The sequence below is a fragment of the Lutjanus erythropterus genome, chromosome 19 (genome assembly GCF_056507025.1).
Source record: "Lutjanus erythropterus isolate fLutEry1 chromosome 19, fLutEry1.hap2, whole genome shotgun sequence".
Classification (NCBI taxonomy): Eukaryota; Metazoa; Chordata; class Actinopteri; order Lutjaniformes; family Lutjanidae; genus Lutjanus; species Lutjanus erythropterus.
In genome coordinates, this window is record NC_139335.1 from 13,487,324 (window position 1) to 13,592,526 (window position 105,203).

The 105,203-nt window shown below is 40.1% G+C and overlaps 7 protein-coding genes across 11 annotated transcripts; 3 read left to right on the top strand and 4 right to left on the bottom strand.

Moving 5' to 3' along the window:
• Positions 1-18,510: 18,510 nt before the first annotated feature.
• tbcd (tubulin folding cofactor D) lies at positions 18,511-56,548 on the bottom strand. The gene is made up of 39 exons (XM_084744959.1): positions 56,088-56,548; positions 55,943-55,993; positions 55,737-55,834; positions 55,452-55,553; positions 54,754-54,900; positions 54,401-54,456; positions 51,722-51,854; positions 49,424-49,469; positions 48,728-48,860; positions 47,258-47,394; positions 47,111-47,171; positions 46,903-46,977; positions 46,308-46,402; positions 38,682-38,838; positions 33,294-33,351; positions 33,170-33,199; positions 32,743-32,828; positions 30,601-30,681; positions 30,411-30,484; positions 30,151-30,268; positions 29,443-29,503; positions 29,314-29,336; positions 29,175-29,206; positions 28,984-29,046; positions 28,820-28,881; positions 28,617-28,698; positions 28,396-28,514; positions 28,216-28,307; positions 26,930-27,070; positions 25,589-25,672; positions 24,026-24,184; positions 23,748-23,886; positions 20,679-20,800; positions 19,587-19,664; positions 19,423-19,509; positions 19,238-19,325; positions 19,025-19,134; positions 18,841-18,925; positions 18,511-18,726 (listed from the first exon to the last, which is right to left on the bottom strand). The coding sequence occupies exons 1-39, from the start codon at positions 56,251-56,253 to the stop codon at positions 18,706-18,708; spliced, it is 3,552 nt and encodes a 1,183-aa protein (XP_084601085.1). The 5' UTR covers positions 56,254-56,548; the 3' UTR covers positions 18,511-18,705.
• On the top strand, positions 40,802-46,259 carry znf750 (zinc finger protein 750). The gene is made up of 3 exons (XM_084744957.1): positions 40,802-40,981; positions 43,205-44,502; positions 45,173-46,259. The coding sequence occupies exons 2-3, from the start codon at positions 43,226-43,228 to the stop codon at positions 45,738-45,740; spliced, it is 1,845 nt and encodes a 614-aa protein (XP_084601083.1). The 5' UTR covers positions 40,802-40,981; positions 43,205-43,225; the 3' UTR covers positions 45,741-46,259.
• Positions 56,549-58,386: 1,838 nt separating the features above from the next.
• On the bottom strand, positions 58,387-61,721 carry fn3krp (fructosamine 3 kinase related protein). Of its 2 annotated transcripts, XM_084744055.1 has the most exons (6): positions 61,425-61,720; positions 60,385-60,536; positions 60,169-60,260; positions 59,920-60,002; positions 59,651-59,773; positions 58,387-59,041 (listed from the first exon to the last, which is right to left on the bottom strand). In XM_084744055.1, the coding sequence occupies exons 1-6, from the start codon at positions 61,563-61,565 to the stop codon at positions 58,703-58,705; spliced, it is 930 nt and encodes a 309-aa protein (XP_084600181.1). In that variant the 5' UTR covers positions 61,566-61,720; the 3' UTR covers positions 58,387-58,702. The 2 variants fall into 2 exon arrangements, with proteins under 2 accessions (XP_084600181.1, XP_084600182.1); XM_084744056.1 differs by lacking the exon at positions 59,920-60,002 and having other exon boundaries at positions 60,173-60,260; positions 61,425-61,721.
• Positions 61,722-62,112: 391 nt separating this feature from the next.
• Positions 62,113-64,320, top strand: arl16 (ADP-ribosylation factor-like 16). The gene is made up of 5 exons (XM_084744958.1): positions 62,113-62,242; positions 62,801-62,856; positions 62,970-63,086; positions 63,183-63,298; positions 63,911-64,320. Exons 1-5 carry the CDS (start codon positions 62,167-62,169, stop codon positions 64,074-64,076), a joined length of 531 nt encoding a protein of 176 aa, XP_084601084.1. The 5' UTR covers positions 62,113-62,166; the 3' UTR covers positions 64,077-64,320.
• A 1,639-nt stretch (positions 64,321-65,959) lies between these two features.
• On the bottom strand, positions 65,960-80,372 carry epn3a (epsin 3a). 4 transcript variants are annotated; one of them, XM_084744961.1, is made up of 11 exons: positions 80,073-80,372; positions 76,465-77,222; positions 72,765-72,883; positions 71,351-71,428; positions 70,869-70,958; positions 69,141-69,224; positions 68,437-68,566; positions 68,025-68,192; positions 67,743-67,826; positions 67,416-67,652; positions 65,960-67,015 (listed from the first exon to the last, which is right to left on the bottom strand). In XM_084744961.1, exons 2-11 carry the CDS (start codon positions 77,054-77,056, stop codon positions 66,732-66,734), a joined length of 1,866 nt encoding a protein of 621 aa, XP_084601087.1. In that variant the 5' UTR covers positions 77,057-77,222; positions 80,073-80,372; the 3' UTR covers positions 65,960-66,731. The 4 variants fall into 4 exon arrangements, with proteins under 4 accessions (XP_084601087.1, XP_084601089.1, XP_084601086.1 ...); XM_084744963.1 differs by having other exon boundaries at positions 68,025-68,189; positions 76,465-77,225; XM_084744960.1 differs by having other exon boundaries at positions 76,465-77,225.
• Positions 80,373-90,220: 9,848 nt separating this feature from the next.
• rasd2a (RASD family member 2a) lies at positions 90,221-92,136 on the top strand. Its single transcript, XM_084744282.1, has 2 exons — positions 90,221-90,954; positions 91,533-92,136. Exons 1-2 carry the CDS (start codon positions 90,423-90,425, stop codon positions 92,048-92,050), a joined length of 1,050 nt encoding a protein of 349 aa, XP_084600408.1. The 5' UTR covers positions 90,221-90,422; the 3' UTR covers positions 92,051-92,136.
• Positions 92,137-96,144: 4,008 nt separating this feature from the next.
• Positions 96,145-102,669, bottom strand: rsad1 (radical S-adenosyl methionine domain containing 1). Its single transcript, XM_084745048.1, has 9 exons — positions 102,283-102,669; positions 101,970-102,103; positions 100,619-100,823; positions 100,161-100,526; positions 98,830-98,893; positions 98,595-98,742; positions 98,229-98,283; positions 97,976-98,079; positions 96,145-96,748 (listed from the first exon to the last, which is right to left on the bottom strand). Exons 1-9 carry the CDS (start codon positions 102,436-102,438, stop codon positions 96,601-96,603), a joined length of 1,380 nt encoding a protein of 459 aa, XP_084601174.1. The 5' UTR covers positions 102,439-102,669; the 3' UTR covers positions 96,145-96,600.
• Positions 102,670-105,203: the final 2,534 nt, after the last annotated feature.

The following is a 105,203-nucleotide window of genomic DNA, read 5'->3' on the forward strand; positions in this document are numbered from 1 at the left end:
GGACAGGCTGGTGGCCGTGTGTGTCAGCAGGCCGCCACATCACAGCCACCCGCCCGCCATAGTCTTTGTGATCTTCCCAACAGCGTGCGAGCTTGCCTGTGCCCCTGCACACGCTTTTTCCTTCCTCTGCTCTCCCCCAGCTTAACCACATAGATGAGAGAAGAAGGATGATTATTTCATCGGGGGAATCCCACATCCTGCAATTTTACCTTCTTGTTTGTCAGAGGAACCTCAGGATAGTATGATAACATTACTGGAGTACAGAGCCACCAGTGACCAGAAGTGGACAGTAATAAATACTTTGTTTCTGTACTGTGAGTTTTCAGATATCTGTACTTTTCTGACAGTTTTTTACTTTTACTCCCTCAAAGTTTAGTTTACTTTACTTTAGTTTTAATGTATTTAAATTATTGATTATTTTTATTTTACATTATTGTGCGCTGCCTTCCCAACATCCAGACTGATTTCAACCTAAATCGCTGAGCCAATGACTCACAGAAAAGATGATTCCTTCCATCCGTCAGTGCATATCATGCAAGACAGATGCTACAAGACAGAAATGATGTTAAAGGCGTAACAAGACAAAAACAATGTAACAAACGTAGGAATGTGAAGACAACGTAACAAGATATTACAAAATGTTGACGTAAAAAACACAAGACAAAAACAACATAAAACGATGTAACAACAAAAATGACACAAGACATAAGACGAAAACAAAGTAACAAGATGAAAACAGTGTACCAAGACATAATAAAACACAAATGACATAAAAAAAACATAAAACAAAAAATATGTAAAAGACATAAACAGATGAAAACAACGTAACAGGATGAAAACAATGTAACAAGACGTTACAAGACAAATGTAACAACAAAGAAACGCTAAAATGACAGAAAATGTAACAAGACAAAAACAATGTAACGATTCAACAAGACCAAATAACATGAAAGACTTAACAAGATGACTTTTACTTGAGTAACAAAGTTGAATCAGTTCTTCTACTTTTACTTTTTTTTTTTTTTTACACAAGTATCTGTACTTCTACTCAAGTAAAAAATGCGTGTACTTTTACCTCCTCTGCAGGTGACAATACTGTTACTTTGGCACCATCATTACCCCGTGGAGAAATAATGAGCTGATAAACAGTTCAGTCTGCAGAGCACGCTTCCTTCACTCTAAACTTTATGTCAAAAGCCACTTCCTAGAGTTGAGTCACTCATTTAGGATGACAGCTGCTGGTAGACCGCCGCAACCGCATCCAATGTCCTTTCTTCCTCTGTCTACTCATCCCAGATCTCCTCTCCCTCTCTCTTTCCTCAGCTCTAGAATTAGCCTGCACACGCTGCACCCTACTCCTGCTGGGTCAAAGCATGAGTGACGCAAATCATTGACAGTTTCAAAGGCCTTTTCTTCAAATGATAGTTGTGTGGTGATCTCTGCTAAACCGGCCGAGGCCATTAATGTGTACAGTGAATGTGCCTCATGGAAACAGCCCTGGAGCTGCAGAGGAGTTCAGTCCCTGCTCCGTATCCCACATCACTGATGGAAATGATTAAGCATATTGGAGTGTAATTCCACCCCCCTCGGTCTGGCTCTTAAAATACAGAAATAGAGAGGAGGGCGGCTGGCCTGGGCGGATGTCTGAATTCCTCTGATTGGAGCAGAGCAGCAATTTGTTATTAGGCTGATGTCGACCCGTGACCGCAGCAGCAGGCCTGCCATGTGGCAAACAGAGGCATGGCATCACTCACTCGCACTGTAAAAAAAAAAATCATACAGGAATTTAGCGTAATCAACTTTTTTCATCAGCTTAAAGGGACAGTTCACCCGGAAATCGAAAATACATATTTTTCCTCCGGCCTGTGCTCTTTATCCATTTCTGAACATAAAGATGTCTGCCTTTCCTCCAATATAATGGAACTAAATGGGACTTGGCTTGTAGTGCTCAAAGCACCAATAAAATACATTTTGAAAAATTCAACACCGGTGTCTCTTCCCAAAAATCATCACCCAGTTACTCAAGATAATTCACACACTGTTGTGATAGTTTCACGTTGGAACTACTTTCTTCTGCAGGAAAAAAGGCCTTTTCCCCTCCACTGTTTGGACCCAAAGTTTAATTGCTTCCTCTTTTGCCCCATGGATGCATGCTGTGGACAGTTCAAGATAAACAACATCTATAAAAGCGACCAATTGACCCTGAGACACTAAATCTTTTTAAGAATTTGATGAAAAAATGTGATGAAAACTTGGTGTGTATCTGTAATACACTTTAAGATAAGAAATGCAGTTATTTTGTGCAATATACTGTATATTTAAATTAACACATTTATATTTACATTTACCCACTGAAATCGTCCCGTGCCATAAAATTGATTCATGCTGTAAAGCCATCCTGTGAATTATTCTGTTATTTTTTATATTTTAATCTATTTCTATTCTTGATTATTTGTATTTCTGTTTATTAATTGCTATTTTTCCAATGAAGAACTGACTTTTAAAACTGTGAAAGGAAATCAAATTTATTTGTAATATTTGCAGCTGCTGGTCAACTTACAGCTGGATAATATCAAGTTTATTTGACTAGACAAGTTTGTTTTGAATCATTAAAAAAAATTGTCTGTTCAAATTCAGTCAACTTAAAATTTTAAGGCAGCTGGATCGCTAACTGTTTTAAGTTGAATCAATTTATTTTTACAGTGCTGAGGCCCCTCTCTCTAGCTTTGCTTCTTGCATTGACAGCTTTTCTTTGTGTATCATTGATTTCAAAGACATTCCTTAGATTTCAATGTAAACACAAACATGCTCACTCATAACAATGTACCCAGATCATGAGCCGACCTCAACATCAGAGGAGGTATTGGCTTGGAGTCATGTTTTGGTTGGTTCAGTATCGCTAAACATCTATTTCGTAGTGCTGCTTTATATGAAACATGTGTCTGAGTGTTGTGAGCGAATGGCAGTGCTGTAACTAGTGCGATATTTATCATGTTAATAACCCACACACGTCTGGCACAGTGTAACTGCTCTGGTCATTGTACTCACTGGAGGCTGGTAGGAAATGAGGCATGAAGAGCTGAAAGATTTCAAAGGAAGCAGAGGTTATGAAGCTCAGTATGTACACAACCACCTGAAAGTCACAGCTTCCAGCCCTGTAATTTGGACCACTGCTAAAAGACGAGGCGCTTGCTACAATAACAGAAGAAACGGTCACAAAAAACGAGTAAAGAGGCGGTGCTTTTTTTGACAGTGAAGGCTGTCTGAGCAAACAAAGACACAAGCACCTTTTGAAAGCAAGTCACCGATTTGTCTCGCTGAAGTGAACCAGACAAGACTAAACAGCGGCCACGACCACATTTCAGAGTCTTGTTACACGAACAAAACAAATCTGATTATTGAACAGAGAGATGGTGTTGAAAACAAAAATCTCATCAGACCAGCAGATGTAGAAATCTTCAAAGCTCAGATGTTGGGTCAAGTTTTAGTTTTGATGCTACCCTAAATGGCATGGTACAGCAGATGCACTTAACCGCAAAAGCAGTTTGTTTTTGAAGTGGCTTGGATCTGTCCTCGAGCCCCATGAAGATGAGTAATATCAATCCATGCAACCCTGGCCTTTCCAAAAATATTTCGCTAATGCTGCATTTACATGCCCAATGAGCACCAAATGGGATTTCTACATTGATTTCTAATTGAAAACTGGGTGATATTTGGTCAGAAGACTCCTTTTCACCCTCTTATCAACTGGCAGTTACATCAAAATGTCACTTAACTCAAAGTCATTTAAGCAATTTGATAATTTGTTCAGTTCTATGTCTAAAGAGAGTCAATATTTATTAGCGGGAAGGCATTTCTCCAAAGTAAACAATTAATGCAAACTTTATTAATCCCTGTGAATTCTGCACAACCTTGCAATTTCGTCCAATCACTGCAACTTTTCTACAAATCTGACAAATCATTGTAGCTTCCCGCACGTTCCACCAATCTTAGCAGACTCCCATGTAAACATCATACATGTAGGTCTCAATGAACCAACTCAGTGTTTTATTATTTACTTTTTTTGTATTTTTATTTTTTTTAGTTTAGTCACAGGTACTGAAAAGAACACAATGTTTGTCATTGTTATTGATATTTATCAGTGCCCTATGCACTTTTGAATTTTATACTACCCCTAGGTGCACTTATTCATATACAGCATGTTTTGTTAGATTGTTTTGTAATCCTGAGGCTTTTTGGTAAACACTTAGAACAGAGTAGGGTTTTATTCTCCCAGAAACAAGTGGCCTTTGCTTTTTAATGAATTGGAGGCCGCAACATTCCCAAAAAAGACCGTAAACTCCTGGAGGGCTAGCCTAACCTAAAGTGCACGCGCAAGTAATTAGCAAGGAAATTTAATTAAGCAAGAAGACATGGTACAGTAGAGGAGCTGGCTGAACACAGGACTTTCATTCAGGAAACTGGGGTTTGAGTTCTGTGTGCAGCAAAGGCTTTCAACTTACAAGGATGTAGTTTCTTAGTGATACTCCTAATTGGCGATAGGCTACTATTTGCACAACGCAGGGGATGAAAAACGTGACTGTGAAATATGGTCCGAATGTGAACGTACAATCAACGTCTTCAAATCGTCGATGACTTTACTCCTGAACTAGCCTTTACTCTCCCCCTTTTTTCAATCCTCGAATAAATAATAATTCATAAAAATAAACTCTGCACTCCACAAAGAAGTGCTAAGGATGAATTAAGTAGTTTCACTGCTTCAGGAAAAAAGCTGTTCTCTAGTGTGGTGGTGCAGCAGATACTTCTGTATCTCTTGCCAGACGATGGGTATTGTCTTTAAATATCCTCCTGGGGCAACTTTGCTTCATTTTCCCCACACCGAGCCATTTGTTTACATGAGTGGGCTACTGTCTTCCTGAGTAATTTCTGCAGATGTGCAGTAAGATCACTGAATAGTCCGAGTTAGTGAGGAGACACTTCTCACCTTAGACACTCATGAATTGAGCATTCTGTTACCATTTTAGTGTATGGATTTTTAGAAAGACATAATCAGCCAAAATTAAACAAAACTTTATTAACCACATTATGAGTTGTTTTATGGAGCGCTTAGTAGCTTTGGGGCTGCAGTAGCTCAGTCTGTAAGGACTTGGTTTGGGAACTGGAGGGTAGTTCAAGTCCAGCACAGACCAGTCAGAGTGGACTGGCAGCTAGAGGGGTGCAAGTTCACCTCCTGGACACTGTTAAGGTGTCCTTTAGCAAGGCACCAAACTCCTAACTGCCTGGTGTGTCTGACCACTTGGCAGTTCCCTTGTTTTGACAACTCTGCAATGCATGTTTATAGGTCCTGTGAGTGAGTTTTTCATGTGTCAGGCATGTGTGTAAACAAGAACAGAGTGAAAACCTAATTTTCCCAAGAGGAATTAATAAAGTACTGCTACTTCTTATTATTGGGACTAAGGCAATTGCCAACCCTTGCGTAAGTCCCTCCTGCAGAGGACAATAAAAAGTTAAAATATTTTAACTTTGGACAGCAATACTGTCTACCGTTACCTTTATTTTATTCTGCACCAGCTTCATTTAATTTTGCTGTGCTCACTAAAGTGATATCCGGTTTGTCATCTACCATCCATGTGAATACAGTATAATCATAAAAGACTCCTTGAATTGACCTCTGCAGAATGCAACAAGAAGCCAAGAAAACAAAGACACCATAAGAATGTACAAAGATCACAGGATGCAGCTGTGTGTGAAATAAAGCACATATTGAAAAATTACAGCCCCACAGAAATATGGCAGCCCCTTGCAGCACATGACAGGAGAATATGGAAGCTGTCAACACGAGACAAAAGGACTTTAACAGCCACCATATCATCTGATTTGAGAGTCCTGTGATGATCTTTGGGCCCTGCAGGTCTGAAGTGTCCGTCTGTTTGCACGTCACAAGTTCAAGACCAGCCACGGTTAATAAACCGCCCTGGAGAGAGCAACTCTGGCTGCACTGTCATCAGATACACTTGGTGCTGCAGCCGAATCACATGCTCCGACCACAAACTAGTGACTGTCCATGACCCACTTCAAACTTCTGATTGATAACACTGAAATTTGCCAGGAAAAATTAGTGCAAACTCTGTGTTGCTCCATTGAAAACAGTCATCTGAGTCCACACAGCTGAGTGCAGCAGATATGATACAATTCCAATGAACTGATGTTATCTGATGTGACTCATCTGTTTTTAACCATCAGTGTTTTAGTACTGCATGGATGTACACTCTTAGAGGTTACAGAGGGGTTCTTCCTGAAGGACTGAGGTTCTACCCAGAACCAGGTGCTTCTGAAGAACCCTTGTTTTGAAGAAAGGGTTTGTCAAGGGTTCTTAAAGAACCTTATTTGGAAGAAAGAGTTCTTCAAGGATTGTTGAAATCCTAAAAAGATTCTCTGTAGAGCCCCTGGTTGGATTCTAGATGAAACCCTTGAAAAAAAAAAAGGTTCTCGGCAGAACCCTCTCGGTAGGTCCTAAATAAAACCCTTGGAATATACAACTGTCAGAGTTCTAGATAAAACCCTTGGAAAATAAAAAGGTTCTAAGCAGAACCCACTGGGTTGGTCCAAGGTAAAACCCTTGGAATATGAAAAGGCTCTTGGTAGAAGGCCCTGGATGTGTCCTCGTCAGCACCCTTAGAAGGTGGAATGGTTCTGAATAGAACCACTAGAGAGTCTTGGTGGAACCATTACACCATAGAAAGGTTCTCTTTAGAACCTCACATTAGGAGTTTTGGGTGGAACCTTGGTTCTAGAAAGCACCTTTATTTCTAAGAGTGCACATATATCTTGTGTTTTGTCAGACCAGTTCCTCTCCAGCACAGCTTGTCCACTTAGACTTCATTTGACATTATTTACGAATCCACTGATCTGAATAAATGTATTTGGACAGAAGTTTCATGTTAATTCAGGCTGTTGATTTTTATTCTCATTTAACGTGGACGCTGGGATACCGGCTAACATTTCCATCATCTGGGAAAAGAGAAATGCAACGCAAATACCAGTTTAAGCCAAGACTAGAGAATTTTTAAAAAAGTCAACACTGTCAAACACAATTTCAGAGACGTGGGATGAACTCAATCTGACTAAGTGCACTTCTGGTGGGACGGTTTGATGATATTGTGGCAATGAGCTGCAATCACAGCGTTTCTGACTTCTGTGTCAAGCAGCCAAGTCCCCGGTCAAACGCTGCAAGCAGATCCAACTGGGTCCAGAGTTGACCCACAGGCCCAGAATAGGATATACAATATGAGACAGATGTGACAGATGTTTCTGATAGCTTTTTTTTGCTGCCCACTACAGGTTGCACCCCAAAAGAACCTCTCTCCTTCAGTCTCCCACAAAATCCCCTCAAAGATCCATCCTGAATCCTGAACCCCAGCTCCAAACAGCTAACTTAAAGGGTTAGTTCACATTTTTTGAAGTGAGGTTATATGAGGTACTTATCCATGGCTGGCATATTACCTACAGTAGGTGTCAGTTGACACACCTCCCAGTTTGGAGAAGCAGCAGGAGTACAGGTGTAGGAAGCTAAGCAATGTGCTGTTGTGGACGAGGTCATCAGCAAAAAATAGTTTAGCCACCTGAAGAAATCAATATCAGTTTAAGTGTACACTACACTTAAGACTTTGAATATTTTCACTGCTTTTCTGCCAGGAAACTCTACTTTATAAGTTGAGTATTGCTTTCCCAAACCAACCAAACCATTGGTAAACCAGAAGTCTGGTTGGTTTAGAGAGAGCAATATTTGGCTGATATAACCATGGTTTCCCATCAGAAAATGTTGTCTGCCGGTGGTGAAAATATTCTAAATATAGCACATACTTACAGTGATACAGATTTTTTAAAGTTTTTTTTAGGAGGCCAAAATACATCTTGCTACTGACCATGTCCACGGCAGCACATTACTTAGTTTCTTACACCACTCTTACTGCGTCTCCAAACTTAACATAAAAGCCCAGTTCAAAAAACCCAAACTATTCCTTTAAGACAACTTGTCCAACACATGGACTTGGCTCACCGCTATATACCTATCCCCATCTTCCAGCTCGAGAGCCTCCAGAGCACCCACCTCCCTGCTGTGTTTGCCCTCCCACTGGCTGATCCCAAAGAACAGCCGTTAATCTGAGGGAGAACGTTGGAAAACGTCTCCTTTTAATTATCAGAAAACTCCAAGCTGGCTTGGATAATGGATTCCAAATGGTGAGCTCGGGTAAGGAGCGGGTGCAGAGCTGGAGGAGGAGGTGGCCACATAGAGAGGAGGAGGAGGAGGAGGAGGAGGAGAAAAGAGATATGACTCCTCAGGTTCTGACCTTTGGCTGCCCTCACACTTGTGTGCTTTGCCACAGATTGAGAGCAGATTGATTGTGTTAGCTCAGGAGATGACTGAGTGACAGAATAATCTCACTAACCGAATACACACAGCCCAGAGGAGCTATCTTTCTGGGCTGGTGAGACCTTGTATGCTCAAGAGATCTTTAACTCACGCTGATATTACTGATAGAGCGGCACCACTCCACTCAGTATGGTCATGTAGCTCGGAGCCGGAGCTAGGAACCCTCAGTGGTCCCTCAGGACCAGAACCCCATCAGCATTCATCTTCTGAGAAAAGTTGAATGAGTTAGAACCATAATCTTTTATGTGCTGTCCTCCTCTCCATTCCCAGGACACACTGCACTCTCAGAAACAAGGGTTGCAAAAGAATTCTTCTTGAACGGCTGATGTTCTACACTGAAAAAAGGTTCTCAGTAGAACCCCCCCTAGGTGGGTTTTAGGTAAAACACTTGAAATTTAAAAGGATTCTCCATAGAACCCCCTTGGTGGGTTATAGACAAAACCCATAGAAAAGGTTCTAAGCACAACTTCTCACATGAGTTCTGAATAAAATCCCTAGAAAGAGAAGCTTCTCAGAAGAATCCTTCTGGTCGCTTTTAAATAAAACTCTTTGAATATAAAATGGTTTTAGGTAGAACTCCAATGGTGGAATCTTGGTGGAACCCCCTGGATGAGTTCTTGTTAGTCTTGTTAGCCCATCTGAAAGGGTTCCAAGTGGAACCTTCATAAAAGGTTCAGCCAGGAACCCGAAAGGATTCTCCTATGGTAACAAGACAAAGATCGCTTCATGGTCCTTGTTAGCACCTTTACTTTTAAGAGTGTGGGAGCTCGACAAAGACGGAGAGATCTTACAGCCCGCAGGCTTAACACTAAAGCAAAAATAATAGAATCACATAAAAACAAAACACAAGCTAATCATCATGGCTCCAAACACATCACACACACACACGGGCTACAGGACCACCCCTGAGAGCTGACCTGGCCATGCCCCCCACCGCTCAGTGCTGGCGTGTGTCCAGAACAAACTGGGCCTCTCTCCATAGGGAACAGCGGAGGCCTGAGGCCGTGCTGCTTAGCAGGCGCCGAGGGGGCGGCAGGCTGCCAGTGGTCAGTCCCTGCCGGAGCTTCTGGGAAGGGTGTCACACTCGCTCTCACCCCCAGTCCTCACACCAGCCGGCTCCCGGGTTCAGGGCCCGGGGTGCAGAGGTCGAGAAGAGAACGGCACTCCTATGGCGGAGCAGCTGGACTCGCTTTCGAGGATGAGCTCATTCTGGCTGCCGTCCAAGCAAGAGGCGAGCCAGGCCCCCTGACGTCTGAGCTGTCTCCATGAAGTCACTCTGAGCACCGAGCAGCAGCGGCAGCACACAGTCTCTGCACAAACAGAGGGACATACTGAGGTTCAACCAAGGCCAGAGTGATGACAGGAAGAGGAGGCACATCTTAACTGACTGCTCGCTCCAAGTCCAAGGAAGTCCAGCAGGGTGAGCAGCGGTGTGAAGGATTGGCAACGGAAAAAAGGACCGTTTGATTAAAAGAAACTGCGAGGAGGTCAACAAGGCAAGAAAGAAAAAGTCAGCGTGTCTGTCTACAAGACTAAATTTGGTCTTATCAAACCCATAACCGCTACTGTGAAAAGACAACAAATCTGATCTGACAGAGAGACCTTTACAGCTCAGAGTGATGTTAAGTAAGCAGCCCTCAGCTTGTTTCATCAAACAGACACAGTTCAGAGGAAGACTTTTCCCAGAAGGCCACGAGCAACTCCCAGCAGGCTTCTTGATATCATTTTAACCCCAACAGACCAGCTGGCTGACAACCTCCTCTGCTGCTCCCTGACGCAGCAATGACACTCACTCTTCACCCTCAGACATCTGAGTATCTGTATCTGTTCAACAAACAAAATCATTTATCTCTGTATCTGTATTTGGATAGAAGACCTAATATTCATTGACAATGCAATTATTGTGCCTACAAAGCATCAAAATGATATAATGTTGGCATATAATTAATTATGAAATATATTTCCACATCCTCCTACTGCACTTACGACTTCCCAGATGGTTGTGTAACAAAACATCTGGCATGTCAGGTTAGCACGTTTCAGCAATTAAGCTGAATAAATAATAGATTAAAGGAGGAAAGTAGCAAAGTTTGAAGGAGCTATCGGCCGCTGCATCTACATGTTTAGCCGTTCCCTTCGCGACAATACACCGATCAGGCATAACATTATGACCACTCACAGGTGAAGTGAATAACACTGATTATCTCTTTATCGTGGCACCTGCTAGTGGGTGGGATATATTAGGCAGCAAGTGAACATTTTGTCCTCAAAGTTGATGTGTTAATAGCAGGAAAAAAGGGCAAGCGTAAAGATTTAAGCGAGTTTGACAAGGGCCATGATGTTCTCTGCAATTGGGTAAAAAAAAAAAAATGAGCATATTGTAATGGCAATCTGCCAAATGTGAGTTGGAAATTTTGTGCTTATATAATAAACATACTGTACAGAGTGAGAACATGTTGGTCAGTGCAGGTGAATGTGGACTCTGGAGGAGCTGGAGCTGATAATGGGCTGTCAGACTGCTGTTCAGGACAACAGCAATAAGGAAGGAAGGCTAATTGGAGACTGCCTGCTCTCTAACAAAACCAGCCAGTCCTCAGAAAACACAAACCAAGGAAACTGTTCGGTAGCTCTAAATCACATTTTCTACATGACTGCTGAGATAAGGCGGTCAGAGCATGTACAAAGTGCCCATTGTTAAAAGAAAATAAACAAAATGGAAGAAAATGCTGAGACTGTGACACATTGTCAGGCAGTCTGGCACACAGCGGCCCTCTATCAAAGTAACAGGGGTCAGCAGCACAGTATAACCTCTCCATTCAATTAGCCAAATTATCTGTATGCATCTGTGTGTGCTGTTGATATAAAAACACACTGCCCATTAACCTGCGGTCTGTAAAAGGACACAGGCTTAGCAATTAGCCCACATTCCCAAACCTATCCAGCTGCCCCCATTTCCAAATGACTATAATTCCAAACAACGTGGTAATTTCCTCGGCAGAGAGCGCATGCCTGGTGTGCTGCTGATTATGGCTTTTTGGAAACTTATAAAGACTGTGGTTTCCTGGAGGGAGACCGCATCAGCTGTCATATTCATAATTATAGCATTTCTGCTATTTCTATCAATCATATAATTATCGTATCTCTGCTATTTCTATCAGTCATATAATTATCATATTCAGTCATTTCTGTCTCAAATTTGTTTCTACAATTTTCTTTACAGTTAAAGATCCATGACGTCCTGCTTTTCTATTCCGTCCTCGTTTTCAGCGCGTAGCTTTGCCTTGATGTTTGCATGGCTAAGTCGCGACAGACTTACGATCCTTTGATTGAGGGAGAAGATGTGTCAGAGCACATGAACTGCTGCTGTCCCTACATAAACATGACATAAAGGGCAGCCTCAACTGAACACACACATCTCCGCTTTCAAATCACCAGAACTGAAAAGGTTATACCACATTTAGGTTAACAGCAGTTATTGTACACATTTTAAAGTAAACTTTAAGTAGATTTCTGTGTAGCTGATGTTAGTGGTTGGTCTTACCTGTAAATGTTTTCTAAATTAATGTTCTTGAATATTTTCACAGCTGGAGGCAGAACTGTAACTGAAATGTGAAGTTGTGCCTCTTTTATGATTTAAAGACAAAATAATATAGAAATTTCCACCCGATGAAGCGTTTTTCTCACTAGAGGACATGATAAAGAATTGAGTGTTAGATTACCTGGTTTAACTGAGAACAGAGGGAAAATCACATACTTGATATGAGAAAATAAAAACCACCAGCCAGTCAACCTTCATATAAGGTTTATAATAATAATAACAAACCTTATTTTTAGGGCTGAAAGGAGTCCTCAACTAAAAGCGGGTTGTAACAGCTGCTCCGCAGTACCTCCACTCCATAAATTTGGGGCAATTAAGGCCTGAGCTCCGCTAATGAACCTGACTAACAAGCTGGAGGAGGGCTGCTGCCCCTAGACCAGGTGCTGAGACCATAAACAGGACGTCCCAGCAGGAGCAACACCTGGAAATAATAAAGTCTCTTATAGCAGACAACAGCTCCATCTCAGGGCTGGGACACATTGATAACAATCTTGACTAATTTAGTTTAAATACGCAACATTCAGCCACAGCATTCAGAGTAATAGTCTTGAGTAGAGAATGAAGTCACACTCCCTGTGTGTGTGTGTGTGTGTGTGTGTGTGTGTGCTGTAATCCAAGCTATTTTGTTTATCCAGGACGACTGTGCATACATGTTTGTGCATGTGAGTCTCCCTCTGTCTTCCCTGTGTCCATTTTCAACATGGCGGTAAGCAATTTAACATATTACAGTTAAACAGAAATAGGTTTCTGGAAACATTTTAGCTGAGAAAGAGGCAAATTAGTTTGTCAGTTTTCTAATTCGCAATGGAAATAAATAAATTGACATGTCAGCCTATAATGACACTTGATGTCTGTGTACAGCTGACCTCTGCAGGGCTGCTGCGGTCAGAATTACAGTTTAGCAAAGATGACAGAACAAATGTGGACAAGTCAGCAATGATGAAACCAGGCAAGTCACTGAAAAATGGAAAGATTATTTTGCCATCTTATACCAATCCTAAACCATTGCGTTTAACTTGCAAAATGTAAATGACTGTATGCAATGTTGCTATTATCAGGCACCTTCACAAGTCAGAACATCCCAGCTTCGGTGTATTCCTGCCTGGTACCATGAGAAGAAACTGGCTAATGCTTTAGATTACATATATCTAATAAATCTGATTCTTATTAATGTTGTCTTATTAACAGGTCCCTGGCCTTCTGTCATTTTTTGCAAAAGTGGCAAAGCAGGTTGAGCATCTGTGGAGTAAACAAAGCATGAATTTGTTTTGTCTGAGATGCTGGTGCTCTGTTGTGACCTCTCAAGGAAGTAAATAATACATTCAGCACCTTTAACCATAATTAGTTGCATTTCAGAAACACCCTGCAACTGTTACTGAGAACAACAGGCTTATCAGTACCAGATACTGATGTCATTCACTAATCAGATATCAGATTGGCGACACTCAACAATCAACACTCAGATAGAGAGAGGAGGGGATAAGAGGGGCAGGGAGTGTAGAGGGATGGGGCACATGGCACACAGCACACACGGACAGCAGCACAGGTGCTGAGGAGACTTTTTCTTCCTCCCTTCTTTTTTCCCCTCCCCATGCACGCTGTTACCTCCATGCTCCAGCCCCTTTTTTTAATTTCTCTTTAGTTATGTTTGTGTTTTTGTTCAATACTTTGGGTTTACATAATAAAGCTTGTGGGTAAACTGTTATTTTTTGTATGGAGGCCGTGACAATGAATTATAAGCATGTAATAATGAAGATATACCAAGATATCCAGTATATTATTTTTCTGAGTTCTGTAATATTAGACGTACAGTTGGAGCCTCTGCTGGACCATAAACCCTCTCTAACGTAACACAAGTCTGCAACTGAGTGAGCTAGTAACATGAGGCTAACTCTACAGGTCCTTAGTTTGGAGATATTCAAGTCTCGAAACAGAAAGTCAATACAGAAACTTTTAATGTGTGTAACACCGACATTCTGAGGAGTAGAATTAAATTTGACATTTGCATTCATGTGAGGAACAACAGGAATTCATGCTAGCTATAGACAGAAATTGGACTGGGGCTTTAAAAAGTGTATTAGTGGGTCTCTTCTTCCAACTGCATAAATCCAAAATTTCTGCCAGCAGTTCACAGATTAATCAGCACCAGCTACACCAGTGTTTGTGCAGGGAAGGAAGGCAATAAACAGAAGTGCTCTATCACATTGATTTGGACTCAAAATGATGAATTACTGTGCTTGTTAGATTCCATCCATATCATCCAAATATTGCAGTGCAGCCTCTCAGAAGTGCATCTGTTTTAAAAGCTGTTAATATATCAGATTGTCCTCCTGTCCTTTGCCCTGTGTGCTCTCTGATGGGCTCCATCGTCCTTTAATCCAGAAAAGTACTCGACAGACAAAACGACTGCGTAAACAGAAGGTTATCCTGAGGGCAACTAGTGTAACATTTGCCTCTGTGTCCACCACAGTTGAGTCATTGATTGTGAAAGGGGAGGTGATTGTGATTATACATGCTCCTGTGATGTTGATACCAATCAGTGGATCATGAGGAAAATTAGAAACACACAGTTTTCTCTATGAAATAACAGTAAAAAGTCTTCCAACAGAGGCTGACTTCATTTTTGGGAAAAAACTGCACAAATGCTCACATTGTCCTCAGCGACATGTTTAACAAAACAAGGATGAACCGTAATCAAAATCATGAGGTCTCAAACTTTTATACTCTGCTGTGCGTGAGGGACTTGCTGCAAAGATCTCAGAGAGCTGCACACAGTTTACAATATGAGTAACAACGCTATCAATATGTGCATTATTTACATCACTTTAATTTCAGAAGGAGGATCTCATATATAAACAAAAAACTATTAAAGGGATAGTTATTTTATTATCTAGAGTAAAGCAGCAGGAACAGTAGGAGTCAGTGTAGGAAGCTAAGCTATGCACTGTTGTCAACAGGGTCAGCAAAAAAAATCAAATCCTCGATTGAAAATTTAATAATAACTGACAAGTGGCAGCTCACCCAAAAATGAATGAATTTAGTCATTATCTACTCACCCTCATGCCGACTGACAGGTTATGTTTTTACATCCACAAAACACTGCTGAAGTTTCACAAGTCCAACTTTCAGTCGGCATGAGCATGAGTAGATAATGACTGAATTTTCATTTCTGGGTGAACTACCCTTTTAAAAGTGATATCGACGTCTTTGCTTCACCTCAGGAAACGTCCAACTTGTCAGGATGGTTCAGAACACACAACCACAAAATGAATATAACATGACCACAAATCTGTACCCACAGATAGATGAGTGCGATTTGCCATCAGGTAATAACGATCAAAATAAAAAAGAAAGAAATGGATTTGGTAATGATCACATCAGGCTCATATTTTGAAACCTAAATGTTGGCAGGTACTTCTGCTGCGTCTCCAAACTGGGTCCAAGCTGACCATCATCTACTGCAACTAATACACTGACTGACTAAGAAGTACCTCACAGAACTTCACTTTCAAAAGTCTTAACTATCTTCTAATGCAGAATAATAATTACCAGTGCTCTAGACAACCTGGCCGTTTTCCATACAGTATGAAAACTCTGCTGATCAAAAACACTGCTGCCCTTTCTACTCCACAATCGTTAACTTGGGCAAACTGCTGTGGGTACCACTTAATCTCATAATAAGCAGAACAGTGGAAAGTGCAAAGAGGTCTTTCCTAATATCACACCAAAGTGAGTCAATGAGGGAGCAGCCCCATCCCCTCTCCACTCCTCTAAAAGGCCACCATTGTATGTGAAGAATTGCCATGGCTACTGCCGACGAACTGTAAGCCTTTTAGAATTATTAGCATTCCTCTCTACCCCGAGCACTGTAGCAAAGCTGCTCACTTTACCATCAATCCGCCTTGAGAGAAACACACCATTTCTTTCATTAGAAACTACAGGAATTTCCATCTGGCTGGGAATTAATTAAAGTCGAATTATGGGCTGCGGCAATATTGGACAACCCAGACAAATTCAACAGCACCCATGGAGGAGGGTAAGAGTGAATGTGGCCTTGTTAATGAGCATGGTAAGAGGCTAGCAAAGCCACTTGTCAGAGACACTAACACAGCAGCTCTGAGGCCAGAGAGCGACAAGACAAATAACAATGTGATCATTGATGGATCCATTTTTCTTGGCCACAATTGAACCTCTTAGTGGCTGAAGTTATTTGGTAACGTCTGCACACTATCCTCTATGTACCAAATTTATGTCTCACTGGATCAGGGCAGTGTTCATTAATATATATAATATATTTGTTTAGAGGCTTGGGGAGCAATGAATTACATGTGACAGGATTATGTACTAAGGATACAAAAAATATGACTGTATTTCATAACAGTAACAGAAAAAAAACATTTAGTTAGAAAAATAAGGATTATTTATCAGGATTATAATTTTAAAAACGTTTTAAAATAAAGAACGACATACACAAGACCCAGACTGGAATAAGCTCTTGTCAGTTTACTTAAAGTTTGAGTGTGAATAGCATATCTAAAGTACATAATTGTCGTTATTAATCTAGATGTGCAATTGCTCTTAACAAATGAAGGAATATGAGGATTAACAAAATCTTACAACAAACATAGAACTAGGGGTGTAAAAAAACACTGATACAAAACTCGCAAAAAATAGGCAACTGACCCTTTTACCTTTTCCAGTAGACAACTCATGCATGTGCATGAAAGCAGAAAGATGTGTGTCTGTGTGGTCAGCTCTCAGTACTTTTGTAGCTTCTAACTGAATCTCTGTGGTTTTAAGGTTAATTTCTCTCCTGAGTCACTGTTTGTACTTTCAGGGTATCTGCTTTATTTGACTCTTTGATGTTTGCTTTCAGCTAATAGGAGCACATGTGTATGAAAAAGGAGCAAAAGAGTTGCAGAAGTTACCAATGGAGGCAAGAAGGCTTTATTTCCTCCATCCATGTCTCATCTTAACATCACTGCCGTTCAGAACAGAGCAAATACCCATGACTACTGCAGGGTCATTTGACCTGCGAATGAATGCTGCGTGTACCTTTTCCCATTGGAGACAACAGCCAGATGTTTGAAAGCGTTAATGAGTGTTTTGTCCAGTGTAAAAGGGGCCTTTGTGATCCACTTTAAAACAGGTGATTGGAAAGTTGAAAACTGGAGTAAAACCACAAATTAGTGAAGATCCATTTTGTTTGGAATAACAGTCAATGGCTTCATGATTGTTGACTGTAAAAGATTAACCAGGCAATAATGACCAGATGTTACTAATGATTTGGCAGCACACACACACAATTAAAAGAGCTGCTGAAATACAGAAAGCCAAACAGTTGGGATAAAAATAACAAGCATTTTCTTTCCAGTTTTATGAGGGTCCAAATACCCTCCAGTTTCCATGGGAAAGGATATACTTAGTTCAATTAATCATATTACAGAAAAATGTAATGCAATATACTGTGATGCATGATAAACACTCAGAAACCACCTCATTCTACAGTAATGCAGCAGTTGTATCTTTGTCACTGTGAGACGGGAAGCTGGCTGAGACAATGCCGCCACTATCAGACTCTAATGAGAAAGTCTGGACCAACGGTGACACAACAGGCTCTGTTCCACAGGCAACCAGGAAGGCTCCGCTATCAGGCCTGGGACGCCTCCAGTCCCTGGCACCTCCACTGATGCAGAAAAAGTAGGTCTGCATGGGACCCAAGGGGAAGCAGGCCCCCAGTGACATTCCACAGTTTGTGCCAAAACAGCTAAATGGCAACCATTTCCCTGGAGTGTACGCACACTATAGTTTCAGTTTCACCCATGTATGTTGTTCCAGGTACAGATTACAAGTAAACAGCTCTACTGAACCGTGACCTGAAGGGGAGATGTAAGAAAGGCGTTATACACAGGAAACTACAATGAAAGCTTTATACACACGTCAGGGCGCACAAACACATCAAAAAGTATCTTGTTACAAATACTTGCTCATGAATGTATTTAAGTAAAAATACAGAATACTGGTATGTGAAATGTGTTTAATTAAAATACCAGTAATATGAAAATACAAAAATACATTCCATGTAAACTGATATTATCACATTTAAAGTAGTCTGACCCTAACCAAATTGTTTTGGTGCCCAAAGCAAACCAACTGTGATTATTTCACAATGTTAACCACACGTTTACTGAGATATGACTTCTGTGACAGTATGTAACAGTCTGATATGCCTCTATGTCTCTGCCAGGACTCTCCACTGGTCGTTCTGGGAGTAACTGGCAGTAAACCATATTAATATTTGTCAATTCTAGAACATGTCTGCTATTTGCGCTTTTCTTCTGTTTTACTGTTGTTCAGTAAGCTTGCCTTAGCAGAAAATATCTTATCAGATATTGACTGATAAATTAAACTGCCCATCTCTGACATATGAGTTTTGAGTTGATCTTTGTGGTAATAATAACAAAACAGAGGGAATAACTGATGGTTTCATCCATTTATTGTCATGTAAAAATGTCAGACTGTAATTAATTTCTTGTGTTTGTTTTTTTATCAGGTGGACGGACCAACAGGTACCGGGCAGCTTCAGAGGAGCAGCAGTCATGGTCCAGTCTCAAGTCTTACAGCACGACATCCAAGTGCATCATGTGCAGCTGTTCCTCGCAGCCTCGGGTGATCAGGACGCCTGGACAGTGTTCTGAAGATGAAAGAAAGTGGTCAGCAATGCAACAGGGTCATAAAACATACAATGACTGCTGTTTGTATCTGCCTACATAAATTCTATCAAGTCTCACTCATATCAGTTTGTTACCTTGGCAACCACCTGCGGCCTGGGGACTCCCAGCCAATCACAAAGCTGATTCCTGTGGGTCCGTACTGTGGCAAGGTCACTCTCCCTGGAAGGAAAATCCAGCAAAAGAGACAGCGTGTCACACACATACCAAAATTTAACAATAAGAGACGATTTAACAACTGCATCCAATGTGACCACTGACCAGTTAGTATCACTGAGCAGGGTCATGGCATCATCCAACACCTCTGGCTCTATGACATCATCATAGGTCAGCAGCATCTCGTACATCTGGCTGGCCGTGGTCTTTCTGATCTACAGTTGCGAGAGAGGCACAGTATTTTTTTCTATTGCAGCTGTTGTTAACCAAAGAAATGTAAGAAGACAAACAAGACTGATTCGTGCCTTGTGAACTCACCACAGGGAAGGGATGGCAGAGTAGCATCAACAGCTGGGACAAGACCTTCTTCCTCACATCGCCCTGGAACTGGATCAGCCCACAGAAGCTGGGAAACACCGAGCATCACAGTCAGCATGAATGTTGTTTTCTGCCTTAGTCCCGTATACATAATGTGTGTATTTGTCAATGAGATGAAGACTTACACAGCTATACAGGCGCGCAGCTTGGAAATATCTTTGGTCTTCTTGAACTCTTTGCAAAGAGTCAAAAGCTCCACACAGAACTGATGACTTAGCAAACAAAGAGAGAAAAACTTTAGCACCCTCAGATATCCACAGTGTTTTAACAAAACTGTCACAACACTCACTTCTCTTGTGTGGTGAAGATTTCAAAGCAGCTGTTAGCAAACATCTGATTGAGCATCTTGAGAAAAGGAATAGACACCCTAGGAAAAAGAAAACACTTAGTCACTTAGAGGATAAATCATGCTATGAATGTTAAAACTATTCTGACAAAATGAATACATAAAAAGAATCATGATACTTATTACTGAATCAATCTGAGTTGCTGAATTGATGTTTTATATATATACAAATAACTAGCACTTAGTCTGTTAGCTTGATGCTAACATATAATGGGAATTGTCATTGACGCCCTGACAGAAATCAACATCTTTTCCAAGTTGTCTTGGGTTTTGAAAGGACATTTTTCAAGTTCAATTTCATATGTGAAATATATTTTCAGGGGCTCTGTTGATGAGCAGGCACAGCTAAAGTTTATTCAAAAACTTTCATAGGCAGTATAGCAGTAATGTTAATGAAATAAAACTCAGGAAGAACTCAGACTGACTGACATGTTGTGTGCATTGCTTTTGGAAACACAAATTATGTTACAGTCTCTAGAAGTGAGTGATTCAGTTTTTGTCATGGTGTACTGTTAAAAAAGCAAATAAAAAAACTTATGAACTGAATGAAACTGGCAACTACAATGTTGTTGCAGCATGTTTCACAACACAAATACTACATACAGTAAAAATTAGAGTGGCAAGGATTAACTGGTTACTAAATTAATTGCCAACAATTTTGATAATCAATTAATCGGGTTCAGTCATTAAGAAATGTCCAAGTTCTCTCATTTCGGCTTTTTAAATGTGAATATTTTCTGGTGTCTTTACTCCTCTCAGACTGTAAACTGAATATCTTTGGGTTGCGGACAAAACAAGACTTTTTTCTGACATTTTATAAACCAAACAACTAATTAGTTAATGCAGAAAGTGATCAAAAGATTAATGAATAATGAAAATGATCATTACGACTGTGATATCAGGTGTATTTATGCTGGCAAACTCCAGTTAGATGAGTTTCTCATTTGAATGACTTTTCTGTGTCAAAGGGATGGACTACAGCTTTAAACATCTAGCGAGGTCAAGGGGGGAACAAAAGGGTATTTGTGTGTGTACCTGTCATTTCGGAGATTGTCTCTGAAGATGATCAGCAACGTGTCTCCAAACTGTGTCAGAGCTGCATCATCATCCTGGATGCCTCTCAGATAGTCAAACAATGACCGTGAGGAAAAATGTGCCTGAATGTAAGCAGCAGAGAGAAGCCTGAAGGTTAGGACTTAAACACACACACACACACACACTCAAACTCAGTGAGGTAACGTTTCCAAATGAAGCTTTGAATATCTCTTGTCATAATTCATGATGGGATCACCAGGCTCGAAAAGAATCTGCAGATTCAGAACAAAAATCTGTGGAATGTTTTGCTTATAATGTCATAAGACAATATTCATTATAGCAAAAACAATACATCGAACAAACCTTAAAATTTATTTTTTTTCATAATTAATGTGTAAAAACAAAGTGTTAAAATTCGTAGTGGAAAAAATGTTGTGTTATTAGTTGCAAAGTGAGGTAAGGAGATCTGTTTACGTTATATGACTAATAAAAGAAAGAAAACTTGATTGTGTGAACCTGGGGGCCCGTGGAAAGAAAAACAGTGAAATTGATGATATCATCAGACTACAGGAAAGAAAGTGTCAACCGTTGACATTTTCAACATAGCAACACAACATAGCAACACGCTGAAATAGAGATAAACAAAGTTACATGGAAACCTGGTGTCTGATTTCCTTATCTCAACTTTAAAAACAGATTAACTTGTGTTTATATTTTTCGTGCTTCACTGGTTAAAGGTTATTTTAAGCATTTAATACTCAAATTACCGAATAAATACTGCGTGAAATGTAAAAACACTTGCTGGTACAGAGTTATTTTTCTCAGTCTGGTCTCTGTGCATTGAGGCTGGCCTTCACAGCAGTTCCTGGAAAGTTAGTGGATGCTCCGTCCCCCTCTGGCCTGTGTGAATATGTGCCTGTAGTGTGAGAATGGCAATCTTGGCCCATGCATCGATGTAGTATTGGCTCACTTTCCTGCATGCAACCCTGTATAAACATATCAGTCCCTCCTGTTTTTTGAGGATGTATCTGGAGGTAAAAGCAAGACGAGAGCCAGATCGTCTCTGAGGGAATACATTTACAGGCCCCACTGGCAGATGAGCTCAACTTTACTGACCTCGCTGATGCTATTACAGGCTTTAAACTTATTTTTCTTTTATTATATCAACATACATTAAAAGTTAAAAATAACCATCGCAAATTTTTGTGGGCCGGACCTTTTGAATGATTGGTTTGAACAGGTTGGATCATACTGGAGGAGGAGGAGGGGGGAGAACTAGATCAACCCCAGTTCGGGGCCCCAGCCGAGCCTCCAGTGTGATGTGTGCCAGGGGTCAGGAGTGGAAAGTAGCAGACAAGGTTCAGCTGAAGGGAAATTCTCGCTTGTCAGTACCACGAGGGAGCGGTCAGATCAATTCGTTCTGGAGGACTCTGGATCAATGCTTCGACCTCAGGTGGAGGTCACGGTGTTGCAACAGGGGACAAGGGTGGAGATGAGTCGAAGTAACACAACCTGATATTTGTGATTTTAAGAAATCATTCAAAGTCAGGCGATCTGGAGAGAGCAGGGTTTCTGCAGGGTTCAACAAGTTAAGACCGCTGTAATTTGTGATCTAACATCTATTTCATGTCAAAAAGGTACATGTGCAGTTTGTATTAGTGTTTACTGGTGCAGTGCTGGTTTCGTTTTGCAGTTGTTACAGTGTGACTGATGCATTTTTTTCCCCCAAAGCACATCTAAAAGCAAGACTTAATTAAGTTCAGTGTTAAAATAACGTCAAAATTAAAATTTTAAGACCAGTAAAAATCACATTCAAGACATTTTAAGGTCTAAAAAAAGATGATTAAATTTTAGACTTTTAAGAACCTGCAGAAACCTTGAGAGAGGGAGGAGATACAGTGCAGATGACTGAGTGGACTATTTAAGACACACGGCTCCCCCTGTTGGCCTAAACTCCTCCAACTAAGAGCTGACTTTGCCAACTCATGACTGGCAGCATAATTTACCACCATCCCAAAAAAAACAAACAAAAAAACACCCCGAAAGAACAGAAAAAAGAAGCAGCAGATGGGCCCCCAATGGTTAATCGGGCCTTATTCTTATTTTCTCATGGTAATATCTGGATGAGCAGTAACAGCTAAATATAGCAGCTCACTTTACTTTTAATTGACATTTTTAAAACCAGTATAGCGCTGATGAAATCAGGTCAGCAGAATCAGTGACTTCTATTTAATTTCTTCTTAAAACCTACTTTTAATTTGAGAGCCTTTCTTGATTTTACTTGACTTTTATTAACTGCCTTTCACTGGTTTTATACATTTTATTTGCTTTGATTTTACTGGCTGTCGTTTGCTCGTTGTATTTGTTGTAGTTGCTTTGAGTTTTACTGAGTCCCTGTTTGCAAATTTTATTCATTTGCTTGGAAACTTAAAAAAACTGACTAACTGGCATGTGATGTGCTTTGCTCTTGGAAATATGACTCTTGATCTCATGATGTGCCGTCTCTACAAGTGTATGATTCAACTTTTTTCCATGGTCTGGTGTTAACAACAATAAATCATAACATCTAATCACAATACTTGTAGAATTGCAACATAGATCAAATCCTGAGAGTATCCTGATAATATTGAATGGGAAGATAAGAATATAATCTGTCCTATTCATCATTATTTTTTGTCTTGTTTATGGCCTTGAAATGTAAAACAACGAAGGTGAGAGTGACATTTTACAACATACAAGTGGGTGACAAATGAAAGGAAAAACAGTAGGTGTCTTAATAAAGTGTGAGTTCACCATGAGATGCCAGGATGCTATGAAGAGAGCGACTGGAAGGATGGAAAATTGTTCTCTCAAAACACATTTCATCATTTGGTCTAAAAATCAGGCCCAAAAAGATCTTTTGACTGTATAATCTATAGCATGAAATTAATACTCAAAATATTTAATAACCCCTGTGTCCTGTATTAAGTGCCTGTATTTATTTTTCTTTAAATTTGTTGCCCGTCTGTACGTCAGTTTGCTCTGATCTGATCTGACGACGTTCTCTTCCTCCCATCACGTTTGACCTACCGTGGACTCTGTGATCCCTCCCACAGACACGGTGAGGCCCAGCAGGGTGTGGCACTGATACTGGGATAGTCTCAGCAGCTGGGTGATATACTGGAAAGCCTGGGATGGGGCATTCCAGTTCAGACTGGTTGTGGTCTCACTGAAAGACACAACAAGCTGAGTCACAGATCATCAAAAAAATCACAAAACTTCCATATTTTATGTTTATTTGCCAAAACTGTCAGATGAATATCACTGCGGCTGTAAGAGCTTTTAAGTTGAGGGCAAGAGTGACTCACACAGGGAAAATGTTCAACAGCTCCTCTCTGTGGGGGATGTGAGGCACTGCAGGCTCTGTGCTGTGGAGGAGGTGCAGGAAGATGTTGCCAGCGTGAGCTCTGTAGCGGTCGATCTTCTCTGCAGCCTGCTGGGCCAGACAGCACATCACACATTTCACCCTGCACACAGAATAAAGAGAATACAGATAAGGGCTGTCATTTTATTACACATAGTACAAAAAGTTGCAAGTAAACTCCTGCACACTGCCTGATGACAGTCTAGTATCTGAATGTTGCAAATAAATATAATACTGCAAGTTAGACTAACTGTCTGTGACAAAGAGAGGTTGTCTTAAATAGAGAGTAGTTTTCAGTCTGCAACTAATCCCCCTAATAGAGAAACATAAATAACAATTAACTATGTGACAGGCTACATTATCCTACACAGTGCAAGAAAAGTAAAACATTCACTCCTAAATAGTACAGGTTACATTTGTCAATGAACCTGTAGGTTTAGGGTTATTTATTTCTTTAATCTAAAAGGGATCATGTATGGTTTAAAGACAGAAATGTAAGTTCCTGAGACCTGACCTTTTGTTCGATATGCATTTTAAAATTCTCCTAGCTATTTGGGATTAGCAGAACTTGGTAAGCATAAAAACTAAGCATTGTATTTGAACAGGAAGTAGTTTTTGAAAACAAAAATGACATCCTCATGTGGGGACAATTGGTTTATTTTGCTGTACAACTCAATAAGGTCACCAGTGTGCAAGTATAAAACAGGTGTTTTTTTAATGACTTAACATGGATTTTGCAAAAACAAAACTGCAAACAATTCTAAAACTCTAAATGTTAACAAGCATAATAACCAAGTTTCAACCATCAAATTAGATGCAATTTAATGAATTGTTAATTGTTAATAGTTTTTGTATGTTTATCACCCTGCGCGGTGTGAATGGTTAACCACACCTGCTGTCGCTCAGCCTGTCAGCCTCATATGGGTGGGGTTTCCAACTGTTTCTGATAGCCTTGCACCTACATGATGGGTGTATAATTACTCTCCCTCTACCATGTCCAGTTAAAAACATAACTTGAGCACTGAGTCAGATTGTAACTTTAAACTAATTTGCATTTGTAGTCCCTTGGCAGGTCAAAACAAAAAACTCAATAATCCAATACAAAATTATCTATGCAGGGTGTAACTTCACAGAATTATCCAAAAAGCGAACGTTCTGGTGATGACTAACAGTTAATAGGAATTAATCAATGTTATAAATCAATCATTAGAATATAAATAAGCCCAAAGGCAACACTGGGTGTGGATTCCACTGTGATGTGACTCTTTTTCAACAGTAAATGTTGCATCATTTTTTTGATCCTGTTCCTCTATTATAATTACAAAGCCAACATGATCCAAGTTGGATTGACTTAGTGGCCACACCTTGCGACATCGAAGTGACACCAAAGATTACTCAAACCAATGAATAAACGCCAACTGACATTACAACACTTAGAGTCACCTGCTGGTGACGATACACGCAATGTTAAGTCTCTGTCGCTGTCTAGAAACGATTACTAACTCACAGGTCTGGCGAAAGGATCTCCGGAGCGCCGCTGGCCACCAGCGTCGTCACCTCCATCAGACTGCTCATCGCTGCCTCTCTCACCCTGAACACAAGATACAAAGCATCAAGACTTTAAGTTTGAGTGACATGAGCTAAAACCTACCTTATATCAGGGTTCTCCAAATAAAATTTGAGACTTTTTATTGGGATAGTTCAAATTATTTCAACCAGGTTTGAATGAAGTACTTGAGGTACTGATAGTCCGTGTATTACCTACAGTAGACAGTGCTCGGCATGCCACTTCCTGTAATTAATATGTATTCCCAGCCATGTATATATGTATACTGGTGCAAGAATATGTACAGCATCCAACCTGTTTGTTTTATCTCCTACTTTGTTTTTGTTTTTTTTTTGGTTTCTTTTTTGTATTCTTCTTCTTTTTTCCACTTAAGTTGTTGTAGTTGTTGAAGTTTACATTTACTTGTTTAAAGTTTTGATCAAAAAAATGTATTCTTATGAACTGTAAATGTGGAAGCAGATAAGCTGCATGTATGAATAAGTATATATATTTTGAGAATATTCAGTACTTTTTAAATACATTTAAGACGCCGTGAGTAACCTGCATTACACTCACAATCTCACCTTACAACTTCAATACACAAATGACAAATGATACACACATGTAAACACAAACATAAGCTGGCAGAAAGACACAAGCCGCAACTTGAAAATTGTATTTCGGCTTCATTGGATTTGGCAGTTTTATAATCAAATTAGCTCCATGGCTGCAGGGCGCGATTTGTTTATGTGACATGTTCCACATGATTCAAAAGTCACACCCTCAAACAGGTGCACAGGCCAGGTGAGCGGTGAAACTCTTGTTATTGGCAAACATTTTAGGCAAAGACAAATTAAAGAACATTTATGTGGTTACAGATGAAAAAGAAGAAAGGGAGATCTGTTACTGTGTGGGTGTGAGCTTAAAAAAAAGGGGAAAAGTGTGGAGCAAAAAAAAAAAATGAGAACAGGAGTGATAAGCGGGTATAAACAAGGAGGAAAACACATTCAAGAGGAAGAATGAAGGAAAGAGAAAAGATTGCTAGCCAGCTTGAAGGAAGCAGCCCATCCCATGTTGCGTGGACAAGTGACAAGCCTGGTGACATTCTTCATGGTAAGCATGGCCCGGGGCTACTAATGAGACAGGCATGTGTGACACGTCTGCATGTCCTTAGGTGGAGGGTTAGAGAAACACCAGAGGCCTCAGGCGGTGAAGCATTCCTACTCCCCGAGGCAAATTAAAACAGCATGTGAGTGTTTGTGCGTGCGTTTACTGATGTAAATGACGAGGAAGTTAACTCACCAGGCCCCGGCGTCTCCTCTGCTGTCCGTCGTGTAGTCGTTCATGCCGTCGAGCAGAGCGCCGTACACCTCTGCCACGTTCTCCGAGCACAGAGCGGAGTCCGAGGAGCCTTGGGCACGAACACCTGCCTTCACACACACTCTGATGGAGGATGGAGGAGAAATGCATATCAAAAAAAAAGGGCCAAAAGAGGAGACACAGTATTTAATTTGCAGTTCACAGGCTAAATCCTGTCCTTTAACAACATCAATCTGGCCCCTTGATCATTTAAAAATATGAAAAAAGTATATAATTTTATCTAAATAACCTGCTAACATCCCCAGATTTATGGGTGTTTACATTTTTTATTTGAAGATCATCATTTTACTAATAGGCTAACTGGCCCATTCGTTGGTTAGGTCTTATTATTTTAAGTTTTAACTAAGGCTATTTAGGCAGAAAGAATTTAGGAAGGTCAACCTGAAAGAAAAAGGTGTTAAATGAAACATTGTGTATATTAAAACAGGCCACTTCTTATTACAATGGTGCTTTGTTTTTCCTGTACATGTATACATAATCTGTCTTCCCATCACTTTTTCAAATCTGGTCCTTTTTTAAAAAAATAAAAAAAAGCAATTGAACAGGCCTGCAGTATGTGATGTACTCAAAAAATTTTTTAAAAAAGAAGAATTTTGTAGTTGTACAGAAGCAAATGTAAGGACATGTCATTCAGGTCCAGCAGGTAGAGTCAGTCAACTGTTTATTTTAGCATTACTGCCTATACAAGCATGTTGTTTAGCTAGCAGACAGGCGAGACAAAGAACAGACGAGAGACAGATTGGGCTTCATGACACAGGCTGGACTCACACGCTGCTTGGATGCTCCCATGGATGAGAGCAGTCCATCGGGACAATTTGCTCCTGCCTCATGCTCCTGCCCCGTCTTTCGGTAAAAACCAACCACTCTAATTGACTGGTGGTGGCCAGTTTCAATGAATGAAATATGAAAATGCTATCATTTTTTTTAGACGCCCAAATCTTCTGAGCAGTCAGGTGAATGACTGGCTCTTCCTAAGCCCCCCTGACTCCAGTGAATCTGAACTGATCCTTTAAAACACAGAAGTGAAACAATCACGCAAACAATTCAACCAACTGGGACAGCGGCAGACCAGCAGCTTCCATATTCTGCACGGTAAAATTTCTGATTTTGCCTGTGGAGTTTGGTTGGTTTTGGTGTATCAAAATTTTCTCCAACTTTCAGAGTTGAACCTTAAGTTCAATAAAATAGGAATACAAATGGATACTCACTGAGCAATAGCTCTGATTGCATCTCTCCTCGCCTCCGTAAAACTGCCATCCTTCTGGCTGACGCTGCACATCTGCTGGAGGCCTTCCAGGATCTAACACAAACACACAGCACCTTACACTTAAATACTGAGGCAATGAGATGTAAAATGGCTTCGAAATGTACACATCCTCCACACACACCTGCTTCAGTTTGCCATGGATCATAAATGTTGGCAGACAGCCGAGGGCAAGGGCAGATCCACAACGAGTGAGCGCCTGTTCGCTCTTCAGCCCTTCGACGTACTGAGACACCAGGTAATCTGCACGTGTGAACAAAACACACAATTAGACCAGGCAGAGGATACTTTCAAATTCAGACACAGAGTGTAACTAGCAGAACAAGAAAATAATATTCAACTCACCCTGTATTTTTGAGTCGGCCTGGCCTGGCTCAGCCTGGTAGTACTCCTCACACAAGGCCGACAAGGCTGTTACCGCGGCAACCTGCAGACGGAGGCGGAGGAAGATTGCGTATGAGATTGCGTGTGTATGAAACGATAATGAAAAACCCTGAATAAAACAACTTTATTTTTGTACTTTTGAACTGATGGAACACAAAGTTTACCATAATGCCCTCCTTAACGCCAAGAGTCTTTATGGTGTCGTCAATAAGCCACTGCCAGTCAGCTGAAACAAAGTGTCACAACATAGGAGACATTCAAATATGATGTTGCGTGAAATGGAAACATTTAAAAGTGTGATAACAACCGTTTAAAAAAATTAACTTACTGATTATAGGGTCATTCTTAAAAGGCATTTTGGACAAGGCCAACATTTCTATAAGACCGCACACTGCGGAAAAAAAGGAAAAGATTGTGAGAAAAGAGCATTGGCTGTACATCATGCAGCAAATCATTAAAACCAATAAACTGCTTTGTGAAAGCCATGTTTTGTTTTGTTTTTGATTATTTTATACTTACTTGCTGGCCTCATTAACTCTCCAACAAAACCCCTACAAAAAAAGCACAATTCTGATATGAAGCAACAACACATTATTTAGTTAATTTTGTTTTTTACCATACTGTTCATGAGAAATATAAACAGGCTCTTTCTGCCTACCTGTACTGTTTTCTGTCACGTAGCTGAAAGTAAGTCATCAAATGAACACATCAGCAACAGAAGACATTTTGAACAGTTTATTCAGTCGAAAACATTTTTTTTTGGATTGGCTCCATGAGGTACACCTACCATCTGGTGAATGTTTTTTAATGCGTCCACGCATTCTGGGGAAATTATGTCCACCACAGTCCTGTAGGACAAATATAGACAGACAACACATGAGACTAAAGAGAAAAAAGAGAGATAAAGGAACCTTCCCGCTGTGTATGCAAATAAATACTCGGGATATTTTATTAGTTGAATGTCCATTCCTGCCTGCTTCCCAACTTAAATATGATCAGGATCACAGATCACAAAGAAATGCATAATTGACAGAGAGCCACAGAGCGTCTCCCATGTCTGCTCTTCTAAGCAACACAATGTGTTTTAACAAGGAAAGAAACAACCTAATTTTTTGCATTTATTTAACTTCATGTATAACGTGTGCCGAATTTATAAGAAGAAAAACTTGTCATAGACAGTGTGCAACAAAGTCTGTAACATCTCTCCTGATTCAATAACTCAAAATTTAGTGCGATTTTTCAATGGAGTCTGGGGCTCAATAAACGGTGCTCTTTTAGTATATTCATGCACAACACTGCTGAACTGACATACTTAAAAGCTGTCTAATTTGTGATCTGATCCCCTAAGACACGTTAGTACAACAGGCTCTGAGACTGAGAAGAACAGAATTAATAACTGCTCAAGGGTTGACCTGTTACCACTGAAACTGGATTCGTTATTAGAAATTTCTTTCTTTTTGTCAATGATCAGACTGATTGAGTACTGAAAGACTACCTGTTGGTCTGGAGGCCCAGTTTGTACAGAGCATGCGTGATCTCTCCACATGCCAGGATGGCTCCATGGCGACCGTGGAGGTCAATACCCACTGCCATGGACAACAGCTGTGGCAAAACTGAAACCCACAAGGAAGAAAGAGCATGTTATGTCTACTCATGACCGATAATTAAGGGTTTCAGTCGGCTTCCAAAAGCCACCTCTTATGAGCAATTTACTTTCTCCATTGCTTGGCTAACAGGTAAGGTTACATTGTTTACCTGTTGTTGCCATATAATCAGGTGCTTGAGGCGTCAGGTTGTGGAGCGCTTTAGTGGCGAGCTCTCGGATCACACTGCAAAACACATGTAAGCAATATATTATTGTGTTTAAGAGCTGAATTCAGAACTACTACACATACAGTCTCATATTTAATGGCATTTGCGAGGACTGAGCAATACAAGAACTCACCCATCCCAGTGATTGATCTTCAACTCAACCAAATGATCTATCATGGCTTTGGTGTACTCTGGGACACTAGCTATGTAGACACTTTGAGAACAAAAAAAGGAAGCTTTAGTTTAGAATCTAAACAGAAAATGAACACTATAACCATTCAAAAGTGGAGAAAAATCTATTTTCCTTGTTATGTGCAGTTCTGCTGTCAGTCATACCCTGAGGCTAGCATCTTTCTTTTTCACTGCTTGAATGTTTGCTCAGCTGGCGGTGACATATTTCTGCCATAGGGGGGACAATTCTTGAAAGGGTTGGAGTTCTTCTTTTTGTCGGTTTTGATGCATTTAATTCCTCCTTACACGCAAGATGTGCATGAACAAAGGTGTTTTTCCTGCAAATATTTTCCACTGAGGAACATGCTGTAGGGACTATATTTTACAGAGAAATACAGAGGACTGAAAGAGAGCTGAACATTACGATTTTGAAGTGAAGCTGACCTTTGAATATAAAATATCATCACCTCATTCTATTATCCTGTCAGGTGTAATTTTGTCATAGTTAGCATATGAGTTCTTGAGTTAAGTGAGGTCACCATGACCTTGACCTCTGATAACCAAAATCTGACCAGTTCATCCTTGAGTCCAAGTGGTCATTTGTGCCAGTCTGAGATATAGCAAGTCATATAAATGGGATGACCTGAAAACATAAAGCCTCCAGACACACCTGTGGTCCACAGCAATCATTTAGTATACAGTTATAAATGTGTACAAAAAAAATTAGGCTGACCATTCCAGTAGGATTTAAGATTAGCTGTGGACAAACGCGCGCACACACTCACACACATCCCCTTGAGTCTCACGCCTGGCAGGGGATAACTGTTGAGTTCAGGTGTTTCCACCACACCCACTGCGAACAGGTACATAAAGCCCAGCACATATCCATATTTAAATCTACATAGACAAACATTCAGAAATTAGAATAGGCCATAAAACACGGTGCTTGTTAGGATTTTAGAGAAGGCCCTTACTTACTTAAAGCAATGATCATAAAAAGTTGGTTAGACCAGTTTGGTGTGGAGGAAGTGCACAGAGCCTTCACCTCAACCCCACTGAAAACCTCTGGGAGGAATTACAACACTGACTGTGAGCAAGACCAACATCAGCGCCTGGCCTCACAAACGGCCTTAAGGGAAGTCCAGCGAGCTCATACAGGTGTGATGGCCAGGTGTCCACTGACATTTGGCCATGTAGTGTAGCTGAAACCAATCTGCAGCCCCCGTCACTGATTAAGCTTTAAATTCAGGTTATAACAGCTAGGAATAACAAATGGATAAAACCGACTGCACATTTATAGCAACATAAGAAACTGACATACAGTAGCAGTCAAAAGTTTGGACACATCTTCTCATTCAATGTTTTTTCTTCATTTTTTTTTTAGATTCTTAATAAGCAAAAAGATTGTCACAACCTGTCTTCTGCACTTGGAATCAAAGACTTAATGACATTGGTGTTATTAAATCTTTGCTTCCAAGTACAGATGACAGCGTGCAAGAGTCATTTTCCTTTTAACTGATTCATGATCTTCTCCTATACACCTGTCAACAAGACAAGACTCTACAAGTGTGCAAACATTTTTTGCTCTTTGATGTCGAGATTATTCAAAGTAGCCACTTTTTGCTTTGCACAATGTTGTTATAATCTGAATAATTTCTTATAAAAATGAAGAAAAAACACTGAATGAGTAGTGAGTCCAAACTTTTGACTGGTACTGTATATAGCTGCATGTTATGGGGTGTAGGATAAACACCAGATTTAGAGAATTAACTAATTAATTTACCTGTATTTGTTTGTACTTGTTATGTAACCACATCATGATGTCTGCACTCTACACTCTTTTGACCAGCATATATTTTCATTTACCAGGTGGCCAGGAGTTTCCTACCTCATGACTACAAGTGACATGAAAATGTAACTAAAATCTGTGCTGTGTCCATGTGGAGGTCGATACCTGATTTTGTTTAGGCCGCTGTAACAAGTCTACAGTGCTAAGTGCAGCTTTACAGGATGATTTCGTGACTAAGACAATTTAGTTGTCATGTAATGCTAATAAGAGCATGTTCTTAAGAACAACCAATTTGTTTAATACACTGTTTCTTACCTAATGTTCAGGTAGCAGTTGTTGAGATTCCCAACAGCATGGTAGTCTGCTGCAGTTAAGATGTCGATGCCATGAGGAAATGTCCCCTATTGAGACACCAACAAGCAACAAAGAGCTGAGACATTTTCAGTTCATTGTGTAAACATGTTATTCGACACTGAGAAGATGAATCTGAGATGGGAAATAAGTCATGTGTTTCCAAATTCAACTTATGCACTAAGATTTTAAGAGCGATTTATTGCTCCACTGGCAAATCAAATGCTTGCTGATGCCCTGTGGCTGTACTGGAAGGCTATTCTTTGCTTCAAAAGCGTTCACTAACAAGGCAAGTTTGAGCAAGAGCTGGATATTTGGCAGCAAATAAGCTTCAAATCACAGTAATTCTGTTAGTCATCATACACATGTAGTCAAATCTGAGGTCACAAACCTGTCTGCCGACATTCTCCTGGAAGGCAGCCTGGGACAAAATGAGACAGAAAAATGAACTTCTGTCATGTAACTGTATATCTCTTAGTTAAGCAATTGTAGGTTGTTGACCAAAAAAAACTTACTGAGGCGGCTCTGCGGCAGTTGACATTTCTGTCAAACACAGTTGTGATCAGCAAAGCACTGCAGAGACAAAGACAAAGTACTGATTGGAGAGTATAAGTGATTTGATAAAAGACTGGTACGTAGAAATACATTAAAGTGTCGTCACTGTGACAGGATGCTTAAAAAATTAAGTTTAATGACTAGACAATTCTTCCATCACTGCTTTGTAAGTGTACATGTACAATTTGCTTCTTTGAGCTTGTGACAGTTAACTGTTTTACTGTTTATTTGCTATTCTGTAATCAACACTTAAGTGAGTTTTTCTTGCTTGGGTATTATCCCCTTTTTACAAATAACTGTGCATCTTGGAAAAACTGAGAACTCCAGGCAACAGATGGTGAACAGATTTGCACAGTTGTGGACAAAACAAGATATTTGAGGACATCATCTTGGATTTTGGGAAACAGTGATTAATATTTTTCACCATTTTACCACTAACTGATTAACGGAAAAAATGATCAACAGACTGACTGATGATCAAAAAAGTTTCAAACGTGGAGAACGTGTGTATTTTTCAACTGACAACGCTGTGACAGGATTAATTAACTGATTAAACGAGAAAATGATCGACAGATTAATTGACAAGTGAACAAAACAGAGATTTATTCATCTCCAATCGTGCCTAAGTTTAGTAGATAATAACATATTTGGTATGGAATCATTCTGCAGATGCTCCAGTTTAATATCAGACTAAATTCTTGTATGGATGTGAGTTTTTGAGCCAAAACGTGGCCTGCAACAGATAAGTAGGTAAACCTTGTTATTTGGTTAAGAGGAGTGAGGAGTCAGCTGTTGGTATTAAAGAGAGCAGTCAATTGCAAGATTCAAGATTTTTCAAATTTGTGAATCACTGCAACCGTGAGATGTCCTTGAGCATGTAGCCATAAATATGTGCAAAAAATATTAGGTTGATGGGTCAATGTAGTATGTGAGATTAGCTGCAGACAGAGGCTCCAGACCTGTTTGTCACACACATACAGACGTCTGCTGAAGCCCACTGATGTACTTTTTGACAGGTCCGGGTGTGCCTTAGGACTTTGTAACAGCCATGCATTATTACTTTAATATGCAACTATAAACTATACAAAAGGTTTTGAAAAAAATTGAATTCACTGTACTTAGTGCTTTGTGTGCGCTCCTTTTCCAATGCAGCAGCAAACTCTACACCCTAAAAAAAGATCCTTTAAAAAACAGATGCAAACTTTAGCTTTGTGGTTCGCACAGTTGCAGGCACCAGCGGTATGAACATCTTAATAATTTGTTAAGAATCGATGACTCAGATTGATGTGATGTCTGCGTGCAGATTGCATCATCACCATCAAACAGATTTTGGTTGCTGTGCACAGATTCCCGGCACGGAGCGTTAACGCAGCAACAACATGATTAACCATGACTCCTCTGCAATACTGGAAGCTGTGTCTGATTCTGCGCTCATCCCTCCACTCTACACCTTCTCCCCTCTCCAGAGGGGTGGGTGTGTGATTGTCAGTTGTTGAAGGGGGCCCAGTATACTTATACATCACAGTGACAGCCTGAGACCAACTGCTGTTGGTCTTGTTTGCTCTCCTCCCACGTTCCCTGCCTCCAAACTGCAAGATCCAGGTCTGGAGCTTTAATAACTGTCCCAGTTTGGCTTCAGTAACTGCCCTTGCCCTGAGGCTTTGGAAACAAAAGCAGTCCTGATTGCACCCTGGATAATGCCTTAAAGAATATTCTGAATTATGACTGCGGCTGCTGTAGTTAATAAGAACACAGTGTAACTGTCACTTCAGAGATATAACTGTGTGTGTATGTGTGTGCCCCCAAGTCACTTAGTCCTTCATTTAGAAAAGTGAGTTTTCTGTAAATGTCATCAGGCTGTGATGAATAGAGCAGGAACCAGCTTGTCTGAGCTCTGCTGCCAAAAAGCGACCGAAACCTACAGCAACAGGCGAAACCTGGCAATCCTGTAGGCTAGGGAAAGAGAGGGTGTTGTCGCGACTGCTGATGATAATGGTAGTCGCAGGGGTTCAAACTGACACTGCAGATCTGGTCTGCACAGTCAGAGGCCACAGGTCTGTACTTGCACACCGAGAGAAAAGAGATCAAGGAGGAGGCAAACCGTTACTATTGCCAAAGACTAAACGAACGTCACTGGATGGTATTGCAACCTTGTTTCTCTACAAAGGCTGCAGATTAGATGTCTAAGTTTTAAAATGTAAGCCAAAAGTTTTAAGGCTGCTTCTGATCCTGGAACAAGACGTATTTTTAGACCATTTTACATTGTGGCCTATGGATATTTCGCACTTTCATAATGTTAAGAAATTAAACTGATGCAAAACTTCCTCTCTGCCTTTTCCTCTTTTCAATTCTCCAAGGAATTGAAAGAGGAAGGAAAAAAGGAAAAAATGTTGGAAACCACTGCTCTAAGGCATACTGAGAATCCTTTCTTCTTCGTTACTTGAATCTTCAAAGAAATTGGATGACATGCTTTAAAATTTAAAGCTCCATCTGATTTGAAAAACCAGTCCACTTCACTTCGATCCATCACCTCTCTTTATGCTTATCTTCAAACAACCTGCTCTTGCTTCTACTTATCCTGAAGTTATGGAAATAATTGATCACTACTGTGTAGGTGCACGTAAACTCATGAATATAGTGTTTCATGGATATGTAGAGGGAGTGGCCAGGCCTAGGAAAGTTTTTGTTTGTTTATGTGTGTCTGTGATGTTTTGATTTATCCTGTACTCTAATTTCTGTATATTTGAGTCAAGGACCCTCTTGAAAACAAGATGGTTCATCTCAAGGGGGTTATACTTTTAATAAAGACCATGTGTTTTACATACGGTATTTTATTTCTTATTACAGCATCTATTTTATGTACCTGTTATTTAATTTATTTGTTAGAATTGAAAAGGTTGTGTGGTCCTCTCTGTCTCAGAGGTGGAATAAGCATATGTACTTATGTACTTGTTTATGGCTAGCTTTGTGAAACTGTCACTGTATATGTCATCTTTACCAATTTGGTCTTCTGGACCCTATTAAACTCAACCAAATAACTGACTTTCCTTTATGTCCTGAGCTTTTACTGGACTGGGTAGATGTGCTTTAAGGTTCTATGCCCTGACCATCAGACTGTTAAAAAACAAACAAACTAAAAATCTATTTTCTAGTATCCCCAGGTGAATTCAAATTCATGATCTGCCTCTTTTTGAACCTGTTTTACTTGAATTGTTTTAGTATTTTGTATTTTTATGCACACTATTCGAGTTTGCTTTAACTTTTACCTTCTATCTTTTTTAAAAATCTTTATTTTTACGTCATATCTTTTAAATCATTGTTTAGTCTACAACATTGTAAAGGTTATAATAACAATAATAATTTCCTTGCCTGTGAAGCACACAGTGGTTTCAAAACCATTAATAATCCTTAAAACACAGATTTTAATTCTAACTACTCTGAAACTACTGCTACAGTTATAAAATTAGGGACTTTTCAGGCGCAAAAGTATAAGAAATAGCTAAGTTTCACAATTAGGTCTTTTTATTTGGCAGAGAAAAAAAGGCACTCACTATTCCTCCTGACTCACTGCCCCTATGCATGCAACACATGGACCATAGAGACACTTCCTGGTGGTTATAATGCCAATAATTCACTAATTCACTCTCAGAGCAAGAGTGTGCATGGCTGTATGAAATCATGAATCATACTGTTACGGTGTCAGACAGGGCATAAACGAAGAAGTATTATTTTATACAAAAGAAAAGTCAGCTGTCTCTGGACCACAGAAACATCAACAACATGTTAATATAATAAAACTAGATAGAAAGAGAAAAAATTGAGCTACAGGCAAACTGAAGTTTACCTCAATGTAACCTATGTAGGAATAAAAGCAGCACACAAGCGTATCTGCTGGTTATGTGGGGACATGCAGGATTGATGTTACACAGAAAAACTGGTTTGAGGCAGTGAATAACTGCTCTGAGGCAAACCATCCATCTTATATGCAAATCAAGATGAGGACATTCACATTCACAATGAGCTGCAACCTGAAGAAATCCCACTGACTTTTATAAAAACAGTCTACTCTGCTTTCATCTCTTCATTAGGTTTTTAGTTGAGGGATAAATTTAGAGTATGTACATACTGATGGGATGATATTATCTCATCACGGATATATCAGATGTTTATGGGATGCAGCTCGATTTCCGTCTTTGTCAGGAAAGAGAAGGGATTATGCTGCTGAAGGTGGCAATTATGGCAAACTGATGATGTTATCCTTTTGTTATGTTGAGTTTACATTAACAACAGTCAGCAGCAGGAGCAAATTAAACTGGGAGCACATCAAAAAACTGGTACAGCTCTCTTTGTAGCCAAGACTGGCTTTTGAATTTCTCAGTGAAGAGTAGAGTTTTATTATACAGGCACATTATTTATTAAATTAATCATTTAGGACACTTATCAATCGCTCATTCTTGAGAAGTGGAGCAAAAACGTATTTTAAGGGGGTTTTGAATTTTACTCTTCAATTATGGTGGGAACATATTTTAAAAAGACCTGTAAACCTTATAGCAAGCCAACCTCGTGATTTTTTTTTTTTAACAAATAGCAATATTTACAGTCAAGACTTGAATTTCGTCAACTCCATTAGACATACAAAAAGTCATAGTATCATAATATAAAGCATGCAGGAAATGTTCAATATTTTTTGTTGCATTAAAAACAAGACTATTAAATTAGCTGTATGATCAAAAATGTTTGACATAATTTTACTCAAGAAATTAATACCATTATAACGTTGCTCACCTACAGTTTCTATTGATAATGTAACATTGTGATAAAGAACAAATAATATCATCTATAACACAAGTTTTTCCATTTCAAGGCTTAATGATAGTTAGCAGCATTTATTTTTTTAAAGTTGTCCTCTAAGTCCTCTTAATGCTAATTAAAATACACATTTTTAAACCATAATTCTGATTGGTTTACAAGGGCTACGGAGTTGACATGTTATGATTGAGACACATCTGACAGCAATATTATTTAATGAGTTTGTCTAAAAATAAAAAAACTTACCAGTGCTTCTGCAGTTTTCCAACATTTTTAAACCAGGAAGTGAGACAGGGGAGCTTAGGGTATAGCTAAACTATTCCTGATCAAGTCATGTTGACAGAAATTTGGGACACAACTTAATATAACAGAACTGAAATTAGAGTGTTATTAGTAATAATTTTAAAAGTTTTTAGGTAGAACATGATTTGTCCCAACTCGCAGAATGGGTGCAACACAAGATGTGTCCTTGGTGCTGTTTTGCCGTTATTTTTACATGCGAAGGTTTTTAAAGCAAAGGAGGGAAGAGGAAAGGTTACCTGGCAATCTGATTGACATAAGGCTTGAGCTCTGTGGGTTCGTAAGCCCTGGCGAAGGACCAGCACACGTAGCAGGCAGCGTCACGCACATTGGAACCAACGCTGCAGGCTCCTCTCTTCTCCTCGTAGATCAGGGATTTGATGATGAGCGGCACAACTGCAAGCAGACGACAGAGGCGGATGAGTGGTTTAATCTCATGGAGAACAAAATAAAAACATACGCAATCTTTGTTGTGAAGAGGTGTCAAAAATCACTAAGTCAGCTTCACACAGGGACCAAAACTAGCACCAGCCATCATCAAGTCCTGGTAAAACATGAAAGTGGCTAGATTTACTTTTCTCACCTACCAAAAAAAAAATCACTGTTTATCTATTAAATGACTTGTAAAATTTTCTGAAGGTTTCAACAAGTTAATTTAAAGCATTTTAATACCTTTTAAGGACTGTGTTGTCTTTGCCTGGTTTAAAAGGCTCCATTACAGTAAAGTGATGTAATTGCCAGACTGTTCTGTGATTTGCCTTTACCCACTTAGTCATTATATTCACATTACTGATGATTATTGACAAAAATCTGTGTCAATATTTTGTAAAAGCACCCATATTCATTCCTTCAATATTGTGCCAGTATCAATAAATATTGATACAGTGGTATTATATTTGATTTTCTCTCTCTCACCCAGCTCTTAGCTGAATGTACGGTTTATTTTGAAATACCAAACAGTTCATCATTTATTTTTCATGAACGAATGTTTTCCACCCACTGAGCCACCAAACTGTGGTAAGCATTTCAGATTTTATTAATGATATGGTTTACCACTGGCATTGTTACAGGTTTCAGTTATCATCCACTAAAAAAAAAAAACGTTCCCTCTAGTGTGTGCAACACAATGACAAGGGTGTTTATCAATTTTCCAGAGTAAGATGATTTGAATCTGGCCTGAATGCAAGCTAGTGCGTGCCCACCTGCTCCCTCTGCACTGTGAGAACATGAGTGATATCAGTGTTCTCACAGACAGTCATTCAGTAAGTGGTAACATCACGGAAAGAAAGAACAACATGATTGGAATAGTTGCAATTTGGATTTTAATTGATTCACCATATCTTTCTATTTTGAGTTTTTGCTGTTTCCTCAGTTTCCATTTTTAATCAGTGCTGTTCTGACACTGTAAAAACAAAAAGCTGAGAAAATGAAAGAGAAATTTTCAGGGCAACTTACTGCAATAGATTTTTACACCCAATGCAAACTCTTAAGTTACATATATGTATGTATATGATCCGTGATCTCCCATTCAAAAAAAAAAGGACAAAATTATACAAAAATACAGAAGGACAACATTCTCCAAACAAAATATATGCATAAAGAAATCACTTCAGATTCAAGTAGGACTTCCATTGTTCCTTGTATTTTTTCTTTATTTTTTTTCCCATCTTTTGGAAATACAGGTAATAACAGTCAATTGCTCCATTGTACAAATTTCCCAGACTATTTCTGTCCACTCAGGGACTGCAGGAGACTTTAGATTACTTATATTATCTGTCCTGTTTTTCAGCCCAGTTGGCATATTTGGCATATTGGCATATTTACACAGTTGTCTCATCTTTTTTTACAGTGTATTTTATTCTTTATTTAATTAAAAAGTCATTGTTTTGAGTGTGAGTGCATGGGTGGAGTGAAAGGAGCTATACAAATAAAGTATGATTTGATTTGTTTTCTATCTGTAAAAGTTGTAAATCTGTAACACTGTTTCCTTGAACGCTGCCGACATAAAAAGTGATCTAACATCAAACAAGATCAGCACCACTTTTACTTGCGAGTATGCAAATGACATGTCAATCACTCCAGTTTGCCACTGAACTTCACTTGAAACTTGATGCTTTGATGTAAATCAACGTGTTATTTACAGTAACTGCAGAACGACACCTGTGTGGTCACTCTCACAAAGTAGAAGAGAAACGGAGCAGGAGGAGGGAGTTAGAGCCCCCACCCCTCCCCATCATGTAAATCATCGCTTGAGGCCTGACTAATATCAGCTACATCGATGTTGCCTGAGGGCCCTGCTGTTTGGGACTGAGGCCCCGCCCACTGGTGAGACAACACCTGAGAGACAGGAGCTCACCACACAACTAGCATCACATACTCATGCACCATCACACATACTCACAAACACACACCGAACTTTAAGCACATACTGGAGCGGACGTCCTGACCAGAGACTGACGCTGGCTGTGGACTGTGGAGCAGCTCACTGTGGCTGAACACTGAAGAAGAAGAGACGACTCTGTGGCTACAACCAGAACAGGTGATTTTTTTTTTCCTTTTCCTTTATTGACAAAGAAGCTTCACTAAACAACATTTTATTATTTAAAGAACCCCGTCACGGCCATTTTGTGTTATGGGAAAAGAGTGTTTTGTATACTGTTGGAACTAGTTTGTAGTGTTTATTTAGGGTTGGTATATGCTATGATTGCACCTGTTGCCTCAGGATTTTCAGTAACTCCTGCTTGCGCTGCCATACGGACACAAAGGTAATGCTGAAAGTCTCTGCAGAAGATCTTCTACAAATGTTCAAGATAGTATTATTTGTTATTAATAATTTAATTTAACTTATCATTGATTTCCTTTTTCTGCATCACACTTCTACATTTATTTATTAAGGGACGGGGATGGGGACATGGTTTAGGAATTATAAAAGACACAATTGATTATAATGTCCATGTTTTTGGTACTGGCATTGTATACTGCTTAAAATAATAAAATTATTATTACAATAAGATACTTAGTTAGGTAACAAATGCTTTTAAAAACAATTTTATATAATTATGCAGACTGGCCTGTAAATTAAAAAAAAAGTATTCACCTGAGCTTATAGGGGGAAAAAATGCCTTTTCTTATGAAGGAAAAAATGAAAAATGACTGAATTATTCAAAGTGAAGCGAATGTTCAGAAGGGATTTTCAAATGAATTTCAGTTCTTAAGAAGGGAGTGGCTTTGCGTGCTACCACAGTTGGACAGAAACTTGAGTGACAACTTCTTGCGACAGCGCACGACAAGCAGGTTCCTCCATGCAGCGCCCTGCAACACTTAACTCACCGCTTTAGGTGATGTTTCATTTCAAAGGCGAACCCGGTGTGTTTCAGGTGCCACACACTTCACAGTTTCACTTGAATGGCGAGTTTCAGCTATTATTACTCATTCTAGCATGGAAAGGGATTAAATAATTATTTCTCATGCATCTCCAGAGCTGATGAACTCATCAAATGATCAAATGATGATGTTAGGGAGCTGAGTGCATCCCGCAGGTGTAGTCATGGGAAGCAGGTGGCTGGTAGTTCCCACGCCGACAGCGCAGAGTTTAGTAAGGTTGAGAGAGAGAGCAAGTCTCTGCATGCCCTCCAGGTCTGTGTTAGTAAGTGCCTAGTGTACCCGACACCTGCCTACCGAGCGCCTTAGCGGCTTTCTAGCTTTATAACAGAGATGATATCAGAGCGGACAGACAGGTGAGGAGGCAGGTCGAGTCGAGGCGTTTGTAGGCAGCTGCCAGTCAACCTAAACCACACTGAGACTCGAGTGCACCTATGCAAACATGTGGGGATGTTTTGCATACAGTCGACCGGTTTTCATACTTAACCATTTCTCTGTTTGGTGCCCAACCTAGTGTGAAGAAACAGTTGCAGAAATACATTAGCCTGAGGGTGCGGTGTTTTGTGCAGCTAGAGATTTTTCTGCCCGAGCAGTTAAGAGAAAAACCTTCCAATGAGAGCCACTTTCCACCTGAACCAGTCAGACGACTCTGTTAACCTCATTACTTACATGACAGTCAGCACGGTGAGAATTGCTGCAATGATTCACGAGTTTCTCTAATGTGCTTTAGTGTCACTTTCCCCAAAAGCTTCAGTGAAAAGAGGACCTTGACAAAAACTTAAACCACCACTCATTCCTAGGGGATGTCACTATTTCAATATTGAATTGAAATCCTGAATCCTTTTTTCCCCAACCTTCACCTACTTGGGGTGCACATCCGAAGAAAAAAGGCAACACTGTAGCTTACAGGTTCTTATATCACACTTGATATAATATTGGGGCTGCAATTCATACTTATTTTCATTTTTGGTTAATGTGTATATTACTTTCTTGATAGTTTACTGTCATAGAGGAGTGTAGAAACCAGGAAATATTCACATTTAACGAGCTGAAATCAGAGAATTTTGACTTTGTTTTCTTAAAAAAAATGACCCGGGCTCAACAACAAGGATTGTCTGCTTGCCTGGAGCAAATAAATCTAGTGACTCTCTTGCCTGACCATGTGTGGTAAAAAATAATTAAACCATTAAAATATTTTGTTAATCCATGAATAGTTGAAGTATTTTTCCATGCAAAATGGCAGCCCATTTCAACCTCTCAAATGCAGATATTTCCCACTTTTCTTTGTTTAATTTCATAATAAACTAAATGTCTTTGGATCTAGAGAATCATGACACCATTACTAACTCCCAAACTACAATGTTCTGTTATTTTTCTTCAGAAAACACGTATTCTAAGCAAGATGGAAACTGTTCAGGAACGCAAGCCAAAAAGGCCCCACTACATTCCCCGACCGCCAGGCAAGCCCTTCAAGTACCAGTGTTTCCAGTGTCCCTTCACCTGCAACGAAAAGTCCCATCTCTTCAACCACATGAAATACAACTTGTGTAAAAACTCCATCTCCCTGGTGTCACAGAAGAATGGGCAAACGGCCCGACAGTTCAAGGCTGTAGCAAAAGGAGTCCCTGTCAAACCTAAGGATTGTCCGAGCCCGCAGCCGGCAGCTCAGAGCGACAAGAGTCCTGAGAAACAGCAGGGAGTCGAGGAGAACGACAAAGATGAGGGAAATGAGGACACAGAAGAAGTAGATGTTGGGCGTGACAGTCCGGTCAATAAGGACAGCCAGAGTGTGACAAAATCAAATACAGTAACAGAGAGAGAGAACAAAGAGAGCAATGAAGCCAAGTCTACGCCACGCCCATCTGCTTTCTCACCCGTTACACCCAAAAGTGACGGAGCAGACACATTTAAGTCACCTGTGCAGCAGTCAGAGGAATCGCAAGCTCCCGCTCCCGCTCCCACTTTCAACCACCCCAGTTTCCCGTGGGGCACAATTTCACCATCCATTCCCTTAAAACCATTCCCCCCTCCCCCCATCATTCCTGAATACCCTCCTTATCTCCTGCCAGACCGGCCCCTGTATCCACCATACTACCTCTCAGGAAACCACCACGCCAATGAGCCAAACTCGCCTTCTTTCCGCCCAGAGTTTCTGGAACCACCAAGGCCTGTGGTACCACAACCCATCGCCCCGCCTCACACTTCCCTCTTTCCCCCATACCCATACAGATACTGCCACCCTCTCCACCCGGGGCCCCCTCTGCATTATAGTCTATACAGACCCCACGAGCTCTCCATGCCAATTACAGGACCCAGATATCTTCCTTTGGATTTGTACGGCCCGACCTTTGGGCCTAAGGATTATGACTTGTACATGCATTCACGTGCCAGTCACAACAGCATCAACACATCGACACAGGACGGCAGCCACGGGCAGAGTGGAGACAAGGAGACCAGGCTGAGCCCCAAAGAGGGCTGCTCAGCCTTGGGGTCCCCCGACAGACCCAGTCATGCACACATCATCCAGAGAGACCAAGAGACCCCGCACTACACCAACATGGGTGAGGCACAGACGAGCACCCAACTAGGACACACAGCGCCAGCCATCAAACACGACTCAAGACAAGAGGAGTCTGCAGAAAGCCTGCTGCAGTTAAGAAATCAGCATGTGGATGGAGGGTAAGTAAAAAAAAATGTTTTTCTTTTCTTTCAAAAATACACATTTTCTTTTAGGCTTTATAGCTACATATCCATCGAGATCGTTTTGGAAGTATCTGCTGTAGACATGTCTGCCTTCACTCCAATATAATGGAACTAGATGGCACCCGGATTGTGGCGCACAAAGTGCTAAAAAATACATTTTAAAAACTCAACAGCAATGTCTCCTTCTGGAAATCATGACCCAGTTACTCAGAATAATCCACAGACCTTGTTGTGAGCAGATTCAAGCAGGAAATACTTTCGTTCCAGTGAAAAGAAAGTTATTTTGGTAGATTCTACTGCAGAGTTGAATTAGTTGCTGAATGAAACTGCTCGAAACAAGGTCTGTGGATTATCTTGAGTAATCGGGTCATGGTTTCTGAAAAAAGACATTGCTTTTGAGTTTTTCAAATGTATTTTTGGTGCTTTGGGCACTACAAGCCAAGTGTTATCTGGTCACATTATAAGAGAGGAAGACAGACATCTCTACAGCTGACATCTCCAAAACAATCTAGATGGATAAACAGCACTACAATCCAGAGAGAGATTTTTGATTTTGGAGTGACGTGCCCCTTTAAGCCACAGTAAACTGTGTTTATAATTAAGGCAGTCAGTCTGTTTACTCTTAATTTTGACTTGTTTCTTTCAGATCAGCTGAGAGCAGCAGATATTCCTCAGTTTCTGAACAGTGTCCTCAAACTACATCAGACCAAGACGATGAGCACAGCAGAGAAGATCTGGCCCCCCTCAACCTCTCCACAAGGAGCCAGGACAAAGAAAAAAGTCTGTGCTCAGATACAGAGAAATTAAAGAGGCAAGAGCTGCCTCTAAATCTCAGCCTGCGAGCGCCTTACAGCAGCCCTGCACACAGCTCTGGCCTGAGCACTTCAGAGGATCTTCAGCAGACGCCAGACACCGAGCTGGATGAAGAGCCATGTGACCAGAGGCAGACTGCAGCACTGGCGCTCTGTCAGCTCGCCAGCGCAAGCTCCGCTGCCTCCTCATGTGACTTCAGCACTACAGAAGCTGGGCCCTCGGAGGGCAACACAGACGCTACAGGTTCTGGCCCTCCAGAGAAGGTCAAGCACACAACCAAGGCTAAGGCAACGGGTGTGAAAAGAGCAAACAGTGGGCAGCCTGAAACCAGCTGCCATAAACCAAACAAAAGAGCAAAAGCACCAGGGCGGCCTCTGAGGAGGAGGCCTCGTTGCTGCTAACAGCTAAACTCTGACTGTTGCAATATTTGATAAAAAGGACAGAATACCTTCAGCACAAAAAGCCTCAACATGAAAAGATCAACGTTATTGAACATTAAAGGTGCTACAAGATGTTTTAGTCTCAGGTTTATACTGATGCCACTATATGACCTACATTAGCAAACAAGACCATCAACAAGAAGATTGGCTAAGTTTACAGAATATGAAAGTTCCTCATCATAATTTTTATGTTAAAATGTTACTTAAGCACTGAAAGATTTGATTATTCTAGCAAGAGGACATGTGACATGTCTATAGCACTGCCACAAGGTCAACTGTAAGAAAAAATGTTGAATGCAAATACTTGTTGTCACACATCTTTGTATATTATGTCTTGTTCTCACACTTGATTGGAAAAGGTGAAAGGCAACTTTTACAAGGGTTCTTAATATTTAAATCTGGACATTTTTGTAACATAGAAAGTCCTGGAGATGTATTACAAATTGTAAATATGTTGAATAAATAAACAACAAAAAGTGACTTGTGTATAATAGTCCATGCATCTCATGATAATCTGTGGACACGTACCATCTGTTAGTCTGGAAGGCAGCAGCAGGCCTCTCCTACCAAGCTCTGCCAGTGCCAGGCAGCCTCCGTGCCAAGCATTGTCTGTTTCCTGGAAGCTTGAACAAGAACACACACAACACCAGAATCAGAATTATTTCATTCGCCAATGTGTAATGCACACAGGGATTTGACTTGGTGAAACACTGCAGTGAAACCAGAAATGTTAAAAAAGGTAAATACAAGAATTATACACATATTAAGAATAATGAAGTATGCTGCCCTATACTGCATATACTGGTTGACATTGAAGTATACTGTATATCCAAGTTAAGCATAATAATCAAGAAATCAAGGTCATTTATTATCATACAAATCAGAGTTGTAGTTCTTTCATGCTATAAACAAAATATAACATATATATAGATAATTATAGATAAAACTAATGCAATAAACACTGCCAACACAAAATGTAAAAGGGTCAAAAAACACAGGTCAAAACATTTGACATATTAGTGGGATAGAAGGCTGCTTGAAAAATTGTCCCTGTGTACGGATACTTTGAAAAACTAAAAAACATTTCTGAATCGGATCCAATATTTCCCCAGGATGAACCTACCTGAAGCAATCCAGCACTGAACCAACAACCTCATCTGCCAGCTCTTTGGGAAGCCTCCCAGTCACCCTGCCAATGCTTAAGGGTTAAATAATACAGATGATTACTATGACACATAAATTCTTTGACACAAAGAATACCAAAGACAAGTAGCTACAAGGATGTTGTCAACAGCTCAGCTTTGGTAGGTGACACATGAATAAACTGTTACCCCTTTGCTGCAGACCAGCGCACGATTGTTTCTTTATCTTTTAGTCCCACCAGCAGATGCTCTGCAAAATAAAATGCAAAGCTGATTTCCTGAGCCGAGGCAGTGAGATAAACTTTTTTTTCAAAGTGGCTGGAGGCTGAAACTCACCAATAACAGTCTCCACTTCCTCAGGAATGTCATAGTCCTCCTCCTGTTCTTGTGTCTCCACTTCAGGAGTCAGAGCGGCTGTACTCGACTGGGACATGGCGAGATTTGCTGCCAGGGAGCGGCTGCCTCTCTGGTACCTGAAAAACACACGCAGAAATGCTTTAAGGCACTCAAGCGCTGTGCTTCTGGAAAAAGACCTGATATTAAGCAACTCCCAACTGAATGGGGAGCCATAACTGTTGATGTTCATGTTGTTTTTGTATCAACAATATTTTTACAGACGCAATGGCTGCACTAGGAGATAAAAAAAAAATCATACTGCAGTTATTGCTCTTGTTTTTAGTCTTTAACTACTTATGACTTTCCTTATAAGGCCTTGAGACTAAGTTTTACATTTTGCTTTGCACTTATGCACTGCTGCACTCCTGCTCCTGTGGGTTTTAGTTTCCATTTTATCTTATGCATTCTTTTGTCATCCTTATTTTTACATTACTGTTACTAGTATTATCAAGTAGCTTTCATCCATGTGAAGATGTATTTTATGTATTCTATCCTCATTTTGTCTCATTTTTTAAGAGTGGGTTGTATTTTTCCATCTAATTTTAGATTCATTTTGGGATTCTATTCCTGTTTCTATTTTCATTCTGTGTCTCTTTTTTATGTAAAGCACTTGGTGCATGTAATTTCTTTACTGTAAAGCACCTTGGGCTGCATTTCTTTTCTAAACGGTGCATCTCTGCAGCACTAGAATACTTCATTATAATTCATTTTGTCAAACATCAGTGCATATCGCACTTGGCCATATTGCAATTTAGATAATATCTTGATTAGTCTGACAACATTAAGTGGCAGACTGCTGCAGGGATTAACAAAGTAAAACTCACCAAAAACATTTGGCCTCATTGTTCCACTGTTCCACAAACTGTGGTTTAGTTCAAATAAACCTTTAAAATCACTGATGTAGGTGTGAAAATATTAAGAGAGGAGCGAGAGGGAGGGCAGACATCAGAAAAGCAGGGGGGAGAAATGGCATATTGAGTTAAAATATTTTCACATCTACCTCTGTGAACATAGGGTTTATTTCAACAGAGTGTGTCTTACAATGATAAAAGGCTGTTTCTCTAAATTAGAACAATAAAAGAGCTATTTCTGATTAAACTAAAAGTTCTATATCATGGGTCTTCAATAGAGGTTCTGCAACCCCTAGGGGGTCCCCAGAGTTACTGCAGGGGTGTTGCCAAATTATTGTTTGATAATTTTTCAATTTTTTACATTAAGATGAATCCAATACATTCATAGCAAAGATAAATCAATTGCTAATGTTTGCCAATTAGCTGTATTATTATCACAAGTGTACAGACACTTGTGTGAGCCACAATGGATCACCGCAGCAACAGCGGCACAGCAAGATGGCGGAACACACAAACTGGTTGCCAGGTTCATCGACAGCTGGATATGATCATGTCTGACCTCCACGCAGCCACACGTGGCTTCAGGAAGGTGAGGCCGAGCCTCTGGGTTAGTTTGACACCGAGCTTCCTCAGCATGGCCTGGCTGCTCTCTGACAGATGTTTCTTCTCCAGACACTGCAGAATGGTAGGAGCTGGGAAACAAATAACGACATCAATATAATCTGTTATGATATTAAATAAATAGACAAACATACAGGAATATGTGTATTTTTTGAGCTATTCGGCTATTGGCTAACAAAGATATATTGCCAAGCCTTTTGATCAGGAAAAAAATCTGACTATGTTGATTATTCAAAGATTTAAATATTTATTTGCATATCACAGGGACACAAACACAAAATAACCCACATGCCAGCTCCGAATGGACTGTCTCTACAGAAATGTGTAGGCAGAAAAATGCATTGGATAGCATGTCAGAGAAATTCATAGATCACATTCATGTATGTGCAGGCTCTATAATTATACATTTAAACATCAATAGCTGAATTCAAATATCTGCCCTCTGGCACAGGACATTTAGATGAAAAACAAATGATTCTGCTGCCACATGCAAAAGCCACCGAACAAAGACTACGACTGTGACAATCACACGCTTCATTGACTCAGGAAATACTGCTTTTGCTTTGACCACCAAATGGAGATTAGAGAGCAAAGTCTTCAATCATTATTTTAAATGTAGATAAAGAAAACCTACCATACTGTAGGAGGTCATCTCTTTTTCCATGCTTGAAAAGCTTCGCCTGGGGGACACAATTAAGACAATCAGATCAGTTAAAGGTATCGCAGAGGACACATAATAGCAATAACATTTTGAAACAGCAAGTATTTCACTAATAAAACTATAAAACCCAATTCCAAAAAAGTTGGAACGTTGTGTAAAACGTAAATTAAAAAAAGAATGCAATGGTTTGCAAAACCTTTGACCTTTATTCAATTGCTTTTTATTGCTTTTTTATAAATATACAGTCTGTCTGAGTTTGATGAATGCTGACAACAATCTGACATGTGGTCTCATCATGTGGTACCCGCTATACACTTTTGTGCATTTTTAAAGCAATGTGTTGAGAAACATTGCTCATAATTGTTACTATTTGCCAACATAGTTTTGCACAAAGTGGTGAACCTCGCGCCAACTGAGAATTTCGAGGATGCCCCTTTTATACTCAATTATAATCACCTGTTACCAATGAACGTTTTTATCTGTCAAATGTTCCAAACAGGAGTTTTTTGAGCATTACATAACCTTCCCAGTCTTTTTGTTGCCCCTCTTTTTAAAAGGCGCAGACATCAAATTCTGAATGGATGTATACAATTTAAACATTAAATATCTCGTATTTGGACTGTATTCAACTGAATACAAGATGAAAAGTTTTTTGCAAATCATTGTATTCTGATTATTTTTGACACCACATCCCAACCAAATTCATAGTAGCGACAATTTCTTTTTGTTGTTAAATCTTGAATCTTTGCAGCACTTTACACTCAATTTACACAGAAAAAACAAGCAAGTATTGGTGCTGTAGGCTTGTTGACTGAACAAACAGAGCCAGTTTTGAACGCCCTAAGCGCCACATAGGCTGGGGCCGACACACACACACACACACACACACACACACACACACACACACACACACACACACACACACACACACACACACACACACACACACACACACACACACACGCCTTCTAAACGTGCTATGCTAGTTTATGTGCCAGTAATATGAGTGCGATGTACTTGCTTGAGGGCTGAATTACATTACCTTAGCTGGCAGGAAGTGATTTGAAAACACCCTTCATCATTAATAAAGTTCTGCAGTGAGAACAGGTGTAATTTGAGAAGTTTGCCAGTGGAAAAGTGGATTTTATTAGAAGTAAGTACCCTTAACGTCATTTTCATTTGCTGAAGAACCGTTTAGCTTAAAGCAGTGGATTACTTGACGCAGCAGGTCCCACACATGCAGCAGGTGCATAATACACCTGCCAGAACCACATTAGGTATTGTGTGAGGCATACCAGTCATGTCAGCTCTTGTAACTACCTGCTGCAGGTTATGATAGAGGAGTGCACTCTTAGAAATAAGGGTTACAATAGGATTCTTCCAAAAGGGGCGAGGTTTTATCCAGAACAATCTACTTCTGAAGAACGCTTTTTAGAACAAAACAGGGCTTGTCAAAGATTGCTGAAAGCATGAGTGTTAAAAGATATTTTTCTTCATTTTAAACAATGAAAACTGTAACGTAGATTGTTAAATATGTAGGTTCTTCATAGAACCCTCTGAAGATACAGGGGTTATAGATTTAACCCTTATAAAATATATTTCGATATTTAGATTGACCTGGGTGAGCTCTACACGAAACCACGGAATATAAAGAGGTCACTGGTCAAATCTCCTCAGGGGGGTTTTGTTAGCACCTTTAGAAGGTGGCACAGTTCTAGACAGAAAACCCTAAGAGGGTTTTGGGTCGAACCATTTGGGGTGGGTCTAAAAGGGCCTATACAGAACTTTTCCACCAACATGAAACTGGTACTGTTTGGTTCACATTAACATTGAACCTCTCTGAGCATTTCCACCAAAAATCAAATGGTTTAGGTTAAAAGGTTGTTTCCCAGCTGGAACCAAAAAATATTCCTTGGGTACGAAAGTGGGTGGGTCATATTCTAAAGGGTGGTGCGCACTGAGCAACGCCCTTTGTTGGTGGGTCTATAGGCCTGAAGGGGGTTCTGGGTGGAACCTTTCACAGATGGTACATGATGTCCGGTGTTCTAGGTATAACCTCTTATTGCAACCTTTACAAAGGGTTCTCCCAGGGACCAAAAAGTGTTCTCCTATGTGGATAACCCAAAGGACTTTACATGGTTCTAGTTAGCACTTTAATTTCTAACAGTGTACACACAGATTACACTGGCTTCAAGCATACACAGACTAGTGTACGCAGGTTTGAGTGGGATCAGAGTGTGAGTGTGTATGTGTGTACATGTGTGTGTTTACCAGAGACTGCAGAGCACCATCCAGCACCATAATGTCTCTCATTGACTGGTCACTGGTCTGAGATACAGTGGTGAGGCTCCAGTCCAAGAAATCTCCGAGGCGCTTCTGTTTCACATCAGGGCGTGTCATGAACCTGCACAGTCATGTACAATAAGACAAGAGAGAGACCAAAGGTTTAAAGAGGATAAACAAATGCAGACACCAGTAAAGACAGTAGAACCTCTCCCTCTACTGGCCAGAAAATTAATTACAAGTAATAACTTTATCCAGATTGTATTTTGTGCTTGGGACAAACCTGAAGACTAGCCGAAACCTACAAGGACTGGAAAAAATACACAAAAAGATTGCTTTCTTTTTAAGAGTCAGAAAGGTGCATAATCTTTATGACTCTATACAGCACACACTTGCTCTTGTTTGCTTGGTCTAATCAGGTCTGTCTCCAGACACCATCCGGAGTTGCCGTTTCACTCATTTAACTGCATAATATTGATCTAAACAGTAGAATCATTTTGTGAATTCAACTGCGCAATACACTGGAATCAATACTGCATTTATTTATTTATACTGGATTTCAGCCAGCCTGTAATCTTATTTATAATACTCTTGCATTTTACCATACTTATTTATGTACCGCATCTTCAGCATAATTGTTTGTTTACAACGTTTGTGTACCAGTGCTGTACATGAAATAAAACCCTTCATCACTACTTTTGGTAGGTTTTGATTACAGTGTTCTCTAACTCCTTAATTTAGATGAGAGAAATTTGTAAAACAATGAAGCGATATGCAACACAACATTACTGATCAGCCCTGGTGTAAAAACTGATGGGGCTATTAAAATTATCCCAGCTGAACACAAACAAATCCAAGTCAAACCTCTAAATAAGCCTGAGACGGAATGAAGAAGACCTAAACCAACACAAACAGTCCTATTCAAAGTTTTAACCACACACAGTGCTTTGTGATATTTCAGAGTTACACATGGTATTACTTACAACAGTTTTACACTTTCAGGATCAGGAAATGTGATGCTGTCCATTCTGACACTACTGAAACTCCTGATCATGTGAACTCTGCTTGCAAACAAATTGACAATTTTCCTCCAAGTTCAGGTGACCACGTGGAACGTGTTGCTATCAGCCGACTACACCTGTGGACATTGAACACTACAACAACTTCCTCACATAAATGATTTATTTTGCGTTGCCTAAGTGGTTAAACTTTATCATCTTGCCCAGACTGAGGCACCAGAATATAACATAAACATATATATAATGTGTTTATACCACAAATGTATGTATGAAGCTAATGCAGCTGACAGTACTTGGTGTAACCGTATCAAGCCAGCAATAAAAGTTAAAACCAATTGGGGTGAAAAATAAATAAAATAAATTATGATCAGCAATCAAACAGTACAATATATGACAACAACTGTGATGCCTCAACTACATTGTTACCAGATGTTGCAGCATGTGGCTGGTATCGTTTTCACCTTGTGAGTCTGTGTGTGTGTGTTATCATGGCAAAATGTGGTCCTGCAAACAGACTGTAGCGGGAACTACCACAGCAGTCACAAAACTTCACAGGTGTGTAGGGAAGATGCCACTGGCCCTCCACATTTTACGCCCCTGGCTCACATTCACAGATCACTGTATCCCACTTTAAATCATTCCTGCCCACTCAAATACATTTGGCAATTAACTATTTCACCTTATGACTCTGTACGTGTGTGTGTGTGTGTGTGTGTGTGTGTGTGTGTGTGTGTGTGTGTGTGTGTGTGTGTGGGTGTGTGTGTGTCTTTCTAAATCCAGTCCCAGACCTTCCTGCAAGTGTAACAACTTTAACACCAGCATCTTCTTTGTATGGATATTCTCTAAACTATTTGACTAACTTTGTTGGTTGTATAATGAATAATGGTTGTATAATGAAGACAAAAATAGATCTAACATAAATAATGGATCATAGAACGTGGTCAGGACATCCATCACAGTGAAAGCCTCTAACTGAAAATAGCTGCACTTCAGTACAGAAATGACAGAGAGCATTTAATGTGGAGGCGTCAAAAACATGAGAGCACTAACCAGTCATCTGGATAATGTTAGAATCATACAGAGATATTAATATCCAGGCTGTGTTCCATATCATATAATGAATATGAACAACCCCTTGTCTAGACCTCATCACATCTGCCTCACACTTATGTGACGACAGCGTTCACGCCACACTGAAGCGTGTGACTCCGTATTGTCCGTGCATTTCAAAGTGTCCAGCAGCAAAAGAGCAGCAAACTTTCTGTGTTGTGTTTTCCTTCAATATATGTGAATATTCCCTTTTCATCATCACAAGCACTGAGTGTGTGTGTATACAGTGGGTAAGAATGAGCAAAAGAGAGGAGGTAAGGAGTTTTTATAGTAAGTATAGTAAGTAGTAAGCAGTCCAGCATCCATCCAACATCACTCCTTAATCCTCAAGAATTTTGTGGCTACAATGGTATATTCATCTCATATCTGATATCAGATAATACTGAGTCTGCAAGTCCAGCTGTAAACATTGAAAACCTGAAACTTTTTTGTGAAGGGCATTATTGTGTCACTGTTAAGAGTTTTGGAGACAACCACACAATTAAATTAAAACACTATGAACACTATGTAATTACTTGAGTTTTGTTTGTGCACTTACTTTGATACCAGTACAGATGCAGCATCCCTGGGACTGTCACTGACGAGTAGATAAGACTGGAAGGGTGGAAAAATATGTTATACATACTGTATAATGACATGATTGTACAGCATAACTAACCACAAATCATTATCAGGGCTTAATACGATTCAGATATTATGCTAATGTATTTTCTTTTGAAAGGTTTCTCTGTTATAATAGGGAAACATACAGTTTTTTTGCTGTAATTATGGATATACCACTGAAGTCTTGATGATAGAGACAAGTCACTATAGGAACATGTACAGACCAGTCTCTAACAAAAATAGCAAAAGAGCAGAAAGAATCAAAATTAAATCATATACTTAACTTGCCTTTGCAATGGCTAGAATACGGTCCATGATGGGCTCTCTGGTCTTGCCGCCGTCTGACTCCAGATGGCCATCCAGACGATAAAGGTCAAAGGGTATGAGGCAGGTCATGGACAGCCACAACAGCAGCATGTAACGAGTCTCCCATGTCTGGTATGAGTTGATGATAAAGCACATTATTGTTAAATGTTTGATAAAGCTGACAATGATGTATGAAAGGTCTAACTGTGAGAGCTTGTGGTTAGTTGCATAAACCTTTACCTGGCAGCCCCTCTTGTCTTACTTCGACAGTGCTTCCCTATGATTATGACTGCTCAGATTATTTGTATTATTTGTATGCTCTTAACTTGCACACCCAGTTCAGACAGTGTGCATGTGAACATGGCTCCAAGCTAGGGATCTATAGTGAGACTAAAAACATGGTGAAAATGATGTATTTTAAGTCAACTTGGCATGTCGAGGTTTTAGGAGACTTAGATTACATCAGGCGAGCAGTATGGAGGCATTTTATGCTTTTTTTGTGTGTTTAAAAACCAATCACTTCTGCAATACAGTGAAGCTCCAGTAGTGTTGTGCGGACTGAAAAAGAAGTAGATAATGACGGAATTTTTTATTTTGGGGTGAACTATTCCTTTAAGATTTAAGGCCAACCTTAGCCTAAGTGATTTTACGCAACCCTTTAAGAGTACTGACGGTCTCACCTCAGAGTCTTTAGGATCCTGCCTGGACAGCAGGTCCAGAACTGGCTGGACATCTGCCACCTCATGGGGAAAAAGCTGCATGAAGATTTTATAGCCTCTGACCTGCCCAGAAAAAATAATAATAATATGAACACACCGGGGACTGTCTCACAAATCAGGATTACTGAATTAGCTGGACAACTTTACTGTGTCAGCAAAATGAATGGTTTATTCTGTGTGGCGCAGCCTGGATTTTCACAGACTTAGCAGACAAAGATGTGAACCAGAGCAGTGGTTTTGACTGACCTTACAGATGATGTAGAGAAACTTGAAGCCCAAATGAACCAATAAAGGGGGAGACTTCTCACTCCTTACAAACTCCAGTATCATGTTCACCATCCATTCTAAGACAAAAATGTAAAAACTGAAGAGATGAGTGGTCGTTTTAATGATATCTACATTCTACAGCATCTACAGCACAGATTACGTTTAGTTATATCATAATAATGTACCTAAATGTGGGTCCAGCAGATGAGGCTGCTCTTGATATCTGTTCATTATCACTGTGGGAGGAAAACAGAAGAGTACGAACCAGCTGAAGGCATCATCCAAAGCACTGATTAACATAGTTCATTTAGGGATGCATGTCTCTCTTACCCAGGAACCTCTCTGTGGTGGACTCCCTGGTCACCGTGTCTCCGTAGACCTCCGGCAGGCTGGTGATGAGAGCTCTGGTCTCATCAGTCTCACTGAAGCCCCCCAACACAGAGGCTACAATAACGTCCGATTCTCCTCCCCCATTCTCTGCCTCCGAGAAAGCCATTATATCAGACTTTTACCCACAAACAGTGTCTTTGTTGCAGAGGCTAACGTTAGCGTCTGTTAGAAGTTATGACTCAGTTAGCTAGCTAATATTAGCATTTATGCCGAGCACAATCAACGGCTGTGATACGACATGGAGTCAGTCTAGAGACTGTTAAAAATGGCTAGTCATAAACTGCAATTAATTTTAGTTAACAAAGCGAGACACGATTTCTTATAACATCTCTGTTATGATGCTCCTACACAAAATGTGTAGCTGTTGTACTCAAGCCCGACAGTGTCTAGAAGGGAATCGTTGTTTTGCGAAACTCTCGCGAGATCTGTAAACGTTGTCCCTTCATTATGCACATTGTACACACTAGTTATAATTCAGAATGTGATAACGCTGTGATTAATTTCTGGGTAGGATTATGGACAGGAAATACTTAAAGAAATATCGTATTTTGAGTTAAAATGATCATTCTCGCGAGATCACGGATCTGGGGTTCCCTTCTAAACACGACTAGTGCCTCCGCCCCGGTACGGTAAGCGAGAAGGCTCAAACATAGCGCAGGTCACTAGACCGCTCTCTATTTATTATTTTCACTTTTTCCCTCTTCTTTCTTTTTTCTTTCTCTATTTACCCCATAACTCTGGGACATATATGTTGTTGATTGTTTGAGATTTACAATAAAGTTAATTTTATTCATTGATTTGTAATGTACTGTACTGCAAGTGACAAAGTTTTAAAGAAAGACATTCAAAAAAAGAAATTCATTGATGCTTAATTTGTTAAATATTGCATGTTTATTAAAGAATTACCAAGCATCTGTTACTATGCATAGGAGAGCTGTGAATTACTGGTTTAATAGCACACACACCCTTCACCATCATGTTACTTCAAGTCAGGACAATCAAAATTATATTTATTTGATGTCAGTGTTCAGGACGAACACTTTTCATCATCACAGCATTTATTGTTTTTTAAGCAATTGATAGAGAACATCCAAAATCAGGATTCATTACTATAAAGTCACACTTGCTAAGTGTATTTAGTATCTCAGTCTGAGCATCGCATCAAACAGTCAGGCTATTACGATGTACATAAAGTATACAGCACTGCATTCACCTGGAAAATTATTTGTTATTTGCAAAGAAGCATAATTCAGTCAGGTAGTGTACAAATGCAGGCAACGAAAAAGGAGCAAAAACTAAGAAAAGGTTTGCAGCATAGCAAAAAAGAAAACTCAGCTTCACACTAACTTAGTAAACCTCTTGGTATTTGTTCTTTTAATTGATGAGTGAGCCTGATGAAGAATACCAATAACATACCAGTGAGCATTTTCCTGTTGAAAAGGCATTTAAAAATGACCTTTTGAAGATCTTGATTGAATGCTCACATTTAAACAATTTTTTACCAGAATTTACAACAGTGAAACTTTAGTAAAAAAAAAAAAAAAACTGTGTCGTGTGGAAAAACAGACATTAATGTTATTATTCTTTCATTTCAGACTGTTTATCATCTGTTTTGCAATTGGGAATGTTTTCAGGATGTACTTGTATGTCTTTATACTAAGAAGGCATACATTTTGAGGTACTGAACTTAAAAGTAATTATGCAGTGGTTTGTTGATTCCATGTCTGCCTAATGGTTCTGAGCAATCCTCCATGGTCCACTTGATATCAATGTATGTGGCACATGAACTAAAATGAGTTTGACACCCCTGCAATACACAAATAATACCTGCATCACTTTGGACTCTCACTGAGAAACTACATCCAAATTTCTCAGTTGAAAGTCAGAGGAAAAAAAAGATCATAAAGTGCATCTCTAACGCTTTTTATCCTTCCTCCTGGTGTATGTACCTTTGATGGAATCAAAGCTGTAACCCATTCCTAAGTGCTTGCACATGTGCATTAGGTTACATCAGCAAGTGTAGTTTCTGTATTTTACATTACATTACATGCAGTTCACATATATTAAATTCTATATGAAACATTAAATGCAATGAAATTACATCTTTGTGTAGAACAGATCAACATTGAAATCCCGGTTGGTGCTCACTGGGATGTTGCTTGCTCTTCCACTTGAAGAACAGGTTTGAACAAAAAGTTTTAAGTTGGTGAGCTGACTTACACACAAGTCACTGCAGAATTGAAATACACTAACGTAGCTTATATCCTTGTTTAAACAAACCATTTAAGACAGTAACTGAAAGATATGGATTCTGTTTTTCAAATGTTGGAAGCAGGTCGGTGCAGGTTGAGCAGGCAGGGCTGAATTATTTTGCTACAATGATTCTGTATTTTCTACACAATGTAACAGACATCACAATGTTAGAGTGTTATTTTTAGTGTCTTCAACAACTAGCCACACTGTTTTTGGTCAAAATAGCATCTGTCAGTATATACATATAACACTTGATGTTAGTTTAAGACTGTGAAGCTTTCTATAAGTTAGTGTGAGTGAAGTTACTTCAGTAGGCTCTTCATAATCCTTATTGAGGAGCCCCTGTAGCCACCACCAAAGTGGTTCCAGTGGTTCAGGTAGTGAAAGAGTTGGTAAAGCTGGTTTCTTGTTGCAAAACCTGGAGCTTTAGGAATCTTTTCGTGGTAGGCAGAGTAAAAGGAGCTGTTGAAGCCACCGAACATCCCAGCAATACCCAGCTCAAACTCCGAGTGGCCGTAGAAGGAGGCTGGGTCAAAGATGACTGGGCCATCTGCACACTCTGCCACATTTCCTCCCCATAAATCTCCATGGAGGAGAGCGGGGACAATCTCCACATCTGCAAAAAACTTGGGGATCTTCAGCTGTAAACAACAAACACAATTATTAAGTCACACTATCAGACTAACTGAAAAACTAACTGAAATGATAAGTGTACATCTTGTCCCTGACAAATAATGCCCAAAAGCTTAACAAAAACTAAACATTCTAAAACAGTAAATTAACTGAAATAAGCAAAATCACTCTGGAAACTAATGGAAAACAAATTGAGCTGAAAACAAAAGTTAAAAACCAAATAATACTCACAAAAAATACAAAACTATAATAACTCTGTAACAAAATATCAAATATCACAATAAAAAATGTCTCAATATTGTACCAGACTGTGACAATATCTACTATGATATTACATGCTTAATTATTTCATTATATTTTATGTCAGATTATTGATCTGACAGTCTTTGCAAACCCTGTTTTTTATGAATTTTACACAAACAAAAAAACGCTGTACACATCAGATTTATTACTTAATAAAGGACATTTTTCAAGCTATCATTTTTCTTTGTATTTTCATACTGCGGTGAATATCATGAACTTTTTAGCACGGTATCATCGTAGCTTGAGTTTTTGGTATTGTTAAATCCTTAGACGTGTCATGTTTTCTTTCTGAAGGGGTTTGAGGGAGGGTGTACCTGTAGCTGGGCCCAGAGTTCTCTGGCCTCACGGTCTCCATAAGATTTCTCCACCAAGTTGAGCTGGTGCTGCAGCCTCTGCCGGGAGTAAAATGTCACCCAGTCATCCTGCCACTCATTGTCCTGAGGACAAATGAAAATGTTGCTCTTGACAATTGTAACATCTCAAAGACACATACTACAAATGTACTTCAACTTAGCCACTACAATACAATACAGTCCTATTCTGCCTAGTATACACAATATACAGATATAATATGTATTTTTACCTGTGGTAAATATCCACAGCATGTTACTACACTGAAGCCAAATCTTTCAACAACATCCACTTCTGACTGCCCAGCTCCTTTTCCTGTGAACAGTCAAATGTGTTATGCAGTAAGACTTAATAATTAGCATTTAAATCAGCCTTAAAATTTGAGTTGACTGCTATTTGGTGTAATATTAGCAAGTGTGAAATATTCTTTGTGCATTTGTCTGCATTTGCATGTACCAAAGTGAGGTTAAATGTGAATTACCCACTGTCTGCTGCTCTTTATTTAATTTTTCCAACTGTCTCTTGTTGTGGAGATGCAGATCTGCCAGCTGATCACCAAGGTGGTTTGAGTACCTACACATTAGATTTGGAAAAAAAACTAATTTAAGAAAAAGGAACAAAATATATAACTACATGCCCCCTATTCTAAACTGAACACAGTGATACTGATGCTGACAAACTGTATGAGATCTCTTACTTGTTAAGACTTCTCATGTCCAGATGTTCCATCACAAACACACATCCTCCTGTGTCAAGCTTAATCACCTTCACAGGTTTGGGGACTTTCACAGTTTCTGTCTTTAAAATGGCTTCCAAACTGGCCATCTCTCCATCAAACATCAGTTTTGCCTGCATAAAAAAAGAAGTAAGTGAGTAGTGCAGTGGCACAGAGTTTGCATGTAGGAAATAAAATTAAATGTACTTAAAATGCATATTTAATTACTATTTTGGTATTTTGTGATTTGTATTTTAAAAAATAAGATCTAATTTGTATAAAAAATACTTTACGAGCTTGTATTTATGTGTCTGAAATAGAGGTCTCCAATCAGTGGTTTATGAATCAATAATTAAATTAATTGTCAACTATTCTGATGATTGATTAATTGGTTTGAGTAATTTTTCAAGGAAAAACATCAACATTTTCCAATTCTAGCTTCTTAAATGTGAACATTTTCTGGTTTCTTTAATCTTTTATGACAGTAAACCACATGTCTTTGGGTTGTGGGCAAAAGAAAACATTAGAGGAAGTCATCTTGGACTTTGAGAAACACTGATCAACATTTTGTCACAATTTTCATACATTTCATAGACTAAACATCTAACCAATACATTGACAGAATAATCAACAGATCAATCAACAATGATAATAATCGTTTGCTGCAGCCCTAATTTAGAATTCTTAAAATAGATTATTTAACAACTTTTATTCTCAAATTAGACACATTCTTATGCCCAAGTTTAAACTGTAATATACCATTTTCTCATAAAAGTATTTTGTATTTTATTTAAATACATTTAGTGAGCAAGTATTTGTAATTTGTAAGGAGATCATTTATAATGTATTTATGCCAATGTGTGTTTGTACACTGTACAAAGTTCAGTAGTACCTGGTTGGGTGTAGCTAACCCCTGGATCAAAACCTGAATAATCGCACATTATTTATCATGCATTCATATATAATATACTACATTTATCCATATGGTATATTTAAAAGATAACACAATTATTTTTAAATACCTCGCTCTTGTGATTTATCTTCACAAACACTCTCCCAGTGTCAGTATCATAACTCTGACCCTCGCTGATGCATCCACCTCCAGAGTAACCAGTTGACTTCAGCTTGGTCGTCCCCAACTCTTTCTTTAACTTAGCCTCCATAATTACTTCCACAAAACAATTCTTGTTGAATTATGGTGGTGCTAATACCAACAACGCAGTGTATCTGCAACGCCTAGGGAAGTTTGGGGGGCGTTTTCGACAGTTTCCGCCGTGTGAGCCAACGATAAACCTTGCTCTAGCATGGTGATCGTGTTTTGCTTCCATTTTATTTATAAGGCAGAATATAACCAATCAGAAACAAGAATAAAATGATCGACATCTACTTTGTCCTATCACGACAACATAACGTAGTCACATGAGCGTCGCCATGGTACCACATGACTCTAAATTACGTGTGGCTACATGCTAAGGTCGTATTCACAAGGGAACTCCAGACGCGCGAAAAATCTCGTGAGAGTGATCATTTTAACATAAATCATGATCATTTCCTAACCCTAACCAAGCGCATTCTGTTCCTAAACCTACCCAGATCTTAAACACAATATTGCCACGTTAAAAACAGTTAATAACTTTGTACAGCGTGCGCAATGAATAAACAACGCGCACAAATCTCGCGAGACTATTGCAAAAATAGGGTTACATTTTAGACACGACCTTATGCTGCTACTGGTTTCGCTATGCTTCTGCTTTGAAAACCGACATGAGCAATAAAGATATTTGTCTGCTTCTTGGAGCGACTGGCGTCGGAAAAACGTTGCTGCTGAAACGTCTTCAAAATATCCTTTGTGTTCAGCGAAATGTTTTGAACAAGAACTGTCAAAAAAGTATGCAGTATTGTAAACTTTGTAGTTATGTAGTTAGCTTAATTAGCTAGCTTAGTTAGCCCGATCAGCTAGTGTAGTAGTAACCGTTTTCTGTTAGGTATAGTGATAGAAGAAGTGCTCAGATATTTTACTGTAGTCAGAGTAAAATAGTATGTTACAAGTAAAAGTCATGCATTCAAAATCTTACTGAAGTAAAAAAGTGTGTTGTCTTCAAAATATACTGAGGGTTCTTTTATTTTTGGAGGGACTACAGGGTCTCTGTAAATGATATTATAAATAAATATTTAAATATATATATTTCTAAATACTACGGTCAGAGTACCTGCTCTATATGAAAAGTGCCTTGAGATTGCTTTTGTTATGACTTGGTGCTCTTATAAATAAATTGACTTTATATTAGCTTCATATATGACCACTTACTGTTTATACTGAATACATTTTTGGCTCTGTAGCGTATGAATGTCACAGTACTGGCTCATGTGGATATTTTCCTGAACAGATTCTGTTCACAGATCAGTTTGCATGGTTTAGGTGAACTAGGGGCACCTCCTTCTACTCTTCCTACAGTAAGTAATGATGAAAGATGATTTTGTTTTTGTTTTGTTTTTAAAATTGCACTCTCAGATCTGATGAGACTGCCCATCCCTGTAATGCCTCCAATCTCTTGAAACCTCCACAGGTGGGAACTAACCTTACAGACCTGACATTGAAGAAGAAGAAGGTGACATTAAGAGAGCTGGGAGGCTGCATGGGTCCTATATGGTCGAGTTATTTCAGAGACTGCTCTTCTGTCATTGTATGTTCTGCGTATCCATACTGCATGTATTTGAGGTAAATAAATTGACTGTTGGAATGATTTGACAGAATGTGGCTTTCTTTTGTTTTGTTCTAGTTCATGGTGGACTCAGCCAACATTGCTCAGATATCCTCCTCCTGTATCCAGCTGCTGTCAGTACTCTCTGCTGAGCCTCTGCAGAGCGTCTCTGTGCTTATTCTCTTCAACAAGAGGTGACACACTCAAGCGTGCATATCACTCCACATATTCACTTGCCATACCTGCAAGAGTCAGTGTCAGCAGGTACAACACAATATGTATCAATAATCATAAGTCACTTGGTGAAAGTTGCCTGTGCCAGTGTCAGGGTTCGTACGGGTGCCGGGAATGCTTGAAAACACTTGAATTTTGACGTGTGTTTTCAAGGTTTGAAAAGTGCTTGCATTTTGAATTAAGTGCAAACCTTTTGTTCTCCAAGGTAAAATTGATGATTTTCCAGTGGAGTTTGGTTTGTTTTGGTTCTGGTTGTTATATCACACTTAATACCATATACTCTTTTTAAAGAATCATGGCCCTAAAATCTAAAGTGATATATTGTGGATTTGGAGAATTTGACACCCCTAATAATTTTCTGTAGCACAATAACATTTGATTTAATGTGGTGAAAAAGTGAAATTATCATTTTGAATATGTGTATGTAAATACATAATTGAATACAGCTGTATGGTCCTGGGAAAGCTTGAAAATGCTTGAAAAGTGCTTGAATTTAATTTTGGAAGAGGTGTAGGAACACTGCATTGTCTGTTTTTTTTCTCACTTAAGTGTTTCTTTCCACTCTTTTCCAGGGACATGCCTTGCACTATGAGTCTTGTAGAGATAAAGTCACTGTTCAGATTGGATGACATCATTGCGTCTGCTACTCAGCCAATCACGTCTCTGGAACTCAGTGTCCACACTGGACAGGGACTTCAAGAGGTGCTGAGCTGGCTGGAGTCCATCACAGTCAAGTGAACTGGGGTACATTTGTTCCTTCTAAAGTGATGCTACTCTCACAGGACTTTAAGTCATTACCGCAAGACTTTTGGCAACAGATGTCAGTATCCTCAGTGTGCAAAGACTCTTCACACACTATTTTAAAGAGGATTTAATAAGGTGCTTTGTGTTGGACACTGAAAAAGTGGCAAGATGTGACTGTTAATGCTGAATCTTTGGCCCCATATTGGTGAATATGGAGACTGTTCAGAGGAGAACAGGAAAGATCTGTTAAAGGATAATGGTATCTGCCATGTATAGATCAAAGAGAGTGACACATGCAGAGGCTCAGGATCAGATACAGTAGGCTCCCCCACTGATTGAAGACGGATATGCATGAGTAGTAGGTCCATTAACCTTGTAGTAAAAATACAATTACATTTTACATTGGTAGTGGTTCTGCCTCCCAGGGGGCATTCAGATAGTGTTGGTGGCCACTGGAAGGAATATTTTTGAAAGGGAGGCGTTGGAGTGTTCTTTGGGGACATTTTGGCAAATTTACACCACAGATTCATGACAAGACGAGCTGAAACTTACAATTAGTCCTCCTTGCAAAAGAACGTTGTCCGCAACCTTCTAAAACCTGCCAGTTTCCACCAGTTACCTCAGTGTTTATGTCAGCTTTGTGCCAATTTCGAGCTGGTAGTTTGTAGCACACCTCCATGTTGCCTTCACAGGAATGGAATGTCAATTTCACCAACATGGCAGCACTGTGTCCACTCTTCTTTAGTTCTGCCCGTGGAGGAAATTAAGTTTTTCTTCCTCCTGAAAGCATTAATTTCTCAGCTGTGTCATCACTGTGTTTACATGTTTAAAGAGGGATATTCCACTGTTGGATTTCCCTACTTTTGTACTCTAACTCAAGTAGTTGTTTGGATGAAAAATTTTCAGTACTTGTTTCAAAATAACAGTACCTTTACTTGAGTAAATTCTTTACATATGTTAGATACCTTTAAACATAGGGTAGCCTACATATAATTCTGCTTTTTTACAGTAGCCTTAGATTTTTCCCTTGGTAGACTGCTCTTGTTTTCTATTGGAACAATGAATAAAAATGCTTCTTGTTTGGCATTCATGATTGGCTGCTTTTTGTGATCAGAAATGAGACCTAATTAAAGTTTGAATGTCAAATTTCTAAAGGTTGCATTTCTTTACCACTTACAATTTCAATACAATTCAAATCTTTTTTTTGACTGTTATTTGGTTATTTTTAATAACAAAAAATAATAATCAACATTAATATTCAGGGACAACAATAAGCCTACATTTTATTTGATGAGGTTCAGTAAGGGATAATGGTTAGGGGGTGCTGGCCCAAAAATCTGATCTGCCTCAGCTTAATTGAAGGACTTTGAAAACACGAAACTACTTGCTTTAATGAATTTCGTTTCATTATAGTATAAGAATATTACTTCCATGCAGTTATTCAGCCGGACAGTGACACCTCAAAGGCAGTGAACCTGGCATTTCATCCATCGTCCTCCCCCTATATTATGTTCATTCTCCTTTTGATTACTATAAATGGTGCGTTTGTCTCAATAATTTCTAATTTCACAGAATACTACACTACGGCAGTCCAACAGTCATTTCTCCTTACTGTAATTAGTGTTGCCTGAAACATGACTAATGTGTTTGACTGAAAGAAAATGTCTCATTTTCTGGGAAAAAAAATGTTAATCCCTTATGTTCAGTGATGCAGCATAGTAGTAATGAGTCATTACCAGCAGGGGGCATAAAGTGCACAACAAATACTGTAACTGGTACTGGGTGTGTGCCTGAGTTGAGATGATTTCATATAAAATGTATCTCAGGAAATGAGAAAATGTGAAAGAATAAAAACCAACTGAAGAACGAAGCATTGCTCTAATTATACCCTTATATTTGATGAGCGTCAGTGGTTCACAAGCAATGAATAAAACTCATGATTCATACATTTTCTAAGGTTGCCTTGCTTATAGTAAATTCAGAAGCACGTACTGTCCTCCCAGACTATAATTTCATTTAGTTCACCCCAACAATTCATTTCACTACAGTAAAATCATGTATATACGCTGATCTTTTCTCATTAGGTCTGATCCAACAGAAGCCCCGGAAAGTGTTGAAGCAGCAACATTTCAAGAACTGGACAGGTCTCCGACTCGTGTCTGCTATCAGAAATCCATTTTGTCTGGAGCCAGAGTATATGGCAGCAGCAGTGGCCAGCTAAGCCAATCAGAGAGCAGGAGACGTGTTGATGACTTCACTTGAAAAGCTGTGATACAGTTGCCTGGTAATTATGGCAAAGAGAGGAGACAAAATATTATCAAACTGTGCTTTTGTGTACATTTGTATCTTAAGTCCAATGAGCTATGGCCTTAAAGAGGATGCACATGACATTAATAGTCTCTGATACAAAGTTGTTACTGCATTCATGGCAAGAGGAGCAGGAGAGACAGTAGCAGTGAAGAGCAGAACCAGCTTGCATCAATCTAAGGGTTACTGTATTATACCACAATATAAAAACAACTAAGAATAGGGTGTTCATACAGGTCCTTGGGGCTGCAGTTCGGTCTGCGGTTAGAGTTACATTTCAAGAGCATAACCTAAAGGCGTTCCCCTTTTTTTCTAAGATATTTTCTCCAGTTTCATTGGTCCTCATAAGAAAGGGTTCTGACTGTTCTGTGCAGCCTGTGATCCGTCAGTGCTGGCTGAAGAGAAGGGCAACAGAGGCTCAGGGAGGTTCCTTGGCAGGTCCAGACCCGGCTGGGTGGGGTGAGTGAGTGACGAAGGGAGGCTGGCAGGCTGGTGGCTCGTAGGCAGGGGCAAGGAGGCACTGTACGGAAGAGAGGCGCCATGGGGAGCCGTGGAGCCCATTTGATTCAGAGTTAGTTTGGGTGCCTCGGTTTGGAATGGATTAGTGGCTGAAGGAGCACTCAGGCCTAAACAGAAAGAAACAAATGAGAAAGAAATTAGTAGGTTTGCTTTAAAGGCATGATTTTCACAATTTTCCCTTAAAAAAAAAACAGCAATGTATCAATTGACTTATTGAGAGCCCAACACTCATAGGTTTACAGGACACCAAAAGTACAGCTGCAGTGTTCAAATAATTTCTTTTCATCACAAAATTACAGTCAGTCTTACAGCTCGGTCAGTCTTAAGTAGAATAATTTGCCTTCTATCCCAAACTTGACAATAACGTTTTCATAATCAGGACATTAGTTGCCTTCAGCCTGTTGGGCAGCGGTGTGTAGCTCCCAGCCAACAATAGCTGCCGCTATCGGTCTTTCCCAGTGAAAACAAATTAAAATTGCATCTACAGCCAATAAACACAATAAATACCTGATAGAAAGGGGTTCAAAGTCTTGGCCTGAGGATTTGCTGGGATCAAGCTGTCCAGGTTTACTAAGGAAGCTGCTGTGGGGCCCAGGAACGCCTCAGGCGTTCTGCATTTACGAGGGCTGGGGTCCGCAAGGCTTTCTCCAAGATGTGACAGGTCAAATAGCTCAGGACTGCCCTCCCCTCGCCCATTTACATTCACTTGACCTCCATCCATGGCTTCATCAAAAAGGTCCCCATCTAACAGCAGAAAAAAGAGCAAGTTCTGACATTGCACGTGTGTAGGTCGCACAGAACCACTGTGAGAACAGTAAACAATGTGTGGTTTACCTGAGGGGCTTCCAGTTCTGGAAGAAGGTCCCTTGATTGCTGTTCTTTCTGATGGTACTGAGAATGGATCAACTCCCGAGGAGGCTATAAACACACCAAAATGCATACAATTTTCATCAAAGGAATTTTATGCAACATTTTCTTAAAAAATTACAGACTTGTAGAAAACATAGTCCCTTTCAATCATCACATATCAATTTTAGGCAATAAAATTATATTCATGATGGTCATAAATGGCCTTAAAAAGAGTTAACTTTAACTTGTTAAAACCTGGAGACTCACCTGTGTTGGCAGGCAAGCCCCACTCTCGGCCTGTGGCGTTGAGGGTGGGGACACTTTTCTGTGGGTCATCCCAGGGGTCAGCTGGGGGCTCCCACGGTGGAGGCGGGCTGTTGGAAGGTGGCGGTGCCATCCAGGGAGGATCTACTCCCGAGGCATTTGTACTGCCTTCTTTAGTACCAGAGAAGTTAATTGGAGAGAGAGAGGCTGTAAGTTCACTGTAGCGTGTGAGAAGAACAAACTGTACTGAGCTGTATGGATTTGTTATTTTACAGTATATCCATTTCAGAAAAGTACTAAATTAATTAAGCTGCAGATGTTTTTGTGTCCATAGAGAATTAACATTTGATGACTATAATTTTCTAGACATTATGCACAACTTGGTGCTGAAATAACAAGCTAACTCAAGGCTCACCCAGGGAGTCCCAGGGGTCTGTGCCCCCCATGCGAGCGGCTGCCTGGTGTGGGGCATTATTCCATCGCTGGTCACTAAGAGGCTGATCTAAGGGCACGGCAAAGACATCTACCAGGTCCATGAAGGCGGTCTGACCACATAAACAAGAGAAGTGTCTGTGTCAATTCAGTATATCACTTCAACACTCACTGATCTCTAGTCTGAATTGTTTTTGTGTATTTAAAGGTCACAACTGGTCATGGTCACAACTGAAACTAAAAAATGTTCACCATTATTCACTGTCACTTAAGTGAGTTTACTTAAGTTTTGGAATACAATTTTTGGAGGTTTTTTAAACTCAGAAAATCAAGCTTATGTGAAGAAGAAAAGCAAATTACGTTAAGACTCTGTGTTAAGCTAAAAACTGAAAAAAAAAATTTCTCAACTCTAAGGTAACGAAAACACATTGATTCTTAACACACCTATGAATATTTAATTCCATTTCTGAAACATTCAGCCAAAAAATCTTACACACTGGACCTTTAATGGTCCAATCAGACCCAATAACCCTGCTCATCATGACCATAAGGCATTATAGTTGATTTTGGTCCTCGCTCTATAAATGCATGTTCTCAAACCATTAGAAAAAAAACAATATAAACTACAATGTATGGTTATATTTTACCACCCCCCATTGAGATATTCCATACCCCAATATTTCATACCCCGCCTTTAGCCTCCATCTCACGTTTGCTCTCCTCCAGTGCTTTCTGGAGCATCGTCTCGTCTCCTTGGCGACTGAGTTGCTCCTGTCAACAGATAGAGACACATGGACGCCTTTTGGGCATGACAGCTTCCGGCAAATTTCACATACTGTCACATCATACTTAATTTATGACACAGCGACTGCACACAAGCAGAAAAGCTGACTTTTTTTTTTTCCTAGGCAACTGATGACCCAGAGATAGATGTGTGCAAAAGGCACAAGCCAGAAAATTCTCTGGTCAAAGAGAGGTGAGCGTGGAGCATCACTGTGGTCTCTAACAGAGCAGCTCTATTGTGCTACAGTATGTTGGCACAGTGAGAGAGACAAAGACAAAGAGACGGAGGCAGACAGGAAGAGAGAGGTGGAGTGAAAAGGTTGCTAGAGATAATTCAACAGAGTGATAGGAATACAATTTAAGAGGGCAAAGCAAAGGAAGCAGAGGGAGTGGAAATAACATTTGAACTAGCTCAAATAAATCTGACCAGTGTTCTCAATGTCAATTAGAGTTTAGAATCAGAATCTGTTTTATTGCCAAGTGGGTTTTCATACACAAGAGACTTGCTGTGGTATGTTGGTACATAACAACATACATACAGTACAAAACATTTAAATAAAGATTGAAGGGAAAAATTGTCATTGTTGATGGTAAATGTAGTCAACTGACGCAATAAATTCCTCAGTGTGTGCTATATTGACCTAGAAAGCCGAGTTTTTCTGCTCATGGAGCCGTGCAAGCAGCACCTACATATACCAGGATGCATTGCACGCAAGTTTCTGACGTCCACACCCATGTTGCTGGATATCAACACCCTAGCCTACAGCTATTGCTTTGTTGGCCTAAACTTAATGTTAGTAGACAAAATATTAATCTAACATGTCCCCTGGCTACCAAGAGGTAGAGACTAGAAATCTATGCTGAAATAGGCTGTAGTTCTTCCTGCATCCAGTGATGTCACAGTCATGTCACTGGACTAAGCACCAGATTGTGGAGCAGGAGAACTCACCTTTCTCTGTCAATATAGCACACACAAGATTTTATTGTTTCAGTTCACTACATTTACCTTCAACACTGACTGGACATCAACATGTTAAGTCCAAAAATGTTCCTTTTAAGGTAAGTACTGCAAGTCAAAACTGCTCAAAGAGAAACAAAATACAGACAATAACACATGAAAAACAAAAATATGATTTGAATTGTACTCTACAATATGTTCCTGAGAACATTTTGAGTGAGAAATAGGTGCTGCAGTAACATAATCTTGATCCATGTTTGATCAGCACTGCATAGTTTGACAGTTTGATCTGAGTTTCAGGAACTTTAGGCACTGGACGAACTTGCTGACCGCATGCAATTGGACAGACCTACAACCAATCAGAGCAGTGACACGTATAACTGAAAATCTGGACCGGTGACACTCCTCTGTCAATCATCCCCTTATTCAATAAACTGTTGTGATCAGCTCAACTGGATGTGAGGCTGAAGTAATTCTGTCTGAACAGAAGCGGGGTCAGATGTCATCAGCCTGAGGAAATGAAAAATTGAGCTTGGAACACTTGTTTGGTTCCCAGGCTAGTTTTCTGCAGGAATGTGCAAAAGACAGGACAAGGAAGGTGCAAGTTACAAGTTTACAAACTCATGTTCCCAGCAATACACAGAAGCAACTCCAAAAGAAAAAAAGATCATTACCTGCTGGTGCTCCTCTTTGCTCAGGCTCAGGGCTAACTGCAGCTGGCTTTCCTCATCCATATCCAGTGTGGCAGGTGCACGTTGGGCTGGCTGACCAGGGAGAAAAGCGCAATTAGTATTAAGTCAACAAAAGTGGAAACAGTGCTTGGACATCCTCACAATACACTGCATGCAAGTCTACATGTGCCCCCCAAGCAGAGTAAAGGGGTCAAACCTTTCCCTGGGTAGACCTCATACTACTGGACTAAGAGGAGAGATCTGCTGGTTAGTGTAACAGAAGGATGAATTTGATTAGTCACTGGAGAAAGTTAAATGTCCTTTTCCTGTTCAGGAGTGAGGAGAGTGAGTAGCACATGCATATGTTTCTCAGAAGGCCTCAGACTGGGCTGTGAAGTTGGTTTCAGTGTACAGAGCAACAGGAGATGTGGTACAGGGCAAAGGATGCAAAGGAACGGTCATCCCTGGTCCCAGCATACTTGTACCTTCTGGGCCTCCTCCTTGCTGAGATTCATAGCGATCTGGAGCTGGGTCTGTTCATCAATATCCAATGTTGGAGGTTGCTAGAGTCAAGCAGGAAGGATTAGGAGAAAGGCTAATCAAAGGGAAAGGTAAAAGCACCTTGATTCTGCTAAAGTGATTCTTGCCCCCTGTCGCGACTGCAAGCAAGTCAAAAGTGTTTTTCACTTGCACGTCTCACGCAACAGAAACACTCACATTTAAATATCTACAGCTGTCTGCACCAGCTCTGTGCCTCAAACATACCAGCTGCATCTGATGGGTGTAGACCTGTTTATTTACAATATGCATGTAACACAAGGCTTGTTCCCAGTAAAAGGCACTAAAAACATATTTTATCTGCATTTGTGCTCCACAGCCAGAGAGCAATTCACTCTGCTCTGGTTTAATCCCACAGACTCTCCCTTCACTTTACCCAGCAGCTGGGAACCAAGCAGACTTACACTTTATCTGCAATGTTTTCATGGTCAAACTGTACATTTACTGCCACTAAACAACATCACTGCTAAACTTTAATCCCTCTGCTCTGAGCGCAGCTACCGACACTCTTTTTTTTCCCTCTCCCCTTTGCTCATCTACATCCACTGCCATGCTTGATACAATCATATGCATCATGTGGATAGAAAATTGATCCGAAATATTCACCCCTATCAAAGGAAAACTGTGCACTACACATAAGTTTGGCTGCTTGTTGGACGCTCGCATGAAATACACGGACAAGAAATATCCTTGACAGACGATTTAGTGTGGCGTGATGTTGATGAGACGTTTGCGATCTAGACAAGGGGCTAAAGGAATATAATGATCTGAGGTGATTTAGAGAGAAAACATCAAATATATGGATCCCAGTTTGATCATAAAACCCCAGCTGGATTGGTTTGATTACAGAAGTGGAAACTGCTATGCAATATCATATATTCCCACAGTAGCTGGGCAGAAGTCACAGGGGGCAACGGCTGCCCTTGCCATAGAGTCTAGGGCGATCTGTGCGATGCTTAGGAGTGGATCAATGCGCACATCCTGTCTGGCTTCTCACTCTTTCACTCACAGCTCTCTCCCTCCTCAATGAGAAAGCGCCATTACTGACCACATCACAGACCAAGTTGATGATATCACTTTCTGTTAACGGTTCTGGGAAACGGTGTCCTAGTAGCGAGGTAGTGGGAGTGATTCATCACTGAGACAGATAGTGTGCGTGGGAGCCGTTAAATGTTTTACTACAGCGTTACAACATAACATGTCAGCAGCAGGACGGCTAAGAAGCCTCTTTCTGTCAGGCACATGTGCTGTAAGGATGAGAGGTTGTGTGTGTGTGTGTGTGTGTGTGTGTGTGTGTGTGTGTGTGTGTGTGTGTGTGTGTGTTATCTTAGTTAGAGGTACCTTCTCACTTTCTTCTCGGCTCATAGCCAGGGCCAGCTGCAGCTGCAGCTCCTCTTCTCCACTGGTGGTGGGCCGAGCTTGCTCCAGGTCTGGAGCAACTCGAGGAGAGGAAGAGGAGGCTGCAAGGAGAGTAAGAGCAGAGGGGATTGTGTGTTTAGCAGGGGGATGTGGACAGAAACAATGACAAATGGAAATACAGAATACAAAGAAAGAAACTCTTTAGGCTGATTTTTAAGGTCAGAAAGGAGCTGGCACTGTTTGTGCATGTTAATTTTTTTTCCATGGCCCGTTGTTTATGGCCTTTGCTGGCATTGCTTGCCACGGTCTGCCTAACTCTGCCTGCACTGAGAACAATGGTGCGCCTGTGTGGAGAGTTAGGGTGGTGGAGGGGTAGAGGAATGGACGGGTTGGAGTGGGGCCCACCTTATTACCCCGAATCGTTTGGGTGTGTTCCAGGACTCAGGTCCAGGTTTGGGGGAGGGGGCTGCCTGGCGGTAAACCAGTCTGGGTGCCAGGCTGTAGGTCACGAGGCTAAAAGAGGGCAGCAGGCCACACGTTGGCGGTGTCAGATCTCAGAAACTGATCATTTCCACTGTGCTGCCCCTCAATATCCCCCGCCTGAGCTGGAATGCTTGCTGGCAATTAGCTGCTGCCAACCTACTGACCCCCACCCACAGCATCTATCAGCATTTCGTCCAAAACACTTCAACCATGCGCCGGTGTCTTGGAATCTCAAAGAGACCACCCCTGTCCTCCATTTCTTTCTTTCAAAATCCCCCGGGGCCGAGAGAGAAACTCTGCAGTGTTGCAAATATGGAAATACTGCATTTACACAGACCAACACACCAACATCCACACACACAGGTACACTGCACACATGTATTTAAAAACCTGCTGCACACTTCTAACTAGGGCAGCAACTAAAGATTTTTTTTATTCTCAATTAATCTGCTGATTATTTTCTAGATTAAAACAATTAATCGTTAGGTCTGTAAATGTCAGAAAATAGTGAAAAATGTATATTCCAGTTTCTAAAAGTCCAACATGAGGTCTTTCAATGGTTCAGAAAGTTATTCAGTTTGATATAGAGCTGTAACAATTGGTCAACTGGTGGATTAGTCGATAAAAAGGAAATTAGTTGACAATCATTTTGATAACTGATTAATTATTTGACTCATTTTTCAAGCAAATATGCTCATAAATTGCTGGTTCCAGCTTCTTACATTTAAGGATTTGCTGTTCTCCTTTGTCTTCATTACAGTTAAATGAATAGTCTTTGGGTTTTAGACTGTTGGTCGGACCAAAGAAGCAATTTGAAGATGTCACTTTGGGCTCTGGGATATTGTGATCTGATTTTGATGAAAATAATCATCAGATTAATCAATAATGAAAAAAAATCATTAGCTGCAGCCCTATTTGATATGATAAGAAAGAGAGAAAAGCAGAAATATTCTCCATATTTGAGAGGCTGAAAACAGCATTTTTTTTTTGCCATTTGTGCTGGAAAATGCTTTAAAGACTAATCATTGCAGCTCAACTTTTTTTTGAGGGCATTCTGGATAAAGACCAAGTGATTTTAATTACTTGCTCGTGGTCAGAGTGTGAAATTGTTGATGGTTATCCAGCGTGAACGCCTGAGGCTGAGGCTTTAAACTTTGCATTTTGTAGTGTTATCAGATGTGTTTCCTGTGTATTGCACAGAAAAAAAGACGGTCACACTCACGACTAAAATCATCTTAACAGGTTTTTACTTTGTCATGTCTGGCAGAAAATCATATAAAATGTTTTCCACCATCCGGCCTTCATCAGTGTGTGAATCTCTGATGAAGGCATTCTATACATGTACATATACAATCAGGATAACGCACCAGATGGTCAGAGCGCAGTGGTAACCCCACAAGATCTAACTGTTTTCCTGTATATTGCAAACCAGACTTCTGTTGTAGCATCACTGATCCGCAGACACAGAGCTTGTAGGTAACAGTTTCTGCCACGTTTCCACTGGCACACATTCTGGCCCAGAAAAGTATGCAAGGAACGTGAGTCAAGGGGAAAATGTAGGGTAGAAAAAAAAAAGACTTTTGAAGAATTAGTGGTAGTAAAACAGTCAGATACCACCTGTGGGCTTGTCCCTCTCCACACCAATGAAAACAGACCTCAGACATCAAAGTATGACTGAGTAATTGGTGCCTTCATGAAGCCGCAACTTTGCTACTGACGAACACTTCTTAATAAACACCACACAACACACAGACCACACAAATACCAAAGTATCTGTTACACATCACTTGAACCACATTTACAAACGCTACATACATCTCTTACATCAGACGTCCTAACCTCTCCGCACGCACAGACAGATCACTTCGGTCTTTTCTTTGCTATCTAGCCACCAGACCAAGATCTCTGTAGTGTCGATACATATTGTATCACCACAAGCAAACATAGCATCCAGCTGTGGTTTCACATTAGATTGAGAGAAGCACAAACAGGGCCTCCTCTCTTTTGTAAATCCAGTTTAGCTGACGTGACTGTAAACAGGAGAATGAGAGGAATGCAGATGTCCGACCATCAGCAGAGAGCAAAACTGAAACGCTTTCTATTAGAACACCAGCAGACAAAAATAATGAGTACCTTATTCATATTATTGCAGCTCAAATGCTGGAATGTGCTGCTGGTATTAAAATATCCTCTACATCAATGATAAATAACAGGTGAGAACTGATTGATGTCTCGAAAACTGGGCAGAGATTAAAGATATACTGTATAACTGACAGCGTCTCCATAAATTTCTTCTTTTTTTTCCCTTTTCTGTCATCAAGTGGAAAATCTTAAGTGACTGATGAACTAAGATGTTAAGGAATGCAGCTATAAGTTTTTTTTTTTTTTAAATTTATCAAAAACTTGTGACTAAATGAACTCATGACCTGTTACGTGTGCATTCCTGACAACCTGACATCCACATGACAGGAAATATTCACGTACCGAGACGTGTGTGCAACGCCTACTCCAAAAAAGTTAGGATGTTGTGTAAAATGTGAGTGAAAACATGATGCAATGATTTGCAAATCCTTTTCAACCTGTATTCATGCCGGCGTAGTACAAAAACTCGACATTTAAAGTTCGATCTGATAAGCTTTAGAGTTTTTTTGAATTTGATGCCTACAACACCATCCATAAAAACTGGAACACGGACACTGGTTGTTGATATTTTGAAAGGGAACTTCTTTCCCATTCTTGCTCAATATACAACTTCAGGTGCTCAACACTCCGGGGTCACCTGAGGGGTCAAAGGTCACAGGCATCCAACGTTTGTTTTCAGCTGCCCCCCTTATGTTCTGAATCTTATATTATGGATTGTAGATGGTGAAATCCCTAAATTCCTTGAATTACTTCACCCCATCCTAGTTTGTGAACGACTGAGCCTTTCCAGGATGACCCTTTTATGTCCAACCTGACACTGTCACCTGTTACCAGTTAACCTGTTTACCTTCAAACAGGTGTTTTTTGAGCATGTCACATCTTTACCAGTCTTTTGTTGCCCCTGCCCAAACGTTAGTGAAACATGTTGCAAGCATCAAATTCAGAATGAGAGTAAGTTTACCACTTTGAACATTAAATATCTTGTTTTGGTACTACATTGAACTGAATACAAGTTTGTATTTTGAGGGACTACAATAACGTTGCACTTGCTACTCACAGTGATGGGAGGATGGCGATCCTCTGCACACGCCAAACTCGTCCCTGTGGACCGAGCTGGGCTGACTAGTGCGTCGACCTGGGTAAGGAGGAGGCAGAGATCCAGAGCCTAAGCCACTGGTGACCCCCGCCATGCGTGTCTTGGTCTTCAGCGCCTGGCTCCGCTCCCTCTTCAGCTTCTCCTCGTCCCTCAGCAGAGCCACCAGGTGCTTGGCCTTCTCCCGGACGTTAACTCCCTGGTCACGTCCATCTCGATCGATGTACTGGAAGTCTCTGAGTGTCTGGATGGTGTATATGTTCTCCCGGCACTCCTTGGCCACACGCTCAGAGCCTGTTTTGATCAGGTAGTCCAACAGGGTCAGCGCCTTATAAACATGCCGCCAGTTTTTACCGTGGTCATTGAGCCGCTTCCAGATCATACCCATAACCTCAGTGAATGCCACTACGTTGAAGGTCAGGTCTGCGATTTCAGACATGAGTGAGCCGGGAGGACCCCAAGGATCATTGGAGGTGGCCTCTCGGACCTTGACTTCGGCCTCCGTGTAGTTGTTGACCATGTTTTTCATCTGACGGCGGAGCGATGAGGTCTGCATGATGGCAGTAGTGTTTCACAGGTGCCAAAACAAAACAAAAGTTTAACAGCAGGCCAGCCTACTGTGTTGCCTCAGGCAAGGTGACTTGTTAGAGATGAGTTCAGTGGAAAATTGCAATGAAGTCGTCCTCCTGTTGACAACTTCAGTGACGTCCTCAGGTGTGTTCCTGCTGAGAGGGAGTACACAAATTAGATCTACAGGAAAATCATTTGTATCATGTGATGTGATGTGATGAAAAAAGGTCCTGTAAGTCATTAAAAGACACTTTGCAAAATAATGACTTAGTATCTCATAGTAATGACTTATTATCACAAAATGATGACTTCAAATCTCAAAAATATGACATAGTATAATGAGTAATAATTAGTAATAATGAGAAACTTTCTCAAAATAGTTCCTCATTCATTCTGAGATAATTAGGGTTGAAAGTTGAGATACTGGGTCATCATTTTGAGAAAGTCACAAACACACGTGTGGTGTACACATTCAGTATTATTATTCCATTCATAAGCTATTCCTAACAGCACCGGTGACGACGGCTCACACATTTTTTCATGTAGTAATTGTGTTCAGAAGGAGCGAGGATCAGCTCAGCACCCCTGAGCGATGTGAAACACAACACCTGGGCTCAGTTTTCCCTGAAACAACTTCATCAGATCTGTGTGAGCGATTACAGCGCATTGTTTCTCATAAGTAAGCAATGACCAGCTTGACAGCTATTATCCTAATTTGATTTCACAAAATAATTTTTCCTGCCCCGTAAAGCGAGAATTAGTTTCAGGCCCAGGGACTGGAAATCTGTGTTTTACCTTGGAGTGTTATCAGAGAGCGGGGAGGGGCTCCACCTCTCCTGTTTTTCTGACCTGATTACATCACCACAGCAGCAGGCCTTCAAAGCACTCAAAGACTCACAAAACAGCTGAACTCCTACACAGATTCACAAACCGTACTCCTGTTACAGTCACTAACAGTTTGCTGTTAAATTCTACTTTACTAATCAAAACAGTTTAATTGTACAGGAGCAGTACATTATCTATCACTTTGCCCTGGACATTGGACTTTCCTGTCTTGCCTCACATCGTCAGGGCAGTGAGTCAGTCTAACCGATAACTTTCCACTCCCAGATCTGCCTCGTTTATTTAACTAAAAACTGAGATGCATGAACATGAAGAATCAGTCCCTTCATGAAAGAGTCAAGTGCTGTGTCATGAGCATGTCCAAAATATTAAAAAAGGGGCTTTAAATAGGTTTGTATATATCCCTAGAGTGACAAAACTGCTTCACAATATATGTAAAATTCAGTGTATTAGCTTTTTTACAGACAAATTTACTTTAAAAAATAAGCAGCCTATGAATAAACACTATGAATAGATGGTGACAGCACTAGGTTGGCCTGCGATATCTGTCATCTTATGCTGCAAATAGACTGTTAAGTGGTAGTAAGAGACAAAATGTTAGTGGCTCAGCTGACCACAGGTTAAATTTCAAGTGGTGTCCAATGCGGGCCCAGTTCACCATTCAGTCCCAGTACATCTGGTCAAAACAGAAAATATCAAATATCGTATTATTTTTGATCAAATACTTTGATAATGATTTTAGGGGTGTAACAATATACCTAATATCACAGTAAAAAATGTCTCGATACCACATCAGATTGTATCTATACCATATATCTATAATAAAATTCTGATATTGACATATTAGCCAAATAAACTTTAATACAGTTTTTGCAATTTTTCCCCAAAAGTGGTTAACAAAAATGATATCTGGGCACTATTTCCACCTGCATTTTCCCGTAAATTGTCAAAATATTGATACATAAATACTTTTTCTACACCACACGGTTAAACCAAAACAAAACTAACATTTGAAAGTATCGAAAAGCACCAAGACCATAAAAGGGCTCTTTCAATACCTCATTTCAGTTTTTCCTGCATGAAATGTGACTTGCAGCAAAACCAGAGAGTGTTAAGTGGCTTTTTTTCTCTACCAGCACTGTATGCAGGTTGTTAATTTTAAAAAAAAAGAAAATAAATTATTCTATTTTGTGCACCTAGGACTTTTTTTTTTTCCTGGAGTAAAGTATCTTTTTTATACTAATATTGTATCAAAGCTTAAAATTCAGGTATCATGACAGAGTATAAATTGTATATGAATATATTGCCAGGCCTTAAATCCACACACCTCCTACTTCCTGATTCCTGAATGACTAGAAACTCTTCCTGTACCTTCCAGTAAATGAAAATCGTATGAATGCGTTGTTTTAATGCGGCTAATGACAGATCAAAGAATGGTAATGAAACTGTCCCTTCGTCCAGATTGTTAATCCAATCTTCATTACTGCTGCACTCACACTCATAATGAAGATAAATGAATTCAGTGAGAAACAAATTACTCTCACATCAGTCAGACTGGTTGTAGGGAGGTGGGGGGGGGGGGGGGGGGGGGCAACACCCCACCACTACACTGACACATAAATTCTTTCTGTCAAAACACACACCCTCACGCTGTATTTCCTAACAAAATGAAGCTGTCTCACACAGCTCGAGTACAACGCATGACCTTGACATGATCACACAACTGAGCTGAAGTGTCTACTTTTACTCAGATTTACTCAGTGGATCTGTAAAACACATTTCCTGTTCAGAAATCCAATTAAGTGAGCCTTATAATTTCCTAACCCTCTCCATTTATATAGGACGCAAAGGAAAACTGTTCGGATCAGGCCTACATTGCTCTCTCAGGTATGTTTTTTATTATCCCAACAGATGTGTGAATAAACACTAAACCGCTGGATGAAAGCTCCGGTCCCGATTCAACTTATTTGTCCTTTTTTTTTTTGTCCCAAACCAGGACGACCAGGGGGTGCCATTATTATCATGCACGTTGCGTCAAACGGGACAATCGGGTAGGTGAAGTATGACTCAGCTACGAATCCGACTTTAAAAGTTGAAACCTCGTCGAAATAAGCAGAAAACGTCCGGGGATTCACCGCCGCTTCCACTTTCCCTCTTACCTTCATGTCATAGCGCGTCAGTGGGGTCCCAACTTGGGGAGGCTTTGGGTGGAAGAAGAAACGCCTCCGCCTCTCGACATGTCCCGAAGCTTTCGGAGGGAGAAAAAGAGTCAAAAAAGATATTTAAAGCGCAAATGAAACCATCCGAGGGGAGCGGCGTGCGCTCAGAATGAAAGCAGAACTAAAGCGCAACGGTGCCGTTTTGTTATCAAACTTAGTTGTGTGTGCATATCGCAAATCCACTGGGCTTGCAGATGGCACAGGCCCCCCTAAAAACACACAACACACACACAGTAAAAATGGATGGAGAGAGGGAGGGAAGAGGGGAGGGAGGGAGGGCTGCTCGGTGCATGCAGAGTCAGACTTAACCCTTTCACTGCCTGTAGGAAAACTAAGCATCTGCGTGCCCTGGAGCAGGCCATGTTATTACACAAACTTCCTATCCTAAAGAAAGAGTTTAAGATGAGACTTTTCCCAGTTTGGTAGGCCAGTGTTTCTTAAACTTTTTTATTTCTAGGGACCCACTTTTTAAAAATGACAATCCACCCAATTCTTTATAGGCCTTAAACATAAATCTTTGGAAGAATTAATTTGTGCATAAATGAATGTTCTGGACCACATTTCCACATCACCATAGTTTAATTTGGCGCATATTATTCAAAACATGCTTAAACATAAGCATGTTTATTACTTTATAAATGAGAAGAAAAGCATTTAGGCAGAGTTAAAGGGATAGTTCGCCCCCAAAAATGAAAATTCAGTCATTATCTACTCACCCTTGTGCCGATTGAAGGTTGGCTTTAATTTTGTAGTCCACAAAACGCTGCTGGAGTTTCACAGGAAAACAGTGGTGCAGAATCTCCCAAACAATTTAAATGAATGGTGACCAGTTTTCAAACATAAAAAAGATGTAAAACCAAAAAAAGCCTCAAAGCTCCTAAAGTTTGCATGGCACATACTGCATCCAAACAGTTCAGAAGGTGTGCACACGCACGTGAACATGGCTCCAAGTTAAGGATTTGGTTAAAAACAGTGTAAATGATGTCTTTCAAGTCAACTTGGCACACCAGGACTTTAAGAGACCTGGATCACAGCAGATGAGTAGTACAGAGGCATTTTATGTTTGTTTGTTTGTTTTTTACGTTTGAAAACTGGTCACCATTTAATTTTTGAAGGAGATTCTGTAAACTGTTTTCAAGTGAAACTCCAGCAGGATTTTGTGGACTGAAAAACTAAACCTGACCTTTAATCACCATGAGGGTGAGTATTAATAATATTAATTTCTGGGTGAACTATCCCTTTAATAGTTATCTACTTTCTTTGTTGGGAAGTTTTGGTGGTTTTGTAAGACACTTTTTCTATCTAAAGTTAGAATAGGAACAACGACTTAGGTATAGTTGAGAAGCAGTATAAAGTTACATAAAATAGAAATACTGAAGTAAAGTACTGGTCCCTTGAATTTATACTTGAAGGTACAGCTCACCCCAAAATCAAAAATGCATATTTTTGGCGTTATCAGCCGCAGAAATGTATGCCTTCTCCAATATAACAGGGTTAAATGGCACAAGTCATGTGTTGTTCCAAGCACCAAAATACACATTTGAAAAATGTTAATCAGAATAATTGATAGAGTTTGCTGGGAGCAGTTTAATATAGGAACTACTTTAGAATCGACCGGAATAGTACTGCAGGCCAGGGAAAGGCCTGTATTTTTGATTTGGGGTGAACTGTCTCTTTAACTTAAATTCCACCAGTGATTCTAGATTTTTCAGCAGATCTCTGTGCAAAAATCACTGCATGTAATGTAATATTTAAATACTACAGAGACTACACTCACCATACAGGCAGAGATATATTTTGAGATGTTACAGTTTTGCACTGGGAGGTAAAAATATGGCGGTATAAACCTTTAAGTTAGTACCACAGATCCTTTTATTTCCCACAGAGCTGTGCTGCTTACACTTCCTGGCAGAGTGAGTGGCTGTGTGTTATCCCAGAGGGATTCCACAACGGACCACATTTCCTTTTCAGCAGCTTCATCATTGCATCTCTGCTCTTTACTTATTTATCAGCACTAATGGGCTGTTGTCTGAACTCACATCCTTTTGCATTATACACAGAGCCGAAATAAATCTCTACTGTATATATGTTGACTTGGATTCAAGCAATTGTGCAGAGTAATCTACAGCTACAACTCCAGGTCGTCTACAGTACAGAGGGCTCATATCATGACGCTGAATGAATAATGATTACTTAAGTGAGGAGGAAAGAGTCTCGTGGCTGGTTGACTGAGCAGGATATACAGGAAATACCAGCTCCACCTTGAAATAACAAAGGCACAACTCTTGGAGACGACAAAAGAAAGGCAAAGTGCCTGCAGAAATCAGGAGTAAAACCCTTTGATAGCACTTTGGTGGCACAGCTTTTAATCTGATAAAAGCCTCACATAAGTTAATAGACCTAATGTGCATTTCATGTGACTCAGTGATATGAGCTCATGCACACCTCCTCCTCTCTGTCCTGGCACCCTACATGTCTTTATTTCTCTGAAAACAGATGCCTGAACATTCTTTGTTTCCCAACAAAGGCCCGATGAGGTCAGTGCAGGGGGGATATGCAGGCGAGGTCTGAGAAAACAGAGGGGGAGGAGAGAGAGAGAGAGGGCGGATAAATAACACCAGCCTCCTGCTGCATGGCAGTGACGTCACGCAAGAGGGGAAATCTGACTTCTCCGTGCTAGTGTGTGTGTGTGTGTGTGTGTTTCATATTTGAAGTCAATGGAAAACAACAGGCATGTGTGTGATCACTGATCACTTTCTACTGGCTGGTGGATCTTGTTGCTAAAACTTCACTGTAAAACGTCATCTGTCTCTCTTTGCTGCCCTCTGGTGGAGGGGTGTCAAACTCAGTTTCATCCTGGGACACATCAGCATTACGTTTGCCCTCAAAAGTCATGGTTCCCATTTACAACCAACACCAAGGAGACTAAACCATAAATTCTAACACACTCCCATAAGTTGCCTAAAATTTTCAAAGATAATTCAACAGACTGCCCTAGATAGAAAGGAGGGACAATTATGTATCATTTTCTGGACTTTTTGGAGTTAGACTTTTATGGCCTAGAGCCTTTATAAATATAAATAATAAATTATGAACTATTAAGTTATTGCTACCATTATTTTGTCACCTTTTCTTTTTTCTTTGTTTGTTCTTTTGCTTACTTGTCTGTTTTGTTTACTAGGGTATGTAGAGATGAATAAAATATTTATGATTCATTTTAAAAAGATCATCAGAACTAAAGCCATGGGATTTAAATTCTGTGTTATTCTTCATTTATCTGCCCCAGTTTAACAGGGATTACAGCGTATTGCTGACCTGTCACATTAACACTGAAACACCAACTCGCTGAGTTTGATTAGTCTTGTGTGTTGATCAGAGTTGTGGTTAAATGTTTGGGTGGGCCTCAGAAGATTTCCAGGTTTCAGAATGGGCTGCGGCCTGCTTAAATTTGGGAATGGCTGATGAAGGATAATCACATCCTCATAAAACAGAAGTGCTCTCCATTTAATTGCCAAACTAGACTCACAGTCGTGTCTCTGCCTACCAGTCAAGTTGCCATTTACATCCACGTCTGTCCAGACTCATATAATGTGTGTAGAGAAGATTTTGATGGAATTTAAGAAAAGGTATTAAATGCATTTTTGCAAAATTGGAAGTTCTCATCATACATGTTTGATTCCAGTGAATAATTTCCAGTGAGAAACATGCTGTCTTCACTCAGGGACTATTTTTTTCAGAGGAGAGCTGAACAGTATGACGTCACAGTGAAGTCGACCTTTTACCTTCAGGATATAAAATGGCATTACTTCATCATTTTATCCCGTTAGATATTTGTGAAAAATGTTGTCATAATTAATGACGTTAGATTTCTTGAGTTGAGTCGTCTGCTCTAATCACTTCATCCTTGAGTCCTGAGCGGATGTTTGGAAGAAGCTAAAATAGAATAAACATACCCAGATTTAATTTAACAGAAGGCAATAACAGACAGAAAAGGTGTAAGCAATGGATGAAAAGAAGTGAGGGTTGTAGCTGGGTTTGCTTCAGATGTGTGTGTTGCTGAACTGAACACTGCTCCTGAGAGGATCCGGATAGTTCATCCCAGAGCAGCATATCAGACATATATTTTTCTGCTAAACCACTCTGTGCTTTATAAACCTACAGTATCACTTTAAATTATTATGCTAAAGGTTGATAGGACTGATAAAAAAAAAAACAAAAACAACACAGTGACATCAGAGATGATGGCAGAGTATGTGACCATTTGATGATGTGGTCCAATCATTTTCTATAAATACAAACCCATTTTATTAAAATGAAAGTGTTTTCTATATTTGGTAACATAAACAGAAACTGAAGCAGTGAATGACAGTCTGAGTCAGTGCACATATGCTGACAGCCACCAGTATGACGCTGTTGTTATGACTCAGGGTAGTGACTGAGACTGAGCCCTTCACTACAGTAAATTACAGTATCCCTCTATCAGCACTTGCGTCCCACAGGCGCCGCCACTCCATGCATAAAAATAATATTGATTGGAAAATCACTAACAGAAATAGCCGAAGTACACACAAATAGACGTACAGATACTTGTATAAAAAAGACTCTGGTAAAAGTAGAAGTACTTTTGTGGTGTTTTTCATCTTGTAACGTCATTTTTGTCTTGTTACTTTGGGTTTTGTTAGATATTTTTCACCTTGTGCATCTTGTTCTAGTTTTTATATTGTTTTCAGCTTATGTCATTTTGGTTCATCACATAATTAATGTCATTTTTCTTATTGTTACATTGTTTTCGTCTTCTTATGTCTGACATGGTGTTTTTTTAGTTTGTTACAACTTTAACGCCATTTTCATGTTGTTACGTCTGTGGTGTGTGATATGCACTGATGGATACACCAAGGAACTGTCTTTTCTATGTGTTATTGTTCATTTAGGTTGAAATCAGTCTTGATGTCAGGAAGGCAGCGCACAATGATGCAAAATACATCAATAATCCTTTCTTGAAAGCTCTTCATAGTTAATGAAGATAATTCTCAGTTCTCACCTCTGATTAGCACCAATCATGAAGCATTGTTCTAAAATCAAATAATTACAAATATATGTGCTTCCAAAAAATAATTCACATACAAAGTAATGTATGGTATATTAATATCCACTGCAACATTACTGTTGGGTCACAATCTGTTATAAAACTCTAACAAGAGAAATCCAAAGTCTTACTGGGACCCCAGGCACAATATCAGGGTATCAGTTCTTGTTTTATTAGGTGTTCTCTGTCATCTCCAAACTGAGGACTCATGCTGTACAAAATATCCTCACAGGGATGCAGTATAAGCTGCTATGACCCCCAGTGTCATATAATTGTTTACCAGATAATCCATTTTGACTTAATGCATACACAAGAGGATCCAGGGGCTGTATGAAAAAAAACTTCCTAACTTGCAGATCCTGTTTTAGCAGGACTCCCAAAAGATTTTGATATTTTAGTTATGTCATCAACTCCTTACTGGCAGGCCTCCCTGCATGCAGGTTCAAATGTCTGCGGATGATCCAGAACGTAGTGGCGTGTCTGGTCCAAACCAGCACATCACCCTGCTGTTCAGATCACTGCAGTGGCTTCCACTTGTCACCCACATCAAATGCCTCAACAGGGCAACCAAAACAGCTCCCGCCAACCTGAACTCTGAACAGTCAGATCCACACTCCCTCCCTCTGGCTACGCTCTGCCAATGAAAGGCATCTGATTCACCCTGTTATGGAACAGGGCTCTAAGTCAGCAGCTAGACTCCTCACTTTTGTAGTTCCCTGGTGGTGGAATGAGTAACCAAACTCGATATGCAGAGTCCCTCTCAGTCTTTTAGAGAAGAGTAAACACCTCTGCACTTGATAGCCTGCACTGTGCCTCTTGCATGCCTGTAGGCACCTACATCCTATCAGACTCAAACTTTGCTTCATAACACTTACTCATGTTTTTCTATCCTGACTAGATCCTTGCTTGTATTGTATCAACTCTCAGGTGTACATTGCTTTGGATAAAAGTATCTGCTAAATGAAATTGTAAAGTATAATTGTACATTTCATCCAGGGGCCTGACTTATGTCCCCCGTCACACAGACTGTTGTTTGCCTGGTGTGCGTTCTTGTCAGCTCACTTTGGCAAGGAAACCCATCACCTAAAAACGTATTTATTAACCTGATCTTTGCCTTACAGGAGACCTCACGTCTGATTGAAACTTAAAGCAGAGATTTTTTTTTTTCTGACCATTAATTTACAAAGATACACTTTGGCTCCTTGTACTGGCTGACTAACATTAGACCTCCGTGCAGATTTCAAATTACTTTTCAGCTTCTGAAGGGGATCATGCCAGACAAAATTTGGGTAAACACCGGATTTAATTTTGTCCAACAACAAAAATATACTAAGGTGTGCGGTCTGTATTCTGATATCAGGGCGGTATCTTTCTAAGATGGGCTTAAAATCCTGTCAGGGTTAAGGAAAGATCATTTTCTGTAATACGGCCTCTGGAGCACACAAATAATTAACAGCTTTTTGAAAAGGATGGTTTGATGGAGAAAAAGGCACAGTTGTTCAGTATGTTCTGAATCCTGCAATCCACTGACAAGGAGCTGTTCAAATATTGAGATCAGACAAGGCGTTTCCCTCATGCCAGTCATCTTTCACTGTGTTCCCCACCTAAACCTTTACTCTCAAATACCAAATTTAGTGATGCAAATTAATACAATTGTGTTCTATAGTCTATGGGCTCAAGATAAAATAGACCTCAAACAGACCTTGCTGCCTGGCAACTAATTAGTGGTTGTCACCTCTTAAAGGGAAGGTGTTTTCCCTGGAAATAATTTTTCTTTCATTATTCTCTCCCGTCCTCCTGCTATAGTCTTGCGTGTTGCGTCCCATCAGCTCAGTGAACGGTCTACCTGTCAGTTGCAATACATTGATCTGGGATGTCTTGGAGCAGGTCTCTCCCTCTGGGGTGGTTTGTGGCAGCTGATCCAGCTGGGTGGTCAAAAGTTTGTTGCGTTGTTGATCATCTCAGGGTCTGCTGCTCTTTAATCCAAAGCTTCTTTTTCCATTGCTTATGACTGCATTACTGTCATATGTGATACACATTTCTGCAAAATAATAGATTAAAACAGGTTCCAGATGTGGTTTATATGCCATATATTGCCACTGCTTAATGATAGAGAAATGAGAAATGAAATTTCAATAATGAAATCAAATCAAAAACAAAAACACGATCAGCAGTTCTCCTCATTTTTTTTTCATGCTTTGCCTTGCATGTCCTTGTTGTACGTTTAAATACCCCTTATAGCATGCACTTTTTTGTGACTACAGAAGTATGCTGACACCAGGAGAGAGCCTCCAGTCTGTGATACATATTAGGGTTCAGGTTACTCACATGACCACCTTCCCTAAAGGCGGAACTGGTGGATTTTTGCAGGCAAAAACTCAACTGTCGAAGAGTGAAAGAGCTCTCATTGCTGAAAAAAAAAAGATAATTGAAAACCGAGAGGAACTGTGACCTTAAAATTGAAAGTTATATTGAATTGTGGAGTTGGAGAATTGTTACTCCTCCTATGCAGAAACATGTTCCATACTATATTATGTTAGTTATGTCACGCTAACTTGGCACATCTCTTAGTCAAAAAGAGTTTATGGTAATGTGTGTCCAGTCTTTCACAGACTTTCAGACAATACAGTCTACCTTTCCTGCAACACAAGGCTATCCTCAACTTGGTCAACATCCACCTCTGAATCTGTCAGTTGTGCAGTCCTGCAGCAGGCTGTTGGCACAGGTTCGTTGTTTGCACTTAAGCTCTATCTGCAGGGTTACCACTACGCTCTGACCATCTGGTGCATTATGTTAAATGCACATATCCATGTAGAAAGAAAAGACACTCAGGAGTAATAGAATTTGACAAGCTTTTACTTGATCACATCTGACAGAATGTTACATACAACATTTTCGGCCGTCCGGCTTTCATCAGTTTGTGCACATACAAGCATACAACCTAGTGCGTGCAGTGATTGTATGTATGTGTGCGTAACTTTCTGCCAGAAATTATGAAGTAAAAACTCGTTAAATGATATTAATCCTGAGTGCAGCCCTCTCTTCTCTACACTCTTCTCTTGTTTGCACTTCAGGCCATTGACATGTGCACTCTGGTGGTTTGCACAACCTCACAAACTGACAGGACCTTCTTGCCCATTACCCACCTTAATTATCCTTAACTAAAATATCATGTGCTAATAAATGGGCTTATGTTGCATATGTTACAAGGTTTGGTAGCATCATGTAGAAGAAACAGTTTAAAGGAACAATTTGTCACTTTTACTGTGGCTGTCCAATCAGTGTTGATGTTAAATGTAGTCAAAGCAATAAATTCCTTAGTCTGTACTCTACTGACCAAGAAAAGTGAGTTTTCCTTCTCACGGAGCTGTGCAGTAGTGCCCACATGTGCGAGGATGCACTGTGGGCGAGCTTGTGACTCCCACACCTACGTTGCTGTGCATCACCACCCTCGCCTATAACTATTACTTTGTAGGCCAAAACATTGTATTAGGTGACAAATATGCCCCAAGGCAACCCAGAGGCTGAGACAAGAAATCTAAGCTGAAATATCCCAAAGTTCTTCCTTAAAACCAACTACATCCATGATGGGGATGTGGGGGTCACCGCTGATAAAGGGGCCTTAGCAAACTGGAGATGAGATGATTAAAAATGCTAATGACAAAAATTTAAAAGTATATCTTTTCATGATTATTGGGTGTATTAATATAAAATATAGTTTATAATATAGAATATTTAAATGTAGATATAATTTAATTAATAACTGAAAAGTAATATATTAAGATGGTTGTTGTATGAAGATTATAAGGATGAGGATTTTTAAAGACAACTTACAAAAAGGGGCCTCAGCATGGAAAAGTTTGGAAACCCCTGAACTACATCACTGTGACACCACTGGTTTCAGGAAGAACAACAAATTTATCTGCAGGAGAATTCACTTTTCTTGGTCAGTGTAGCTCACACTGAGGAATTTATTGCTTCAGTGAACATCTACATGAAAAGTGCAGAATTTTCCATTTAAATGTTTCATCCTGTTAAAAGCTGAAACTAGACTGCATCATTGAACATGTTTGTGGTAACAAAAATATCTTAGCTACTGCTTTGGGTGAAAACACATTTGTCACTTGCCAATAGTGTATTCAGTGCATGTTGCTTGCTTTTGCAAGTTGTGAAAATGTGCTAATAGGGAAAAATAACAAAATGTCCAATAAATATGAAAAGCCGCACTTGTGGAAATGCAGTCGTGAATTAATATACTTATATTGGCCCTATAAACAATTTAATATAGGTAAGGTTTTGCCCACTCGGACGGTACCACATCTGGTTTGACCTATAAAGTAATACTATAAAGCCAAGGTAATGATGGATGCCCTTATACTGATCTTAGTGGAAAATAAAATCAGATTGCAGTTGCTGACGCCCGTGGTGCAGCAGAGGATTCATCATCAGGTTTCATGAGTCCTACAGCAGAGAGTGAGCTGTTCCTGCAGCCTTTACACAGCAGCACATCGTGATCACTGCACAAATCAATGGGGGCTGTATGCAGACCAAATCCCAAATGCACAGTTATGTCAGACATGGAGGAAAACACTGTGCGGTTTGAACATAAAAATAGGTAAAAAATAGACACTGAAATCACCCCAGCTGACTACTGTCACCATAACAGCACTGAAAGAGAAGAAAACACAATTAATTAGTGCTCATACCTCCAGTGTCCATGACTACAGGGATTTAGGCAATTATGTAGACACTCAGTCAGTCCAGTCATTCCATCCATCCATTTATCCATAATGAAACAGGAAACATTTGTTCGTGAGATGCTAAAAATAGACATTTAATTAGGTTTTCAACACAGCAGGGTGTTTATAATTCTTGATTTAAGTCTGATTTGGATCATTAATAATTTGGAAAGATGCACCAATTAAGTGAAAACTCATCTCTAAATATTTCCAGACTCATTTCTTGAAAGGAAAATTACAAGAAGTGAAGATCCTGCGTGCTTTTTGGGCATCTTGGTTTGCTTGATGCTTCTATAAAAGGAGTGTGTTCTGTGGATGAGACGGTGACGCACACACTGCGCTGGCTCTGAGTGTATAAGAGGAGACACTCGACTCTGTCTCGGCGCACACATGGAGAAGCAACTGGGTTGGTAAGATTTGGATCGCCTCTCGGTGTGTGGAGAAGCTCGGAAGAACAAAATAGAGATGAACGCAACTGAGAAGTTTTACCTTCCCGTTGATGGCATCCTCGAAATGTTCACCTCTCTCACCGGGCAGCCACGCATTACGCACCCAGTCCTCCAGACCAATACCCCAGTATTAACCCAGCAGCAGCACCCCAAAGTCTCAAACATATCGAAGACAGGCATGGGCATCATCAAGACGGTCAAAGGCACCTGGAGACAGCAAGAGAAGAAAGCAAGTAGATCGTCAAGTTCTTGCAATCGGCAGGTTTCCACCGATCTGCACCCAAAGAGGTCAGTGGATCTGCTGGAGCTGGGTCTGACCAAGCCCAGGAACTGTCACAGGATAGTCGTGCTGGGCGCACCCAAAGTGGGAAAGACCAACATCCTCCAGCGGTTCTTGGGCAACGAGTTTGAAGAGAAGTATGAACCCACAAGCGAGGACTTCCACAGAAAACTGTTCCACATAGGAGGCGAGGCGTACCAGGTGGACCTGCTGGACGCAGCGAGTGAGAGGAACTTCCCTGCCAAGCGGAGGTTATCTATACTGACAGGTGAGCACAGGTTCATTATAAAGAAGCATTATAAAAAATCTTGAGCAGTTTTGGCTGCAGCTGACGATTATTTTCACTGTCGATTAATCTGCCGATTATCTTCTCAGTGTTTTCAAAAACCCAAGATGACATCCCTAAACGTCTTGAGTTGTTCACACCCCAAAAATATTCAGTTTCTGTCATAGAAAAGTTAATTTAAGAAGCTGAAATCACAGAATGTTTTTTTTAATTAATCGCCAACCATTTTTGACTACTTAACTACTACTTAATTATCTCAGATTCTAGCTTTATGACCGTAAACTGAATATTTTTGGGTTGTGGACAAAACAAGACATTCGGGAACGTCATCTTTGGCTTTTGAACCACTGATTGCCATTTTCCACCATTTTTTTGACATTTTACTGACGGAACAATTCTTCGAGAAAAACAAGAAAAATATTGACAGATACTACAATGAAAATAAACGTTGGTTGCAGATATACTATCTATCTATCTATCTATCTATCTATCTATCTATCTATCTATCTATCTATCTATGACCTGATCAATAATCAAATTGATCCTCTTTGTGTCTGCAGGTGACACCTTCCTGCTCGTCTTCAGTCTGGATAACAGAGACTCTTTCCATGAAGTCTGTGAGCTTCTCGTCGAGATCAAAGCTGCCAAAGCAAAGTTACTGAAATTAAAACATCCAGCGAGAGTTCCGGTGGTGATCTGCGGGAACAAAGCGGACCTGGAGCCGTCGAGCAGAGCCGTGAGCCGGGAGGAGGTGACAGAAATCCTCGGTGAGGATGTCGCTTACTTCGAAACCTCGGCTAAAGACTGCACTGGGCTGGAAGGTGCGTTCAGAGCCCTCGCTTCTCTGGGCGGACTGCCTGATGAGACCAGCCCGTCGCGGCACCAGCTCATCCCCATCCTCACCTACCAGTCGCTGTGCATCGGTCAGCGGGGCAGGAGCTGGAGCCGGACTCGGGGAGTCGGTGCGCCCTGTGCCGCCATGGACCCTCTGGCGCGCCGGCCGAGCTTCACCAGCGACCTGCAGCTGGTGCTGAGATCCAACAAACACAACAAACCCGAGAGGTGTCACATTCAATGAATCGTGAGCCTTCTCGATAAAACCAATTGTAGTAGTATGCTGCAATGTCGTATTATGTAAGGAGTTATACTCTGTATAGCACCTGGCTGGACCAGTGCATTCATACTTTGTTTTATGTAAATGTATTATATTATGCTATAATAAATATTATATTTCTAATTATTTACACGTGTGCTTCATCATTTGTTATATGATTTTTATTTCAGACATGCCAAAATTTTCCTACAAATACATTTAAAAAATCCCTTTCATTCATCACTTATGACCCACTAAGAGTGTGATGGTGTCTGTATCTGCAGTGAGCCTACTCTCATATTATCTCATTATTTTTTCTGTGTTACATAAAACGTCTGTATTTCACGTCTTGGAAGTGTGATTCAATGATCAGCTATCTTTCTGTTGCGTTTAGGAACAGCTCAGACAAATTCTACTAATGCTACTTTAAAGAAACAGATCAAAGAGATGAGGAAATTATCTCTTGCGTTCTTTTCCGTCCCTATGACATTACAGACATGCAATGTCCTGGGGTTAATGTTCAGTGAGCAGGTCGTTATCCAAAAATAAACCCCAACTGAGGGGTTTTATTCCATGGTTACCTACAAAAAATATCACCTGCAACGGTCTTCTATACAGAAATGGACCTTAGGTTGCTGCAACTGACCAATCAGAATCAAGTATTTAACAAAGCTAATAAATCTTTATGATGCATGATCTTATCAATAGGGATCTAACAATACCAAAAACTCAAGATACTAATATTAATACCACAATGAAAAGTCCCCAATACAACATTTATCACAATACTGTAAAACGAAGAAAAATATACCACTTGAGAAACTGTTCTTTATTAAATAAACACATTTTTTTTGTTTCCACAAATTCATTTTTTCCTTTGAACTTAAAGTGCTTTTTCTTTCCTTCTTTAAAGCAGTTCCCAATAAAGTTTTTTAAACTGTTGTCATGGACCAGAGGAAGGATTCCTGAACTAAACACCTTTGAATCCTTATTAAGTTTCCTGTAACACAATATTCAATTTTCATGATACTCTCAGAAAAGTCAATAATTTTTCTTTGGAGTCAGTTGCACAGTTCTTAAGTAATCATTGCAGGTCTACTGTAGAGTGGGTTGTGAAAGAGAAATGAAGGGTTTTTACTAGAGAAAGGATAAAAATGGAACTTCCTACTCAGCAGCAGTGAGAGCAGCTGAGACTCTGATGTGGGCTCTCTCCATGGTGCTGATTTCACTGAGTTCAGTGTGTCTCTCTCCTCTCGCCCACCTCCCCCTCTGCAACAAACGATGCTCTTCCTCCTTTGTTTCCTCTGAATGCCAGGGTGACACATGAGTGTGTAGACTGTTGCTGCTGATTAAACAGGCGGTGTCACACCTCGGTCCTCTGTGCCATTTCACTACGTCGTGGGCGGAATGGAGATAATATGAACAATCTCTCGAGTCTGGCAACAAGAGAAGACGTTTAAGGTCTGTGGTTGAGTCATCTCCTCCAACACACTTATGATCATGTTTTGCATAAACACTTAAAAAAACACCTGCTTGCCAATCTTCATGACATCTGACAATTAGTCGATCGATGGATTAGTTGCCAACTATTTAAATAACTGATTTATCGTTTCTATAATATTTCAAACAAATGTCAAACATTTTCTAATTCCATCTTTTAAAATATGAGGTTTTGCTGTTGTCATTTATGATTTATGAGTAAATGAAGTCTTTGGGTTTTGAACTGCTGGTTGGACAAAAAATCTGACAGCATCTCTAGTTTTAATGAGTATTTTCACAATTTTTGAAATGTTATAGACTAAATGATTGATGGGATAGTTCAGATGATTTGATGTGGGGTTCTTACCAATACTCAGTGTATTGCCAACCTTAGTTAATGGTCAGCATGCCCCTGTTTGGAGCACCAGCATGGAAGCTGAACATTGAACTACTATGGGCAGGGTCAGCTTCACAAGTTATTTGAGGTATTTTTAAACAAGACCCACCTAAAAAACTTCCACTTTAAGTGTATACTATATTTTGAATGTTTTCACCACTTAATTTCACTGCCAGAGACCCTTTTCAGACAAAAAACCACCGTTACACAAGCTAAAAAGTTAACCAACCAAACTCCATTAGAGAAATCAGTAATTTTACCTCACAGAACACTGGAGTTGGTGCTCTACCACTGCCTTGATCAGTTGGTTTGTTTGTGTTATTGTGTGAATATAGTGAGTCTGAAGTAACCCTTTAAAACACTGAAATCACACAATGACACAAGCAAAGTAACAGACCAAGGCAGCAGTCAGCCAGTCACTCCTGTGTTCTCCTAGGTAAAATGGAGTTTGGTTGATTCGGAGAGAATGGTATTTGGCTCGTGTAACGGTAGTTTCCCATCAAAAATCGCTGACTGACGACAAAGAAAAGCAGTGAAAGTATTCTAAATACAACGTACACTTAAACTGATATTGGTTCTTTCTATCTGGACTGTTCTTAAGTGGCTAACAAATCTTTTTTTGCTGACCCTGTCCATAGCAGCATGTTGCAAGTAAGTACTTTATACAACCCCACATAAAATAACTCCAACTATCCCTTTAATTGTGAAACTATACTATAACTAAACTGAAAATAATCATTAGTTGCAGCCCTACTCTACAGTTCTTCAGAAAGAAACTGTGGGCGTTCCATTCAGAGTGCCCTTGGTTTATGAAAAGGATGTTTTGATGGAGAAAAAGCCACGTCTTTTCATTACGTTCTGGCTCCACAAATGAACTGACAGAGTGCTGTTCAAATGTTCACTTCAGAAATGTTATTTCCTTCTTCAGCTTTCACTGTGTTCCCTGCCTAAACATCCACTCTCAAATACCACGTTTATTGATGCAACTTGCAATCATGTTCTTCACAAAAGCAAATGATTTATGCCCTTACACTGATGTTCCCAGCTTAAATCTCTTCTAACAGCGGAAAATAAAACCTGACTGCAGTTGCTGAAGCTGTCAATGCGGCAGGGACTCATCACCAGGCTTCATGAGTCCCACAGTAGAGAGTGAGCTGTCTCTCCAGCCTTTTACACTGACACCAAATCGTGATCACTGCAGAAATCAATGGGGGCTGCATGCAGGATTTGTTCATACCAGACTCATAAAACAACTGAAACCCAAGTGCACAGCTACAGTATGTCAGGCTGTCCTGGCACGTAGGAAAGAACTGCGTGGTGGTTATGTGAACAGAAAAGTCCACTAAAAAACACACCAGGCGGAAGTCTGAAAACATACCAAATGACTATTGTATTGCAACAGAATGAACACAGTTAATTAGGGCTCACAGTTTCACACCTCCTGAATCCATAACTGCAGGGATTTGGTATTTGCTCTCTCTATCAGTTCATTCATCTATTTATCCATAATGAGACAGGCAACATCCAATTGTTCTTTCACTAGTTAAAACACTAAAACATGGTTAATTGAAATAAACACTTCTGAACTGACTACATCAGCCTGTGTTTTATGAATCATCTCTAAATGTAAAAGCACTTCAAAGGCAATCAACCTTGCAGGAGACACATCGTTAGTGTTCTCTGAATGGTTTCTGATAAACTGAACTGGCTGGTGAACAATGACTCATTCATTCCTAATTACAGTCCCTCCTTAATACTTTATGATTACTTCCTCTCTGTATTCCCTAAAGTAAAGTGAGACAATACTCAGTAGTTAATAAGTATTCCTTCATTACCTTATGATTACTTTCTGTGTCTCATAAAGCAGTGGCTTTCAACCTGAGGGTTGTGACCCCTAAGGGGGTTGTGAGATGATTTCTTGGGGTCGCGAGGAATTATTAAGGAAGTACTTATTAACAATTCATCAATTATCAAGTTTGTTCCCTGGTAACTGCTCCCCAGCTCAATGATAAAATTCATTATTCATTAATTACTGTCCACTTTATTCTTCACATAAATAATGAACAAATAATGGATCCACTGAGAGCTGGCTGGGAAATTAATATTAATTTGGATTTTATGCCATCTACAGCATCATGTGTGAAACGACCATGATGTTACTGCATGTGGTGATATGAATCGAGTCTGAGATTTTGACAAATACTCCGCCTGTAAGGCTTTTATTGCTAAAATGAAATCTGTTAGTCAGTTTGCTGAACATGGTGGCTGCTTTAATCTGGAGCTACATTCATCTGTTCAGTGCGTTTAATAACTCTCAATTACAAACACATACCGGAAAGGTATTCAACTTGAGCAATTTCCTTCACACCAGGAGTGCAATATTTACATTTACATGACTTAATGAGGAGCGTTCAAGAAGAAATGGGATGACTGCGTCTGGAGACTTTTAAAAAAATATTAACCTGTAATGTTGCAAGTCTCATCCGTGACAGTTCTTTCAGAGTACAGGCCTGTTTTATATCTCCATAACCACAGTTAGATAAGGGGATATTAGTGGTCAATTTATGGTAGTTTCGGATACCATGACAACAGCTTTACATGTCCTAGAGTCATCCTAACAAGCTGTCTCTGACGTTTATCTGCTCCATTAACATTCCTGTCATCGTGGGCTGGAGACTGTTTTTGTTTGTCCATCAGTGTTTTGGTCCTTCTGTGGCCTCTGACTGGTTTGTCTTTCCAGCTCCACCAACAGAGCCGGCAGCATGCTGTCCAGTAAGGCCAGACCATCCCAGGAGCAGCGCAGGCCTCTAATAAGGAAAAAGAAAAAGGAAAAAACAGATAAGACTTTAAGACACAAGTGTGGAGCTGTGGCAATTAGTCGATTGACAGAAAATTAACCTGCAATCATTTTGATAATCAATTACTTACTTTATGATGTTCTAAAGACTTTTTTCGACATTTCCTGGTTCTACTTTCTTAAATGTGAGGATCTTCTTAGTTTTGTATTATAGTTAATCCAATGTTTTGGGGTTTCACAGTGCTGGTCAAGTAAAATAAGCCATTTGAATACTGGCTCTGAGAAATCATAATAGGCATTGTTGCCCATTTTCTGACAAAGTGATTAAAATAATATGCTTTTTCTGTCTCCCAAGATTTCCTTGTAGGGAAATGGGTTTATTCTAATCTACCACAACAAATGATCTGGCCTCAGGCCCAGTGTCCACCAAAGTATTTTTTTCCCTGAGCTGAAAACACCAGGTGCTCCTCTGAAAACACTCATCTGAGAACACATGAGAGCACTTTGGATGCGCAGGGTTATTTAGGCTGAGACGCTCTAGTTGCTATGATACAGAATGTCCTCAAAAGCCTTTAATATATTTTTTTGCAAAACACTGAATGTAAAGATGTCAGCCAAGGTGGAGTAGCCTACTTGCTGTGGATGCAAGGAAAACTGAAGTACGTATGGTGAGTGGAGAGACCTGCTGTTGTCTGTGGGTTCATGAAATTTTACATGCGAGGAAATCTCAGTGAGTACCGTCACTTAGTTTAAGAACTGAAGCTGGACAGAGCCCATTTCAAGGGGTACAAGCAGGGCACAACTTGTGTTAGCATATTTAAGATGAAACTTTTTCAACTCTCAGCAACCAGAAAGAAATGTCAAATCCTCAATGCACAACAGTCTCTCAGTGCCTCGTCATGCTGCAGGCTTTTGTGGCAGTGTCTAAATATGCTGAGTTCCCACAGGAAAGAAACTGAAAAATATGCTGGCCTCAGGAAAAAAATGCTTTGGTGGTCACAGCCCTGAAAAAGGGTATCACTCACTTATAACAGAACAGAACCAGACCAGAAACATCATCTACCTCACAGATATTTCTTTCACATACCTGCAGTTCAGAAATGTTGTAAGGGTGAGCCGTTTACATCTAAAAGAGAACATGGTTCTTTTTCCATGGAGGCCACCATGTTTTTAGCCCAGAACTTCCAGTGAAAATGTCAGACAGAATTCAAGTATTGCAAACTGAGTCATACGTCACCTTTCATCAAGAATGAGTCGTCCACTCTGTAGAAACTCTTGGACTTCAGTGGACGAACCAAAGGCTTCACGGAGGCCCAGCTGAGGGCTAAACAGCTCCCAGTGCTGCAGAAAAAGTAGACAAACAACATCATCACGTGTCAAAATAGACGGATTACTGAGCACCACCTTCACTGAGAGAAAAGATAACATAAAAACTCGGCTGAATAGAATATTTTCTATTGCTGTGTAACATGTCGGTGAAAAGGCTTCACCTTGTGATTAATGCCCTCGGTCATTCTCATTCCCATCATCAACACCTCCTCCAATCTGCCAGAAAAAACATCTTTCATTAGAGAACTTACAGTCTGATAACAAGGACAGGACAGACTGAATGGGCGAGTCTAATGATAGCGTTTCACAAGGACAAAATGTTTGAAAGAACAAGCACATGTACAGCGACCTCCAACACTATGTTTCTCACACTGTGCTAAATAACACTTGTTGATTGGCTCATACATGATAACTACATCACACATGGGCTGAGAGTTTGTGGAAACGACAGATGCCCCCTTGTGTAAATACTGTATATGCACTCATTAGCAGACAGAGCGTTACTGCCTGTAAGTGCAACAGCTCACAGTTCAAGATGGCCGAGTCGAATCCGCCTCCGTGTCCCATGTCCCCTCTGCTGGACTTCACGGATCCACACGTCAGGCTCCAGAGTCTGGGTCCGGGCCTCCCGAGAGACACCTCCCTCCCTCAGTGGAACAAACCGCCCGTGTGCTCCTGTCACACACAACAGCATCACAACTAACTTTCCCACCAGTGCGACATTTCATCAAATCGCTGCTTTCAGAACAGATAATCGTTCACCTGGGCCGACACCGATGTATTGTCTTCCCTTCCAGTAGCTCATATTGTGATGACTCACTGCGTTCTGCATAATGAAAAGTGAAGTATTATTGAGTTGTCGTGACTGTTCATGAGGCCACGCAGTGCAAAACAGAGCAGACATCTGCAGTGCTGATGGAGTGTTTGTCAAGACATTTCGTCAAAAACAAAACAGCGACGCTGAGTAACAATCAGCATCTCTGACTATAAATAGCAGCACACAGCTTTTGTTTTTGAGGCAGACTTCTTTGCATTTGTTGTAACAGTGACGTCAGTTAAAAACCTCAATTCCAAAAAAGTCGGGATGTTGTGTAAAAAGGAAATAAAACCTTAATTCAATTATTTCAGCCTATATTTAACTGAAAACAGAACAGTATCAACACAGTTTTTCACAAAGAGGTGATCCTCACCCTTTTCTTCCTTGTGAACAACTGAGCCTTTCACGGACACCCCTTTAATACCCAGTCATGACACTATCACCTGATAACAATGGACCTGTCTTTTGTCGCTCCTGTCCCAACCTTTTTGAAATGTGTTGCGGGCCTCAAAATTGAATTGTTTTTTTTGTAAATATACACTCATTCTGTATTTATCAGTTTGAACATTAAGTATCTTATGTTTGTAGCATCAAGTCAAAATGATTTGCAAATCATTGTAATGTTTTTTATGTTTTACACAGTGTACAAACCTTTTTGGAATTAGGGTTACCCAAAAGCAGGATGTTTTGTTTATAAATGTTAAAAGCTAATTATTTATTCAAATATTAGATTGGTCTCCAATGTTCAAAACATATGTGAATAACTATTGTTCAGTCTTTAACTTAACTAATTTTGTATGTAAAATATGAATGAAAGTACCTAATTAATTGTTTTTTAAAAATGTTTTAAAAGTTGGCACATGAAAAGGGGGAAATGTTACATTTTTACCCAATATGGGCAATGTATGTTGGGAGATACAGTCTAAACTGGACTCTAAAGGTCATATTTTGAAAAAAGAAATCATGAAATTTTGCCATTGTAGCTTTGATAAATTATAAAATAGTGATTTATTAATTTTCCAAACCATTTCTATGTGCATAGAAATTTGAAGTTGAACTATTTCTCCTGTGTAAGAGTGAAACTGTTTATTTCATTATGGTTTCTGTGTTTTAAATGCTGCTGTAATGCATTTTTATTTCTTGTATAAAGCACCGCCTTCAGTTTTCCAAAGGTTCTCAACTAAAAAAAACCTGCCTTTCCTCTAACCTTTACTCAAGAATCAGTAAGGAGGTGAGGAGGACAATCAGTGAACTGTCTTTTCTGCTGAGGACTTACAGGTCTTGCAAAGTTGGACACCTCGTACTGCAGAAAGCCATGCTGGTGGAGCGTCGTCCTGGCACACTGGTACATCTCTGCTGCCACATCCTCAGCAGGAACGGTCACTTCTCCTCCCTGTACCTGTTTGAACAGCTGGGTGCCTCGCTCCAAGGTCAGCTGGTACAGAGACACGTGGTCGTCGCACACCTTCAACAGCTCCGACAACTCATTCTCCCAGGATTCAACGCTCTGTTTGGGCCGTCCGAACATGACGTCCACCGACACCCTCCCGGGGCACAGCCTCCTGGCCTCTTCAATAGTTTGCAAGGCCTGATGGGAACTGTGGTCTCGTCCAAGAACTTTCAAATCCTCATCCTGCAAAGACTGGAGGACTGAATGTGTCATATAGAGACTGTGCAGCTATATAAATCACAATTTAATCACCTGTGATCAGTCTTTATTGATTATATACTCACCTGGACCCCAACGGAGAAACGGTTCACCCCAGCGCGGCAGTAGTCCTCTAACCTTGACTTGCCCTCTGGAGTAGGGTTGACCTCCAGTGTGACCTCAGCCTGATCTGAGAGATTCGCCTTCCTGGAAACAGTTTCCAGGACCGCAGCGATGGTTGAGGGGTGAGCCAGGCTCGGAGTCCCACCACCAAAAAACACTGACGTAATGCTGCGAAGAGAAAGCAAAATTAAAGGGAAAATTTTGCACTTTTCATGTGGATGTCCAGACAGTGGTGATGGTAAATGCAGCAAACTGAAGCAATAACTTCCTCAGTGCTGCTACATTGACAGAGAAAGTTTAATTCTTCTGCTTTCGGAGCTGTGTCAGCAGTTTCTACATGTACTAGGATGAATTGTGTGCAAACTTCTGACGCCCACACACGTTACTGTGGATCATCACCCTATAAGTTTTACTTTCTTGGCTAAAACACAGGCCCAGTTTCAATCCAGCCTCCTCATACCTACACTCTCTCTCCTTTTGAGCATTTGCATAGAGGGTCTGCCACATTAAGCATCATTCCAAACAACTTAAGCTTAAGGGGAAGTGGGTTACAGTCCTCTCGGGTGCAGCACCTCTTTTGTGTCCAGGATGGAGGAAAGGATAAGTAATAAGTTGCCTTACTTCAAACTGCCATCTGATTGTCTATTTTTGTGCACACATGACAGAGCAACATCATATTTTTGAATAATCGTGTGGTTGTGGAAGCAGTATTAATTTATTGTCCTGAATAAATTAAAAAACAATGGATTTCAGGTGCGCCCAAAAAATCATGAACACAGAAATCATGAACCACATAACTCCATAATTCAGTACTAGGGTTTTCAGTGCTGTCATGTTCAAAAACCTGTTGAGAGGAAAACTCCCTTTTTCCTTTACAGTGACTTTAAGAGACCCTCCACAGCCAGCAGTGTGCTTCACCTGGAGGTGGAGATCAGGTGTGCGCTCCAATACTCATACTGCCGTGCTATTTCGTATGCCAGAAAAAGATTGAATATGTCCCAATACATAGTTTGTCAAAATCCGCATGCCAAATATACCATCTTGTCGCATTCTGATCCGCAATACTTTGCGATGAGTGTATGAGCACGAGGGTCAAAATTCAAGGAACCATGTTATGAGGAAGTAGTATGTCCCAATTATATGCACACCACATGCAGCAGTTCATACTTTGTTGGGGCAACTGCAGTGCAAAACCTAAGAGGTTAAGAGGATGTAGGAGGAACTAAACATTTTGCAGCAAAAAAAAACTCAGCTTTCTCTGTCAATATAGCACACACTGAGGAGTTTATTCCTTCAATTAATAAATTATCATACCAGGATACATGACTGAGCTGCAACAACGTCTCCGTCTCCCTCTGAAGACACTCAGTCATTATGTGGTCATTGTTCTCCCTGGATATATACTTGTTGAAGTTGCAGTAGGAGCATCTCCTGAGGCAGTAAGGCCACTGCAGAAGAGGAAAAGGAAGGTCATTTTGACATAATTTGGGCAAACTTTCAAGACATGGCATAGTATTTGCATTAGACAGAAAAAAATAGATTTAATCAAGATGCTCTGGCAGATGCGTGCGTTTGTGTCTGCATAGAAATATTTAATAATAAGTTAAATTGAGCAAAGCTGGCTCACGTGCACGTATAGAGACGCCTGTTTGGTGAGATGTGGGGAGACTGTGTCTGTCCATCCAGAGACATCTTCGATTAATTCTCTGCTGGAAGTGTGAGAGAAGCAGCGCAGAGCCGAGCAGAGGGCACGTCTGAGCGCACACAGTGCGTGTTTAACCATCCTGGAGACAGTCTATCTGACCACACGTGTAAATATCTGTGTGACTGAACCATGGTCGTCCTTCACGTCAACACGTGGTCCCATTATAACAGCTACACACGCCTGGCTCCTTCAATAACAGATACCTGTAGCAAAGTTTATGTCAACAATGCGGCCAAAGCCACAATCCACTTTGTCGTTTCACGTCCTAACATTATGCTTCCTGTGCACCGCTCCAAACGGTCGCGTCTAAACGGAAACTCAAGGTTGGTGAAACTCTCGCGAGGTTTGTATGTGTTGTTTCTTCATCATCTTCGTTGTGCAAGATAATTACGTTTTATAAAGTGACACCGCTGCGGTTAAGATGATGATATCTTTAGAGAGAGATAGAGAGAGAAATCACCTGGTTAGGGTAAGGGAAAGTTCATAGTTTGGGTTAAAATGATCTCTCTCGCGAGATCTTTCACGGGTCCGGGGTTCCCTTCTAAACACGGCTACTCCAAACAGGATATACATAAATGTGATATCCGCTTTGTGTGTTATCAAGTTTGACCACACAGGGGCGCTGTTGTACTGGTGTAAGTGTGGTTTAAGTATTACCCATTAACAAGAACAAACAAAGTTAACAAAGCAGTGTTTTTTTTCCATTGCATTTTTCTGTTTCTTCCTCTTATTATTATACTTGGTAATAGTAGTATTAGTAGTAGTATCATCAGTATAAGTACAAGTAGTACAAGTTAACCAAAAGTCTGCATTTTTGTTCTTTTTCCTATTTTATTTTGTTTTGTTTTAGTTATATTCTATATATAGGTCTATATAGCTAGCAAAATCACAATTCTTCTGTTTACGGAAATTTCGCTTTCGTCAAAAATCTGAAGGTTGTCCCACTACCATGTAGACTCAAACAACAGCACACACATCCAAAACTGATGAGTACTAGGTGCTGGACAGTAGAACAGGTACAAAAATCACCATGTGACGTTTCGGGCATCAGACCTTCATCATGCTATTAAAAAAGTCTTAAGGAGCAGTTTCTCGTGTTGTTGATTGTTTGATTTTAGTCCCACTACCATGACCACGGTGCAAAATAAGAGAAAGCTGCTCAAGTTCCAAGTAAATCTTAGGTAAGTGGTAGAGTAGCTGGAGGAGCGATAAGAGATTACACAGATATGAAAGAGGATTACCGAGTATGGCTTTGTAAATAAAAACATACCACTGCTGCCTGATAGAAAATTATCCATTAAAGTATCTCTGTAAAGTAGGTCTATCACAGTGGCTTGTAGGACTTAAAATGACTCTGAGGAAGAATTACTGGGTTGAATAATTCATTTTGAAAATCAAACAGACGGTTGTTTTTTAGGCATTTAATGAAATAACTCTAATACTTTCATCCATTTGTAGTAAATTAAATAATTACAAACATTTGTTACTTTACCTATATAAAATATCGAGCATGAACATAATAAAAAACAAGTACAGGTGCCAGAAGAAAACTCTAATAAATGCAATGTCTTCACAGAGTTTTAAGTTTTACATGAACATCTTAATATGATCATTTTTGTGTTGGCATTTTTGCATGAAGCTCATTCAGATATTAGCAGACATTGCAAACACTGTTGTTGCAGTGACAATACATAAACAGAATAGTCTACATCTGGACAATAAATGTGTGCTCTACTCACACAGGATCAAACTAATTTAATGAGCTATTGATTTTCCTGAGCCCAGGAAAAAAAAAAACGCACGGTGTGGTGGGCTGACAGTGAGATAACCTTGTAGGCTCACCTTTAAAATCATCACAGAGAAACAAAAAAAACTGAAACAACACTGCCTGAATGTTTATGAAAGTTTTCACTCATCAAGGTTACAGTTATTAAAATCTCTTCATTTCAGTGCCAACTCAGCTCTGTTTGTGGACAAACATCTATCCAGTTATTGTTTGTCATATTCAAATAATTACCTCTAATCAGTAGAGATTAACACCTTTTTCATGTTTTAATTATGATGGTTGTAAATACAAATCACACACATGGATGTCTATATGTAAATGAAGAAATGAGCAAACCGACAGCCACCACAAAGAAAATGTAAAAGTCCTCTTCTTGTCTCATCCTTCACAGTAACATAAAAACTACAAAAGTGCAAGACACAGTAGTTTATTAAGTAATTCATTAAGTAATTCATTGAAAATGTCAATACATGTGAATGTGCTCACTGCCAGCTTCCAAACCCCGGGGACATTTTCCACTTGATATTAAATCTGATACCCAATTACCACAGAGAGAGAGAGATAGAGAGAGAGAGAGAGAGAGAGAGAGAGAGAGAGAGAGAGAGAGAGAGGATACTAGGAAGAGGGATTAGGAATGTGTTTTCATTGAACACACAACAGTTGTAGTGATGAGTTCAGTCCAAGGAGAAGTCAGACAACTTTATGATAATCCAAAATAAAAGAGTGAATCTGTGCTGTGAATCTACCTCATGGATAAAAGGAAGAAAGGTAGGCTCACTGATTTAATACATGGAAGTGAATACTTGTGCTTTACTTTTACTGAAGCTACAAAGCTAAAAAAAAAACATGCTGTTATTAGCATTTATTATCTAAAAGTGTTACATTGTTTGCTAGTTAGCTTAAACCTTGGAACAATTTACAAAAAATCTTAAATTAGACACACTTGTATCCGCTGATAAATTTAAGGGCATCGTGGTGATGGAGATATGTGCTTGTTTTTTCCGGAGAGGCCACTATGTTTGAATAGCTGTTGTTTTATTGTGGATTTTTGTTTAAT

Bases quoted from the DNA above. Each gene is read 5' to 3' on its own strand.
- znf750 (XM_084744957.1), top strand. From the start codon at position 43,226: ATGGAAACTGTTCAGGAACGCAAGCCAAAAAGGCCCCACTACATTCCC. The intron at 44,503-45,172 runs GTAAGTAAAAAA...TGTTTCTTTCAG, and splicing joins AATCAGCATGTGGATGGAGG to ATCAGCTGAGAGCAGCAGAT.
- tbcd (XM_084744959.1), bottom strand. From the start codon at position 56,253: ATGGCTTTCTCGGAGGCAGAGAATGGGGGAGGAGAATCGGACGTTATT. The intron at 24,185-25,588 runs GTGAGTTAGTAA...TTCTGTGTGCAG, and splicing joins GAGATCCTTTCGCCAGACCT to GGTGAAATGTGTGATGTGCT. The intron at 23,887-24,025 runs GTGAGTCACTCT...TGTGTCTTTCAG, and splicing joins CTGTTGAACATTTTCCCTGT to TGAGACCACAACCAGTCTGA.
- fn3krp (XM_084744055.1), bottom strand. From the start codon at position 61,565: ATGGAGGCTAAGTTAAAGAAAGAGTTGGGGACGACCAAGCTGAAGTCA. The intron at 60,537-61,424 runs GTATTTAAAAAT...TTTTTTATGCAG, and splicing joins AGATAAATCACAAGAGCGAG to GCAAAACTGATGTTTGATGG. The intron at 59,774-59,919 runs GTAAAAATACAT...ATTTGTCCTCAG, and splicing joins GCTGTGGATATTTACCACAG to GACAATGAGTGGCAGGATGA.
- arl16 (XM_084744958.1), top strand. From the start codon at position 62,167: ATGAGCAATAAAGATATTTGTCTGCTTCTTGGAGCGACTGGCGTCGGA. The intron at 63,087-63,182 runs GTATGTTCTGCG...GTTTTGTTCTAG, and splicing joins GAGACTGCTCTTCTGTCATT to TTCATGGTGGACTCAGCCAA. The intron at 63,299-63,910 runs GTGACACACTCA...ACTCTTTTCCAG, and splicing joins CTTATTCTCTTCAACAAGAG to GGACATGCCTTGCACTATGA.
- epn3a (XM_084744961.1), bottom strand. From the start codon at position 77,056: ATGCAGACCTCATCGCTCCGCCGTCAGATGAAAAACATGGTCAACAAC. The intron at 67,653-67,742 runs GTAAACCACACA...TTCTGCTGTTAG, and splicing joins CAGAACTGGAAGCCCCTCAG to ATGGGGACCTTTTTGATGAA. The intron at 67,016-67,415 runs GTATTTATTGTG...CTTTCTGTTTAG, and splicing joins TTTGAACCCCTTTCTATCAG to GCCTGAGTGCTCCTTCAGCC.
- rasd2a (XM_084744282.1), top strand. From the start codon at position 90,423: ATGAACGCAACTGAGAAGTTTTACCTTCCCGTTGATGGCATCCTCGAA. The intron at 90,955-91,532 runs GTGAGCACAGGT...TTGTGTCTGCAG, and splicing joins GAGGTTATCTATACTGACAG to GTGACACCTTCCTGCTCGTC.
- rsad1 (XM_084745048.1), bottom strand. From the start codon at position 102,438: ATGGTTAAACACGCACTGTGTGCGCTCAGACGTGCCCTCTGCTCGGCT. The intron at 98,743-98,829 runs GTGAACGATTAT...TGTGTGTGACAG, and splicing joins ATACATCGGTGTCGGCCCAG to GAGCACACGGGCGGTTTGTT. The intron at 98,284-98,594 runs GTGAGCTGTTGC...TTTTTCTGGCAG, and splicing joins CGACTCGGCCATCTTGAACT to ATTGGAGGAGGTGTTGATGA.